General features: G+C 50.4%; 6 protein-coding genes across 6 annotated transcripts; 4 read left to right on the forward strand and 2 right to left on the reverse strand.

Annotated features, from left to right (window-relative positions):
* Nucleotides 1-8,078: 8,078 nt before the first annotated feature.
* On the forward strand, nucleotides 8,079-17,518 carry WDR24 (WD repeat domain 24). The gene is made up of 9 exons (XM_056866422.1): nucleotides 8,079-8,618; nucleotides 8,983-9,160; nucleotides 10,259-10,940; nucleotides 12,667-12,782; nucleotides 13,108-13,229; nucleotides 14,279-14,383; nucleotides 15,369-15,703; nucleotides 16,086-16,270; nucleotides 17,328-17,518. The coding sequence occupies exons 1-9, from the start codon at nucleotides 8,138-8,140 to the stop codon at nucleotides 17,494-17,496; spliced, it is 2,373 nt and encodes a 790-aa protein (XP_056722400.1). The 5' UTR covers nucleotides 8,079-8,137; the 3' UTR covers nucleotides 17,497-17,518.
* A 1,378-nt stretch (nucleotides 17,519-18,896) lies between these two features.
* Nucleotides 18,897-27,431, forward strand: KLHL10 (kelch like family member 10). The gene is given in 8 exon segments (XM_056866576.1): nucleotides 18,897-18,965; nucleotides 19,807-19,887; nucleotides 19,889-20,011; nucleotides 20,013-20,200; nucleotides 21,276-21,765; nucleotides 22,618-23,235; nucleotides 25,656-25,805; nucleotides 26,994-27,431. Coding segments are annotated over 8 exon segments (2,094 nt in total). The 3' UTR covers nucleotides 27,369-27,431.
* Nucleotides 27,432-32,049: 4,618 nt separating this feature from the next.
* On the forward strand, nucleotides 32,050-39,332 carry JMJD8 (jumonji domain containing 8). Its single transcript, XM_056866577.1, has 9 exons — nucleotides 32,050-32,147; nucleotides 33,146-33,238; nucleotides 34,121-34,169; nucleotides 35,245-35,341; nucleotides 36,024-36,092; nucleotides 36,998-37,117; nucleotides 37,852-37,919; nucleotides 38,336-38,470; nucleotides 39,252-39,332. The coding sequence occupies exons 1-9, from the start codon at nucleotides 32,050-32,052 to the stop codon at nucleotides 39,330-39,332; spliced, it is 810 nt and encodes a 269-aa protein (XP_056722555.1).
* A 6,074-nt stretch (nucleotides 39,333-45,406) lies between these two features.
* On the reverse strand, nucleotides 45,407-52,977 carry STUB1 (STIP1 homology and U-box containing protein 1). The gene is made up of 7 exons (XM_056866285.1): nucleotides 52,768-52,977; nucleotides 48,625-48,823; nucleotides 47,426-47,591; nucleotides 47,095-47,185; nucleotides 46,791-46,847; nucleotides 45,876-45,992; nucleotides 45,407-45,600 (listed from the first exon to the last, which is right to left on the reverse strand). Exons 1-7 carry the CDS (start codon nucleotides 52,975-52,977, stop codon nucleotides 45,475-45,477), a joined length of 966 nt encoding a protein of 321 aa, XP_056722263.1. The 3' UTR covers nucleotides 45,407-45,474.
* Nucleotides 52,978-55,241: 2,264 nt separating this feature from the next.
* On the forward strand, nucleotides 55,242-70,415 carry AP5Z1 (adaptor related protein complex 5 subunit zeta 1). The gene is made up of 17 exons (XM_056866286.1): nucleotides 55,242-55,282; nucleotides 57,644-57,781; nucleotides 59,323-59,509; nucleotides 60,198-60,342; nucleotides 61,247-61,356; nucleotides 62,072-62,240; nucleotides 62,333-62,473; nucleotides 63,279-63,316; nucleotides 63,411-63,573; nucleotides 63,939-64,117; nucleotides 65,202-65,344; nucleotides 65,518-65,664; nucleotides 65,878-65,989; nucleotides 66,211-66,308; nucleotides 67,165-67,297; nucleotides 68,462-68,676; nucleotides 70,145-70,415. Exons 1-17 carry the CDS (start codon nucleotides 55,242-55,244, stop codon nucleotides 70,413-70,415), a joined length of 2,430 nt encoding a protein of 809 aa, XP_056722264.1.
* Nucleotides 70,416-73,923: 3,508 nt separating this feature from the next.
* RADIL (Rap associating with DIL domain) lies at nucleotides 73,924-112,096 on the reverse strand. The gene is given in 15 exon segments (XM_056866284.1): nucleotides 73,924-74,032; nucleotides 75,426-75,565; nucleotides 75,714-75,853; nucleotides 76,841-77,264; nucleotides 80,685-80,875; nucleotides 83,089-83,239; nucleotides 84,583-84,755; nucleotides 86,733-86,769; nucleotides 86,772-86,978; nucleotides 90,508-90,620; nucleotides 93,195-93,355; nucleotides 98,704-98,741; nucleotides 99,784-100,461; nucleotides 101,566-101,894; nucleotides 111,535-112,096. Coding segments are annotated over 15 exon segments (3,441 nt in total). The 5' UTR covers nucleotides 112,085-112,096.
* Between the last annotated feature and the right edge of the window lie 3,239 nt (nucleotides 112,097-115,335).

Consider the following 115,335-nt stretch of genomic DNA (forward strand, 5'->3'; position numbering starts at 1 on the left):
TGGACACAGAAGCCCCTAATGGTTCAAGTGCTGACTGGCACATGGGAACAGGCCACCCCAGATCTCATTATACTACTACCAGTGGAAATCTGGTCCCAGCCATAGCAAGTAGGATGCTTTTACCGTGGAAACCTGTTCTCAAATTGAGGTCTAGCCATCGAGGGATGGTTCACACAGGAGCAATCCTTGCTTGGTGACCATAATATCAAGTGACGATGACTCACGTAGAAGGGCCAGCGGACATGCCACATGCGTAGGTGGAACTTTCATATCCTTTCACGCACAATCCTTTTCACATGCTCAGCTGCTGTACAATACTCGTCTAGAGAAATTGGGTGAGGTCCATGACTTGTATGAATCAGGCCCTCAGCCTACATAAGGATGGAAGAGCCTTGTGGACTGCAATGTTAATAGTGACACGAACATGCACGAAGCTGCATTAACCTGAATCAGACCCTTGCTCCATCAAGGTCAGTATTGTCTGCTCAGACCGGCAGCGGCTCTCCAGGGTCTCAGGCAGAGGTCTTTCCCATCACCTACTGCCTAGTCCTTTGAACTGGCGATGCCGGGGATTGAACCTGGGACCTTCTGCACGCCAAGCAGAGGCTCTTCCGCTGAGCCACAGCTCCAGTTATAATCCCCATTGCTTGCTAATAAACGCAGAAACATACAGGCTGACTTTCAGAGCTTGAAAGAATGCTGGCTTGTGGTTATAAAGAGGAACGTGTTGTGCTTGCTCAGAGAATACTGTATTTCAAGACAGTTTTCAAGGGCAAGCAAAAAAAACCCCACTCTTACAGTGCAATCCAAAGCAGAGTTATTATACCCTTCTAAGGGTTGCATTGTTAGTTTGATAGATATTAAGGAGATCTCAGATTCACAAACTCCGGGGCCCATCCAAAACGCCATTCCAGTTTAAGCACTGTGCTATTTCGTGACAGGGCAGCACGGCCAGTTGAGGTTTCCTAATGAGTGGGTGTGTATGTATTGAGTGTTTTCAGAGATTTATCTTTACATGGTTTAAGTGTAACCTTAAGATGGTTTATCTTAAGGGAGCCACTGTGGTGTAGTGGTGTGGAGTGGTGGACTCTAATCTGGAGGACCAGGTTTGTTTCCCCACTCCCCCACGAGTGGCGGACCCTAATCTGGTGAACGGGGTTGGTTTCCCCACTCCTACACATGAAGCCTGCTGGGGGACCTTGGGCTAGCCACAGCTCTCTTCGAGCTCTCTCAGCCCCACCTATCTCACAGGGTGTCTGCTGTGGGGTGGAGAAGGTGATTGTAGGCCGGTTTGATTCTTCCTTAAGTGGTGGAGAAAGTTGGCATATAAAAACCAACTCTTCTTAAGTGTACACCTAAAAAGAAAAAAGGTAATGCGTGCATCAGCGCCAGGATATATTGTTTCCATTATCTGTGGGTTAGATGCTTCGTAATGTCCAGACTTTCCCATGGATCCCTCGAGAGGAGGGAAGTGCGAGGAAGACTTGGGGGGTCAGGTGCAGAAGCCATGGAGCAGTAAGTGCCTTCACAAAGGATGCATTTTGGGGGTTATTGTGGGGTTTGTTTCTGTTTTGTCTTCTGAAAAAAAAAAGGGGTGCTATCGAGACTGATTCTCGGACCACAGCTTTACGGAAAACTCACCTTGTCCTATAGGAGTCTGCCATGTTACGGGAGGGAGGGGACGGGTCGCAAAGCACCTTGTGGGTCCGGCTCCTGGCGAGATGCGCCATCCAGCGTGAGCGAGCCGTGTTTCTGGAACGCTGCGCTCAGAGGTGTCAAGTGGGACTGCGTGTTGTCTGGAATGGTGTTTTGGCACATTGGATCGGTGACCAAAACGTATAAATGGCAAGAGCCAGTGTGATGTCAGTGGCTTAGGAGAACAACTGAGGAGCTTTAATGGTCCCTGTGACTCATCTCAGCCTCAAGGTCCCTAGTTAGCCTAAGGCGAGCTGATATCTGTCAGCCTCGGCCCCACATCGGCAGTAGAAGGATAATAACACTGAACAAATGCAGGTTAAGGGCACAGTCTTGTATAAAGGGAATTGGTTTACGCCTCTCAAACCCCCCCCCCCCGAGTTTGGTCATGTTTTTCCTGTCCACTGTGGGTTTTTTTCTGAAACTCCATTCTTATCATTTCCTGTCCCGTTGCAACCATGCTGAGAAGGAAACATGCTGGCTTATACTGAATCAGACCCTTGTCCATCAAAGTCAGTATTGTCTACTCAGACCGGCAGCTGCTCTCCAGGGTCTCAGGCTGAGGTCTTTCACATCACCTGCTTGCCTAGTCCCTTTAACTGGAGATGCCGGAGATTGAACCTGGGACCTTCTGCATGCCAAGCAGATGCTCTACCACTGAGCCACACAGAAAGGGCTTTGGAAGGGGTCGAGGAAGCCAGTTATATGAGGGAAGGCCCGAACCAAGAGGAGGAATGTGCAGAGGGACTGAGGTGTAGGTCTTGTGAGGGCAACACAAAAGCAATACTACAAAACAACTCATGTTGTAGAAGAGGCTGAGAGGTGTGACTCCATTTTCCACAAGAGTTCCTTCAGGCTCTTGGTGCATGTATCCATCCATCAGGAAGTTCTCCAACACAAGCCTCAAATGGAAATCACCTCTTCATTTTGACAGGGCTTATGCCAGAGAGACATTTCTAGTGGGTTACTCCCACCTCAGTCTCCTTAGCACCCCTATTTAGTGTCCACTGGTCCAAAGTATTAATCAAGCTACTGAAGCTGTGATGTTTCAAATTGCTATAAGAGGGAAAGAAAAATACTAAAAATCTGAAAAAATTTCTTACTGTACATACAGCCTCATTCTCCTGTATATTCTGAAGATATAACCTTATATTTGGTAAGTGTTTCTTGTGCTATTTTATCATGTGATCTGTTTATAAAAATATATATTAAAATTTTAAAAAATGCAAATGGTTTGATTTATTAATTGCACAGTCTTCTTTGTCCTATTTTTCTGTTTACAAGCAGCACTGACAAGGCAAGAAAATCGGCCTGGGAACCAACCACACAACCCCCCCCCAAAAAAAAATATATTCAAGGAACAAATACGAAAATGAAGGACTAATTTTAAAAACTGGAAGAAATTCTGGCGCCTAGCGCTCAAAAAGATGAGGCATCAGTTAAAGCCAATGTGTAGGAGGGGGACATCTATGAAAAAGGGGCCCAAATCATCACCTTCGCTTGGCAATGTGGGGGCACACACCACAGGTTTGCATGTTGTACCATATATAGAATTTTGTGATGGGGAGTGGTTCTGTTACCCATTATCGTCTATATCATAGAGAGGCTCTGTTTCCTTCGAGATGGAAGTTCACATAGAAGAGTGAAAAGCAAGATACAAGAGGTGGACGCAAGGTGATACCATGAGACCGTTTGGGAACAGTTGAGTAATGGTTCCCATCCTATAAGGAAACTGATCTTCATAACATCTTAATCTCAAATCTATCCAAACCCACCGAAATGAGAAACATGTTATGAAACCTTACTGGGAAATAGGAGTTATTCATTGTCGTTGCTGGGCTCCAGGAAAGACTCTTCGTGAAGGTAACAAAATAAAGAGTCAGGCCAACAGAATTTGTCGTTCATCTGTTCGAAGACAATACGAGAGTGAAGGATACCCTCAGCAGCCCTGGAGGAAGGATTGCCAGCTCTGGGTGAGGAAATTCCTGGAGATTTAGGGGTGGAGCTTGAATGCCATAATTTCTTCCAGTTTTTAAAATTAGTAACTCATTTTTTGTGTTTGGTGACCTTTGGGGAAGGGAGGGACGTCATCAGGGTATCCATGCAGGCCATCCTCCTAAGCAGTGATTTTGTCCAGGGGAACTGACATCTGTTGTTGCAATTTTGGGAGATCACCAGGTCCCACCTGGAGGTTGGCAACCCTTCCTCTGAATGAGTAAACTGTGGTTAGCACCACAGAACGTTTAAAAATTATCTCAATAAATTAAGAGTTGTTTTAATGGTAGAGATTATGCCTTTTGAGGGTGATCCTCATCCTTGATAACAGCATCCTTTGTAAGAACAATTCAGACTTTATTAACAGCCACTTGCTAGGCTGTCTATAGAGCCACCTTGGGTCGCCATTGGAGAGAAAGGTGGCATAAATGAAGCTAATAAATACATGCATACATTTTTTGAATACTGGGCTAAATTATTACCGGTGTAACTGATCTATGTATCGATCAATTGAGGTAGGTAGGTAGATAGATAGTCTGTTATGAGGATAGATAGTCTGTTTTGAGCTACATGAGACAGACAGACAGACAGTTAGATGGTCTGTTTTGAGCTACATGATAGATAGATAGATAGATAGATAGATAGATAGATAGATAGATAGATAGATAGATAGATAGATAGATAGATATGTTTTGAGCTACATGGTGTACAAAAAAAAGTGAGACATTTTCATTTCCTTATTCTTCTTGAATTATTCCCCCATCTGGATCTGGATCGGAAAGTGCAATCCCTGTAGATTTCTTTTTTAACGTGTTCGTTTTTTTTTTTTAAAAAAGAGAAACTGTTCATTTAGAAAAAAAATGAGAAACAGTGCAATCCTAAAGACGTTTACTACAGTCTAAGGGCGATTATGCACGGGAGGTTTTGCCTTGGATTTGCTAGATGCACCTTTTCCCCATCCGAATTCTCAAAACTCTGCATGGATGGGGGGCTTATTTTTGTGTGTGTGTGTGTGTGTGTGTGTGTAAAGTGCCGTCAAGTCGCAGCCGACTTATGGCGACCCCTTTTTGGGGGTTTTCAAGGCAAGAGACTAACAGAGGTGGTTTGCCAGTGCCTGCCTCTGCACAGCCACCCTGGACTTCCTCGGTGGTCTCCCCTCCAAATACTAACCAGGGCATCAGTGGCCACAGTAAAGCCCATCTGCAAAGTGCATGGGAAGTGCATTGAAAACGCATTATCTCTGGCATGTGTGCAAACGCCCTTATTAGCCTGGAGCAGCCCTGCATTATGGGGTGGCGCTGAAAGCGGCTGCGAGCGCATGCGTGGGCCCGGGACAGGGTTGCCAACCTCCAGGTCCTACCTGGAGATCTGCTCTTACAACCGATCCCCAGCCGACAAGAGGTGAGTTCCCCCCCCCTGGAGAAAAATGGCCTGCGTGGCCTCGGAGCCCCGCCCCCCAAACCCCGCCCCTCGGGCCCCGCCCCCGAAACCTCCCGCCGGGGGCGAAGAGGGGCCTGGCGACCCTCACCCGGCATCTCCTGAGGGGGAAAGGGCGCTGGAGGCGGCGGCGCGCTCAGCCGGGGCGGCCTAGCGGGGGCGGAGCGGGCCTCGGAAAGGGCCGGCCCTCGCGCTCGGCGGCGGGAGGAGGGGGGGGGAGGCGGCGGCCGCCGCTTGGGCCCGCCCTGCCGCCCGGCCTTTCCAGCGGCCGACTTTTACCTCAGCGCCGGTCGGGCCTGCTAGGCCGCGCCCCGCCCTCCCCGCCCCGGCAGAAGAAGCCGAAGCCGGTAAGTCAAAGGCGACGAGGGAGAGGGGAGAGGAAAGGGGGCCGCTCGCTGCAGACCCCCAACCCCCGGGTGCGCGCGCCTTTCTCTCTCTCTCTCTTTCTCTCTCCCTTCCTGCCTTCCTTTCCCTTTCTTCCCTTCTCTTTCCTTCCTTCCTCCTGTCTTTCTCTTCCTTCCTTCCTTCCTTTCCCTTCTCTTTCCTTCCTTCCTTCCTTCTGTCTTTCTCTTCCTTCCTTCCTTCCTTTCCCTTTCTTCCCTTCTCTTTCCTTCCTTCCTTCCTTCCTTCCTTTCCCTTTCTTCCCTTCTCTTTCCTTCCTTCCTTCCTTCCTTCCTTTCCCTTTCTTCCCTTCTCTTTCCTTCCTTCCTTCCTTCCTTCCTTTCCCTTTCTTCCCTTCTCTTTCCTTCCTTCCTTCCTTCCTTCCTTCCTTCCTTTCCCTTTCTTCCCTTCTCTTTCCTTCCTTCCTTCCTTCCTTCCTTTCCCTTTCTTCCCTTTCCTTCCTTCCTTCCTTCCTTCCTTCCTTCCTTCCTTCCTTTCCCTTTCTTCCCTTTCCTTCCTTCCTTCCTTCCTTCCTTCCTTCCTTCCTTTCCCTTTCTTCCCCTTCCTTCCTTCCTTCCTTCCTTCCTTCCTTCCTTCCTTCCTTCCTTCCTTCCTTCCTTCCTTCCTTCCTTCTGTCTTTCTCTTCCTTCCTTCCTTTCCCTTTCTTTCCTTCCTTCCTTCCTTCCTTCCTTCCTTCCTTCCTTCCTTCCTTCCTTCCTTCCTTCCTTCCTTCCTTTCCCTTTCTTCCCTTTCCTTCCTTCCTTCCTTCCTTCCTTCCTTCCTTCCTTCCTTCCTTCCTTCCTTCCTTTCCCTTTCTTCCCTTTCCTTCCTTCCTTCCTTCCTTCCTTCCTTCCTTCCTTCCTTCCTTCCTTCCTTCCTTCCTTCTGTCTTTCTCTTCCTTCCTTCCTTTCCCTTTCTTTCCTTCCTTCCTTCCTTCCTTCCTTCCTTCCTTCCTTCCTTCCTTCCTTCCTTCCTTCCTTCCTTCCTTCCTCCCTTTCTTCCCTTCCCTTCCCTTCCCTTCCCTTCCCTTTCTTCCTTTCTTTCTTCCTTTCTTTCTTCCTTTCTTTCTTCCTTTCTTTCTTTCTTTCTTTCTTTCTTTCTTTCTTTCTTTCTTTCTTTCTTTCTTTCTTTCTTTCTTTCTTTCCCTCCCTCTGTGCATGTGCAAAGGGCCCTCCCTCCCGGCCAGGAATGCGGGCCAGGCGACCCTACTGTGTGTATAAAATGAAACAATAGTAAGCCTATAGTTTATATACTTGTGTGTTTATGCATGCAGGCATATGGCGGCCTCCTCCCCTCCGCCTCTGTTACAGTTCCCACTATTGTTATTAATGTTATTGCTATTATTATCATTATTGTCCTTCTTGCGGCTGTGCTTGGAGGCGCCTGGGTTTTATTACAGGCAGCCAAATTTTGTCCAGTAGCCATCAAAGTCCGCCCTGCAAGGTTGAATGCAATTAAGAATTCCAAGTTTAAAAGGGCCGCAATTAATGTTTGATTTTAAGACTTTAAAGTAAGATTTTAATGTTTGATTTTAAGACTTTAAAGTGAGATTTTAATGTTTGATTTTAAGACTTTAAAGTAAGATTTTAATGTTTGATTTTAAGATAGGAACTGCTTTAGTTCTGATATAGTTAAGTGTCTGTTTTATTTTAAATCCATGTGCTGTCGTTTTATTGGCGTACGCCATATTAAAAATCTGATCTGGATTTTATCACGTGTGGAATTTTAGTATAATTTGCGGGGTTGGTTTTTAAGTTGTTTTAAATAGTTGCGAGCTGCCCTAACCTGGTCAGGAAAGGGCAGCCTAGAAATCTAATAAATAAATAAATGCGCGTGTGTGTGTGTGTTAAGTGCCGTCAAGTCGCTTCTGACTCATGGCGACCCTATGAATCAGTGTCATCCAGAATGTCCGATCTTTGACAGCCTTGCTCAGATCTTGCAAACTGAGGCAAGTGGCTTCCTTTATTGAGTCAATAAATAAATGCATACATACATACATATGTATTGGGGGGATGAAACGGCAGTATGTATAAATGTAGGTGTGCGCACACGCATACGAAGGCCCTTCTACTAAGATCAAGTGTGCGTTGTGTGATACCCTCTAAAGCTATCTATCCTGGTGTGGCCGCTGTTCCCCTTTTGGGGTCCAGAGATTTGGAAAAGATCGTTTCTGCTCATCTGGTTTTCTCACTTCTGTGTGCAATTGAGATGCTTTGCTTCCTGAACAATTCTGTTTTGCGTTACAGGATGTTGCTGTATTTCTTCAGTCCAGAGCTTCTTGGCGTGATCAAAGGAAAGAATTACTAAGAAACTTTCTTCAGAAGCAGATGAGGGTAGCTGAATAAATTTGGAGTGGCTGCAACAGACTGTGTGCCAGGACCATCAGTCCGATATGATTAAATGATGACTTTTGCTTGTATTAAAAGATGGCGCCCACATCTGGATGGAATTCTAGGATGTTCATACAAAGCACTGTAGAAATCAGTTAATTTCCTTACTAATAACGATAAGCAGATAGTGGAAGCAGGGGTTGATTTTGTAATGAGATGCTTCAAAGTATAGATCTAGGTACTCTTGCACGGTGGTCATTGTGAAAATGTACTGAAGGGAGTTTCCTCAGAAGGCAGCCATGGAGAAAATGGCTAGGGTGACCACTGCCCTTGGTGGCAATACTATCACTGGGCGCACCATGTTCTGCCACTTGGATGCCCCTGCCAACGCTATTAGTGTGTGTCGCGATGCGGCCCAGGTGGTGGTAGCTGGGCGCAACATCTTTAAGATCTACTCCATAGAAGAAGACCAGTTTGTGGAGAAACTGAACTTACGCGTGGGCCGCAAACCGTCCCTGAACTTCAGCTGCGCAGATGTGGTGTGGCACCAGATGGACGAGAACTTGCTGGCCACAGCGGCCACCAACGGCGTGGTTGTGACCTGGAACCTTGGCAAGCCGTCCCGTAATAAACAGGACCAGCTCTTCACAGAGCACAAGCGGACTGTTAACAAGGTGTGCTTCCACCCCACTGAGGTGTACATGCTTCTCAGCGGGTCCCAGGATGGCTACATGAAATGCTTTGACCTGCGCAAGAAAGATTCTGTTAGTACCTTCTCAGGTAAGGACTTATTTCTGGGCTTAGACTGGAGCTGACATAGTAGGGGAGAGGGAAATGAGATGTCTCCCGCAAGTCCCTGCAGGTTCCCACGTGTGTGTGTGTGTGTGTGTGTGTATAAAGTTTGCTCTTGCGGTCCACATTCATTGTGCAGCAGCAGGGTCAAAAGGAAGAAGTGACCAGATTATTGGAGACAATAGATGAGTTTGAAGAGTGCAGATAGAAATTAGGAGCATGTGAGGTGTCCCATGAGATCATGATCTGTTGAGTCATTTCAGGAGTCAAACTCTAGAGAAAGAACGTCTCTCATGCGAGCTGCTGTGTATAAACCTTGCTGGACGTGCTCTCTGTTTGTGCCGTTCTTCAGGTCAGTCGGAAAGTGTCCGTGATGTCCAGTTTAGCATCCGTGATTACTTCACGTTTGCGGCGACCTTTGAGAATGGAAATGTTCAGTTGTGGGACATCCGCCGGCCCGATCGCTGTGAAAGGATGTTCACAGCCCACAACGGGCCTGTTTTCTGTTGCGACTGGCATCCAGAGGACAGGTATGAACAGGGGGAAATAGAATTTGGTGCAAAGAATACTGTCCCTGGATTTTATGTATCTACATTCTTTAGCTCTTCGCTGTCTATTTATATTTATTTTCCTGTGTGCTTTCTTCATTCCTCTTGCACCTTTATGTTTTGTTTAGTACGTTTATATACAGCCTCTCTAGAGCTTTGCTTGAGGTGGCTGTCAGTTTTTTAAAAAGTCATGAAAATTCCAACACAATTATCAATAGCAATGCAGTAAAATTAGCAAGCAGAACAAAATAACATCTCCAACATTATAAAGCTCCATTTCAATGTTCTGAATCTTGTCTCTTATTCTTCTTCCTCTCTGTGGAACACTTCATCCTGACATATGCACAGCTCCCAGTTTTCAGACAATTCCTAAAAGTGCACCATTGTAACATTTTCCTCTCAAGTTTAAGATCTTCTGGCTTAAGCATTCTCCATCCTGCTGGTACTTTCTCTCCTTCCTTATTCTCCGCTTGTGAGCGGATTGTATCTCCTTTTAACTTCTGTATGGGCCGTTTCTAAGTATTGCTGAAATAAGTGTAAAGATATAATAGATACTTTATTATGTGGTGCGATTCATTTGGGGAAGTTCAGAACGAATTCTAAGCTTGGAAATGGGTGTTGATTAATGTATGAGAATCAAGTGGTAGTGACTGGAATATTTGCCCATCCGTGGTCATTGGAAACTTCACTGAATCCTCTTAAGATTCTTAGCCGGAAGCAGAATTGTTGGTTGGGGATGTCGGTAGACTCAATGCTTCTTAAACTGTGGGTCGCGACCCCATATGGTGTCGTGTAACTGAATGTGGGGGGGGGGGCACAAAAAATTTGGCAACAGTAAATGGTAAAACTCTTCGTATAACAAAGAATTGTTTTAAAATAAATTTCTTTATGATTTATTATCAGTCAATGTTTGATTTGTATACCTATTTTATATACCTATATACTCGGGGTTGCGTAAAAATTTCTCGGGCGAAAAGGTGTCGCGGGTGGAAAAAGTTTTAAGAAGCCCTGGACTAGATCCATGTCAGTTCCTCTATTGTTAACATGCCTCATTAAGCTTCTTGTGGTTCCTTCTGTCAGGAGCTGGCTGGCAACAGGGGGCCGGGATAAGATGGTGAAGGTCTGGGACATGAACACGACCCGGGCCAAAGAGATCTACTGCGTGCAGACGATCGCTTCGGTGGCCAGGGTCAAGTGGCGGCCCGAATGCAAGCACCACATCGCCACATGCTCGATGATGGTGGACCACAACATCTACGTGTGGGACGTACGCCGCCCTTTCATCCCTTCCGCCATGTTTGAGGAGCACAAAGACGTCACCACGGGCATCGTGTGGCGTCACCTCCACGACCCGTACTTCCTTTTGTCCGGCTCCAAGGACAGCACCCTCTACCAGCACATCTTCAAGGATGCCAGCCAGCCTATTGACCGTGCTAACCCCGAAGGGCTTTGCTACAGCCTCTTTGGGGACCTGGCTTTTGCCGCCAAGGAGAGCTTGATCTCCTCAGACTCTAACCGCAAGCCCTACGCCGGAGACAGGCGCCACCCGATCTTCTTCAAGCGCAAGCTGGACCCGACGGAGCAGTTTGAGTATGTCTCCTCTTCCAGCGCACTGAGCGTCTTCGAAGCGGACACGGAATGTGATACTGGGAGCATGGACTGGTTTGTGCGGACCGCCAAGCAGTACGTGCTGGCGGGGAGACCACTGGCCGAGCTGTGTGACCATAACGCCAAGGTGGCCAGAGAACTCGGGCGGAACCAGGTAAGGGTGTACGTAGGGAATCACCTAGGAGACTAATCTGTGAATCAGAATGCCCCCTCGCTTGAGCCTTCTCTCTGCCACTGACTCACTAAACAACTGAAGACAACCTCCCTTCTCCTCCCGCATGTATAAATATTGTAAACATCCTCAGAGAGAGGAGAGAGATATAGACCAGTAGCTCTCCATCAGTGTGTGTGTGTAAAGTGCCATCAAGTCGCAGCCGACTTATGGCAACCCGTTTTGGGGTTTTCATGGCAAGAGACTAACAGGTGGTTTGCCAGTGCCTTCCTCTGCACAGCAACCCTGGACTTCCTTGGTGGTCTCCCATCCAAATACTAGCCAGGGCTGACCCTGCTTAGCTTCTGAGATCTGACGAGATCAGGCTAGCCTGGGCTATCCAGGTCAGGGCCCCATTAGCCTTACCTATGTATTTATTTACTTAGAAAATGTTTATGCTACTTTTCAGGAGGCACTAATCATATAAAACAGCATGAAGGCTCAATGTTCAATATGGCTATATTTACTCAAAGTCTTCAAGAACCAAAGAAAACTTATAATATTAAAGCTATAAAGGCATTAATCTTCAAACACAAAGGAAACTTATAAAGCTAAAGCTGTAAAGGCATTAATTTCATGCCTGCACATCGCTCATAACCATGTACATGAACAATATATAGAATTCAAAATATTTCTCAAACCACAGAAGGTAAACACGAAAGTCCATGTAGGTTCAAATAACCCTGTTATCCTCAGGGAATGAACACTTGCGTGTAGACTTATGAACTCGAAATCCATGGAGAATCCCTTAATCCTGTGGTAACTAAACCAGAAACGCTGATCAGTACAGAAACTTCATATGTCATAAGAGGAGAAAAAACAGAGTCAACCATGCTAGCTTGGTCACGGCAACTGAGTACTCGTCTGGATTGAGGTTGTTTTCTCTGCTCCTTGCAGGTCCTTACAACCTGGCTGCAGGCTCTTGGCCCGCATCTCACGGTGTGGGGCCTGTGTGAGCCCAGGGGATCAGAACCTCTCCAGGATGTGCTTGCTGTTTTGTTTATTTAAAATGTATTGTGTAAATTGTCTGTCTTATATTTTGGAATTTTATGAAAACTGATTTGGGTCCCTTTTGGGAGAAAAGTGGCACACAAGGGCAGGAAGAGAAAGGAAGAGGTGATATTGCACACCCATATTTCCCTTCTGTGCCTGGATTTAAGCCCTCAAGTCCCTGCCAGCTTCTAGAGAGCCAGCATGGTGTGGTGGCTAAGAGCGGTGGTTTGGAGCGGTGGTTTGGAGTCTGATCTGGAGAACCGGGTTTGATGCGGTGGTTTGGAGTGGTGGTTTGGAGTCTGATCTGGAGAACCGGGTTTGATTCTCCACTTCTCCACATGAGCAGCAGAGGCTAATGTGGTGAACTGGATTTGTTTCCCCACTTCTCCACATGAAGCCTGCTGGGTGACCTTGGGCAAGTTACAGTTCTATTAGTTCTCTCAGCCCCACCTCCCTTACAGGTTATCTGTTGGGAGGGGAAGGGAAGGTGATTGTAAGAGTTTGATTCTCCCTTAAGTGGTAGAGAAAGTCTGCATATAAAAACTAACTTGTCTTCTTCCTCTTCTGACAGAAGGCTAAGATTTAGCTTTATCATGAGCAGGTGAGGACTTTCAGGTGATGCTATGGCCGAAGCACGGCTGGCGGTTTTCAGCTCCTCCTTTTCTCTCGTCCCCAGGTCGCTCAGACGTGGACGATGCTTCGGATTATTTACTCCAGCCCCGGCACTGTGTCCTCCGCGAATCTCAACCACAGTTTAGGGAAGAGTAGCGCTAGCCTCCCGCTCATGAACAGGTAAACGGCGGCAGTGTCCTCGAGCAGAGGATGGTGGAGAGGTGGGGTAGTGTAAAGCATGGAGTGGGACGCGAGCTCAAGCGCCATTTGGATCAGAGAAGGTCATGGTCGGTTTCCCTTGAGGCGTGGTGTGTGTGAAAGAGAGACAGTGGTGAGCTAAGTTGTACTAAAAATATAAATGGGGCAAAGACAATGGTACTTGTGACGCGACCAACTTCTCCGCCAGATTTAAAACAATGTCAAAGGAGGTCAGAGGGTAATCGGGAGTGAGGATACGAGCCTGGGATTTTGCCAAGGACCACCTAAGATGTGGCTTCTTTCCCAGCTTTAACTTGAAGGATATTCCCTCTGGGATTGGCAGCGAGTCAAGGCTGGAGCGGAGCAAAGGGGAGAGCCGTCCTGAAAACATCCTCATGGATTCCTCCTCTACCCTGATCAACAATGACGGTAAGACGGGGAAAGCACGCCCACCCCTTAACCCTACTCGCAACACTTCTTTGGGCACGTGAACTCTCAAGGAAATCCCATGGAGTTGGCTGATAGGGAATTTTTCGATGCTATTGTTCTCTCTTAGTTTTCCACATACAGACACACACACCCCACAAACACACATACACACACTCTTTCCTTGCACCCGTTTGCGCCAGTCATTTTTCTGCTGACACTGCTTGCAGTAGGTGGAAGTGAGTGTGCTTCTGATTTCAGCCTTAGAAACTTATCCGATGGTCTCCCCTTTCCCTCCCCTCTTTCCTTCCCTTTTCCTTCTCCCTCCTTTCCCCTTCCTTCCTTCCTGAGAGCCAGCTTGGTGTAGTGGCGAAGAGCGGTGGTTTGGAGCGGTGGACTCTGATCTGGAGAACCGGGTTCGATTCCCCACTCCTCCACATGAGCGGCGGAGGCTAGTCTGGGGAACTGGATTTAATTCCCTGCTTCTCCGCATGAAGCCAGCTGGGTGACCTTGGGCTGGTCACAGTTCTCTTAGAGCTCTCTCAGCCCCACCTGCCTCACAGGGTGTCTGTTGTGGGGAGGGGAAGATGATTGTAAGCAGGTTTGAGTCTCCCTTAAGTGGTAGAGAAAGTGGGCATATAAAAACCAACTCTTCTTCTTCTTCCCTTTTTCCCTTGTCCTTCCCTTGTCTTTTCAATTCTTTTATCCTTCTGTCTCCACCTCTTTGAGATGGGTAACATCAATTTGGACAGTTGGCCCCCTTATTGTTATTTGGGACGATGGCCGCCCGTAGAAACATCCTCCCCAAGGGGAAATAATCAATGGCGCCATCTGTATGGAAAATGTAGTACAATTTGTTTTGCTTTTAATTGTATTTTAAATTTTGTATTACTATGTATTTATGTATGATGTAAGTCACCTGGAGCCCAATTTACCGGGGGGGGGGGGGAGGGGGGTATTAACAACAACAATAATTAGTAATAATAATAATAATTATTATTAACAGTCTTGTCACTTTCTTCTCTGCTAACTGCCCCCTTTTGGATTTCTAGAGAACGAAGAAACAGAAGGCAGCGATGTCCCTGCAGACTATCTCTTGGGGGATGTGGAGGGAGATGAAGATGACCTGTACATGATGGATCATGAGAATCCCCATGGTGAGTGTGTTCCTCACCGCCGGCCCTCAGCTGCTTACACACAGTGGGTGACAACCAGTGTGGTATGGTGGATACAGTGGCAGACTGGCATCCTGGGCGACCTGGGTTCTAATCCCTACTTCTACCGCAGAAGCTCACTGGGTGACCTTGGGCCCGTCACACTCTCAGCCTGGCTTATATCCGTCTCCCAGGGTTTTGTTGTGAGAAAATGGAGAAGGGGAGAATGATGTTCTAAAAGCCACTTTGAGGGAAGGGCTGTGGCCCTGCTTGCAGAAGTGTCCCAGGTTCAATCTCCGGTTAAAGGGACCAGGCAAGTAGGTGGTGTGAAAGGCCTCAGCCTGAGACCCTGGAGAACCGCTGCCAGTCTGAGTAGACAATACTGACTTTGATGGACCAAGGGTCTGGTTCAGTATAAGGCAGCTTCATGTGTTCATGAGTTCCTGCTGGGGGAAAAGCAGGATGTAAAGAAATGCGTTTTCCAAAAATGCATTGTACATATGTATGTGCCGTCAGGTAGCAATTAGAGAGCCAGGGTGGTGTAGTGGTTAGGAGCGATGGAGTCTAATCTGGATAACCGGGTTTGATTCCCCACTCCTCCACATGAAGCCATCTGGGTGACCATGGGCTAGTCACAGTTCTCTCCAAACTCTCTCAGCCCCAATTACCGCACAAGGTGTCTTGTAGTAGGGAGGGGAAGGGAAGGAGATTGCAAGCCGGTTTGATTCTCCTTAAAACGTAGAGGAAGTTGGCATATAAAACAAGAACTGACTTATGGCGACCCCAACCAGGGCCTTTCAAGGCAAGTGAGAAGCAGAGCTTGTTTGCCATTGCCTTCCTCTCCAGAGTCTTTTTTGGGGGTCCCCCATCCAAGTTCCAACCCTTCTTAGCTTCCAAGATCTGACGAGATTGGGCTATAGCTTTGTGCTGTTGAAAATGCCCGGTGTTCCCTCCCCACTCCTCACGGATCCGTGTCTTCTCATAGCAGAAGAGCAAGAGTACATCCTTCCCCAGGAAGCCTTTCCCCTGCGACACGAGATCGTGGACAACCCTTCAGCCCTGGATCATCTGCAGGACAAAGCGGACTCCCCTCACGTCAGCGGCAACGAGGCTGAGACCGTGTCCCTGACACCGGTCGAATCCTTCTCCCTCATCTCCATCTCTCACTCGCTGTACGAAAACCGCCTGCCTGCCGACTTCTTCAACCCCATCGTCCGGGACATGCTGCTCTTCTACGCCGAACAGGGAGACGTGCAGATGGCGTCATCTGTGCTGATTGTGTTGGGGGACCGTATCCGGAAGGAGATTGACGACCAGGCACAGGTACCTGCTTTGGGGCTGTGGGGTGAACGGCCCTTAATAGGTGGTAGAACGAGGCTTTTTCTCTTTCACACAGAATCAGCATTGCTGACAGATGGCCATCTAGCCTCTGCTTCAAAACCTCCCGGGTTGGATTCCCCACTCCTCCACATGAGCGGCGGAGGCTAATCTGGTGAACTGGATTTGTTTCCCCACTTCTACACACAAAGCCAGCTGGGTGACCTTGGGCTAGTCACAGTTCTCTTAGAGCTCTCTCAGCCCCACCTACCTCACAGGGTGTCTGTTGTGGGGAGGGGGAGGGAAGGTGATTGTAAGCCGGTTTGAGTCTCCCTTAAGTGGTAGAGAAAGTCGGCATATAAAAACCAGCTCTTCTTTAATTCTGCAGGAGCACTGGTACACTTCCTACATCGACCTGCTGCAGCGCTTCCAGCTGTGGAACATCTCCAACGAGGTGATCAAACTGAGCACATGCAGGGCCATCAACTGCCTCAACCAGGCCTCCACCACCCTCCACATCAACTGCAGCAACTGCAAGCGGCCCATGAGCAACAAGGGCTGGATCTGCGACAGGTGAGACGCCCGGGAAGAGAGGCCTTGCGTCGTGGTCACCTGGCTATGCGAAATGGCTTATTCCAAGGCACCCCATTGATCCAGTGAGCCGGTCCCCCGGTCACAGGTGTTTCGCCGTCTTTGGTTCCAGAATTGCAGAGCCAAACTAGACGGTCAATTTTTTTTCTTTTCCCTTGGATTGAGCTGCTGGCCTTTTGGTTTCTTCCAGTACTAGGAACTTGTACTCTCTCGTGGTGCTGTTGCGTATCTTATTAGGGTGGTACATCCTAGTATCCGCTTCCGTTCCTTGCCACATACCAGGAAGAGTTGGATGATGTGGTTCATGCCTTGAGATATGAACTAGGGTAGTGACAAAAATACAGAGGGAGCGTGGGTTTGTAAGAAGAAAGAAGGCATGCTATTTGGGAATTGGGACATCGAGCACTAGGGAATTATTGTCTTCTGTTTTCAGATGTTTTGACAGGTGGAGCCCGGACTCCTGGACTCCATCTTGTCACTTTTACTAGTCCGAGCTAGAAAACCTTTAGGCTGAAATTTGGCTCCAGATAGAGAGAGGCAGAGGAAACCAAGTAGGGTATTTTACCCTCCTCTCTAAGAGTAAGTGTCTTCTGCCCTGGTGAGAGCATAGTAGTGCAGTCCCACTAGCTATGGAGTTAGAAAGAGCCAGCGTGGTGTAGTGGTTAGGAACGGTGGACTCTAATCTGGAGACCCGGGTTCGATCCCCCCCAACTCCTCCACATGAAGCCTTCTGTGTGATCTTGGGCCAGTCACAGTTTTCTCAGAACTCTCTCAGTCCACGCGGAGGCAGGCAACGGCAAACCACCTCTGGGACGTCTCTTGCCTTCAGAACCCTACGGGGTCGCCATAAGTCAGTTGTGACTTGATAGCGCGCGCACACGCACACACACTAGAGCTAGTGCATTCTAGAAACACCTGCCGTACATTACTTAGAGTGGGAGCTCGGCTGCTCAGATTGCCTCTGGTTCTCGCGGCTGCTCCGGTGGCCCTGTCAGTCTTGCTTTTGTGGGGCTGACTCACCCCTGTGGTCTCTCTCCAGGTGCCGGCAGTGCGCCAGCATGTGTGCTGTGTGCCACCACGTGGTGAAGGGCCTGTTTGTCTGGTGCCAGGGCTGCAGTCATGGCGGGCACCTGCAGCACATCATGAAATGGTTGGAGACCAGCTCCCATTGCCCGGCGGGATGCGGCCATCTCTGCGAGTACACCTGAACCTGAGAAGGGCGTGGGCGGCCGCAAAACCAGGACCTGCGTGGGTGTTGAAAATCTGAGCTGGGACTGGCAATGAGGTTCTGTGTTGGTGAGAGGCGTTAAGCCATAGTTGCCGGTCTCGCGGACGACTATACGAAAGAGCTTGATGGGGCTAATAGTGTGGAGAAAACGTATCTTCAGGTACCGCCTGAAAAGCAGTGAAACGTACAATGCTCAGGGAAACGTGTGTGTGTGTGTGTGTGTGTGTGCGTGTGCAGAACTTATCCTGACGAGTTTCTCCTATTGATTACTTTTCTTAAAATCGCTGTATAAAAAGTTCTTATTGCGCTCCTGCAAAATGTACTTCTTTGTGAGAAAGAGATGAAACTGGGGAAGTATGATTTGAACGGCAACCTTTTTTTCCCCAATCTCTCTCTGTATCCTGAATTAAAAGAACAAAGCAGATTTTACTGCTTGGTGCTTTGTATGGACTTCCCAAATCGTTTGGCATAAACGCACCCACAAACTGTAACCCGTAGGCTACGAAGCAGCATCTGGACTGAATCCTCAAAAAGCATCAGCAAGATCTGCTCTCAAGCAGTGTAAATCCGAGACAGATTTATATATTAATCTCCCACTCCCCAGTGCGGAGCAAAGACTACTGGTCAAAGAAGGGGACGGTTTATTCAGTGGCTTCAGGATCAGTCTAAGGAAACTGTATTACCAGAACAGGGCGTTTCCAAGGTAATTCATCTGCCTGTCTTGCACATTTTTATCCCACCCTTTCTCCAGGGAGCTCCGGGTGGCAAATGCGGTTCAAGCTTCTCCTTTTTTATCCTTGCAACAACCCTTGAGAGAGAAAGAGCGGTCGAAGATTCATAGCTGAGTGGGGGATTTGAATCTTAGTGTCTCGGGTCCTTGTAGTCGTAGAATGTCTTCCTAGTCTCACTAAGAAAAAGAGAAAACAGAAAGCACGGCCACTGGAGAATTAGTTTGTTGGTACCCAGGTTCTGAAATTTCTTGCTGTGATAACTTTTCATAACATAGCCAAGGGAAGCGGGAACATTTGTCCCTCTTCAAGTTGGTGTGGTTTTTCTCTTTGAAAGAGGGTTGCATGGTGGTCTGTCTTGGCAGTGCCTGAAGACTCGCGGCCTCTCTTCATAGCTTCTTCTCTCTGTTAAACATCCCCGGTTCCTTCAGCCTTACTCTGGCCTCACACCCTTTTTTTTTTAGTAATTTTTTCAGGTTACAGGGCCTGATTTCTGGCTGGCAGAAGTTGTGCTTGAATCAAGTGGACATTTTGCCTCCGATTCATAGGCGAGGTTGAAATCAGAATGCTCAGTCACCCCTGGCATCTTGTCGCAAGGCAATAAATGCATCGTTTCAGCTTCCGCAGCCTAACCTTTTTAAAGAGCAACAGCATGCCTAGCTTTCCAAGGAACTACAGCTACGTCTGTTCTGTGAAACCTTCAATTGTAACTTTCGCCGTCGTAACGTCCTGCTGAATTTTGCCAGAACTTTAGCATTGTTGCTGCCTAGAATTAGCTGCCTCGCAAATCCTTGGGGGGTGGGCAGGGAGATGAACCGCATGCTGAGCATCTAAGTAAAAGCATATCACATGTGAGATCTAATGAGCGCCAAGAAGAACGGCGTTACTGTGTCGCTCCCTGGTAAACGGTTCTTCTGGAAACATAATCTGAATTGGTAAACGGTTCCTCTGGAAACAATCTGAATTAGTCAAGCCAGACTTACAATCTCTTCAGCCTTCACTCGGCAACTCTGCGGCCAAGCTAGCCATTCCCACCTAACACCAGCACTGCAGTTGTAAACTCATCTCTTACATCCTATGCAAGGGGGTGTAAAAATAATGTTCTGAAGTGGGGAGAAAAATAGAAGCGTGCATGAGGTCAGAATAGGAACCGCACAGCCCTGGCTCTGGGAATACCCTTGCCTTAATCCAGAAAGCCATCATGTCCTCTGCACCCCCGCAGTGCTCCATGCCTTTTCTGTGGCTACTGCTTGAGAGAGACAAGAAAACACACCTGATTTTCAAAACAGCTATTCCAGCATTTGAGCAGTATCTAATGTTTAAAAGGTTTTGTATCGCTTCGGGTAAATGAAAGCAGCTGCACCAAAATTTCTGTTTGGGCCCACCCTTGGCTTGAGATACGGCACACCGAGTGGGTGGCTGTGGGGTGTGCACGACACGTAATGGCTTCTCAGCATTTCAGCAAAACCCGTGGCCGCGATGGGACCCTTGTGCGCCAGCATGTGCCACAGAATGACTGTTGCCTTTGCATGGGTGTGATTTTTTTTTAATACACGGGATAGGGTGTCGCCATTGTCTACTCTGAGCAGGGCCCTCTGAACAGGTCAGCCAAGATTCTAGAAGGCGGTCATGTCAAGGGGGGTGTCTCATTATGAGAAGGGTTCTGGAACCTCTGATCCAATCACAGTTTTTTCCCCCCCCAAGGGGAGGGTTAAGTGAAAGGCCTGGCAGCTCTGTCTTTTGCCCTCCCCCCACCTCAAAAAAAGAAATGGATGACGCCTCCGCTTCGGCGGGGTACTCCCACTGCCACATGGAGAGGAAAATGAGTGCCATGGCTTGTACAGTCTTCAACGAGCTGCGGCTGGAAGGGAAGCTCTGCGACGTGGTCATCAAAGTCAACGGCTGTGAGTTTAACGCCCACAAGAACATCCTCTGCAGCTGCAGCTCCTATTTCCGGTCAGTGCCCCCAAGAGATGGCTCATTCTGTCACCTTGGATCGTTATTGTGGTTTTAAAATAAAGGTTATAAAATGCTGTTCATCCTAACCTGGATTGCTCAAGCTGGCTCGATCTCATCAGATCTCAGAAGCTAAGCAAGGGTCAGCCCTGGTTAGTACTTGGATGGAAGACCGTCAAGGCAGGCAATGGCAAACCACCTCTGTTTGTCTCGTGCCTTGAAAACCCTACAGGGTCGCCATAAGTCGGCTGCGACTTGACGGCACTTTCCGCCATAAAATGTTGTGGGTGGCTCTTCTTAAAAGATGCCCTTGCTGGCTTGTTTATCCCCTTTGGTGCCCCAGATGTGTACAATTCACTGGTTATAGTTAGAGTAGGGCCGTTAACCAGTCGAAGCAGTTGTTTTTAAAACAACTCATGTACCTTAAGTTGGTTAAGGAATTGTTGCAGCTCTGTAGGAGAACTTGTGCTTAGTGTGCAAAATTGGTCCTGGGTGCAATCCTTGGCATCTCCAGTTGAACACATGAAGCTGCCTTATACTCAATCAGACCCTTGGTCCATCAAAGTCAGTGTCTACTCAGACCAGCAGCGGCTCTCCAGGGTCTCAGGCAGGGAAAGGTCTTTCACATCACCTACCTGCCTAGTCCCTTTAACTGGAGATGCTGGGGATTGAATCTGGGACCTTCTGCATGCCAAGCAGATGCCCTACCACTGAGCCACAGCCATAGTTAAGAGGCTGTCTGGCAGAAAGGCCGGGAAAGAATATCGGATGTTCCCTGGAGAGCCACTGCCAGTCATAGCAGACAACTGCTGACAACTGATTGTCTGCATAAAGCCTCAATAGAAAACTGGAAAAGGGAGGAAATGCATGAATAGAATTTAATAACACGTTGCCAGTTTCTAGGAGAGGCCGTCTGTTTTCCCCCCTGTTTTTTCCATTCTGTATTATTGAACCAAGTGTCTTAGAGAGGTGGGATGGTGGTATTGTGCAAATAGGCAGCTGGACTTGATGGGCCTTGGTCTGGTTCAGCAGGGCTTTTCTTACGGTCTTATGCCCTCCCCCCCACACACCACAGAGCTCTGTTTACGAGTAGCTGGAACAACACTGAGAAGAGAGTGTATAATATTCCCGGCATTACTCCGGATATGATGAAGCTTATAATTGAATATGCCTACACAAGGACAGTGCCGATCACTGTGGATAATGTGGAGAGACTCTTTGTGGCCGCCGACCAGTTCAACGTGATGGGCATCGTCCGGGCTTGCTCTGACTTCATGAAGTGCCAGCTGTGCCTGGAGAACTGTATCGGCATCTGTAAGTTCACGGAGTACTACTTCTGCCCTGACCTCCGGCAGACGGCCTACATGTTCATCTTGCACAACTTCGAGGAGATGGTGAAAGCGTCAACCGAATTCCTGGAGCTCTCGGTCAATGAGTTTCAAGACATCATTGAAAAGGACGAACTCAACGTGAAGCAGGAAGACGCGGTTTTCGAAGCCATCCTCAAGTGGATCGCTCACGAACCCCAGAACAGGAAACAGCACATGGCAGTTCTCCTTCCCAAGGTGAGCTCTTCGCATTGGCTCAGTTTTCCTTGCTTGTGGCCTTGCGGGTTGAAACTTCCTCATCCAACTTCATGAGAATGTATTTATTTGAGAGCCAGCGTGGTGTAGTGGTTAAAAACGGTGGTTTGGAGCAGTAGAGTCTGATCTGGAGAACCAGGTTTGATTCCCCACTCCTACACACGAAGGCAGCTGGGTGACCGTGGGCTAGTCACAGCTCTCTTAGAGCTGTCTCAGCCCCACCTACCTCCCTGGGTGTCTGTTGTGGGGAGGGGAAGGGAAGGTGATTGTAAGCCGGTTTGATTCTCCCTTAAGTGGCAGAGAAAGTCGGCATATAAAATCCAACTCTTTTCAATTTATTATCTTCATTTATTCCCCACTCCCCCCCCAAACAGGGACACAAAATGGTTTACAACGTTTTCCCCTCCATTTTTATCCTCACAACAGCCCTGTGAGGCAGGTTAGACTGGCCTAAGGTCACCTGGCAAGCTTCCATTATACCATGGAGATTTGAACCTGGGTCTCCCAGATCTTAGTCTGACACTCTAACCAACACACTACACTGGCTCTCTTGAATGCATGTTGTTTACTCTGGTTTGGGGCGCTTAGCCGCTCGTGCTGACAGTTGAGATTTGCATACAAGCCAGGTTGGGAGGGATCAAGGTGTTGGCTTTTACTAATTACATGTACTTGGGCATCCTCACATGACTGAGAATGGCAGGGCTGCAAGGTGAGGGGGGATCGGCCTGGAAGGTGCGTCGTCTTTTGCCTATATCTTGGGCAGCCGTGTTCCTTACTGCCGCTGGGCTTCATGCACGTCCTCACTCATTTGCAGCTCTCCTTCTCTTCTCGTAGGTCCGCCTGGCTTTGATGCACGCTGAATATTTCATGAACAACGTCAAAATGCACGACTACGTGAAAGACAGCGAGGAGTGCAAGCCGATCATCATCGACGCCCTGAAGGCCATGTACGACCTCAACATGAACGGCCCGTCGAGTTCCGACTTCACCAACCCGCTGACGAGGCCCCGGCTGCCGTACGCCATCTTGTTCGCCATCGGCGGCTGGAGCGGCGGGAGCCCCACCAACGCCATCGAGACGTACGACGCCCGCGCGGACCGCTGGGTGAACGTCACGTGCCAGCAGGAGAGCCCCCGGGCATACCACGGCTCTGCCTACTTGAAGGGCTACGTTTATATCATCGGCGGCTTTGACAGCGTGGACTACTTCAACAGCGTCAAACGGTTTGAGCCCGTCAAGAAGACATGGCACCAGGTGGCTCCCATGCACTCCCGGCGCTGCTACGTGAGCGTCACCGTCCTCGAGAACTTCATCTATGCCATGGGTGGCTTTGACGGCTACGTGCGCCTCAACACGGCCGAGAGGTACGAGCCCGAGACCAACCAGTGGACACTCATCGCCCCCATGCACGAGCAGAGGAGCGACGCGAGCGCCACGACCCTGTACGGAAAGGTAACCCGGTCATGAGGATGGGTCTGGTGGACGCTTGGGTGCAAGGGGTTGCCAGATCTCACGGTTGGACACCACGGGCCACGTCTTTTGGGGTCTCCCAGGGGGAAAAAAAGACTTAAATCTCAGGGTGGCGGAGTGTAAGAAGAACATAAGAAGAGCTCTGCGAGATCGGACGAGTGGCCCTTCTGGTCAGGCGTTCTGTCTCGCACAGCGACCAACCAGTTGCCCCAGAGGGCCAAACGAAGAAAGAATAGAAGTCAAGGCCCTTTGCCACTAGTATTCAGAGGTTTTCAGCCTCCATCCATGGAGGCTCCCATCTGAGGGGAGAGGTTATTTTCTCAGGACGCAGCCTGCGCCGCCATTATAAATTTCAAACTAGAGACCCCCATGAAATCCTGAAGTCTTCCCCCTCCCCGCTTCTCCCTGGATTTTGTGGGTGTAATGGAGTAAATTAGGAGCCCCGTGGTGCAGAGTGGTAAGCTGCAGTCCTGCAGTCCAAGCTCTGCTCACGACCTGAGTTCTATCCCGACGGAAGTTGATTTCTGGTCGCCGGCTCAAGGCTGACTCCGCCTTCCATCCTTCCGAGGTCGGTAAAAGGAGGACCCAGCTTGCTAGGGGTAAAGGGAAAACGAGTGGGGGAGGCACTGGCAAACCACCCCGTAAACATAGTCTGCCTAGGAAACGTCGGGCTGTGACGTCACCCCATGGGTCAGGAATGACCCGGTGCTTGCACAGGGGACCTTTACCTTTTTAAGGGAGTAAATTAAGTTCACTTTAGAAATATCGCTGTGAAACATACATGAGTTTTGCTTGCGGTGCACACGTGTAGAAATGTATTTGCGGTAGATGAGAAGGAATATCTGCATAACATCAGGTCCCAGAAGATGTAAGTGAGCAGGGTCCTGGCAGGTCACAAGGGCACCAGTGGAAGAGTTTACACTCAAACTGTCGCGGTCAGAGCCACCCCACTCCCCGTTCTAAGTTTAAACAACTGCTGCTCTAAGTAAAGAGACTTCTCCTCATGGTTTCCCACCAACCCTTCCTCTTCTCAGTCGTGACCTCAGTTGGTCCCAACTTGACCATGCCTAAAAAAAAAAATAAACCAAAAAATTAAACAATCACAATTTAGGACTGCATTAATCGGTCCTAAATGAAACAGTTTGCAGCTGCCTCCTACGAGATTGAAAGTGAGGGGGCTAGGCTCATCTTTTTGAAGAGGGTGACCCATGTTCGTGGGGACACTGAAAAGGCCCTCTCTCGTGTGCCCACCCAACAAGCTTCTTTTATTGTCGGGCAGTCAGGAGGGCCTCTTCCCTGTCATCTTAATTGGAACGTAGAGGGGAAAGAAGGAGGTCCTTCAGATACCTCAGTCCCAAGCCATTCAAAACCAACACCTTGAATTGGGCTTGGGAGCCGGTTAAATCATTGTCCTATTGAGGCTGCATGCTCCTGATAGTTGGCCCCAAGCAGAAGTTTAGCTGCAGGGTTGCAGCTTCCAAACGCTTTTCTAGAGTCGCCCCAAATATGGTACATTGCAATACCTAAAAAACCACTCGTTAAAATGAATAATTTAAAACTGCCGACAGGAAGAAGAACTAATCAGAAGCCGTCTTGAATAAGACAGTCTTCAGCTGCTTCCTAAAGACTGAGAGTGAGGGGGCCAGGCGTGCGTCCCTGGGAGGTTGTTTCATGGCTGTGGGGCTGCCACGGAAAAGGCCCTGTCTCGTGTGCCCACAGGACGAGCTTCTTTGGTCAATGGGGGAGTCAAGCGGGCCTCTCCCTGAGATCTTTGTTCTTTTGTCCAATCCCAGATTCCCATCCAGAGTTCCTTTAATAATGCGCTCTACAGATCTTCCTGGATGAGAAGATAACAAGAAATACATATTTTGTACAAAAAAAAATGTTACAATAAAATTAAAACATGTAGAAGAAGAAGAAGGAGTTGGTTTTTATATGCCGACTTTCTCTACCACTTAAGGGGGAATCAAACAGGCTTACAGTCACCTTCCCTTCCCCTCCCCACAACAGACACCCTGGGAGGTAGGGGGGGCTGAGAGACCTCTAACCGAGCTGCGACTTGCCCAAGGTGACCCAGCTGACTTCATGTGTAGGAGTGGGGAAACAAATCCAGTTCACCAGATCAGCCTCCACCGCTCATGTGGAGGAGTGGGAAACCAAACCAGATCAGAGTCCACTGCTCCAAACCACCGCTCTTAACCACTACACCCCGCTGGCTCTCAATCTACTGTACCTGCTAAATTTACCAGCTAAATTTCTTTTGTCCAATCCCAGGCTTTAATCAGGCATCACTTTAAGGCAATGCCGTAGTAACAAACCCCATTCCCACTTTCTGTTTCTTAACACCACTGTAATTTCCTGTCTTTCCTCTCTTGCTTGGCTTCAAAACAACAACGAAAAAGGTCTACATCTGTGGTGGGTTTAACGGGAACGAGTGCCTGTTCACAGCCGAAGTGTACGATGCCAAAGTGGATCAGTGGAGCCTGATCGCCCCGATGAGAAGCAGGCGAAGCGGAATCGGCGTCATAGCATACGGAGAGCACGTCTACGCGGTAGGGGCAGAGTTCTTTGTGCGTCTTAGGGCAGGCTCCTTGGTGGCCTGTAAATTGGTGAGAATGGTGTTTGGTCCTCTGGTTGGGGGGTAAACACAGGCCAGCCAAGCTGTGTGGCCCGTGGACAGCGAGAAAAGATTGCAGAATTACCACAAAGATTTTCCTAGAGCGATCATTTGCATGTTGTGGCCAAAGAAGCCCTGAAGAAGCAACTGAAATGATCAGGGGGGCTAGGGCAACTGCCCTATGAGGGGCGGTTAAAACGCTTAGGGATGTTTAGCTTGGAAAGAAGGCGGCTAAGGGGAGATGTGATAGAGGTCTATAAAATTATTCATGGTTTGAGAGAGTGGACAGGGAGAAGCTTTTCTCCCTCATAATACTAGAACGCGGGGTCACCTGCTGAAGCTGGAGGGCGAGAGATTCAAAACTGATAAAAGGAAGTATTTCTTCACAGAACGCATAGTTAAATTGTGGAACTCCTTGCCCCAGGATGTGGTGATGGCTGCCAACTTGGACGGCTTTAAGAGGGGACATGTTCATGGAGGAGAGGGGTATTCATGGCTACTAGTTAAAATGGATACTAGTCATGATGCATACCTATTCTCTGCTGGATCAGAGGAGCAGGCCTATTCTATTAGGTGCTGTAGAACACAGGCAGGATAAATGCTGCTGCAGTTGTCTTGCTTGTGGGCTTCCTAGAGGCACCTGGTTGGCCACTGTGGGAACAGACTGCTGGGCTTGATGGGCCTTGGTCTGATCCAGCATGGCTTTTCTTATGTTCTTATAAGTTCTTATGAACTCGCCTTATCAGACCGTTGGTCTCTCTTGCTCATTACTGACCCGTGACTGCTCTCCAGGATCTCAGAGGGAGGTGGGTCTTTCCTGATATATAAAAATCCCTTAATTGGAGATGCCAGGTATTAAGGCTAAAACAGTACATATGCTGAGTGTGTGCCAAGCTCTGACCTCTTTAGAGAACAGGTGAGATAAATAATAAACAACTGCCCAAGAGGCAGAGGTGGTAATAGTTTTGTAAAGACCGAGGCTAGCTGAAGAACCATCCATGGTGAAGAATAACGTGCCAAACTGATAGAGGGGAAGTTTTTACTGGTACGTACTGGTTCTTCAGCGATCCGATCGATGGCTTCCCGAAGCCAACCAACTCCCCTGTCTTTTTGGAGTCTCCAGGTGGGAGGATTTGACGGCGCCAACCGCCTCCGGAGCGCGGAAGCTTACAACCCGATCGCCAACACCTGGAGAACCATACCGACCATGTTCAACCCCCGGAGTAATTTCGGCATCGAAGTGGTGGACGACCTGCTGTTTGTGGTGGGCGGGTTCAACGGCTTCACGACAACATTCAACGTGGAGTGTTACGACGAGAAGACAGACGAGTGGTACGACGCCCACGACATGAGCATCTACCGCAGCGCCCTCAGCTGCTGTGTGGTGCCCGGGTTGCCCAACGTCGGAGAGTTCGCTGCCAGGAGGGACAACTATGCGGGATCATCCCAAAGGGATGAGGTCAAGTACTCCTCATCCACAAGCACACTGCCCGTGTGAAAAAGCTCTGCTTGACTTAATAAAGCCCTCTAAGCAAGAACTATACCCACAGGTGCATTCTACTTTTTTTATCCCCCCTTTCCAAATTTTAGCCATGAGAGTAGTCCTCATGGTTTGCACAAAAGGCATACGTCCTTTCCTCACCCTGGGACCTTGTCAATCCATTCTTTTCTCCTGCTTCCGTAGACGGCCCTAAAGCCAGAGGGATCCAAAGGCACTAATGAAAATGATGACAACTTTGAAAGGATTCAGAGCTAGGGTTACTCCACGCCTGCTGTTGCCGTCCAGTCTCAAAAGGAGGAGTATTCTCGAGATACTCAGAAACAAAGATTGGCGTGCTGTGGCCGCTGCCCAAGAGGCAAATGCTCCTTGTAAACCGGTCTCGCTTTATGTGTATATATATATATATACCCCAGAGGATGTAGCTGTTCTTCTGGGCTGTCTGATGAAGAACCCTGTGTGAGTAGAAAGCTTGCACAATCCTGCATCGAGGGAAGTTGAACCAATAAAACCCTACTCACTCAGATTACTCATTTCCGCGTTTCTTATTGTTTGGGCTCGAGAGAGCTACAGTCGTCTATATGAAACAATGATCTTTCCTAGAGGTTCTGTGAGACAGATTTGTGTTTTTTTAATTTTCTTTGTGGATTCCTCTAATTGCAAGTTTTTGTAAGTTAAAAAAAGCTAACCATGTCACACCGGCAGCCAAACAGCCCACATAAAAGCCTCCCAAATTCTTTGTATTCTGACTGAAATTTTAAAAAGCTGCACCAGCAATAAAAACAGTGAAATTTTAAAAATACACCAAAACATTAATGTTGGATTAAAAGTATAAAATTTTAGCTTTGGACAATCGAGCAGGAAGATTTAAGAAAAAAAAGACCTTTAAAAGCTCAGCAGCCAATAAAAATAGTAATTAAAAGTTGTAGCATATCGACTAATAACCCAACAGTGGGGCTCATTCAGATGCTTCTCTTGTGAGGTTACCGCACTTTGTATTCCCAGCGATGTATTAAGAGTTTGAAAATGCTATAAACAACATCGCTTTAAAAGGGTTTTTGGATACCACGGCTTATAAATGGTTGGAAGACGTCTTCCCAGCTAATGGGGCCAAACAAAGTGCGAACAGTATTTTTTTATAACGTTTTCAAACTCTTAATACATCGCTGGGAATTCATAGAAAGTGCGAACAGTATTTTTTATAACATTTTCAAACTCTTAATACATCGCTGGGAATACAAGTGCGGTAACCCACTGTGCTTCTTAAAGGCCTGAAATTGAGCAAAAATGCTCCAGTATCACCAGGGGAGGGATGGGGCATTATAAACGTCAGGATCCAAATCCTTCCCGCCTCCAGTTCCACATTTTCTGTTAGCAATTCAGAGATGAAATATGTGAGAGAACAGAACTAAAACTGCGTATGATGACAGCAATGCTTTCTGGGTGACGTAGTCTCCCACCCCTGTAACCGGTAGCAACAGCCGGCTTTTGACATCCCTTTGTCCTCTAGATACCAGGCATGGTACTGTGCGGGCCCAGTGCCTGCTGGGTAGTGTAGTCCTTAAAGCGTTCCTGTTCAAGGAAGGGTGCCTTGAAATTTGAAACCTCCTGGCTCAGAGAGCGGGCTGGTTGCCTTGAGGAATTTCAAAGCATGCAGGCGCCAGGGTGGATGGTTTCAGAAGCTTTTCACTGCGAGACTGTTTTCTAGGCGCGGGTGAGATGCTTGGACTGCAACTCCCAGGATGCCGAGAGGTGGGGGAACAATGGGGGTGCTGCAGAAAGCTTGAAGATATCCCCCACCCTCTGAAACGATCCCTTGCTCAGCTCCGGTGAGTAAAACAGCATAAGATGTACAGCTGGGGAGGCCAGTGGGTATGGAGGAAGGTACGGACAGCATCTTCTTCCGATGGAAATTAGAGGGAGGGCACTCTGCAGTTCTGCGCTCAAGTCAATCTGTCCGCCTTCTGGGCCAGCATCAGCCGGATTCTCTGATCTGTGTCCTGGTTTTGCAGATGTGACACGTGGGGCTTCCTCGTTTTGGCGTAACTGCACTCCCATTCATTACGAGGAAGAGCAAAAGAGCTAGAGAATCTTGGCAGATTATCCCTTTGGAGTCCTCTTTTCAGAGGGTCTCAGCAGCCCCCTATCTGGGACGGAGTGCTCCAAGGCTTCAAGTGGGCAGGAATCCCCGCCCTTATAAAACCAAGAAGAGAGTTTTTTGCCTGGCCTTTCATCTGAAGCGCTGATTTTCAGTGTGCAAGGGGTGGTTGTTGTTGTTTTTTAAGAGGAACGTTTCGCCATGCAAGTGTGAAATAGTTTAGCCTAGACATAAGCTCACCCATGACTTTAGGCCCTAGTTTACAGGGTGTGCTCTTCATTATGTTCTGCAGTGCTACCAACCAATTAAACAGAAAGGAAGGGGGAGAGGGAGAGAGGACTCCCCACCCTTAGCAGCTGCTATAGCTGCTGCCATTAGAGAGAAAGGAACATGCAATTCACTCCCTAATGGCATCAAAGCGGTGGGGGGGAACCTTCCCTCTCTCCAGCCACCCAGCACGTTGACCAATCATGCATGCCAGCGTGTGATTCCCCAGGTACTTGTTTATTTGTCTTTGAAAGTGCCAATAGTCTCCGTGCCTTCTTGTGTGTAAAAAAGAGCGAGAGTCCAGTAGCACCTTCAAGACTTAACAAAATGTCTGGCAGGGTTTGAGCTTTTGTGAGCCACAGCTCACTCCCTCAGGTACAGCTAGAAGGTGAGTCCATCTAGAGAAGAGTGAATTCAGACACCCAATGGCAATAGCAGGTTAATGTCAACAGCAGGTAAATGGCATTAGCAGGCATGATGGGATTTGGTGTGATATGCAGAGAGGTCGTAGGCGTGGAGAAATAAGCATTGATAATGATCCCAGGTCTCTATTCAATCCAGAAGAATGCATTGTCTTGAACTTAATTATTAGTTGTAATTCATAGATATTGACAAGTTGGAGTGTGTCCAGAGGAGGGCGACCAGAATGGTCAAAGGTCTGGAATCCATGCCTTTATGAGGAGAGACTTAGGGAGTTGGGTTTGTTTAGTTTGGAGAAGAGGAGGTTGAGGGGAGACATGATAGCCATGTTTAAATATTTGAAGGGATGTCATGTTGATGAGGGAACTAGCTTGTTCTCTTGCTCCAGAGACTAGGACACGGAGTAATGGATTTAAACTAATAGAAAAGTGATTCCACCCAAACATTAGGAAGAACTCTGACGGTGAGGGCTGTTCAACGGTGGAATGTGCTGCCTCGGAGGGTGGTGAAGTCCCTGTCTTTGGAGGTCTTTAAGCAGAGGCTAGATGGCCATCTGTCAGGAATGCTTTGATTGTGGGATCCTGCATGGGGGGGGAGGGTTGGGGTCACTGGGGATGTGGGGGGAGGTAGTTGTGAATTCCCTGCATTGTGCAGGGAGTTGGACTAGATGACCCTAGTGGTCCCTTCCAACTCTATGATTCTATGCATCATAGAGTTGGGACCACCAGGGTCATCTAGTCCAACCCCCTGCACAATGCAGGGAATTCACAACTACCTCTCCCCCACACCCCCAGTGACCCCCACTACATCCCTGGAAGATGGCCAAGATGCCCTCCCTCCCATGAACTGCTCAAGGTCATAGAATCAGCATTGCTGACAGATGGCCATCTAGCCTCTTCTTAAAAACCTCCAGGGAAGGAGCGCTTACCACCACCTGAGGAAGCCTGTTCCACTGAGGAACCGCTCTGTTAGAAAATTCTTCCTAATGTCTAGGCGGAAACTTTTGATTTAATTTCAACCCGTTGCTTCTTGTCCGACCTTCTGGGGCAACAGTCCCTCTTTCTAATCTCCCCTTGAAATCTCTTTGTAAGAGAACTGCAACTCTTAAATCAGCAAGTGAATGTCCTGGTAGGTTAAACTGTCCCCCCGCTGGTTTTTGAATGTTGTAGTTTCTGATGACAGTCTTATGTCCATGTAATCTTTGTTGTCAGGGACTGGCCTGTTTGCCCAGCGTAGAGGGTGGAAGGGCATTGCTGGCATGTGATGGCATGAATCACATTAGAAGATGAGCAGTGTGTGAGAGGTCTTTGGCAGCAATCTTGAATCCCTGGTCTTTGACAACTGTGGAAATTTTGTATAAACCACTTCTGGCTTCTCTGAAGCTGCTGCCTTCTAACTCACACCGTTGGTATGTCTGATTCAGCATTGTCTGACCGGCAGCAGCTCTTAGGCAGAGAAAGGTCTTCTAAAACACCGGCTTCCAGAGATCTTTTAAACAGAGACGCCAGGGATCAGTCTGCTTCAAAAGGAGGTCCCAGCTTCCATTCCTGGCATTTGCAGTTAAAGGATCTGGGGGTAGCTTCTTTCCTTGGGATGCTGGAGAGCGGCTGCCAGTCAGAGCAGACATGCCTCAGTTAGATGGACCAGTGGTCTGACCTGGCAAAAGGCAGCTTCGTCCATGTTCAAGTGTCATAAATGCATGACAGTTTGATCCTTGGCCTCTACTATCCAACCTTCCCCCCCCTCCCCGCCAGTTTCTATAAGTTTCCAGATGTGGCCGAGCCCTTGGGTTTTGAAGCCTGTTATGTAAAAAGATATCCCTTTTTGGTGTTGGCAGCTACCTTTACTTGAAAATGATTCCTTTGTGTTATCCCATTTTGTAGGCTCTTGGGACATATGGGCCTGAGAGACCCATTTTTCCTGCTGTCGCTTATATTGAAGTATTTCCTGGTATTTCCTGGAGTTTCAGCATCCCTGGAATCAGACGGAGGCTGGTGAGTAGGTTGAAAATTGGTTTAATCCCATCCTCCCCAAGAAGCCCATTGCTTCTCCATGCCTTTTATCCTCACAACAGCCCTGTGAGGTAGGTGGCACCGAGGGAGAGTGGCTTGCCCAACATCAACCGGCAAGCTTCATGGCACTGAGGGGATTTGAACTCGGGTCTGTCCAGTTCTAGTTTAGTGCTCGAATGGCGATGCTATCTTCCCCCGAGCTAAAAGTTTCCACCCTCTGCTGCGTGGCCTAGAAGGCCATATCTCGGAAATCTCATTCGCTTGAGCCCTGCCTAATTCAGGTTTTGAAGAGGTAAACTTGTCTGTGGATTCATGAATTAATGTGCCTCTTTAAAAAAAAAAAAAAATCTCCTAAGTGAAAACATGCATGTGAGGGACAAGGTTTTACCCTTACCCTTCTCTCTGCTTGTTTTTCTCCATGCAGGGAATTCTGTTTTTCTAGAGGAACTTTCCTTTATCCCTTAGAAGCTTCTTGATCCATTGATCTTGAGCAGTGTAAATCTAATGTTTGAGGGATATAAGGAATGAAATAAATCTTGCCACTGACAATGTAGCCTTGGGATCCCTGTCACTTAATTAAAAAAGGCATTATGTCAGACACAGAGGCATTAGATTTATATGTTAAGAGGGGAGAGATATAACGTGATCGGAGTTCCTCGTAAAAGCGGCATTCCAAGAGGGCGTGAGCTAGTGAATCAACAGAGCCAGAAGAGCAAGGACAGGTCCTGTCTGGGTATGGTATACTCAAAATCCTGCCCTGTATAACCATAGAGGGGTTAGGGAGGACGTTTCAACCCCCTCGTCTTAAACCTGCTGTCCAAATTTGTACAATCCACACTGCAGGTTTTCCCAGCCCATCTGTGTCAACCAGGCCTAAACGAGATCACCTGGCCTGAACGTCTCCAAGCTTCATGCCTGCCAGAAACAAACCAAAGCTTCACCTGGCTGTATTTCAGAGGTCTTTTTCTTCTCTGCTTTAGGTTGACCAGCAGGCCCTCTGCTCTACTGGAGGAGGACAGCTGCACAGTGGAGAGAAGAGATGCTGCCCTCACCTACGCCCAGTTCATTGAGCAGTAAGCGAGCTGCCCGTGTGTAAATAATCCAATTTATACTCACCTCTTGTCCTGCGTTGCTGTCAGCAGCAGGGGGCAGTATGTGCAAAATCTGGGGGCTGGGTTTCAGTTTAGACCAGGCTTGTCCAAACTGCGGCCCCTGGTCCGCATGCGACCCAGGACGGCTATAAATGCAGCCCAACACAAAATTGTAAACTTCCTTAAAACATTATGAATCAGCTATCGTTAGTAAGAGCCCCGTGGCGCAGAGTGGTAAGCTGCAGTACTGCGGTCCCAAGCTCTGCTCGCGACCTGAGTTCAATCCCAACAGAAGTTGGTTTCAGGTAGCCAGCTCCAGGTTGACTCAGCCTGCCATCCTTCCGAGGTCGGTAAAACGAGGACCCAGCTTGCTGGGGGTAAAGGGAAGATGACTGGGAAAGGCACTGGTAAACCACCCCGTAAACAGTCTGCCTAGTAGACGTTGGGATGTGACGTCACCCCATGGGTCAGGAATGACCTGGTGCTTGCACAGGGGACCTTTACCTTTACCTTTTTATCGTTAGTATATTTTATGTGCGGCCCAAGTTAGTGTTAGTATATATGCGGCCGAAGACAATTCTTCAGTTTTCAGTATTTTTTGATAGATAGATAGATAGATAGATAGATAGATAGATAGATAGATAGATAGATAGATAGATAGATAGATAGATAGATAGATACCCAGCTTCTGTTTTTAGGTTGGGTTTTATTCCCCCTTTTTGCTTCCACCCAAATAAGTCTTTTCATAAAATAAATCTTAGCAGTGAGTGTCATGCTCAGTTTACCCCTCTCCCCTTGTTTTTATTGGTACTGCATCGTCGTCAGATATGATATAGCACTGTAGATTTCTCCTTAATTTCCCAGGTACGCTTTCTCCAGGCCAGTTATTCTCCAGGGAATAACCAACAACATGGTAAGTTCCCCGAGACTGAAGTTAAGCAAGGCTGGTACCGGCAGGGGTGAGCAACCTGGTGGCTGTGTCTGAACATACGAAGCTGCCTTATACTGAGTCAAACCGTTGATCTGTCTGTTCCAACCGGCAGCCGTTCTGTAAAGCCTCGGGCAGAGAAAGGGCTTTCACGGCCCCTGCTAATTGAGGTGCCAGAATTTGAACCAGGACCTTCTGCCCACTGAGCCACAGCTTTGGTCTGTGGGTGTCACTATTTTTAAAGGGGCGACTGGATTTGCATGTGACCCAACAAGGGAAACTCGGCGTTCAGGATCCCAGGGCCTAGTGCTGGCACCAGTGCTGGTTCAAGTCCTGGAGTGGGGGCGCGGGGAGATGTTTGGGAACAGAATTGGTTGGCTTGGAAGGGTGTGGAGTGCTCTTACAGAGACGTCCATCCTGGAAGCTTCAAGGCATGTGGGCCAGTTTATGTAACCGTCAGAGCTGTAGTACAGAAGAAGAGTTGGTTTTTATATGCCGACTTTCTCTACCACTTAAGGGAGAATCAAACCGGCTTACAATCACCTTCCCTTCCCCTCCCCACCTTCCCTTCCCCTCCCCACAACAGACACCCTATGAGGTAGGTGGGGCTGAGAGAGTGTGACTAGCCCAAGGTCACCCAGCTGGCTTCATGTGTAGGAGAGGGGAAACAAATCCAGTTTGTCAGATTAGCCTTCGCCGCTCACGTGGAGGAGTGGAGAATCAAACCCGGTTCTCCAGATCAGACTCCGCCGCTCCAAACCACCGCTCTTAACCACTACGCCATGCTGGCTCGCCATAAAATCCTGTGAGGACTACCACAGTCAGGGCTGCAGTTTAGGTGGGAGGTTGGCATGCTTGGAAGTCTTGCTATTGCTAGGCCAGGTGAGAGGTCAAATGTAGTATCCTGCGTCCCAAGAGTGAGCAGTCAGATTTCCCTTCGAAATGTACCTGGAGCCAGCCTTCTCTCGCTGGCTAGTGGCAGCCCCCAGGATGTGACAATCGGAGGTAACTTCCTTCCAATCCGTCTGCCTATTCCTGATGCCCCCTTCTGTGCCTGCAGGAATTTCAGGCTTACTGCACCAAGGAGAAGCTGTTGGCCACATTTGGAGATTGCCTGGTCCGCCTCAGCACCGCCAACACCTACTCCTATCGCAAAGGTGAGGGCAGGATCACGAAGGAACTTTTTCCGGCAGCGACAAGGATGGGGTGGGGACAAGCAGCCTGCATAGTCATTTGTCCCCCAAGTGAATGAATGTGCACTTCTGGGATTGACAATACAGAACATTTCATGGTGCCTCCTTTTAATTTTTTGTGTGTTTCCCTGAAGAGTGAAATTGACTGGACCGGAAGCTGCTTGCAATCTGGTCTAGTCAATTTCAGCTCTCCAAGGAATTAGATAGGATGAGAAGCGGCTGCACGAAATGATTGTAATTGACTCATGACACGCAAGTGTGAAAACTACCAGAGTGTGTGTCTTATGCTTGGCATTATAATATGACTGAAGAAGATCTTTAATGAACGAAATGGACTGATTCTGGACTTCTGTATCTATCTTCAGACTTTCAAGGTCTCTTCATTGTCATCTTTTTGGATCTGCATCTTCAGATAATTAAGGACATACGTTTTGCCTGACTTACGTTCCCTTATCTTCTTGGTTGTTTATATTGTATTGCGGTGTTGGAATGGTTAGCTGCATAATTGTATTATATAAACAAGCACCTTCTTAGGCTTTTCATTTGGCTGTGTGCTGTAATTTGTATTTCTGTTTTGTTCACAGCAAAAGTTGTATTTTGTTTGTGTGCTGCTGTGTTCTTTTAGCATTCTCTTTTCCCATTCCAGTTGACCTGCCCTTCCAGGATTACGTGGATCAATTGCTGGACCCCCAGGACCCAGACTCCCTGGGGAGTGGTGAGTTAGGCTGTTCCTTCCTCTCCAATGATGCTGCGTCTCCAAACCCTGCCCATTTAGCAGTGACTGCCAAGTTTCAGCCTGGTTCTGCCAACTGCTGTTAGCCATGTAGATTAAATGGAGGCCTTATTCATGCTCAGAAAGATTATGTTCATGCTCATTGGGGGAGCTGGAAACAACTGAGCATATTATTCTGAGATGCCCACATCACAAGGAGGCCAGATTAAAATATCTTCAGCCTGTGCTAGATGGCTTTCTGGGCTAATCCAGTGAAATCAAATTGGAAAACTTATTGTCTGATAAAAATCACTGGGTATCCAGACAAGTTGCTAAATTTTGCCTCGGGATATTGTAAGACTCGGGGAATGATAGTAAAGCCGTTTTAAAGCTGGAGACTTTTATTCTTCCGTTGTTTTGAATCATTGTTTTAAATCTGGAACTTTTGTTAAATCTTGTTATAACTTTTGTTATACTGGTCAAAAAACGCAATGAAATTTTATTATAATGGAGGCCTTATGTTCCGAGACACTGTTCCTCTGAACACCAGTTGGCGACGTGGGGAGGGGGAAGGATGCAGGAGTGGATGGACCTTTGGTCTGACTCAGCAGAGTTCGACTCCCAAGTAAGATTGTGCCCATGGAAAGCTACCTATCCATTTTTATCCCAAGAAAGCATACATGGTCCTCCGCTGTTCTGTTTTGTCTTCACAGCAACCCTGTGAGGTAGGCTGGGCTGTGAGAGGAGGGTAAGTGCCCAAGGCCACCCTGTGAGCTTTCACGGCAGTGAGAGTTCTCCTCTGACACTTTAAACCCAACATCTCATTGGATCTCAAACCACAACACATTTGTTGGTCTTTAAGGTGGCATAAGACACCTGCGAAAGGGTCAACTTTATCTCCTCCACAGAAACGCTGTACTTCTTCGGGGACAATAACTTCACCGAGTGGGGTCCTCTCTTCCAGAAGTACCGGCCCCCTCCGTTCCGGCTCCCGGGCACCACCAGAGCGTACAGTTTTGGGATTGCCGGTCAGTTCCAGGTCATCAAGGGGGATGGGAGAGCCAGGGACATTCGGAGTGTCTTTTGGGGCATTCTTTGAAGGGATCTGACTCTGGGGAAAGTTTCCCGATCCTGTCCGGGAACCACTCTTGGGAGTTCGCTTGTCCGAATGACAAAGTCAGACCTGCATAGATGCCTTGCCCAGGCAGCAGCCCAGTTTAAAAGAGACGCTGAGTGAGTGCCAAGTCTGCTGGGTGAATTTGTCTGCCTCCTGTTTAATCAGGCCTAAATCTACTAAGAATTCACTCTGTGCATCTGACAAGAGGGAAATTCTAACCCCCCCCCCAAAAAAAGTTCTGATAATCTTTAAGATATCATTCTGAGTTTTGTTGCCGTTGCAGCGGACTAAAGTGATGACTCAGTGCAGTTTCTAATTTCTCTTTCATACAATCATAGAATTGGAAGGGACCACCAGGGTCATCTAGTCCAGCCCCCTGCACAATGCAGGAAATTCACAACTACCTCCCGCCCACACCCCCAGTGACCCCTACTCCATGCCCAGAAGATGGCCAAGGTGCCCTCCCTCTCATGAACTGCCTAAGGTCATAGAATCAGCATTGCTGACAGATGGCCATCTAGCTTCTGCTTAAAAACCTGCAGGGAAGGAGAGCTCACCCCCTCCCGAGGAAGCCCGTTCCACTGAGGAACCGCTCTAACTTGTTAGAAAGTTCTTCCTAATTTGTCTCCTCGTAATCTTCCACAGGCTCTGGCTCAGGGGTGCCTTTCCATTGGCATGGTCCAGGATACTCCGAGGTGATCTTTGGCAGAAAGGTACCTACGACGGAGATGGTGGCTGAGCTCTCACAGAAGGGGCCAGCCTGTTGTTGCTGGGGTGTTTCCCCCAAAAACTGCAGCTGTGATTTAAAGTCAGAAAAACAAGCATGTCGCAGATAGTTCCCCTACTGGTTGTCAGGCATATCTTGGGAGGGCAGATCAAGGTTTGGGGAATTGTCTTCACATCCAGATTGCTGAGAGAGCCTGGAAGGCCAGTTTGTTTCCCTGCTGCTTGGCTTTCTCTCTTTCTTGAGACCTCTGGAGCGACTCACTCTTGTGGGGGGTGTCTCATTGCGAAGCTCTCACGGTATGGATTGTAATGAGGGGGTGAGGGGAGTTAATGGCCAAATGGTCCTACCTAGGTCTGGGGAAATGTATATTATGACTCTTCTCTGCACCCTCTTTCTCTGCAGCGCTGGTTTCTGTATCCCCCGGAGAAAACACCAGAGTTCCATCCCAACAGAACCACTCTGTCTTGGTTGCTGGACACCTACCCTTTTCTGCCACCCTGGGAGAGACCAATTGAATGCACCATTCACCCTGGAGAGGTAACTGTGGCCAAACCACAGAAGCGTTTGTTTTAGAGAACTAGGCCGCTGCTTGTGCCTTCGAAAGCTTTTGGGTGCTATATGGCATTAAAGTGTGGGGCTGCTCTTGATTACGGTTCACAAGCTTCGTTTGGTACTCTCAAAGGTCTGGAGAGTCCTCAGAAGCAAATAACACCAGTGTTTCAGGGTCGACATAGTCTCCAGGCTCGAGAGCTGGCGTGCTTAAGAGAGCACCTTCCTCTGTGTGATCTGCCACAATCTTTAAGATCCCCCAGAATGCTCTTTCAGGTATAGCGTCAGTGCACCAAATTGGATATGTAGAGAGGCGTTCTTGGTGGCAGTCCCAGAGATGGGCTTCTTCCAGAAGCTGTGTAAATGGTCTTATCGCTTCTGGACCAGGGATTGGGTAGAATATTTAACATGCTGTTACCCTCCAGTGTGGTGTAGTGGTTAAGAGCGGTGGAGTCTGATCTGGAAAACCGGGTTTTATTCCCCACTCCTTCACATGAGCGGCGGAGGCTAATCTGGTGAACTGGGTTTGTTTCGCCACTCCTACACATGAAGCCGGCTGGGTGACCTTGGGCAAGTCACAGCTCTCTCAGTCCCACCTACCTCACAGGGTGTCAGTTGTGGGGAGGGGAAGGGGAGGTGATTGGAAGCCTGTTTGAGTCTCCCTTACATGGTAGAGAAAGTCGGCATATTAAAACCAACTCTTCTTCTCCTGGAGCCCTCTCCAGTCACCTACTTAACTTTGTCCCTAATCCTTCTTCCCTCTCTACAGGTCCTGTACTTCCCAGACCGCTGGTGGCACGCCACCCTCAACCTGGACACCAGCGTTTTCATCTCCACATTCCTGGGTTAGGAGATGGGCAGGGGGGGGCGTCTTCGGGACGCCAGTAGTTACTCCGGCAGCTGAATGAAGATACTTGATTTCTCTCGTTGGTACACACGGACAGCCCTGGTGGTACTATCAGACTCTCTCATATGGCATTATTGTATTGCTCAGGTGTGAGCAGAAGGAATATTGTGATCGACGGGTGGGTGCGTGGCCAGTTTTCAACCGATCAGGTAGGGCCTGCGGGGATGCTCGGTGGCTCTTGATCTGGTCCGGCACTGTACGGCAAGCTTTCGTAACCAAAACGGAATCCACAGCGTCCCTCAATGTAAATTCATTGTCCCTTCATGGTCGAACTCTCATGTAAGTACGTTTGCTTTTATCAATTGAAAACACAATGCTGGTAAACAGAAGGTAGACCACGCGAAGCGGGTCAGAACCCCGCCCCACCACAGCAGGGGATTCACTTCCCAGGAGCCCTCGGCCCCAGTCCAATTTGATGGGCACCTCCGGAATTGGCTGGATGTTGCTTGCCATAAGCTATCATCACAAGGCCCAATAAGGACTCACACCACAGAGAGGCCAGGGGTAGAGAGTCTCGCCCATCAGCCTCATGCATGTCAGAAGTACAGTGTCCAGATAACGCAAAGTTCTGGTATCGCTTTACTCTGCTCAGGTTAGACCTCACCTAGAGTACTGTGTTCAGTTTTGGGCACCTCAATTTAAGAAAGATGTAGACAAGCTGGAACGTGTCCAGAGGAGGGCAACAAAGATGGTGAGGGGTCTGGAGATCAAGTCCTATGAGGAAGGGCTGAAGGAGCTGGGTATGTTTAGCCTGAAGAGAAGAAGACTGAGAAAGGATATGATAACCGTCTTCAAGTACTTGAAGGGCTGTCATATAGAGGATGGTGCCGAGTTGTTTTCTATTGCCCCAGAAGGTCGGACCAGAACCAGCGGGTTGAAATTAAATCCAAAGTGTTTCCGTCTAGACATTAGGAAGAATTTTCTAAGAGTTAGAGCAGTTCCTCAGTGGAACAGGCTTCCTCGGGAGGTGGTGGGCTCTCCTTCCCTGGAGGTTTTTAAGAAGAGGTTAGATGGCCATCTGTCAGCAATGCTGATTCTATGACCTTAAGCAGATGATGAGAGGGAGGGCATCTTGGCCATCTTCTGGGCATGTAGTGGGGGTCACTGGGGTGTGTGGGGGAGGGAGGTAGTTGTGAATTACCTACATTGTGCAGGAGGTTGGACTAGATGACCCTGGTGGTCCCTTCCAACTCTGTGATTCTATGGAAGTCCAGGCTTGAGCGCCATGTCACCCCTCAGAGCTGTGGTTCCTGTGGGATCTGTAACTGGAACCCCCAGATGGACGATATGGCCTCACCAAACGTTTCTGGGAGGCGGAGGGGGAGCCGACGGCTCAGACCTGTGTTGGGAAAGGAGGGATTCAGCTCTGGCTGGGTATGTCATTGCCCTGATCAAATCCACCCATTCTAAGGCTGCTTTGAGCCCAGAGCGGGGAGGGAAGAAGAAAGACGGGTAAGATATGGGCTCCATATTGTGGCTGGTTTTTTTTTTTTAATGAGGCTGACGTCACCCCTCAAGGATTCCGATCAAATCTGCAGAAGCAGCGCCTGAAGTACAAGCACCAATGCCCCCCCCCCCCCGCACTCTTTCCGCTGTCCTCAGTTTGCCTTGACTCGTCTTGAATCACTGGTCCCTTCCCCGGGCCTAGTTTTCACCTGTTGGTGGGCCCAAGGCAGGGGAGAGAGAGACCAAAGCAGGCAGTTGGTACTTATTGTGAGGGTTTTTTTTTTCTGTTTACGGGCATCTTTTTTTCTCAGGGACTTTATGGGAAACGGTGGACCTCAGTCACAGGTGAAATAATCCGGGAGGTTCTTTGAGGATAGGAGGGGAATGGGTGGGCTGAACGTGTTAAGATTTTTGCTTCTTGCATATTTTTAAGAGGGGGGGCCCTTTAGGGCTCTTCGTTCTTCTGCAGGAGGCTTGTTCTAGGCTCATGAACGCATGAAGCTGCCTTCTACTGAATCAGACCCTCGGTCCATCAAAGTCAGTATTGTCTACTCAGACCGGCAGCGGCTCTCCAGGGTCTCAGGCAGAGGTCTTTCACATCACCTACTTGCCTAGTCCCTTTAAGTGGAGATGCCGGAGATTGAACCTGGGGCCTCCTGCATGCCAAGCAGAGGCTCTACCACTGAGCCACAGCCCCTTCTTTTTGGGTCTCAGGAAGCTGAAAGTTTTGCCCGGGCGTTGATGTATAGTAGACAGTTTAAAAAATAGGACGGGGTGATTTGGAGGGATGAGGTTACAGGTGAGAGGAGGGAAGGTTAAACCTCTGCCTGGCCAGGACTTCTCCCCTGCCTCTCGCTTCTCTTAAGCTGTTCTTAACACGAGACATTGCTAGGATGGGTCAACTGGTTTATTAATTTTATTTCATTTCTACCCCGCTCTCCCCAGCCAAATCTGAAAATAAGTTGCCAACTTATTTGTTACTGGCCCTGCTCCCGTGCTTTGAACAGCCGCTTGATAGGAACCAATTTAAGCATGCAGTTTGTCTCTGTTTCCAGAAAAAGCTTCTCCTGTTCAATTCCTGCCCCTTGTGCTAGAGACACAGGAGCAGGGCCTGTTAAAAAGTTGGCAACTCATCTTACTAGGGGAAAAAAAGGACTCGGGTTCCAGCTTTTTTCTCTCCTTGTCTCATCCCACTCACCTGCCCTGCCCTACAACTGCCCGATGAGTGAGCAATTGACCCCCCCTCAACCATGCAGATGATTGTAGTTTTGCAGACATTTGCTCCCCCACTTTTTTTTTAATAAAAGAACAATTGCAAATTTCTAACTGGATAAGATGGAGCAAAGGCCGTGAGTAGTGTCCTCCATAAGTGGAAACACTTGCCAACGGAATTGACGTCGTCTCCTCATTTTCTACAGAACAGCCAGGAGAGGAACAAATTCCCTAAAAAAAATTAGCCGCTGGTCCGATGGTCAAATTGTCCTTCTTTATTCACGCTGGTCTCCTACATAAAGAGTAGTGGAAGGACCAATCTTCTAAATACTTTCCCATTTCAAAAGGAGGAACTGAGATCCCGCCAAACTCTTCCTTCTCCAAAAATAAGGAACTCAACCCAAGCCTGTTCTCAGAATTTAAAGGGCATGTGTGTTTTCCTAAGAGGGGATAACAATTTACACCAATTCTTCTCCCACTACAGACCCCCCCCCCACTATGCTATTCGTGAAAGACCCCCCCCCCAAAAAAAAACTAAAGTTTGGGTGGCTTGTAGGGCTGCAGCGAGAGGGGAGAAATCAGCAGAAACCACTGCCCCCTCTTAAGCAAGTGTTGAGGTGTCTTAACTGATAAGAGGTCAGTCTCTATATTCTTTTAAAGGCAGTCAGAAAAGCAACAATTCTGAAAACCGGAATGGTAATAAAAAGAGGCTATACTAATCCAACAGCGTTTGGCTGCAGTCTCCCCATTTCCCTAGGTTTTGGAATAGGACCGGGACTAGGAATGTTGGTTTAGGATTTTACACAGTGCTTGGCCCTGGGCAGGTACAGGAGGGGGAGCTCGATGGGTCAGGGGCGGGGGGGATTTTAAAATTTTGCTTCTTGACCCGACAGCTGACTTCCAAAATCTCTCGCCCCAAAACGTAGCATGGCCAGCTGGTGGCAGTAGTAGCAATGAAGCATGGAGTTAGCCAGTAGCATCTGAATGGCCCATGGATTTTATTCCCCGTGCTGTCTTCCTCTCCAGCACCATCTCCCAAGCAAATGCACGAAGGGTGGGGACAGAGGGAGCAGTCCTGTCTTATTTATTATTAAATGGAGTTCTTGGTAGCACCGTGACTCAGATAATGATTTGTGATCCTTGCCGTTGTTTATTCAAAATCTCAGGCACAAACTCACAAGGCGGCTTTTTGGATAAGCCGCCGTCTCATCCTACCAGCCGCACTTTGGTGAGGACAGAACAGCCATGTAAGGTAGGCTGCTGTGGTTACGTGAAGCATTTTTTTAACACTGTACGTGCCAATATAAATGTGAATTATTCTTTAAAATGCCCCCTTCAACACGCAAGGGTTTCACCAAACAGCAGTACTGGCTGCCAGAGCACTTTTTAGAGGGGTGTTTTATCCAAAAATGCCCAAGCTGCATTCAGAAATGGCTTCCTTGCAAAAGCAGACATAGATCAAAGATCCCGTTCCTGCTTCAATGTTTTTTTTAAAAGGGACAAACATAGGGCTTAAAACACGTACAGCCTCCCTGCAGAACGGGCTTCCTCTGGAGGTGGTAAGCTCTCTTTGGAGGTTTCTAAGCAGAGGCTAGATGGCCATCTGACAGCAAGGCTGAATCTGTGAGCTTAGGGAGATCTTCAGAGGGAGGGCAGGAAGGGATGAGTCCGTGCTCGGCTCTCGTGGCCCTTTCTTACATTCCCAGGGTAATGCTGTTCGTCACTTTGGGGTCATGAAACAATTTTCCTCCAGGCCAGATTGGTCAGGGATCCTGGAGGGGCGGGGTTTTTTGCCATCTTCTGGACCTCGAGTAGGGGTCACTGGGGGTGTGTGGGGAGGGAAGTAGTTGTGAATTTTCTGCATTGTGCAGGGGGTTGGACTAGATGACCCTGGTGGTCCCTTCCAACTCCATGATTCTGTGTATCACTGTGTAGACCTTGGCAGCTGTATTTAGCATAGTACAAAATGTCCCCTAAGTGTTCATCCTTGTTTGAAAAGCTGCAGCCTGGAAAGCCCCTCCCCAAGTGAACTTTGGTCAGCTAGGGGGCAAGAGCTAACCACCAGCAATGGTCAACCCCAGTCTTCTGAAAACATGGCGTTTCTCAAGGCACACCCACAGTTCTGGCAAAGCATTGGATAAACTGGTTTCTCTTCTGTGCAGAACTTTTCCTGCGCAGCTCCTCCAATATGACCAACCCCAGCAGGCAATGAGTCCTATAACAGGTTGTCATATTGCGGCTGGTTCGAAGTTGCTGCTCTAAAGTTTGGAAATGGAGGGTAACCCGTCCCAGTGAAGTCGAGGCAGTACAAGCCCCAGCCGAGGCAGCCTTCGGACAGTCACACGCGGCCTCCCTCCCTGCTTTCAAAAGGAAAGGCATCATCTGTAGTGGAAGCAGAAGACTGGACCCTGGCACAGGGGAGGGTTGAGAGTATCCACAAACAGTCTGGATTTCATCCGCCAAGGAGGTCTCCCCCAGCAGGAACCGAGGGGAGGCTCTTCTTTTTTTTTTTTTATTATTTCAAGAATCCTCTCAATTTCCCGAAATGCTGGCATCATGGGGGGGGGGGGGGGGAGTTTTAATTTAAACAAAATGATGAACTTTCACTGAGTGGGCTTATGGCTAAGGAGTCGGACAAATATACCTTCCCCTACCCTGCCCCCACCCCCAGACGGGAACCGTCTGCCCAGCACAAACCCAAATTCCAGTCAATGTTGATATAATAATTAATCCTAAACATCCCCTGCCCTGAAACAAGAGACTATTTATTTACAAAGATTACAACAGCTTTCCTGGATAGGCAGGAGATGTAACTTGGAAATGCAAAACTTTGTACAGACAGAGAGAAGAGGCAAGAAATGACAGCTCAAAGCAAGCACGGAGGAAGGGGGGCGAGGAACAGAGCCCGGCCTGTCGACGTGTTTCACTTGCGGGAGATGGGCCTTTACCAGCAGTGTGGCGATTTGAGGGAACGGGTGTTTGCCAGACAGCCAGATGCCGTTTCGGTGCCCAAGCATCCTCCTGAGATGCCAAGGCAGCTTCCAAAGGAGTCCCAGGCTTCAGGTCCCTTGGGGCACGTCCCCTGTGAGGCTGGCTTCCCTTAACTTCCTGAAGGCCAAGCTGGGAGCCTTGCTTCCGCTCACCCTGTTGGAAAGCTGCCTGGAAGTGGAGTGACAGAACGAACCACTCTATGACCCTTGCCCTCCGGGGGAGCCGACGCCCTGATCTAGCAAAGCCAATGCAGCTCTGGTCTCAAGAGCGGGGGGGAAAGGAAGGAGAGACACGGACAGCAGAACGGACAGTGAGTAAGGCATTTTGCCGGCCCAGCTATATCAGGGAGCAGTCCGTAACGTGCCTTTGCCGCCACGGCTGGGGCCGCTGCAAGGGGGCGAGCAAGCGGGCAGGGCCGGCCTCTCCCCTCGTTTTGTCAGTACTCTTCTACCCAGCCGTTTTCCGATATGAAAGCATCTATCACCTCCTTCATGGCAAGATTTGGGATCAGCTGGTCTTGGGTCAAAGGGCTTCGGGTCACGGGGTCAAAGTGGCCGACGCGCTAAAAACAGAAAAAGAACGCCAATCAGACTGGCGAGAAACAGCCAGAGTCACGGCTCCACCATGTTTCTCCCTAGTCCCCCAAGGGCTAGAAACCCGAGGGCCTTTGGAAGTCCGGTTTCATACCCGACCCCGTACTCAGTACTTCTGTAGAATCACAGAAGACGCTGGGCCCTGGATGCAGCCACATGAGTTGTGTGTTTAGAGGTCACTCTAACTCCTCCAAACCCAGCACCGGGACATGCGCGCACCCATTCCACCGAGACGTCACCTTACCTGGAGGTGCTCTTCTATGTCCTTCCTGTCATAGGTGATCCCGCTGGGTGTGATACAAGGCTCTCGCATCAGTTCGAAGCTGATCTTCCCACACAGATAATCAGGGATGTCCCGTTTCTGGGCCAACAGAGAGAAAGGACTTCAGAAACATAGGCCCGAGAGACAGCCTTTAAAGATCCAGGGACCTGCAGTGGACTTGGACTGGAAGAGGTGTGGGGACAAGTCCCCCCAATGTGCGCTATCAAGTCACAACCAAAACATGGCGACGCCATGAAGTTTCTATCTCATGGGGTTTTCAAGGCAAGAGTTGAGCAGAGGTGGTTCTGTCATCATCTTCCTCTGCACAGCAACCCCGGTCTCCCTTGGTGGACTCCCATCCAGGTACCAACCCTATGTAGCTTCTGAGCTGTGACAATATCGGGCTAGTCCGGACAATGCTAATTCACAACTATCTGTAAGGTGTGAGGCTCATGCCAATCATGAAAGCGTCAAAACCAGGCCATCCACAGACAAAGCAAGGATTTCCCTTGGTGGGCAGAAAGATATCACTCTGGATTGTTTCCAGGTGGGAAAAATATTAACTATCTAGGGAGGACTAAGCATGTTCCAAGAGCAGCTGACTGAGACCAACAATAAATGGCTGTACTCCATTCCCTGGGTGGCCATCAAATCCAGATAGGGGAGAGGTGGAATGGTGAAACTTTCCTCCTCAAAGTCCAGCATGCAGTATTTGCCAACCGCAGTGGCCGTAGCGTGGAAAAATCAAGCCAGGTGGCCCAGAGGAGACCGGGGTGCACCAGAGGATGTCACCCACATCTGCACACAGTCACTGCATCCTACCGACAAGCGCAATGCTGCTGCGTCAGAGGAGACCGGGGCCCTCTGCCCCCCAACCCTCCCTCGCCTTTCTCTCACCTTCCGCTTCTCATCCACTTGGGAGAACAGTTCATCCATGTCTCCAAGATACTTTTCCTGAAAGAGAGAAACAGGCCTGAACAGGAAGGGACCATGGAATAAAATTATCATCATAGCAAAATGGGGGTTAAGAATGGAACCGGGGGGGGGGGGTTAGTTTGAATTGCCACCAGTGTTGGTGAAGATGGTCACAACCTGAATATCCAGCTTGTGGGTCAAGGAAGTTGCTTTTCGCTGCTGCCAAATACCGGAATGAATAAAGCCCCCAATCCAATGGACCAAGATGGAGAAGAAGGACACTCACATGCTTGGTCTCGATGTTTGCCAGCTGCGCCCGGCTCCGGTTTTCATCCGTATTCTCCTCTTTCTGCGCCTGCCGACATTCTTCTAACTCCCTGCGAGAGGAACGGAAGAGTGAGAGGAACACACTCCATTGGGTGGGTGAGAATGCACCAATATGGAGGGCCGTGGAGGGGTGGATCAGTCTCAGAAGCCACCATGTTAGAAGGTGGGATGGGCAGACAGGTCGGCTGGCCCCACCCAATGCCGCCACAGGTATAGGAGAAACACTTGGTGTCGGGGTTGTGGGTGCATTTCAACAGGCCAGACCTACAGAGTCCTAACCAGAGTTCTACCTCTCCTTCTCCGCCGTGATGAGTTTGGTGAGATAGGAATGCAACTCGTCTTCCTGGTTGATCCGTTTCTCCTCAATGTTGTTCCAGCGCTTCTTCTTGGCGATCCGCAGAGCGCTGGGAATGTCGTCCCCAAAGTTCAAGCGTTGCTCCTTGGCTAAGTTGTAGGCTGAAAGAGGCGCAGGTCCCGCATTCAGGAGAGGAGATGGAAATTCTCCTAGATTATGCCTCATATTTGGAGGGTCAGATTAGAGATAGGTGCCAGAAAACAGACTTTGGGGTCTCTCAAGAAAAGCCCTGCTGGGTCAGACCAAGGCCGACCAAGTCCAGCAGTCTGTTCACAGTGCCTCCAGGACGCCCACAAGCAAGACGACTGCAGCAGCACCATCCTGCCTGTGTTTCACAGCAACTAGAATCATAGAGTTGGAAGGGACCACAAGGGTCATCTAGTCCAACCCCCTGCACAATGCAGGAAATTTACTACCCTTCCCCCACACCCCCAGTGACCCCCACTACATGCCCAGAAGATGCCCAAGATGCCTTCCCTCTCATCGTCTGCTTAAGGTTATAGAATCAGCATTGCTGACAGATGGCCATCTAACCTCTTCTTAAAAACCTCCAGGGAAGGAGAGCCCACCGCCTCCCGAGGAAGCCTGGTCCACTGAGGAACCGCTCTGCTAGAAAATTCTTCCTAATGTCTAGACAGAAACTCTTTTAATTTCAACCCGTTGGTTCTGGTCCGACCTTCTTGGGCAATAGAAAACAACTCGGCACCCTCCTCTATACGACAGCCCTTCAAGTCCTTGAAGATGGTTATAATATCCCCTCTCAGTCTTCTCCTCTTCAGGCTAAACATACCCAGACCCCTCCCCATCTTTGTTGCCCTCCTCTGGACACGTCCCAGCTTGTCTACATCTTTCTTAAATTGCGGTGCCCAAAACTGAACACAGAATAGGTACGCATCATGACTAGTATACCTATTTTCTCCAGGATCCAAGGAGCATGCCTATTATATAAGGTGCTGTGGAACACAGGCAGGATGATGCTCTCCTAGGGTGTGATGCCTCATATTTACTCATCCAAGCTAGGATTAAGGAGATCTGGGTTCAAATTTTCCCCTAGCCACTTGGGCTTTTGCCAAGCTGTGGACCCCCCACCCCGGATGCCCCTAGCCACGGTTTTGCCGATCCCTCCCTACTTACCTCTCTGAAGGTTCGCAATGGCCTCGTCGTAGTTTTCCATCTCCATCTGGCACTGGCCCAAGAAGAAGTGGGCCTTCACCGACTGGCTGTCCAGCTCAAGGGCGTGCTTACAGTCGGCCAGGGCTTTGTCGTGTTGCTGCATCTTCAGGTAGCACAAGGCACGGTTGGTGTAGTAAACGGCCACTAACGGATTCCGGTTCTGAAAGAAAGAGGAGAGTGGTCAAAACCCTGGCCGAAGGCTCAAACCCGTTCCTCGAGGGGTCCAGGATTTACGCAGTCCCAACGACGAGTTTTCAAGTGACAGAGCCAAAGCAAAAGGATCTCTGCAATAGAAACAGCAACAGAATCAAGGCAAAGGGAATTCACACAGTGGGTAAGTGCCCTAGGGGAACGCAGTGCCATAAAATGCGCTGAGTGCCAATAGCTGAAATAATTTTTAAATCACTTAGTTTTTAAAACCTTGTCTGCACAGGCTTTTGGGGCCCTGGCAGACGCTATACCGGGCTGACACTCAGCGCTGGCTTTGTAGGCGAGGGTAGCCCGACCCCTGAATCACACTAAGCCGCAGTTAGCTGCTCCCCTTTCTCCTAAAAACGCCTCCCATTATGAAACCTGTGCAAAGCTTAACAGAAGGGTGGGAATCTGTGATGCTGGGCAAAATTATGCATTTGGGATAGTCCAAGATGCGGGTCTTGATGATCAAGGGGCGCTGTTTACCCTCGATGATCAAGAGGCGCTGTTATCGAGACCGAAGACGCAGGCAGCTGTCTAACCCCAAGGGGAAACCCAACCCCAATAACACAAAATACCGTCCAAGCATGTGAATTATCCAGAACTCTTTATCAGACAGGATATTAAAAAAGGGTGTGTGTATGTGTTTCAGAGCCCGAACTTAATGAATGCTACACATCTGCTTTCTTGTGTTGAACACCAGACAGGCTTGAATAGGTTGGGTGGAGTTGGTTTCAGGTTGCACATTCAGCCGCCTGTGAAGGAGGAGGAAAAATGGGTGGCACCCTCCAACTAAGAACGTAAAAGCCAGGAACTGATCTAATGTCTCTGCAGCACCACCAGAGCGCAGGGGTGGCACACATGACCCCCCCTTCTTTGCATTATCCTTGCAACAGCCAATCGTGCAAGGCGGGTTAGGCTGAGAAAGTGTTGACTGGCCTCTTAGATGAGTCAGATTCTCCCCCCCCCCCCAGGTTAGGCTACCCATGAAAGGCAAGGCCACCCAGTGAGTTGGTGGCAGAAGGAAGATTCGAACCAGGGATGTCCTCGGTCACAGATCTGCCTTAATTCCGAAACAGCAGCTGCAATAAGTTTGTAGGAACAAACGTTAACCAGAGAATTGCAGCACCTTTAAAAGACTAAATCTAATTCCAGCGTAAGCTTCCATAGATGAGAGCTTACTTCTTTGGGGTCCATCTTAGCCACTAGACTACGCGTCTTCTCTTCCTAGGGGATGCCCAGATCCTGCTGTTGGGGCACCTCTTTAGCCTTGGGACTGGGTTCAGACCTCAAGATTGAGACCAGGTTTGCCTTGTTGCACATCGGACCACCGGTCTACCCTGCTCGGCATTAAACAACTGACAGCAGCTCTCCGTGGCTGTGGGCAGAGAACTGTCTTTCCCCATGCCTGCAACTGGAAATCCTTTAACTGGAGATTTCAGGAATGGAACTCGGGACTTAAGGCATGCCAAATGAGTCCTCCGCCAGTCAGGCAGAGCTCCTCCCCTGTCTTTTTGCCTGGGGACCTCACGTAAATTCCTAAATAGTTTGAGCAGGCGGATTACTATGCCCACAGAGCTGAGTCACATCCCATCCTGTTTAGACAGCCGAGTCTAGATTTAGCGTTGGGATGATAACAGTTCAGGTGTCTCTGGGGGAACTGACCTCTCCACACCCACGCACATGGCAGAAAACCCTTATTCAGAGGACTCTGTGTCAAAGGGCACGGTGGTTGGATGGGGACTCCGGTCCATGTTTCAACAGTAATACCAAAATCAATCATCTGCAGGACCTCCTAGATGAGCCCCACGCCGGCTCCAGAACTCTGCTGTCTAAACTGAACCTGAATTCTTAGTGCCCGTTTTAAATTTCCATTAAAAATCCTGGCTGGGGATAAAAAAATTTGTGTCTTTGATGTCGCCTTATGGCGCAAACGGGGGTTTGTCAAACTTCTCCGCCGTCCGTTGCTTTTTACCATTGCACAGTAAATCGGTCTGACCATCTTGATTTTGGCCCCCTCCTCAGAATCAGACCCCACCACCCAACCGGCTCGCCTCTCCCCCTCATTCCCGGCCATTCAGGGAAGGATCTCTAGAGGGGAAACGGACTCCAGGCAACATGACAGGTGTGTTTTGCCGGCCCGCAAAAGCCCTTACTTCTCGGGACAAAATCTGTGGATGTCAGCTATAGGTCACCGATGATGCCACGCTCAGCCCATGCTCAAAGGCATCCTTTTTCCTGTTTACTTCTTTCCCGCCCTTCCTCCAGGGAGCTCTTGGCCAGCATGTGTCGGTCCCCATATCCTGATCTGATCCCACAACAACTCTGAGGGAGGTTAGGCCGAGAAAGGGTGATCGGCCCAGTGCTGCCCCGCCAGCGATGTAGGGATCAGACCCTGGGTTGCCCCAAAGTATAATCCCATGCTCAGGGTACCTGATCTCAAACCACCGCCATCTTCAAAACTACAAATCTATTCTGTCCATGTTTCATAATCTTGGGATGAATGGGGGTGGGGTGGGTGATTCTTTTCCTTCCCTCCCATCTCAGTCAGACTGAAGGGTCTAGTTTGACCCTGCCAAGGATGAGACACTTTGCACATGCTCAGAGACGCTCCTGACTCTATTCCTCCCTCCATCTCAGCCCACCTGCCAGAAGTCTCTGCTCATGCTCAGAAGTCACCTTCCCTGTCCCTTGATATTCTCGGGATGCAGCCAGGGGCCTGGTCCCCCCCCCCACCTCAGCCCAGTGTCCTCTGCCCATGCTCAGAAGCCACCTCCACCCACTTGCATATTTTGGGGATGCTGCCTGGGGCCTGATCCCACCCATCTCAACCCCACGTCCTCTGCCCATGCTCAGAAGCCACCTCCACCCTCCCCTACATATTCTGGGTTTGCAGCCAGGGTCCTGGTCCCTCCCACCTCAGCCCAGTGTCCTCTGCCCATGCTCAGAAGCCACCTCCACCCACTTGCATATTTTGGGGATGCTGCCTGGGGCCTGATCCCACCCATCTCAACCCCACGTCCTCTGCCCATGCTCAGAAGCCACCTCCACCCTCCCCTACATATTCTGGGTTTGCAGCCAGGGTCCTGGTCCCTCCCACCTCAGCCCAGTGTCCTCTGCCCATGCTCAGAAGCCACCTCCACCCTCCCCTACATATTCTGGGCTTGCAGCCAGGGTCCTGGTCCCTCCCACCTCAGCCCAGTGTCCTCTGCCCATGCTCAGAAGCCACCTCCACCCTCCCCTACATATTCTGGGCTTGCAGCCAGGGTCCTGGTCCCTCCCACCTCAGCCCAGTGTCCTCTGCCCATGCTCAGAAGCCACCTCCACCCACTTGCATATTTTGGGGATGCTGCCTGGGGCCTGATCCCACCCATCTCAACCCCACGTCCTCTGCCCATGCTCAGAAGCCACCTCCACCCTCCCCTACATATTCTGGGTTTGCAGCCAGGGTCCTGGTCCCTCCCACCTCAGCCCAGTGTCCTCTGCCCATGCTCAGAAGCCACCTCCACCCACTTGCATATTTTGGGGATGCTGCCTGGGGCCTGATCCCACCCATCTCAACCCCACGTCCTCTGCCCATGCTCAGAAGCCACCTCCACCCTCCCCTACATATTCTGGGTTTGCAGCCAGGGTCCTGGTCCCTCCCACCTCAGCCCAGTGTCCTCTGCCCATGCTCAGAAGCCACCTCCACCCTCCCCTACATATTCTGGGCTTGCAGCCAGGGTCCTGGTCCCTCCCACCTCAGCCCAGTGTCCTCTGCCCATGCTCAGAAGCCACCTCCACCCTCCCCTACATATTCTGGGCTTGCAGCCAGGGTCCTGCTCCCTCCCACCTCAGCCCGGCGTCCTCTGCCCATGCCCAGAGGCGCCATTTCCTCCCCACCACCCCCTCCTCCTCCCCGGCCAGACTCACGATGGCCCGTCCGTAGCAGGCGGCGGCCTCGGGGTACTTGCGGCCGACGAAGAGCCGGTTGCCCTGCTCCTTGTACTCCTGGGCGCTGCGGCTCTTCTCCGGGCTGCCGCCCCCCGCCAGGCCGCCCAGACCCGGCCCCACGCCGCCGCCGCCCCCCGGCAGCCCCACGCCGCCGCCGCCCTCCTTCTCTGGCTCCTCCTTGCCCTTCATGCCGCCCAGGCAGAAGCAGCCCAGGCAGGACGAGGAGGAGGAGGAGGAGCCCGGCGGGCAGCGATCGCCCCGGCCTCGCCGCACCGCCACAGCCCGCCTCGGGCCTCCGCCGACCCAACCAGCACCTCCACCACCACCACCAGCAGCAGCACCCGGCCGCCGACTGACGGAGGAAGGCGGGGAGGCGCCGCCCGGCGAGGGGCGGAGGAAGAGGCCGGCCCACCTCGCGGGGAGGGACGGAGGGAGGCCGTCAGCCCCCAGGCGGCGCGGGGGGGGGAGACGCCTTTCGCCCCCCAGACCGTCGGGGGAGGGGGGCTCGGTGTCCAGAAGCGCAACAACACCGGGCTGGGGAGGACTACAGAACGGGGAGAGGGATCTGCGCGGCACTTCCGGTCAACCTTGCCTAGGGGACCTAATTGGTTGTGGCGCTTCCGGTCACCGAGCCGGCGGGGGGAAGACGACAGAACGGGGAAGGAAATATGGGTGGCGCTTCCGGTCACGCTCCTTGGGGACAGTATTGGATGTAACACTTTCGGTCACGGAACCGTTGGGAACTACAGAACGGGGTAAAGATTCTGTGTTACGCTTCCGGTCCAGGTGACCAATGAGACCGCGTTGGCTGAAGCCTGGCTTCCGGTCTCCGCCGACGGCGGCGCAGCCTGCGAACGCTCCCAAGGGCCATTTTGGGCCAAAGAGAAGCAGAAGGTGATTGCAACCCTGACTTCCGGTCTCCGTCGACGCTCCCCCCCCCGAAAACTCCCAAGGGCGATTTTGGGCCAAAGAGAAGCAGAAGGTGATTGCAACCCTGACTTCCGGTCTCCGTCGACGCTCCCCTCCCGAAAACTCCCAAGGGCGATTTTGGGCCAAAGAGAAGCAGAAGGTGATTGCAACCCTGACTTCCGGTCTCCGTCGACGCCCCCCCCCCCCGAAAACTCCCAAGGGCGATTTTGGGCCAAAGAGAAGCAGAAGGTGATTGCAACCCTGACTTCCGGTCTCCGTCGACGGTGCCGCCGCCTCCGAAGACTCCCGAGGAGCAGAAAGTGATTGCGCCACCGTCGGCGAAGACCGGAAGTCAGGGTTGCAATCACCTTCTGCTTCTCTTTGGCCCAAAATCGCCCTTGGGATTTTACAGCCAACGCCGTCCTGTTTGTCACATGACCGGAAGCGTAACACAGAATCAATTCCCCGTTCTGTAGTTCCCAACAGCTCTGGGACCGGAAGTGTTACAGTCGATACGGTCCCTAAAGAACGCGACCGGAAGTGTTACACAAATTTCTTTCCTCGTTCTGTAGTCTTACCCGGGCCGCTGCCGGAAGCGCAACAACCAATTAAGTCCCGTATACATGGTTGACCGGAAGTCCTGCGCAGATTTCTTTCCCCGTTCTGTAGTCTTCTCCGGCCCGTTGCCGGAAGTGTAGCAACCAATAAGGCCCCCAATACATGGTTGACCGGAAGTGCCGCGCAGATTTCCTTCCCCGTTCTGTAGTGTTTCCCGGCTCGGTGACCGGAAGCGTTACAACCAATTAGGTCCCCTATACAAGGTTGACCGGAAGTGTCGCGCAGATTCCTTTCCCCGTTCTGTAGTCCTCCCCGGCCCGGTGTTGTTACGCTTCTGGACACCGAGCCCCCCTCCCCCGCTAGGAAGCCGACGGTCTGGGGGCAAAAAGGACTCCCCCCCTTCCGGTCTCCGTCGACGCCCCCCCGAAAGCTCCCAAGGGCGATTTTGGGCCAGAGGCGCGGAACGTGATTGCAACCCCGACTTCCGGTACCCTGAAACCCCTCTAGTCTTTGGCGCGCGACACCGGGTGCCCCCTTTTAAACTGACCGTGCGGAAACGCCGGAAACTGCCAAACTACTCTTTAAAAAGCCATCAAGATATGGATTTTTAGCAAAACAGCAGTTTCCCAAAACTTGTGTCAGATTGGAAATAAGACCAAACCCAGTGGCAATGTCTTCATCTGTGGCCCGTGACCTCAAAATAGCAATAAAACCTGCTCGGTCGCGAACGCATAACATCTGTTCGTGCCCACGCCGCAGCCTCGACCAGTCCTTTGTGCCACGCATTCTGACAACGCGTGAGAACGGAGGCAATGCGCGTCGACCCCAGCCGGAACCCTCGGGGAGGGAGCCGCTTTCCACACGGGTCGCTTTTGGCGCTGCAACCGCCTATGGGAGGCGTGGGCAGGGAATCTTCTTGCTGTGGCCCTTCGTGGATCCCAAGTTTGGGGGGTTTTTTGGGGGGGAACGAGGTGTGGGGGAGCAGGATGTACACCGCGGGGACGGAAAGCTTCCTCCGCCAGGCCAGGTAGGAAAAGAAAGATAAAAACCCTCCTTTGGTGGCTGCATGAACCTTGCAAACTGCTGACCCCATTCCTGGTTTCTCCACCATCCGTGGGTATTGGGGGGGGTTAGAGGGGGGGTTTGACAGATCCAGCTCGGGAAAGTCCTGGAGGATTTGGGAACCTGGGGAGGGAGGGGACCTCCGTGGGTACCCTTATGCTAGGGTTGCCAACCTCCAGGTAGTGGGGGAGAAACCGACACCACTGTACTAGTATCAGGGAGATTAGGAAATCAGTACAGGGGCGAAATCGAATTTAAAGTGCAAAAAATATCTTTATACGCTACTGTGTCTAACCTTATACATCAATATACTGAATCGCATATAAAATGTACACAACGCACAAATACAACATTAAAACAAACATACAGTCCACCACCACAAAGGTGAAGGAAGAAAGGGAACAGTTCATATATGGCGTACAAACGCCATTCTTCTGCGCTCTTCTCAATGCAGGTAGGTAGGAGAATATCAATATTCAATGAGGAAAAAATGCATTGATTTTCCCCTCATTGAATATTGATATTCTCCTACCTACCTGTGATTCAGTATATTGATGTATAAGGTTAGACACAGTAGCGTATAAAGATATTTTTGCACTTTAAATTTGATTTCGCTCCTGTACTGATTTCCTAACCTCCAGGTAGTAGCTGGAGATCTCCTGCTATTGCAACTGATCTCCAGCCGATAGAGATCAGTTCGCCTGGAGAAAACGGGCCGCTTTGGCCATTGGACTCTATGGCATTGAAGTCCCTCCCCTCCCCCAAACCCCGCCCTCCTCTGGCTCCACCCTAAAAAGCTCCCAATGGTGGCAAAGAGGGACCTGGCGACCCTACATAAGAGTCCACCCTCCAAAATCATTTATTTTCCCCAGAGGAACCGATCTCTGTAATATGAACATGAGCTGTCATTCTGGGGGATCCCCAGGTCCCACCTGGAGGCCGGCATCCCTGTCTAAAAGTTTAAATTGTACGATTGTATACTTGTCTGAACCATGAGGACTGGTTAGATCAAGCTCACACAAAAATGCGACAGCAGGGTGTGTGTACAGTATATGGGCTTCTGCCCTCCTCCGTTGTAGCCTCACGACCCTGCCAGGCGAGTTGGGTTGAGAGAGAGAAAATGACTGGCCCAAGAACACCCTGAGGTTTTCATGACCAAGTGAGGATTTAAAACTGTCTCTCAGAACTCATTCCAACAACACTGCAACCATCCTGGCTGCTATGACAACACATGCTTTTAAAAAAGCACACGCACACAGTGACAAAAATTTCAGGAACAATAAAATCCACGTAATATTAAGGCCAAACAAAACAATACAGTGTGCATGCAAAGGTCTCCCACACCTTTTGTTTTTGGATTTTCATAAAAATCCCAGGGTTTCCTGGGATAATTTTGGTGTAATTGGGTTTCACTGTGCAGTTCCAGTGTCCGAATACCATGGTCTGGAAGGATTCGTCCACATGCTCAGGAACTTACAGAAAATGGCTTTTGCCATTGGCATGGAATTTCCATTTTTCAACACATTGAATTCTGAAAGCCAATTGATTTGGGTTTGCAGTAGCGTGAGTCACCCCATCCCCCATTTTTATAACGCTGCTTCCACTCCCAGTCTTTGAACTGAAAAACTTTATTCATCTGCCTTTCAAAATCCAGCTATGATGCCCTGGGTTTGAGTCCCCAACAATGGATTTTCATAATGAAATTAAGGCGGTACAAGACTCTACTGAATTGCTTTATCTGGAGCTAGGCATATAGAGGATGGTGCCGAGTTGTTTTCTGTTGCCCCAGAAGGTCGGACCAGAAACAACGGGCTGAAATTAAATCAGAAGAATTTCCATCTAGACATTAGGAAGAATTTTCTAACTGTTAGAGGGGTTCCTCAGTGGAACAGGCTTCCTCGGGAGGTGGTGAAGCTCTCCTCCCCTGGAGGTTTTTAAGCAGAGGCTAGATGGCCATCTGTCAGCAATGCTGAGTCTATGAACTTGGGCAGTTCATGAGAGGGGGGGCATCTTGGCTATCTTCTGGGCACTGGGGTTGTGGGGGGGGAGGTAGTTGTGAGTTTCCTGCATTGTGCAGGGGGTTGGACTAGATGACCCTTGTGGTCCCTTCCAACTCTGATTCATCTAGTGACTCTCTGACACCTCAGGCAATCTTTCTTTATTCTACTATCCGAAATCTCCTAATCAGTGACGGGGTTAATGCAGCATATTTACCAATGGCAAAACAATTGGGATTTTGCTAGCCTGACCTTCCTTGACTTCTATGGCTGGTGCTATTTTAATCCATAAAAAGCAAACAAAAAAATCCATGTACTTTCTTACCAAGGAACATCCAGGATGAAGAACTGAAAAAATTCACTGCTCGGATTGCAGGCCTCTTCCAAAACCAGGATTTTGGGAATGAAACCATCGACTGCTTGCAAAGATTATTCCTTATTGTCTCGGCTACCAAATATGGTCGGAAGTGAGTGAAAATATATGGTGACCTTTGGGGGAGATTTAGGCAGAAATCTGTGGTTCCCCCCCCCAAAAAAAACATTCCGAACAATTCTACAGAGGTGCCGCATTTCTGTCTTTTCAGCTTGGGCTGGTAACCTTTTCAATTGTAGTTATTAGATTAATTGGCTGTTTAAAATGTACTTGTAAAATGCAAGTAAGCGGCATTGTGTCTTAAACCATATATGGCTCTCTTACCTGAATTGGAATGTCCACACTTGAACAATAGAAGATAATAATAAGGGGATGGGAATCTCATTCCTCCCACCTCTGCTTCCTTGTCCATCTTCTGAGAGCCAGCGTGGTGTAGTGGTTAAGAACGGTGGTTAGGAGCGGTGGACTCTGATCTGGAGAACCAGGTTTGATTCCTCACTCCTCCACATGAGTGGAGGCCAATCTGGTGAACTGGGTTGGTTTCCCCACTCCTACACATGAAGCCAGCTGGGTGACCTTGGGCTAGTCACAGCTTTCTCAGCCCCACCTGGTGTCTGTTGTGGGGAGGGGAAGGGAAGGTGATTGTAAGCCGGTTTGAGTCTCCCTTAAGTGGTAGAGAAAGTCAGCATATAAAAGCCAACTCTTCTTCTTCTGCTTCCTTGCCCATCTGTCCATCTTTCTGTCCATCTTTCCCTTCTTCCAACTGGTCCTCCCCCCCGTTCCCCATGTCCACTTCCTCCTTTTCTGGCTCCCATTTTAATCCCTGGCTTACCATTCCCCCTGGCTTTGCTTCCTTCTCTCCCCTTTCCTGTCCTGTCTTTGGCTGCCTTTTTTTTTTTACCTCCTCTCCCGCCATCTTCTCTTCTTCTCCCTAACCCCCCAAATCTGCCAACTCTCCTCCTCATGACATCTCCAGTTGTTCAGTGCAGTTTTGGGTTGCTCAAATATTTCGGTTTTTTGAAATATTTAAAAACACACTTTCCCCACAATCCTGGGGCTCCTGTCAAGATGTGTTTTTTTGCTACTCATGAGCGGGACACTCATGGCTATTAAATACATCACTTGGGCTTACCCTAAAATATGCCCGCATGGTCTTGCAGCTTTGGTTTGGGTGTCAGCTGCAGAAATGTCCTGTGTCTAGGAGATTCCAGAAGAATGAAAGAGAGAACTTCAAAGCCAATGTTCTATCCATGGTGGTGTCCCGTCAAGTCACAGTTGACTTATGGCTCACCCCGTAGGGTTTTCAAGGCAAGAGACGAGCAGAGGTGGTTTGCCATTGCCTGCCTCTTACTTTTGTTAACAAAGCTCCTTCAACCCGAGCTCTTGAGCCGTACAATAGCATTAAAATTAGTTAGTGTTAAAATTGCCTGCCTCTGTGTAGCAACCCTGGACTTCCTCGGTGGTCTCCCATCCAAGTTCTAACCAGGGCCGACCCTGCTTGGCCTCCGAGATCTGATGAGATTGGGCTAGCCTGGGACATCCAGGTCAGAGCGTTGTATCCACAGAATGTAAACCCCCCCAAAAAAAATCAAAACACGTCAAGCTTGCTTTTCTTCCTTGCCTTGCTTTCGGAAGATTGGATGGCAGATTCGTGGAGCTTCTGCAGACGGCGTTGCAGATCCCCAGGTCCCCCAAGCAAGTCCAGGTCCTGTGTGCCGCCATCCTGAGAGAAATGCTGCCCTGCAACGATCTGCCGCTGTCGTGGGAGAAGATCCAGGACACAGAGATCTTGAGTCTAACGTTCCCCATCATTCTGGCCCAGGTAAATAAACATCTGCTCTGAATCCCCCTGGTCCAATTCTTTCATTACAGCCACTTCTTGCCATGGATTTTGGAAACGGTGAAGGCACCGCGGCACAACCTTTTATTATTTTCACCTAGCGTGCTTTTTATTTAAATGCTCCCCGCACAGGGTAAGATCTGGTGTTTTCAAAGTTCTGCAATGATGTTGAAAACTGCTTACTTATTGACTTTGTACCCCTTTCTCATTGAGATTCAAGGCAGATTACAGAATTAGAAGACAGTCCAATAAAGCAATGTAATGTCTACTACCACACACAAAAAATCCCACCCCTGGATTACAAAATTTCACACATTGGGGTGGGTGTTTGTGTACACATAGAAGTGTACTGTGAGCATGAAATGAACACTTGGTTTGGAAATGCACATACCATACAGCTCTTTCCAGCATCCTGGCCCTCTGTGCGATTGAATCGACTCATGTTAGTTACAGAGTTCCTTCCACATCCCCTTAGCACAAAAGAATGACGGTGACTCTCGCTTTCTTCTGTTATGAAGCTGCTGTAAAGCTCCCACGGTAGATCTTGCACCAGGGGAGAAACAGTTTGCTCCAGAATGGCCTAATGCACAGGCTCCACCCAGTGGCCAGGATTCTTTTTGATTTCTCCTTTGCGGCTCTCCGGTGTTCAAACGTTTGATTTATTCAACAGGGCGGTGCGAAGGCGGAGATGGAAGCCATGGGACCGCGTCTGGTCAGAGCGCTGGAAGGCCGACTTCCCGAAGGTCAGAGCACTCGCCATCTCCTGCCTCTCCTGTCAAAGGTCATCAGCCTGGCACCGACAAGCCTTAACGAAGGTACGCGCGAGAATATTAAACGCCTGCTGAGAACAGCAGTGTCACTTGAGGAAGCCGGAACATCACAGGCAAACTCTCCGACAGTTTAGATCTTACGGATGGGCTGGAGAAATCTGAAGTCTGCCGATCTGCCAAGCTGTTTGGGTTTGGTTTACTTGGAGCCAAGCCGTGCCAGTGTGTTTTATTGTTTGCCTCCTTTTAGAGGCTGCTGATTTTGAAGACAACACCCCACTCCTAGGAAGGGCCCTGGAGGAAGAGGCAGATAGGTGGCAATATGCTCCAAAGTGATGCGCAGCCTAGAACTGGGCAGTGGAGGGATTCTTCTTAGCCAGGAGCTTCTTAGCCAAGAGCTCAGCTTTTTAAGCCCAGCGATCGATCGGGCTCGGCGATCTGAGGCTGGCTTCAGGAGTCGCTGGATGCTGCATAGTCGGCATCTCGCTCAACAGCCTTCGACCCGTGGGTCAGAACCTTCCCATGGGGTTCAGCGTGACCCACGGTGGTTGTGCAGCGCTCAGGTCCCTGCATAACCACCGTATTTCCAGCCACTTTTTTAGACAGACCCGCTGCTACAATGTGCATAACTTGCAAGCTGCCTTGAGTCACGACGAAATATAAATATTTTAATCAATAAATACAGATAGAGAAGAAGGCCATCCCCTCTCCTGCCCTGACCCTCGCTATGGTAGATCTTCCGGGGCTTGTCCTGTGTCGTCTGTCCACACTCCCATGGCCCAGGCTCTTGACACACTGAGATTATAATTCTTCCTCTTCCTGTCACATGGCTGTGATATCACTTTTCCCGGAGCTACCGCTTGTGGGATGGTGGCGGCTCCCAGGCCTGGAAAGGTTGACGGTCACCCAGCGGCGTGTCTCTCTGACAAGCCTTATTGCCTCCGCTCCACAGACCAAGTCAACCTTCTCAGCAAACGGATGGTGGACTGGCTCAGGTACGCCAGCCTCCAGCAAGGAACTCCCCAGTCCTCGGGAGGCTTCTTCAATCCCCGCGCGCGGCAGGTGAGGGAAAGCCACACGGCACCGTCGGAAGGTTGGTTTCTCCGTCATCGGGTCCCAGAGTCGCCGGGCCTTGAATTGAGATTGGCTTGTAAGAGGGGAGACATAGAAAGGAGCCATTCACTGAGTGCCCGAGAGCAGACTTGTAGGATCGGGTTGCTGTATGAGAATGCAAGAGAGGTTAGCCCAAGGCATGCAAATTAAAAAGCAGATCTTCTATCTTTGGGGAAGGGCCATGGCTCAGTGGTAGAGCATCTGCTTGGCATGCAGAAGGTCCCAGGATTCAATCTCTGGCGTCTCCAGTTAAAGGAACCAGGCAAGGAGGTGATGTGAAAGACCTCTGCCTGAGACCCTGGAGAGCCGCTGCCGGTCAGAGTAGACAATACTGACTTTGATGGACCAAGGGTCTGATTCAGGATAAGACAGCTTTATGTGTTTATGTATTCATCTTCTGTTGACAACTTGTTTGTTTCCCTCTTCTCCTGGCAGTCCTGACTATCAAAAGCTCATACCCCCCCCCCCCAAAAAAAAAGCTTGTGGGTCTCTAAGGTGTTACTGGACTTCAATCTAGCTCTTCTGCTGCAGACCAATAGGGTGACCCGCTGAAAATTTTAAGAAACGCAGGAAGGGATTTGACTGCTGCGATTGTCGGCACAGAAAATGCTCGCGGCCAACCATCACTCCACTGATTCTGCCTCCTCTTTTCCCCCCATCGCAGCCTGGTCCCATCACGGAGGTGGACGGAACCATCGCCACCGACTTCTTCACCGTGCTGTCGGTCGGGCAGCATTACACCGAGGACCAGTGGCTTAACGTGCAGGCATTCTCCATGCTGCGGAAGTGGCTCTTGTGCTACGGGAGCGGCGGGACGAGCGGACCAAATTCAGGTGAAGGTCTCTGATCCTTTCGGGGAGGGGGGCACCATTTTGCTAATTCACCACTTTATGTGATTTGCTCTGCCTCGTCTCCTCTCCTGCAGACGATAAATCGGAGGTGGAGGGTTCTATCATGTCGATGGTCTCCGTCACCTCCACATCCAGCCGCCTGCTCCCCCCGAAAGAACGCTTGAGGGAGAAGGCTTTCGAGTACTGCCAGCGGCTTCTGGAGCAGAGCAACCGCAGTAAGTTGGCCTCTTCTCCGTGCGCGGGGCCGGCCGGCTCCTGGGAAGGGGAGAAGGAACTGAAGGGGGACTCTGCTCTCGACCCCCTTCCTGTTTCCTACCTCCTTCGGCCCTCGGTCGCTTGTGGGTCCCAAATGATACACCTTCTATGGGACTAAGAAACGACTGCTGTCGTTAGATACACATGAAGCTGCCTTATACTGAACAAGAGCCTTGATCCACAAAGTCAGTACTGTCTTCTCAGACGATCAACGGCTCTCCAGGGTCTCAGGTAGGGGTCTTTCACATCACCTAGTCCCTTTAACTGGAGATGCCAGGGATTAAACCTGGGATCTTCTGCATGCCAAGCAGAGGCTCTACAAACTGAGCCATGGCCTCAAGGATTTTATTTTGGTCAAGTTTCTAGTCCCCGTGGCTGCAGAGAAGAACATGCAAATCTGCATGTAATTTCTGCCGAAGTTTCAGGTCCCCAGAAGAGCACAGCCCGGCCCATTCCGGTGATCAGGGCCCTAGCCAAAAACAAAACCACCTTTCAGACTTGGAAATTATGAAATCTGGGGTGAGAAAATACGAGCGTTGGCTGGAGTTGGCTTTAGAAGGAGAACTGGAAGCCTGGGTTGTACCAGTAAATCAAGGGTCCCCCGTTCTCGCTCCCCCGTTCTGTTCCTCCCTCCACCCCCACCCCCACGATATCCTCACAACCAGTTTATGTCGGGAATAACTGCAGTTGACATTAAGCCGCTCAGTGTGGGACACGTCGGTCACTGTGCGAGGTGTCTGAGTTTGATTTGTTTTGTCTGGCCAGGGGCTCTGAAGAAAGCAGACAGGGAGCTGCAAAAAGCCGTAAGTTGCCTAGAGAAGGCATGAGATTCCGCCGATGATGGGGACCTTCTGGCGTTTCTGAACCAGCATCTCTCTCTCTCCTTTCCCCATGCAGTGTCTGATTGAGGCGGTCACCGTCATGGACATTATTTGCATACAGGACTCTTCCTACGTCTACCGCTCCCTCTCCTGTCTGAAGATCTTGCACGGCCGGGTCAGCGGGGATCTTTCCTACGCGCGAGTGCTGCTGCCGATTGCCCAGTTCTTCCTAAACCACAGTAGGTAGAGAGCAGGAGTCCCCATGGGCATGGCTGTCCACACATTTCCTGGTGCCCGCCAAGCATTTTTAGAAAACGGGCGGGGGCCAGGTGGGGCTCTGCCCAGCAAGGCTCCTGATTGGCCGCTGGAGATTTGATTTGTCGCCGGCTCGACCTCCTGCAGCTGCCATTTTGTGCCCACCAGGCCGTGACAGAATTCCAAAGGTGCCTGCAGGCTCAAAAACGTTGGGGACCCCTGAAGCAGAGGGTGCTGACTTTCCCCTTCCCCCAGGCTGATTTAAACCAGGGTAGCTCCTCAGGTCAGGCCGTGGGGAGCAGCCTTTTTGGGGCCGAAGCGGAACTTCTGCTGTGCCCCCGCCACCCAGGTGAGACAGCGGCCGTCGACTCGGAAGCGGTTTACAAGCACCTGTTCACCAAAGTCCCGGCCCAGCTGTTCCACAGCCCGATGCTGGCTTACGAGTTCATCCAGTTCTGCCGACACAACATCTCGTTCTTCGCTGGGAATCTCTGCGTCTTCCGCCAGAGCACCCCAAACCTGTTCAAGGTACGGGACCCTCTCGTCGGGACTCGTTGTGGGTCTGCCTCTGATCTCTGGAGGGAATCCGGCCCCCCTACCTACAAATACCCCTGCAACTCACAGTGGAAGCTTTGCTGGGAGGGGGCAACCATTCCCCCCCTCCCCAGGGGGGCTTGTCTGTCCCTACTAAAGAGGAATCCCAGGGCCCAGTTTGGAAACCATTAGTCTAGCGCTGTTCTGGCCCAGAATCCAATGGATACTAAATTAAGTGACCCATACTTGCCTGCAACTCTTATTCTTCAGCATGTAGCGTGGTGTAGTGGTTAAGAACGGTGGTTTGGAGGCAGTAGAGTCTGATCTGGAGAACCGGGTTTGATTCTCCACTCCTCCACAGGAGCGGCGGAGGCTAATCTGGTGAACTGGATTTGTTTCCCCACTCCTGCACATGAAGCCATCTGGGTGACGTTGGGCTAGTCACACTCTCTCAGCCCCACCTGCCTACCAGGGCGTCTGTTGTGGGGAGGGGAAGGGAAGGTGATTGTAAGCCGGTTTGAGTCTCCCTTAAGCGGCAGAGAAAGTCGGCATATAAAAACCAACTCTTCTTTAATCAGCTGAGCCCCTCAAACTACAATGTGCAGAATATTTTCACTAATACCTACACACCTACAAGCAAACATAAACTGTCGATTTACGCAGTGTTCCACAAACGTGGGACGTTCCACCTGAGATGCCCAACCAAAGTCATCCTATGGAAGCAGACTCGGTAGTGTTTTTTTTAATAAGAAACTGGTATGAAGCCCATAACTGACGGCTTTCCCTCGTTTTGCTCTGCCCTGGCCTCTGACGGTTATTTCGGGGCCATCGCTTCCTGCCACCCCCACCCTTTCTCATTTCAAAGGCCTCCGGCTGACAAACAGATTCTGGCCTTACCCAGCCTCCCAGCTGAGACGCCTGGAGACAGGATTCCAGGTTTTGCTGTCTGGAGAACAGTTCGGCGCCTGCCCTTCCGATCAGCTCCATCTTTCTGGTCCCAGTGGGGATATCCGCTTGGGATACCAAGGGACAGCCATCCTACTTGTTGCAATTGTGTCTTGTTTCCTCTCCCCTGCAGTTCCTAGCATGGAACAACCCAGCTCTAGTTGCTGAATTCATGGACCTTTTACCAGCCTTGCTCGGGGCAGATACCACCGTGGAGATTTTTCATTTGCTGCTGGACCTGCCGTGTTTAACGGCCGCCTTGGACATCCAGTTGAGGTAGCAGCGCCCTTCCCTCATTCCTGTAACTTCCAGGTTGCATTCTCATGGGGGGTGGAGAATCTAGTCTGTGTTTACACCCTTGCTGGGCTACACCTAGCCCAACTCCTTTTAGGGTTTTTACGGACAGGGCCAGTAATCCAAGCCCGTCTTTGTTCCCAACCTGTTCCTAGGTGTGCCCAGGCCCCCATGTCCGAGAGAGCCGCCTTAGACGCGGGGGTGAAGCCGGCCACCTGTCTGGAAGCCTTCCGTCACCCGCAGTACCGAGGCCTGTTCCAGTATCTCCTCCGGGTCGAGTCTGCTCCAGGAGACCCTGGCAGGTAAAAAAAACCCCAGCAACACTTGCTGAAATGGGCAGATCGGGTTTTCTGTTTTCTGGGCTGAAGCTAAATGTGAATGCTTCGCTTAGGGTCACCCACTGAAAGGGAGAGAGACAGAGAGAGTCTTTCCCAAACTGCCTGGAGGAAAAGAGTTCAAGGAACAACCAGAATGTCCCCTGATCGGATTACTTTTTGCCGGTTTCCTGCCTGCAGGTTGACTCCCCTCCGCCAGCTCCTGGGATCTATGGCCAGCGCCCCTCGGGTGGTGCAGTGTGCGGAGAGCGTCCCTGTCTTACTGCAGCTCTTCTTCGGAGAGGTGGCCGAGGTACGGCTCCCTTCTGTGCAGCAACCTAAGGCTGAAACGATAAAACGGATGCGGCGCTAACCACGGGGCTAAAGCGATACGGTTGTGCCAGACGAAAAGGAGAGCGGTGTTAGTATTTTTAGCCGCACGAGGGCTGCATTTGTGACGTCAGAAAGCCCCCGGCTTTTGTGATCAGTGGACCAGGCCGGACTAAGATGGCATCTTTCTCTCTTCCGCTCCAGTTTGCCGACGGGACCCTCGCCAACAAGCTGGTCCTGGCGCTGCTGGAGAGGAGCAGCCAACTCTATGAGATTCCGACTTTCAAGGCCGAGATGCACCAGTGAGTCTTAAGACAGGAAGGGCCCGAGCGCGTGAACACACAAGGGGAGGGCTGGGCGGCTGTCAGTCCCGGTAGCAGAGCCCCATGGCGCAGAGTGGTAAGCTGCAATACTGCAGTCCAAGCTCTGCTCACAACCTGAGTTCGATCCCAATGGGAGTCTGTTTCAGGTTGCCGGCTCAAGGTTGACTCCGCCTTCCATCCTTCCGAGGTCGGTGAAGTGAGTTCCCAGCTTGCTGGGGGTAAAGGGAAGATGACTGGGGAAGGCACTGGCAAACCATCCCGTAAACAAAATCTGCCTAGGAAACGTCGGGATGTGACGTCACCCCATGGGTCAGGTGCTTGCACAGGGGCCCTTGACCTTATATTATTTTCTAAAAGACGGTGAATTTTGCCCCTCATTCCTTTCATCCAAAGGTTGGTTGATAGCGATACAGTGGGGGGTTTTTTTTTGAGAAGAATTAATTCTGGATAAATGCATACTGAGAAGTCTGGTTGAGCAGAGGAAGTGTCTGAAAATACTATCTGGAACCAAGGGCCTCTCATCTCCTGTGAGTCATGCCGAGCCCCCCCCCCCCCCAGGGCCCATTGACAACTCTACACGGAAACACGGTTGCGCCACACTGTGGGGGGCACCCAGTCCTCTTTTGGGAACCACATTCTGCAGAGCGACATGCGTTTTCCCAGGCCACGCAGATAGTTTAATAGGGTAGCCGTGTTGGTCTGCAGCAGAAGAGCTCGATTCGAGACCGTTAGGGTTTCAGGTTACGAGCTTTCGAGAGCCTCAGCTCCCTTTGCCAGATACAGGTCGGCATGGAGACCCTCCTAGACAATCCCGGCTGTCTTCTTTCCCTGGCAGAGTGATGGGCGCGCAGCTGCCCGTTCTGTGCAAACGGCATCCGTCGCTGGTAGCAGAGCTGTCTAAGCCGCTCATGGAGTTTTCGGGAACCGTCGCCAACATTCAGAGCAAGGAAGGGATCTTCACCCACGTGGTAAGGCGCCATCCGCACGGGTGGGTTCTCTCCCCCCCCCCCGTTTTTCGAATGGGATGCCGAGGATATTCCTTAAGGGGTTTTTCTCCTCTCGACTGCCGTCGTCTCAGCTCCCTTCCTTTGAATGGACTGCGTTTGCTGTTTGCGCATATCCAAAATTCCAACAGGGAGGGTCTTTTGGGAGATTCTGAATAGCGGTAGTGTTCCCTCCAAACGTTATCCATCTGAAGCTTTATCACCACAGGAAACAACCAACCTTGCCGGACACTGATGATTGAAAAGCTAAAATGTTGGCATATGCCACAACGGCTAAAATGACTCGCATGCCAAATATAATTGATGAGGAAAACCTGGAACAGTTCAATGAAAAATGGAAACTGTTTTATAGATATATATAGAAACCGGTTGCTGAAACCTAATAATAATAGCAGCAGATCAATAGGTATAAACATTGGTTAAAGAACGGTGAGATTATTTTCAAGTAGAATAAGATATAAAGGTACGAATGTTGGTTAAACTACAGTATATCTTTTAGTAGAATAAGATACCCCATCTGATTAATCGGAGAAGTAGACATGGTAACTATGTTGTAGTTTAAACTACGTTGAAACGCTCTCTCTCTCATGTATATTTTATCCGTAGATGGTTTCCCGCACCGTTCCTTTTTTTCCTTCTGTATCCCCTCTTTGGCCCAGACCTGGATGGCCCAGGCTAGCCTGATCTCGTCAGATCTCAGAAGCTAAGCAGGGTCAGCCCTGCTTAGTATTTGGATGGGGGACCACAAAGGAAGGAATACCAGGGTCGCTACACAGAGGAAGGCACTGGCAAACCACCTCTGCTAGTCTCTTGCCATGAAAACCCCAAAAAGGGGTCGCCATAAGTCAGCTGCGACTTGACGGCACTTTACACACAGACATCCCCTCTTTGAAATAAATAATTTGTAAGAAAAAATTGAAGCTTTATCACCACGGAGAGCGAGCCAGATAAGCTCAGGCTGCCCCTTAGCAAGCCTTTTTGGAAGTTTGAATTGTTGTATCGATTCTATTTTTTATTGGTCTTGGACTGTAATAAGTACATTTGTTTGTTCGTTCCTAGCAAGCCCCCGGGGCCGCCCTGAGAAAGGCTAAGAACCCCCACTCCCGTTTGACTGCGCTTTCCCAACAGGTGTGGGCCGTCGGCGAGTACGCCTCAGTCCAGCACGACAAGAGGTGCACGGTGGAGCAGGTCAACAAGTTCTTCGAGGCCCTGGAGGCCATGCTCTTCGAGATCACGCAGCTGCGGCCCTCCGCCAGCCTCCCCCAGCACTCCCCCCGCATTATCACCGTCCTCATGACCGCACTAACCAAGCTGGCGTCGCGCAGCCAGGACCTGATCCCAAGGTTTGAAACGGGGGGGGGGGGGGAATGAAAGGGAAACCTAACACTTGCCTGGGTACACAGGTAATGCGAGGGGGGCCGATTGGCCGGGGCTTGCTCCCGGCGTGGGTCAGAGGACCATTTTCAAGTTCTTGAAGGGCTGTCATATGGAGGAGGGTGCCGAGTTGTTTTCTGTGGCCCCAGAAGGTCGGACCAGAACCAACGGGTTGAAATTAAATCAAGAGAGTTTCCGTCTAGACATTAGGAAGAATTTTCTAACAGTCAGAGTGGTTCCTCAGTGAAACAGGCTTCCTCAGGAGGTGGTAAGTGCTTCCCTGGAGGTTTTTAAGCAGAGGCTAGAAGGCCATCTGTTAGCAATGCCGATTCTATGACCTTAGGCAGATGATGAGAGGGAGGGCACCTTGGCCATCTTCTGGGTATGGAGTAGGGGGTCACTGGGGGTGTGGGGGGGGAGGTAGTTGTGAGTTTCCTGCATTGTGCAGGGGGGTTGGACTAGATTACCCTGGTGGCCCCTCCCAACTGTGATTCTGTGAGTCTATGACTCAACTTCTGGAGCTTTTCAGTCTTTGTTAAAAAGCAAACTAATCTGAAACTGAATACGGTGACTGTTGGAAAATGTTGGAAGGAGGTATGGGGTGGGGGGAGCAGTAGCTGAATATGGCTTCAGGTGATTGAAGGTGACAATTGGGAGCTCTCGTTCCCCTCCTCTATAACTACACATGAACACACGAAACTGCCTTCTACTGAATCAGACCCTTGGTCCATCAAAGTCAGTATCACCTACTCAGACCGGCAGCAGCTCTCCAGGGTCTCAGGCTGAGGTCTTTCACATCACCTACTTGCCTGGTCCCTTTAACTAGAGATGCCGGGGGATTGAACCTGGGGCCTTCTGCATGCCAAGCAGATGCTCTACCACTGAGCCACGGCCCCTCATCCCTCAACTAGGAAAGGGATGTGGAATGATTTAGTTTAGCCTGATCTCGGAAGCTAAGCAGGGTTGGTACTTTGGATGGGAGACCTCCGAGGAAGACTGTGCCGAGGAAGGCTATGGCGAACCGGCTCTGCTTAACCGCTCGCCTTGAAAACCCTATGGGGTCGCCGTAAGTCGGCTGCGACTTGACGGCGCACCACACACACACACACAGAGAGAGAGCTAGCAAACCAAGAATAAATTCTGTAGAATAAGAGACTAGCGCAGATACAAAGAGTGCAGGATTTGACTTACTGTTCTTTCTGGGTTCTGCTTTCTGGCTGAAGCAAAGCTAGCTCTGGCCTGGGCTTCATGGGCCAGTCCAGAGTTGGGTGGGTCTTAACACCCAGCCGATTCTCCCTTGGGGCAGATTCCCCCTCTGACCTCCCAGGTGAAGAGGTGGCAGGCAGTAGCTTTTCCGCCCTCAGGCACCATCCCTTCTTGAATCTCGCTTCTCAGTTCCCGCTCGCTCAGTGCAACCATCTGGTGTCTCCGCTCCAGGGTGTCCCTCTTCTTGTCCAAGATGAGGCTGTTTGTCCAGAGCCCGGCCGTCTCCTCCACGTACAGCGCCGAGGACAGGGAAGCCATCCTGACACGGGCCACCGAGCTGACGAACCTGCTGAAAATGCCCAGCGTGGCTCAGTTTGTGCTGACGCCGTCGGAAGAGGTCTCCAGCCCCCGCTTCCACCGCGACGCGCACGTCTCCCTGCCACTTGCAATGAAGACAACCAGCCGGCTGTTAGAAGGCGGGACGGGTTCCGTTCCGGCTTGAGCTCCAGAAGCCGAAGCACATTCAAGTTACCGGCTTGGTGGGGGGGTATCTTTGCCAGTATTGTTTGTGCAGACATGGGAAGAGGGGGGTACAGGTTACTCCTCCAAGGGGCAGACCTCCTGGGAAGACGACATAGGATTGTGTACGATGCAGAACAATAAAATCGTCCAAGTCAAACCAGTTGCCAAGACTGGATCAATTTGGGACTTTCCCAGCGTGGCGCAGTGGTTAAGAGCAGCGGATGCTAATCTGGTGAACCGGGTTGGTTTCCCCGCTCCTCCACATGAAGCCAGCTGGGTGACCATGGGCTAGTCACACTCTCTCAGCCCCACCTACCTCACAGGGTGTCTGTTGGTGGGGAGGGGAAGGGAAGGTGATTGTAAGCTGGTTTGAGTCTCCCTTAAGTGGTAGAGAAAGTCGGCATACTAAAACCAACTCTTCTTCTTCTTCTCCCCCCCCCTTTCTTTCTTGTTGTTCTCTATCAGGGATGTAGAATCCTTCGCCTTCCTTGGTTTGCGCAGTTAACAGATTGCTCTTCCCTTCACTGCCAACCGTGACCCAGTTCTCTAAAAGTATCAGGGGTGTAAGATCTGGGATGTCTTCCTTTCTTCCAGTGGGGGTCTGATGAAATATTCCTCCTGGAGCCATTTCTTTGCACTCCCTGCTGGGCCTTGAAGCCTTTGAAGAGAGGCAGTGGGGGGGGGGGGAAGTGCCACGCGCTAAAAATAAAATCACTTCTGGCCCTGTGCTACTTTAAAAAGTGCCAGGCAGACACTAGGTAATTCCTGACCGCCCCCTCCTCACACAGCCCCAAAAGCGTATTGAGCCTGCCTCCGATCTCAGTTCGTGCGCCGCGATGGTGAAGTCCAAGAGGTCAGCAACTCCCAGAGAAGAAACAGAAGAGTTGGTTTTTATATGCTGACTTTCTCTGCCACTTAAGGGAGAATCAAACTGGCTTACAATCACCTTCCCTTCCCCACCAATAGACACCCTGTGAGGTAGGTGGGGCTGAGAGAGCTGTGACTAGCCCAAGGTCACACAGCTGGCTTCGTGTGTAGGAGTGGGGAAACCAACCCGGTTCGCCAGGTTAGCCTCCGCCGCTCATGGGGAGGAGTGGGGAATCGAACCCGGTTCTCCAGATCAGAGTCCGCCGCTCCAAACCACCACTCTTAACCACTATAACTCGCTGGCTATGCATGAACTGAGTTTGGACCACAGGATATTCCCCAGAATCCACAGCACTTCAGTTCGGAGGTGTTTCAGGGTAGGGGCATCCTGGTAGAGGAGTAAGATGGAAGAGGTTCGATGGAGGGAGGAGGTGTGGAAACCACTGATTCTTAACAGCATTGGGGCTGGGAGTCTTAAGGCAGTTGAAAATTGTGGCGTTTGTAGCAATCAAGAAACGGCGTCTGCGGGGGACATGACTCTCGCTCCAGCACAGTACCAAATCTGCATCCCCTTTCCACCACCACCCCAATTCTGTTATGCAGGCAAAAATCCGACCCGAATCAGACACACTGGCCCCCAGCTGCTACAACGGATGCTCGCTTTACTGTATCCGGTGTGTTCTTTGACACAGGACGGCGGACGTTTGGACCCAACTCACGGCCTTATTCGTTTATAACGCATCTGCATATATTGTAACTATATACAGTTTAAAGATGCAAGTATTAACATTAAAAAAAAAAAGTTCTTTGCCCCTGAGAGCAAACGGGGGCCTCCTTCGGCCAAACTAGGCCAAGGGTGTTTAGGACATACAAAAGGATTTTAAATCCCGAGCGGCGTTCCGGTTTTAGATCAGTCCCGGTGGATGGCTCTTCGCCTGGAGGTCTCCTACTGATAGGATGGCCTGGAATGAGGATTTATAAATAACCGGCGCAATTCCAAGCCAGCGATCTCAACTCTCCTTTTGGGAATCGTTCGAAGTACTGTCCTGTCCCACTGCCTGGGATACTGGACTGACGCTGGTGTTAGTTGTATCCTGACTCTCGAGCGCTTAAAAAGAGTTTTTTTCTGGGAGGGAGGCGGCACTGCCGCCGGACGGAAAAAATGATAGTAGTGGCGTGGTTTTCACCTGGGTTATTGTTGTCAGGCAAGCACGGAGCGAACGTCCCCACCGCCATCTATCTACAAATGAGCGAGCTGGGAATGGGCTGGGAGAGGCACTGCGGTTGACATGAGACCACTCCTCCCGGGGCCATGCGGTGGCGACGTCCTCCTTCCGAGCTGCCTCTCGGCCACGGTGGCTCTTGGCAGGCGTGGCGGGGCTGGAAGATCTGAGCCGTTCTTTTGGCTCCGGGGACCGGTCGGCAATTTAAACCAGCTGCCCGTTCCGAAGGGGAGGATGTTTTGGTTTGGAGGCCCGGGCGTAGCTTCGTGACACCGCCCGCCAACGAACTGGGAGCGGGCGCTTCTGGGCGACCCTGGGACGCTTTGCTGTAGGCCCCCTTCCCACGGCCCAGAACCCCAGAGAACTGGACCTCGGCCCCATAGGATGGCCGTAGGTCTTTTTCAGCACCCACCCTTTGGGACCGGCAAAGGAACAGACCCTTTATCGACAGGCACTGCGCAGCAAGAGAAATGTGTCCCAGTTCTGCACCTCTGTGCCGGGAAAGCAGCAGAGATTTCTCATGTTCAATCGGTACTCAGGCAGCCTTCGGACACTCTTGTGAGATCGCCCTCCAGATCTGCCCCCCACCCCCACTTCCTGTCGAGCCGCTTAAAAACACAGCACTCCCTGTCCTTTGAAAAGGTGAAAACATGCGAAACATGCTTACGCTAACCTACTTATCTCCCCAACCTAGCCTGGCAACAGTTCGATCGTTTGTGATTTGTAGAGGGGGCGGTCCCCTAAAGCTACCCTGTTTTACCATAGGTGACCAGGTGAACTTTTTCTGGAAGGCGTTCCTTTGATTTCCACAAGGGCCGCGGTTCCAGCCGGCTCTGGGAAACGGAAAGGGGCTGAGGGGGGTCGTTCAATTGCACCAGCCCCCAAAAGCCAGGAACTGGGGAGAGATGCGTGTGTGTAAAATCATTTACGCAAGTCCAAAGTGCAAGTAAGAAATAGCTCTACGGGGAGCCTGGGCTGTCCTTTAAAAACATTGGGATACCCCTCCTTGTTGTCAGGCAGGAGATTACATATTATGACCGGCAGGGTGGGGGTTGGGAATCTATGATGCTTGACCCTTGGATGTCCAGCAAGCAAGGACGTGCGCCTCTGGGAAAGAAGGGGAGGGCTGCTTGGGTTGTTCAGGACGGCTGCCGGAACATGCCAACGGCTGCCCTCTTCTCCAAAAGTGGTTTTTTGACCTGCGCTGGAGCCCCTCTCGTGGAAAACCTGCCTAGGTGTCACCTATTGCCGCTTCTATTCTGACCGGGTGACATCCCACGCGGTGCCTGTGATGTCCGATGCACATCCCTGCCCCACAAACCGGCTGTGTTTGTCCGTTGCCGCATCTGAAGGAGATGGGGGGGGGTGTCTCCGGATGCGTTCTCTCGGTGCGAGGCTTCACGGAGTCGGAGAAGAATTGAAGCTGATTTTCTTCGCTGCCTCCAAGTCGGATTTGGCCACCAGAAACCTCAGCTTCTTCCCTCCTGATCGGATGAGGTCCACAGCGCTGTGGGGGGGAGGAAGTAAGTGTGGGTGAAAACCCTTTGGCAGGTTCACGTGCGGATGCCCATTGTTTATTTATTCACTTCATTTACACCCCGCCTTTCTCCCCAAAGAAGACCCAAAGCGGCTTTTATCAGTATCCGCCGCCTCCATTTTACCCTCACAACAACCCTGTGAAGTAGGTTAGGCCGAGTGTGTGTGAGCAGCCCAAGCTTCCGTGGCAGAGTGGAATTCGAACCTGGGTTTCTCCAGTCCGAGTCCAACACGAACCGCTCCACCCTTAATTTACTGCCAGAGGATGTAGTGATGGCCACAGGCATAGACAGTTTTAAAAGGGGATTAGATGGATTCGGCGGCTACTAGCCATGGTGACAAGAAGGGGAGGGGCTGTGGCTCAATGGTAGAGCATCTGCTTGGCATGCAGAAGGTCCCAGGTTCAATCCCCAGCATCTCCAGTTAAAGGGACTAGACAAGGAGGTGATGCAAAAGACCTCTGCCTGAGACCCTGGAGAGCCAATGCCGGTGGGGAGGGGCTGAGGTTCAGTTTGTAGAGCATCTGCTTGGCATGCAGAAGGTCCCAGGTTCAATCCCCAGCATCTCCAGTTAAAGGGACTAGGCAAGTAGGGGATGTGAAAGACCCCTGCCTGAAACCCTGGAAAGCCACTGCAGGTCTGAGTAGACAATACTGACTTCGATGGACCGAGGGTCTGATTCAGTATAAGGCAGCTTCCTGTGTTCATGTGTTCAAGGAACCTCCATGTTCAGAGGCAGTCAACCTCTGATACCATTGCCAGCAGGCAACATCAGGGGAAGTCCTCGGCCTCTGAGCCCAGTTGTTGGCCCTCCAGGGGAACCAGTTGGCCACAGTCTTGAGACAGGATGCTGGACTTAACGGGCCACTGGTCTGATCCAGCAGGGCTCTTTTTATGTTCTAAGGAGCAGCTGAATGTGTAAACACATTTTGCTGAAGAACAATGGATTTTGGTGGTGGTGGAGGGAGACACCTTTTCTCTCGGAGGTTCTTTGATGTGTGATGTTTCAATCATACATGCAGCTCATCACAGGTCAATGAACATGGGCATGTCAAGAAACCCTCTTGACTCTTAATGCGATGCTTTGGGCTATCCTCTGGGCATGTGCAAAAAGCCAATTCACAATTACTTCCACATTGATTGATGCTGGACCGAGGTAGGAAAGCCAAACAGAATCCCAATTGGGATTGTGTCCCCCCTTGCAGCTTCTCTTATTAGCAGTGAAAATCCACAGAGTTCACAGGTCGCCACCAAGTCCCCCCTTGCAGCTTCTCTTATTAGCAGTGAAAATCCACAGAGTTCACAGGTCGCCACCAGTTGAACCCTGACTCTATAAGCCCCCCAAGCAGCTGTTCCCTTTCCTACCTCTGGTAATCAGAACCGATGAGGCTCGTGCCGTTGACGGCCAGGATGCGGTCCCCGATGGAGAGCCTTCCGTCGGCAGCCGCGGGGCTGTCTTGGATCAAGGTCCGGATGTAGATACCGGGGGAATTCAAGGGAGTGTGCTGTGAAAGACAGACATGGGGAGTCAGTGGTGTGGTGGGAAGGGGAGGCAAAGTTAGAGAGGAGGCAGAGAGCATGTGGCCGAAATTCCCGCAATTCAAGCTGAGCCACATTGTCTTTGGCAGGGGTGAGCGGCGCAGTGAGGCTTACCAGGCCGTCGATCAGCCCCATGCCCAGGCCAATGGGCCCCTTTTCCAGCTCCACCACAAAGACGTAGCAGAAATCGTCGGTCGCAGAGCTGCGGCTGGAGGAGGCAGGAGTGGGGAAGTCATAGGGGGTCGGCGAAGAGCCTGGGGAGGAAAGGAAGAAGATGAGCTCCAGAGCCGGTGGCCCGCCCCACAAGCGCTGCCTCAGTTTCCCCATTGGATGACCAACTAGGCGGTCACTGCAAGGCTTACAAGAATTTCTCCCATGTGTTAGCACTGGCAACCTGACCTGAAGCTGCCCAGAACTGCAATAACCAGAAGGGAAGCCTCCAAACATCTTGCAAAACAACAACACACACACCCCAAAAAAAACACCCCAGATCTTTTCAGTGGAAGTTTGGAAGGGCTTCAAAAGCCACGGAGCCCAGCCCTGCGCTGAGGCTAGATTCCCGCTGCTCCAGATGGACTTGGCAAGGGCCTCTGTCCAGCTGCTTCTACCTCAGAGACGTAGAGAGGACAGAACTCGCAACACTTTGCATTTCTCAGCTGTGGCCTCGGAGGCTCAGAGACGGCTTTTGGCAAGCCGGTTGAATTCTTCACAGGGGCCGCCTTCCCGAGACGGGCAAACGGCAGTTCTGTCCGCGGATGTCCTGCGAGGGGAGCCAAAATGTGGGCAAGCCGATCTTTCGCCAGAGGCCTTCCCATCCTGCCCCACTCGGCCTCTGCGTTTATGCTTTACACGGGCATGGATAGATCTGCACATGCAGCAGGATACGGTGTTAGAGGGGCCCGTACCGAAAACTGGAATGTTCCCCTTTGTAAGAAAACTGCTCTCAAGCAGCAGGCAGAGTAATCTCCCACATGATAATGAAATGATAATTATGATAACGATAAACAACTTTTATTTATATTCTGCTATCCCCCGGCAAAGCCGGGCACAGGGCGGCTCATATCTGGCGGTTTGGGGAAGGGGGTCTCCTCTTCACTCTCTCCTACACTAGGGTGATTAGCCATGGGGTACAGAAAAGGGAGGGTCGATTCACAGGGGCACAGTTTTGCTTCATCCTAAATATTCAGCCGCATGGCAAAGAAGTCAAGGCCGGTCCTAAACCCGCAAATGGTTCGGCTTACCTTCGGGGCTGGTGGTTTTGGTGCCGCTCAGCCCGTTCCTCCGAGGATCTGCCACGGGTTTCCCAGGGATGCCCTCGGGAGTCGAGTCGAGACTTGTGGGGTCGAAGGTGAGGGGCGTGTTCGGCGGGGTCAGCAAGCAAGAGGGGTCGGCAGTTATCACGACGGGCTTGGGGCCGGTCTTCCCTTGCGGGGCCTGCAGGGGTACCTGCTGGAGGCTCTCTTGGATCTGTGTCTCGCAGAGGTCGTAATCCCGGGCCGAACCGTTCATACCTGTGACCGCAGGGAGACCCCCTTCCACCCTCAGCTCGGCACAACTCGGCGGCCGCCTGCGGTTCGCCCGGCCGAGGGAGCTTCCTGCTGGCAGCAATTCCGGCGGAGTCTCTGAAGAAACGAGGGGAGTGGTCTGGCAGCTGATGGTTTCTGTCTGTAAAGGGGAAACATAAATGCAGAAAGTGGGTACCCTTCTTCTTCAGGGATAGTTTTATCACTTGCAGCGAGAAGGGCCAATTTCTTATTGGTCACACCGTCACCCCCTGCACCTCTGCCCTATAATACGGAGTGCCAATGTGGAGCCAGCGAGAGTTGCAGGAGCCGCTGGGGCTGCCGAAAGGACAGGGCTGCTTCTAACTATCCTACAACCTTCCTTGGTGGGAAAACGACGGGGTCGGGGAAAGTTTTTTTTAATTTAATCGACCGCCTTTGCATCCTGCTCCTTGTGCCAAGGAACTTGGGATGATGCGCGGGGCTTTAACATAGGGTTCCCCAACGTCATGCCTGTGGACGCCGTGGTCCCTGGTTGCCCACCGAGCTTCTCAGAAAGCCGGTGGGGGGTCATTGTAAGGCAGGATTTGCCTTCGTTCAGATGATAGGGTTTTCCATTGGAGGATCAAGACCGTAAGCACCTGGGCTGTGGTTCCATTCCCTTTTGGGGGAACCGCCCCCTCTCAAAATTCCAAAGGCTCAAAAAGGTCCGGGGACCCCCTGCCTTAACACATTTCATCCTCACTGCAAAGGGAAGCTACGCTGTGTGCGGAATACATTCCCCTGCCCCTCCTCGAGGGAACGCAGCAAGCTTCGTGACTACACAGAGATTGGAACCCAGCACTGCAAGGCTTGGCCGGTCGCACCCCACTGGCTGTCCCTGATACTTGCTGAACTGCCGCTTCTGATCTCAGCCTCGCTAAGGAGATTGTCGGGGCCTCGCCTTCCCGACCCCTGGGTTTCAGGTTATGGGATTAGCACAAGGATAATCCCTTACACTGACCTTCTGTCTTCTCTGCTGGGGCTTTTAAACACAGGGCCCAAAGCTAAACAAGCTCCTAGCTCCTTCTCCTGCTGCCAAGGGTGGTTTTCTGGCTCCCAGCAGTAGGCAAGCGAAAAGCTCTGCCTCTCAGGGTCCCTGTAATGATGATTCGATCAAGCTCCTTTCCCCTTCCTGAAGCAGGGACCCCTTCTCCAGGGGTGTAGCAACGACACCCCATGCTAGAAGGTACAGATGTCCTGGGGTGCCCTCTATGCTTTAAAACAACAACATACAATTCTGCACCAAGGCTATCTGCATTCTGCAACTGGAATCCTCAGATTCTGCAGCCTGCAGAAATTATGCCGAGCAAGCAAATGTGCGAAGAAGGAGAAAGAGAAGGAGAAGAAGAGTTGGTTTTTATATGCCGAGTTTCTCTACCACTTAAGGAAGACTCAAACTGGCTTACAGTCCCCTTCCCCTCCCCACCAACAGACACCCTGTGAGGTAGGTGGGGCTGAGAGAGCTGTGACTAGCCCAAGGTCACCCAACTGGCTTCATGTGTAGGAGTGGGGAAACAAATCCAGTTCACCACATTAGAGTCTGCCTCTCATGTGGAGGAGTGGGGAATCAAACCCGGTTCTCCAGATTAGAGCCCACCGCTCCAAACCACCGTTCTTAACCACCGCACCATGCTGGCTCTCCTGCTTCTTGCAAGAAGCAGGAAGAAGTCTCTCCCTCTGACCACGGGGAATATCATTCAACCTCCAGGTTCTAAGATGTCAAGCTGGCGTTGGCCTAACTTTCAAGCATAAGGACCACAAGCGTGATCCTTAAAAAAAAAATGAAAGCAGAGATTCTCATCATGCTAAATTCCTGGGACCGGGACTACATTCTATGGCTTATTGTGTTCCTATGGAATGGTGCCATATCCCTCACAAAGCCGTGTGTTAGAGCCACAACTCCCAGTCCGCATCTCCGCAAGTACACACTTGACTGCGGAGCATCAAAATCAGCCCCCTGGAAATTCTCCAGAGTAAAAGGCAATATATACTACCTATGCTGTTTATATATTTATCTATACTGGAGAATGAAGAGGACACAGCAAAGTCGACGGCTGTGAAGGAAGCAGAGCGAACAAATTGCTCATAGCCCCTTCTTGGCTCGGTGGCAGCAGAGGGGCAGCGAGCAGGCTTAGAAAAAAGCAAAGGCAAAGCAGGCATTCATCAGGAAAGTCCCAGCTAATGAGATTGGATGGGAGTGAGTGGTTGGCAGCTGCCCGGCCTGGTGGGAAACGCACGGGGTCCGGAGCCAAAAACTGATGAGGGGAGAGGGGCCACCTCCGCTGGAAAGATTAGTGTGAGGCGAGAGGGGCCAGCTTCCAGGTTCCACAAAGGACGGGCCTAACCGACAGCTGTTGGCCTCAGCAGTGAAGCAGAACCTCCACGTTCGGGGGAAGTCTACCTCAGAGTACAAGATGCCAGGGAGAAACAGCAAAAGGAGGAGTTGGGAAGGGAAGCGGAGGGAGAGGGGAAGGATCATGTAAGCTCCGCTGAGCTCCTGGGAAGAAGAGCTAGATGGCCATCTGTCAGCAATGCTGATTCTATGACCTTGGGCAGATCATGAGAAGGAGGGCACCTTGGCCATCTTCTGGGCATGTAGTGGGGAGGTCACTGGGGGTGTGAGGGGGAGGTAGCTGTGAATTTCCTGCATTGTGCTGGGGTTGGGCTAGATGACCCTGGTGGTTCCTTCCAACTCTATGATTCTATGATTTAAACAGTATGTATAACTTGCTTATGAGGTATTTGGGTGGCCACCGAGGGAAACAGGATGGTTCTGGACTAGAGCTAATGGGGGGATTTCTTGGCCTCCTAGCTCAGGTATCCCTTTACATGTGCAAGCTCACCTCGAAAAATGGGATGCCGATTAAAACTGTTTTAAGATTCATAATTGTTTTAAAATATATATGAGCCCTGTGACACAGAGCAGTAAGCTGCAGTACCGCAGTCCAAGCTCTGCTCACGACCTGAGTTCAATCCCAATGGGAGTCAGTTTCAGGTAGTCGGCTCAAGGTTGACTCAGCCTTCCATCCTTCTGAGGTCAGTAAAATGAGAACCCAGCTTGCTGGGGGTAAAGGGAAGATGACTGGGGAAGGCACTGGCAAACCACCCTGTAAAACAAAGTCTGCCTAGTAAATGTCGGGATGTGATGTCACTCCATGGGTCACGAATGATCCGGTGCTTGCACAGGGGACCTTTACCTTTACCTTTTTAAAGTGCCTGAGCCCTGGGCTCCCCCAGAATGCACTATGGGTGGTGGTGGGGAGACACTGGTGACCAGCAATGTATGGAATTGTGGGTTCTCCCCATGCAAACAAGCCGATGTGTTTGGGGGGCTTGCGCTTTCCTTCTGGTTTTGCCCTGGAAATTTGTCTCCCTGAATACACTTTCCATTCTGGGACAGCCTCTGGAAAAAGAGTCTGCAAAACCCTTCCGTGCCCCTCTGCTTCGCAGAACTGGGATCCAAGCAAGAAAGGCTCCGGCACTGCTCGTTCAAGAGGGCCCAGACAATTCCCCTGGCCCCGGTCTGCCAAGCGAGCGTTACCTTTGGGGGTTCGGCTTCCGGGGAGTCGCCAGGGTAGGGGCTTTTACTGCGCAGACTCCACAGAAAGTGACGGATGTAGAGGAGGTGGCGGTAAACGTTGTCGTCCAGGTGTTCCACCTCCAGGTCCACCTTGAACCCCCCGCTGGGCAACACGATCGGGGGGTGGCTGTCGAATGACTCCAGGATGTCATCTGCAAGAGACATGGAACTCTGGTTTCATCCACCGGCCGGTCTCCGCCTCTGCCTCGCCGGGGAGAGGGGAGTCTAAAAGCTAGATTCGAGTCCGGCAGCACCTTCGAGAACAACCAGGTTTTGGGGAAATGGGCTTTCGAGGGCCAAAGCCCCCTTCGTCGCTGACTCTCAAAAGCTCATACCCCAAAAATCTTGTGGGTCTCTTAAGGTGCTGCTGGACTCAGATCTAGCTGGTCAGCTCCAGAACAACAGGTCTACCCTCTGGGGCTATTTTCAGGGGTCTTTAATGCCACTCTTCCAATGGGTTCAGAGGGTAGCCGTGTTTGTCTTCCAATGGCCTTTCCGAAAACTACTGGAGAAAAAGGGGAACAAAGAAACTCAACCTAAAAGTCAATAGAAAACCAAGGGGCTGAGCTAAACAACATCTAATATAAAGGTAAAAAGGTAAAGGTCCCCTGTGCAAGCACCGGGTCATTCCTGACCCATGGGGTGACGTCACATCCCGACGTTTCCTAGGCAGACTTTGTTTACGGGGTGGTTTGCCAGTGCCTCCCCCAGTCGTCTTCCCTTTACCCCCAGCAAGCTGGGTCCTCATTTCACCGACCTGGGAAGGATGGCAGGCTGAGTCAACCTTGAGCCAGCTACCTGAAACCAACTTCCGTCGGGATCGAACTCAGGTCATGAGCAGAGCTTGGACTGCAGTACTGTAGCTTACCACTCTGTGCCACGGGGCTCTTTAATATCTAATATAGCAACCAATAAATCTATTATATATTGTGCACAACTGTATTTAAAAAACACAGTTATGTACTAACATCAACTGTTTTGTGTTGGTGATATTTGTTACTATGTTTGTGCTTTTTAGGAAGCCTGTATACTCGGCTCTGTGTTTTTAAATACAACTGTGCACAATATATAATAAATATAGATTTATTGGTTGCTGATTACTAATTATTGATTATTTATTGGTTACTAAACAAAGTCTGCCTAGGAAACGTCGGGATGTGACGTCACCCCATGGGTCGGGAATGACCCGGTGCTTGCACAGGGGACTATCTTTACCTTTTTATATTAGATATTGTTTAGCTCAACCCCTTTGGTTTCTATCTACTTTCCTAAAACAAAACACCAGCAATTCCTTCTCTCTCTCGACCTGTAGAAGACAGTTTCTAGGGTCCATTTCAGGGCAGAGTTCTGCAAATGACAGGGTAGAGCTATGCAGATAGACCAGCTCGGGGCTGAATGATTTCCACTTAGGTTCTAGGCAGGGAACATATCCCTTGGGGACCAGAAGGGGTAGGGTTTAACCCCCCCAAAATCATTCAACCTCAAGTGAACCCATTTCTTCCGAATAAAAGAATGCCTGCCATTCACACCTGCGAAGCAAGTAACACAACAGGGGATATGTTTTCCATCGCACAGCGCGGCGTATATCAATCTCCGCATCTTGTGCTCTGCAGTTTAACTTGGGGGATCTGATAAAAAAATCACTCCCAGGCAATGCTTATTCAAAAGGCTGCCTTTGCTCACAGCAAACGCAGATTCAATAATGGTTGGTATTTCAGCAATCTCCTGTTCCACTAACCCGCTGCCTAAAACAGCTCCCCGGGGACCCGTTGACTTTCATACTTAAGAGACGGTTAATGCAGAAAACCATTAGCGCGGAAGACTGCGGCTATTACAACTTCCCTTGACACCTGTGTGGAGCTTAATAAATCCCCCACTTCTCCTAAATGTGCCCCCAGACACCTGAAATCAGTGATAGAGGGGATGGGGCACCATGACCCCGGAAGGGCTATTGTTAATCTATTGTATGTATCCCATCTTTCAGCCACCCCCGAAAGAAAAGACAGGGAATGAATATTTTAATAAAGACATCCGCACATACATTTGGGGACGTAAGAGTAAGCACAGTTTCAAGGTTCACTGGGAAGAATACTTCTATAACACCTATGCCAACAGAATAGGATTACCAGTGTTCTCATTCTGAATGACGCGTTCTTGGGAACAACATGATAACCGTCTACACCCAGTACAACATATTGTCAAGAGGGCAGGGGGTCGTCTATTCCCCAAAGTACGGAACTCCTGCTTGTTGCTCCTCAGCCCTCAATGGGATTGGGGGAGAAAAAAGGAACGCCAACCGAGACTCTCCCAAATTACTTGACACTGTCTCTGCCACTACCGACCCAGCCACACCAGATGCTCTTACCTGTCCTGAAAGCCCCCAGACTATCTTCTTTGCCAGGTTGCCAGCCGGGTACGCATCCCATGTCGGAGGAGGCCTGGTACTGGGTCAGTATGTGGTGGAGCTGAGCGGCGTTCAGGGACGGGAATTCCGTTCTCAACATGGGCCAGGTCATCTAAGCAAACCGGGAAGAGAGCAGGCAGGGTTAGGGGAAGCTTTCTGGGAGTTTCTCTGCATGACTCCCTCCCTGTGGGGTGACCGTAGATCAGGAACAGGAGGGAAAGCTGCTCTGAGCCATTGCGGTTCCACCTTTTTTTTGGGGGGAGCGGGGGCTGATGGGAACAGCGCCTTCCACATCAGCAGAATCAGATCAGGCAGAGAGGGATGAATTTCCCAAATAAAAATGGAAGCAGAGGAGCGCAGGTATAGCTCTAGTATTTCTATCCTGAAATAGAAAGCCGTCAGCTCGTCAGCCAGTGGACGAGTCAGCATCTCCTCTTAAGGAGGGCAGTGATTTTCGAGTCACAGTGCTCTGTGTAATCTGCCTTGAGTCCAGTGAGAAAGGCGGACTATAAACAACTTATAGTAAAATAAAATAAAATGCACTATCGTCCACTTCAGCAGATCCATGTAGTGTCAGGAGAAGACAAAGGATTCTAGCCGTCCCTGCCTCAATTTGGTGGACATGGAGAGGAGGTCAGCTATGGAAATCACACCCACCCAACCTTATACGACTTCACAGACACCACAGGATCAAGCACGGTGTGGTGGTTAAGAGCGGTGGACGCTAATCTGGAGAACCGGGTTTGATTCCCCACTCCTCCACATGAGCGGTGGACACTAATCTGGGGAACAGGGTTGGTTTCCCCACTCCTCCACATGAAGCCTGCTGGGTGACCTTGGGCTAGTCACAGTTCTCTCAGAACTCCCTCAGCTCCGCCTACCTCACAGGGTGTCTGTTGTGGGGAGAGGAAGGAGATTGTAAGCCAGGTTGATTGTCCTTGAAAAGGTAGAAAAAGTCAGCATATAAAAACCGACCTTCTTCTTCTTCAAGATAAGCGGAAGTTATACCAGGCCGCTGATATAAGACGGAATCGCTCAACCCGCCCCTCTGTCATGACGCTGCCCTCTGATCTTCCAAGCTACCGGTTCTTGGATAGCCAATAATCTTCACAGCATCAGTGACCAACACATGCGGCAAATCGTGCCGAACCTCACCCCTGGTATGAATAGGGTTTAGGTAATAGCTGGAGATCCCCTGGTATTACAACTGATCTCCAGCCGACAGAGATCAGATCACCTGCAGAAAATGGCTGCTTTGGCCATTGGACTCTATGGCATTGAAGTCCCCTCCCCAACCCCCGCCCTCCTCAGGCTCCACCCCAAAAATCTCCCGCCAGTGGTGAAGGGGGACCTGGCAACCCTAGGTATGAGCTCTCGAGCCACGGTCCATGTGAACAGAGTTTTCCCCCTCCCCCCCAGGGGGTCAGGAAGCTCTCACCTGCGCCCGGTCCTTACCTGGACCAGCTGAGAATTCGGCATGGCCAAGAGGCTTGCCACACTGGAGAGCTTGTTGAAGAACTGGTCCGCCAGCTGGCCGAAGCCCACGCTCTGGGCCCATTCCAGGAGGAGCCGCAAAGTGGCCCGGACCCTCACGCCTTTCGACCAGTGGAAGCAGCCCAGTGAAGAGCCTAGGGGAGAGGGGACAGTTGCAATAGAATCACAGAGCTGGAAGGGACCATAGAGGCCATCTAGTCCAACCCCCTGCTCAATGCAGAATCAGCCTAGAGCACCCCAACAAGTGTTCGTCCAGCCTCTGCTTTAAAGACTGCCAGCGAGGGGGAGCTCACCACCTCCCTAGGTAGCTGACTCCACTGTTGAACAATTCTTACTGTAAAAATTTTTTTCCTAACATCCAGCTGGAACCAGCAAGGTGTCGTGGTTGAGAGTGGTGGTTTGGAGTGGTGGAGTCTGATCTGGAGAACCGGGTTCAATTTCACATGAGCGGCGGAGGCTAATCTGGTGAGCTGGATTTGTTTCCCCGCTCCTACATATGAGGCCAGCTTGGTGACCTTGGGCTAGTCACAGCTCTCTCAGCCCCACCTACCTCCCAGGGTGTCTGTTGTGGGGAGGGGAAGGTGATTGTAAGCCAGTTTGATTCTTTCTTAAATGGTACAGAAAGTCGGCATATAAAAACCAACTCTTCTCCTCCTTCATCTCTTCTCAGTATTAATGTGACCAATGCAACATTTATCTGTGTAGCATTGGCTGTGCAAAGTGTATTTTCTAGGATGGGGGGGGGGGAATAAGTACACAGCACTTTCCAGCTTCCAAAAAAGTAAATAATAAATTCAGACTGGGGGGAGGGGGGGACAAGACGCCAGAAGGGATAAATAATGAGCTAAAGTCTGTTAGTCGTTTTTTAATTTGTTAACGATATTTATAAACCAGCTTTTCAACACAGGTCTACAAATAAAACTAATTATGAAACAGGATGGGGGGGGGACAAAACAGGAACACCAGCACCGAACAACCCCATTTTCCAAATGCCACGCTTGCGGATGACACCGAGTTGTTCAGGGTGGAGAAAACGACATGGCAGATTGTGAAAAAGCTCGGGGGGGGGATCACTCCAAATTGGGTGAGTGGGCAATAACGTGGCGATTGAAGTTCAACATAGGTGAAAGCGCAAGGTGATGAACACAAGGTTTTTGTTGTTGTTGTTCCAGATTTTAAATATATGCTGATAGGGTCTGAACTAGCTGGGACTGAGAAAGAAAGGGAACTGGGCGTCGCTGTGGACAGCGTGACGAAAACGTTGACTCAGGCAAACTCTATGCTAGGGATTATCAGGAAAGGGATTGAAAAGAAAACGACCAACATTGTAAAGCCCTGCATAGATCCTTGGTGGTCTTGTTTGGAATACACTATGCAGGGCTGGTCAACCTATCTCAAAAAGGACATCAATCAATCAATCTTTATTAAAAACAGTCATGGATCAGCCCAGCTCTTCACAATTTACCATTAAAACCCTTAGTGTTAAGCTCTAAAGGTAAAGGTCCCCTGTGCAAGCACCGGGTCATTCCTGACCCATGGGGTGACGTCACATCCCGACATTTCCTAGGCAGACTTTATTTTACAGGGTGGTTTGCCAGCGCCTTCCCCAGTCGTCTTCTCTTTACCCCCAGCAAGCTGGGTCCTCATTTCACTGACCTCGGAAGGATGGAAGGTGGAGTCGACCTTGAGCCGGCTACCTGAAACCGACTTCTGTCGGGATCAAACTCAGGTCGTGAGCAGAGCTTGGACTGCAGTACTGCAGCTTGCCACTCTGCGCCACGGGGCTCCTACCCACAGATTAATACAAACAGCAAAAAAGTTGTTTGTACTCTTTGCCAAAAAGGACATCTCAGAGCTGGGAAAAAGTACAAAGGAGGACAACTAAGATGATTCAAGGGGTTGGAGAACCTTCCTTACGATGGAAGGCTAAACAACTGGGATTTTTAAGTTTTATTTGGGGGGGGAAGGTGACTTGTGGGGGACTGTATTAAAGCTATAAGGGGGAATCAAGCAAGCACCCCAAAACCTTGATGTATGCGGGGTGGGGGTGGGGAAACCTGTGGCGGTTTCCACTTACGGCCCCCACCGAGCGGGCGAGTGAACAAACGCACCTTTTTCCATGAGCTGGTTGAAGAGGAGGGTGTTGGAGAGTTGGAGAAGAAGAAGAGATAGGCGAACATTTGGGAGGCGATTTCCGGGTGGACGTCATACTGGTGGAGAAGGTCCAGGGTGGCCTGGTAGATCAGCACGACCTTGCGGATCTCCTCCGGCAGCGGCGGGGAGGACAGCCAGCCGTCGCGGCCTTCGCTTTGGAACGGGTTGCGTTCCAGCAGGACGGGGAGAGACACGTACAGCGACTGAGTGGAGATGGGATGGGAGAGGAAGGGGGAGAGGCACATGTCACTGGTGTATAAGTTCTGTAATTCAAACATTAAGGCGCAGCATCAAAAACTATCTCCATACTCCATAAATGCCTGTATCTGAACCATCGTTGCCAGTACAATAAAATGCAGTTTGGAAAAAATAAGACTCTTTTATAAAGGGCTTCAAGGCAACAGCCAGTTTGAGTTCATTACTTGGTGTTTCTGCAAGAGGAAGGAAGGAAGGAAAAAAGGAAGGAAGGAAGGAAGGAAGGAGGGGAGGGGAGGGGAGGGAAGAGGAGGGGAGAGAGAGAGAGAGAGAGAGAGAGAGAGAGAGAGAGAGAGAGAGAGAGAGAGAGAGAGAGAGAGAGAGAGAGAAAGAAAGAAAGAAAGAAAGAAAGAAAGAAAGAAAGAAAGAAAGAAAGAAAGAAAGAAAGAAAGAAAGAAAGAAAGAAAGAAAGAAAGAAAGAAAGAAAGATGGATGTTGGTTTTTATATGCCAACTTTCTCTGCCACTTAAGGAAGAATCAAACCAGCTTATAATCACCTTCCCTTCCCCTCTCCACAACAGACACCCTGTGAGGTAGGTGGGGCTGAGAGAGCTGTGACTAGTCCAAGGTCACCAGCTGGCTTCCTGTGTAGGAGTGAGGAAACAAATCCGGTTCACCAGATTAGACTCCACTGCTCCAAAGGGAAGGGAGACAGACAGACAGAGACAGAGACAGAGACAGAGACAGAGACAGAGACAGAGAGGAAGGAAGGAAGGAAGGAAGGAAGGAAGGAAGGAAGGAAGGAAGGAAGGAAGGAAGGAAGGAAGGAAGGAAGGAAGGAAGGAAGGAAGGAAGGAAGGAAGGAAGGAAAGAAAGAAAGAAAGAAAGAAAGAAAGAAAGAAAGAAAGAAAGAAAGAAAGAAAGAAAGAAAGAAAGAAAGAAAGAAAGAAAGAAAACACAGGTGGGGGCTGGAGTTCTTCCAGAAATACAACTGATCTCCAGATGACAGAAAGACAGGAGAAAATGGCAGTTTTGGAAGGTGCACTAGGGCACTGGGAAAGAGACAGAGATAGATATAGAAAAGCAAAGAGAACATTTCAGACAATTGGTCTGTGGGAAGGAATATTATCCCGCCTTCCAGGGTTCTGGCCAATTAAGTGTGACAGAAACTTGGATGATTGACAAGCGCCTGGTTCTTCACAAACATACAATATTTTAATTGCATTTAAATGGGATCCGTTCCTATTTAAAATGAGCAGATAAATGGGACAGCTTTCGTTTAGACTGAATAAACTGCTCTGGCCTAAAGTTACATTCTGTTCCGCTCCATTGATTTCAGCAGGAGAGATTTAAGACCGGTTCTTCAATCAATAAGAGGGGAAAAGAGCTTCTTTTGGCCGAGAGCCGTGCCCCGTGTATTTTGGCTACCACCCGTTTCCCCTTGATGGATGACGTCCTCTGGAACGTTCCCTTGGGTCTACCATCACAGCAGCCATAGGACACCGGGATGAATCCAGTTTTGACATTAAGGGAACCCCTGGGTTTTTTCTGACCCAGATTTTCTTTGCGCTGGGCTTTGCAGACAACTCAGAATAATGAGGTTGGGTGTTTTTGTTCTCTGTTAATTAAGGCATTCGCCCCTGTCAACTGCGTGGACTGGTAACGGAGACACCACCCTGCAGGCCTGGATCGCACAGACTGGGAGCCCTGAAACGGTGCTCCCGGCCACCTGAATCAAAAACGTCTGTCCTCAGGGAGCTTCGTGCCCTCCTGAGACAGAGTGAGACAGACACCTGTCACTCTCCCGAAGTGGCACATTACGGAATACCAGAAGCATTTGGCACACTGTCTTTCAGAGAAAAGAAGAAGAGGAGGAGGAGGAGGAAGAAGAGGAAGAGGAGGAGGAGTTGGTTTTTATATGCCAACTTTCTCTACCACTTAAGGAAGAATCAAACCAGCTTACGATCCCCTTCCTCTCCCCACAACAGACACCCTGTGAGGTAGGTGGGGCTGAAAGAGCTCTAAGAGAGCTGTGACTAGCCCGAGGTCACCCAGCTGGCTTCATGCATAGGAGTGGGGAAACCAACCCAGTTCACCAGGTTGAACCCGGTTCTCCGGATTACAGCCCACCGCTCCAAACCACGCTCTTAACCACTACACCGCGCTGGCTCTTCACTACAAAAACTGGTCCCTCATGCGCATCTTCTAGGTAAGATGAGCTTTCCAAGAAACCTGCGGGGCCAGTAGTTCAAGGTATTTCTGACAGCCCAAGAAAGGCAGAACCATCATTTCCAGGGCCCACGGTGCCAGGCCGAGAAGACACCGACTGTCTCCCATGCCGCTGACAGGTTGTACTAGGTGGCCTGTATGGCCCCTACAAACCTATCATTCTATAATTTAACTAAAGCAAAAAAAACAAAACAAAAAAAACCCACCCTTCGTTTTATTATTCTGCATGGCCTGCAAAACTAGAAAGAAAGAAAAGCGGGTAAATTGGTTGGAGCCAACTGGACCGGACCCCAGGTCGTTCCGGAAAAAATCAACTCGAAAAACTTCTCTGACAAAAACCCACAAGTCATAAGTAATGCCGCTAAGTTCTGTGCTTTTGTATATAAAGTGCACCGCAGGTACACTGATAAAAACGTTAAATGAATTTAAAATTTAAATTTCATATTCATATTTTTACTGTATTTTATTTTTATGTTAGTTTTTACAGATTTATTTATTGACTCTGTTGTTGTTGGAACAATACAAGTGGCTGAACGTTTTTTTATCATCACCATGAATTAGTCCCTAGTGTTGTCCTGTTGAAAATTGCTTTCGACTTCGCTCGAATGTTTTATATACGTGGATATATTCTTGCTGGTCAACGGCCGCAGTAACAATAAAAGTGAAGACCCAACCGGGCTGAGCCACCCGATCGCTGTTTCTGCCCGATCAGAAATCGCCCAGAGAACGGGGAGAGAGCCTACGGGGGTCAATCTTTCCACAAAGAAGGAAGGCAGGGAGAAGAAGTGGGGGGGGGGGAACCCAACATAGAAGGAACAGATGAGAGAAGAAAAACAGGCGGTTTCCCAACTAAAAGAGGCCGGAGCCCTTTCCAAGTCCCGGAGCTGGCAAAGGATGCTGGGGGAAAGGCAGAGTCACTGAGCTTGTTTTAGCTTCTCGGAGGTGGGAAAGTGGTCCCCGCCCTTCCAGCACAAGCCCTCTTTTTTCCTCTTGCACACTGCCGGCTCTGTTTGGCTTCCCCCAGCGAGCCGGCGGGAGGAGCGTGACATTTCATTCGCGTGGGGGGGACGCACTGGCAATTTGTACGCTGTGATTTGGACGGAAACGGGAGGCGAGGGGGGAGAACCCAAAAGCCACTCGGCGGGGAGAAGGGAGGGTGATGCTGGGGGACACAAAACCAGATGCAGTTTCATATATATGAGCTTCGGTTGGGTGGGAGATGAAGTTACCCATGACCGGCAACTCGCCACCGCTCTGTGGGGACAGACCTTGCCATTCTGTGCCCGAACCCAGCCCTGGCAGAGGTACCTTGGAGATGTAGTAGACACACTGTTGAAAGGTATACATGATGACTTCCTCAAGAACAGTCATGGCTTCCTCACTGGCCGTGATTGTTAAGGAAAAGAGCGATTCCTTCGAACCTGAAAAGGAGTGCAAACAAAGAGTTAGAGCGGAGCCAAAGAATTGGTTTGCAGCTCAATAAATTCCCCACACGTAGACATTTAGCACGGCAAGCTAGGGCCCTCTCCCTGAGATGCTAGCTTTCTGTATGCAAAGACTACACATGGAAGTATATTGAATCATGGAAGTTTATTGCTTGGAGAGCATGCCTGTCATCTGCCCAGAACAACACCAAGAGAGACCAAACACTGACTAGAACTCTTCAAGGGAGGATGGATTTCCCACCCACCCACCGACCCCAACCCCATTTCAACTTTTCAGCTTAGCTATCAGCATGGGAATGGAGTCAAGCAGGGATATGGAAAGCATCCAAAACTTGGCTTGGTATGCTCCTGCTATTTTCCCCAGATGGGATGATAGGACAGAGGGTGAAGGGAGAGAGAAAGGAAATGAGGCCACACATTACGGAGGAATTAGCCACTGGGTTAGCCTTCCTAGCACTGCGAGCTGTCACTGCTGATTTGAGAAGGGGGATTATTTTCCTTCTCAAGGGCACCAGGGGGTGATGTTTGTCGTCTGTGTGTGTTTTCTTTACAAGACACCCAGGATACAGAGTGAATATTTGTTTCTAGACATTCACAACTTTCAACCGGGATGGGCAGCGTTGACCAAATTCCAGATATTTCCCGCAAAATAATCAGGCGCTCTGCAAATCATGTTCTGGTGGAAGTGTGGGGGAAGAAATATGAATATTTTATTTATTCGTGTCATCCCAGGGGCTGGAAGTGTCATATGGCAAGAAGGAGGGCTTCGGAGGGATGCTGTCGCAGAGGGAAGGAATCGCAGCCATTCTGGCTGCTATTGGCTTCCCTGCTATGATGTCACAGAGGGTGGCCCTGAGCTACGTAGTGCAACACTACAAGAACGGGAGTTCCACGAGCATTTTTTGCAACAGCACAAAGGAGCTAAGCACACTTGGGGGGAATAATGGGCTTTCGTTCAAGCCACCTCCAAACCGACCAGCCAGTTCCACGTAATGATGAAAGGAGAAGAGCTGGTTTTTATAAGCCGACTTTCTCTAGCAGTTAAGGAAGAACCAAACCGGCTTACAATCCCCTTCCCTCCCCCTCCCCACAACAGACACCCTGTGAGATTGGAAAGAAGGCGGCTGAGGGGAGACAAGAGAGAGGTCTATAAAATTATGCATGGTTTGGAGAGAGTGGACAGGGAGACGTTTTTCTCCCTCTCCCATAATACTAGAACATGGGGGTCATCTGCTGAAGCTGGAGGGCGAGAGATTCAAAACAGATAAAAGGAAGTATTTTTTCACATGCATAGTTGAATTGTGGAACTCCCTGCCCCAAAATGTGGTGATGGTTGCCAACTTGGAAGGCTTTAAGGGGGGAGTGGACATGTTCATGGAGGAGAGGGCTATCCAGGGCTACTAGTAAAAATGGATATTAATCATGATGCAGGCCTATTATCTCCAGGATCGGAGGAGCATGCCCTATTATATTAGGTGCTGTGGGACACAGGCAGGGCGATGCTGCTGCAGTCATCTTGTTTGTGGGCTTCCTAGAGGCACCTGGTTGGCCACTGTGTGAACAGACTGCTGGACCTAATGGGCCTGGGTCTGATCCAGCAGGGATTTTCTAATATTCTTATGAGGTAGGTGGGGCTGAGAGAGCTCTAAGAGAGCTATGACTAGCCCAAGGTCACCCAGCTGGCTTCGTGTGGAGGAGTGGGGAAACCAACCCGGTTCACCAGATTAGCCTCAGCCGCTCATGTGGAGGAGTGGGAGAATCGAACCCGATTCTCCAGATCAGAGTCCACCGCTCCAAACCACTGCTCTTAACCTCTACACCATGCTGGCTCTCAAAGGGGCTGCCTCATCGATCCCTCGGGTTCCTGTGACAGACAGTGGCTCTCAAAGGCCTCATTTCGGCTTCCTAAGGTAATCTGATTGGACATACCCAAAACTGAACCCAGGATCTTATACATATATGCCATGGGTTCTTCAAGCCAATTCTACATGCTTCGAAAGAGGAGGGTGCCGAGTTGTTTTCTGTTGCTCAAGAAGGTTGGACCAGAACCAACGGGTTGAAATTAAATCCAAAAGAGTTTCCGTCTAGACATTAGGAAGAATTTTCTAACAGAGCGGTTCCTCAGTGGAACAGGCTTCCTCAGGAGATGGTGAGCTCTCCTTCCCTGGAGGTTTTTAAGAAGAGGCTAGATGGCCATCTGTCAGCAATGCTGATTCTGTGACTTTAGACAAATGATGAGAGGGAGACATCTTGGCCATCTTTTGGTCACTAGGGGTGTGGAGGAGGGAGGTAGTTGTGAATTTCCTGCATTGTACAGGGGGTTGGACTAGATGGCCCCTGGTGGTCCCTTCCAACTCTATGATTCTATGTTTCTATGATTCTATGAAAGGCAAATTAGTACTCGCAACTGCCAATCCCCCAAGCTGGCACGATCAATTTCCTGAGCCGTGATCTCCGAGCGGCGTATGCTACAAGGCCCTGTCCAGAACCGATGCCCCACCAGCTGGACAGATGCTGCAGCAGGTTTGGACCCAGGGCAGGTCTTTTCACCTTTGATGTCCATCTCCTCTTCCATGTTCTGGATGTAGACGGGGGATCTCTGCTGGACAAAGTACAAGATTTCAATGGCGTTAGACATCCAGAAGATAATGTGTTGCAAGTCCGGCAGCAGATCTGCGATGGTGAAACGGGAGAGGGATGCTGGATCCTGGCTGGACGAGACAGGAGAGGTTAAAAGTAAATCTGGTAAGGTCAAAAGTGGGTATTCCCCACCCCACCCCACCCCACCCCACCCCGTATTAAGCTCATGCCTCCGGGGGGAATCTTGGCCTCTGAGCTACAATAAAAGATTGTCTCGCTGGGAAATTTTTGATCTCTGCAGTAATGGTTATACCATCTGGGGTTCACATGGGAAATGGCACAGTTTCCCCACCCAGGCCAAAATCGAAGCATATTAAAATTTAAACAGATGGGGGAGCCTGCACGAAGTTCTCAGGGGCCTCACAGGCACCCGGGTCCTTTTCCGCGGCCTGAGCAGGTCAACCACATGTCTTCAAAGAGCTGAGGGGGAACCGTCCAATGTAGGCCTGGAGGCAATTTCCCTCCACCCCATTCAAGTAACTCATTGCAAATCTGCTGCTCGGGACCAGCCAGAGGGAGGGGCCGATCCGTTCACGCTTTTGCAGCGCATCAGCCAATTCGTGCGATTCGCGTGTCTGGGGACAATCCCCACCACCACAATCCGTACAAAACTTGTGAGATCTGACTCAACCCTCGTTCTCTGCCAAAACACTTGATGCTACAATTGCTTAGGATGCTCGACGCGTCACAAAAAAATTAAACCCGTTTCCATGGCTCTCAGCAACGGCATCTGCTCGCATGATTCAAGTTTGGAATTTCTCTCTTTCCACTGCCAAATTCTTGGGACTTGTTTGCAAAAATAAATAAAAAAACCCAGAGAAATTGCTAATGGCCACCCAAGCGGTCTCATTCCAAACCCTTTGCCCCACCTCCCTCACAGGGTGTCTGTTGTGGGGAGGGGAAGGGAAGGTGATTGTAAGCCGGTTTGATTCTCCCTTAAGTGATAGAAAGCTGGCATATAAAAACCAACTCTTCTTCTTCTGTGGGGATGGGCCACAGTACAGTGGCAGAGCAGATGTTTTTCAGATGCCAAAGCTCCCTTCTAGAGCAGGCTCTTCTAGGCATTGGCAACAGTTTTTGCAGGTCTCAGGCATAAAGGGTTCCTGCAGCCCCTCGCCCAAGATCTTTTGAACTCAGTGGTTTATAACCTTTCCAGCCCACGGGATTCATTTTTAACCTCGGGCAGAAGCATGGCGCCCACGGAGCTTCAAGCACATGGCAATAGTTCTGCACGGACCGTGAATCTGTCTAAATCCTTTTAAAAGCAAATTAAACTAGTGACCATCGCTACCGCCTGCGGCATTGAATGCCTCTATTTAATTACTTGTTAATTGCAGGGCGGCCGGGTGTGGAAAAGGTGTCACATTTATAGATTTTACTCCTCTGATTTCTCGCCACAGGCATAACGAGAATCTCTCCCGTTATCACCCCCTGCTCCACTTTGGCCTGCAATGGGAAGTACACCACAACTTCTGTGCCTCTTTTTGTGGCTTGGGTACAACCCCACATTATTTTCTGGAATAAAAATTTGACTCAAACGAACCTATCGGCAGAATCGTACTGACGCATTTCTCCCTCTCTCCGCTACGATCTCCAAACAGCCCAGGACGAGCCAATTCTCCCCCCACCCCCCGAAGCTTCTCCAATTATCGAAAGAGGAAAATAAAATCCGGATTCCTTTTTTCCTGTAACGGAGCAACTATAAACACACACGCAGCAATAAAAAGCCTTCCCAAGCAGATTGCCTGTATACATTCCTTCAGCGCTGGCTGAGATCCTTTTTATCCTGAAAAGACATTTCTGGAAACGGTCATCACCCCCGAGGAGGAGAGATATGGGACAGCAAAGAGAGAGTTGTCTCACTGACCGGGAATGTACAACCGCAGCCGAAACAAGATAAGGCCCAAATGTGAGAATGCCTCTGGATTCGAATCCGGAAGCGCCTTTTAGAGGCCAACAAGATTCTGACTCCCGAAAGTCAACGCTCCTTTCATCAGATACCTGACATATCTGAAGAAGGGAGCTTTGACTTGCAAAAACTTGTACCCTAAAATCTTGTTGGTCTCTTAAGGTGCTACGGGACTTGGATACACATGGCCGCCCTCTGAACCCTCCTGGCGAAAATCTGACTGAGGCATTGAATTTGATAAGTATTGTACTATTTTAACATGCTCTTCCTATGCTCTTTTTATGCCATTAAAGGTTTTTGACTTTGACTTTGACTGAGGCGGTTGTGCTGATCCTTACAATACTGAGTCCGTCCACCCGACCGGCTAGCTCAAAACTGTCTATTCTGATCGACAGAGGTTCTCCGGGGTCTTGGGCAGATCTTTTTCAACCCTTGCGGCAGATCCCTTGACGGGAGATGAAAGAGGACCGGACCAGGGATCTTCCGCGTACAAAGCGCAAGCTGTAGCCCTTCCCTTCCAGAAACTTTAGGCTGAAAGCCAGCATGGCAAAGCGGTTACCGTTCCAGCCGAGGGCTTGCTCCGTAAACCCTGCTTTGCTGCTGAGTTTCACCGGCTTGACTCCAGGCCAGTCTCTCGGCCTGGCCTACCTCACAGGGTTGCTGTTGCCAGGGCAAAATGGAAAAAGGGAGAACCACACACGCACACACACACACCACCCTGAGCTCCCTGGAGGAAGGATAGGCTAAAACACAACGTGGTGGTGGGGGGAATATGCCATCGTTTCTCACTGCAGTGGCAGTTCGGGCCACAGAGCTTAGAGACCCTGAGTCAGAGAGAGGTCTGTATTGTCGTGCAGCAGACGACAGTTTGGCCCCAGCACAGTGGTAGGACAATAACCTCTGGAAATGTATTTCTCACACACGCCATTCCCCCCGCCCTCTGTATTGGATTGTGGCTACTTCTACAACATCAGGCACAAACAGGAGACCCTACTGATGCCTCTTGGAAGCTCAGGGAATGATGGCCATAGCCGTTCCCGCTTGTTTGCCTCCAGAACCTGGCACCGAAAGGTACACTGCCCCGGAATATGAAGGTTCCATTTTTAATGCATCTTTAAACACACACACCCACCCCTTAAGAACAGAACCGTCAAGTCAGAGCAAATGCCAAACGTGTCAACAGCACATCGATACAGGCTGAGTATCCCTTATCTGGACATCCAATATCCAGACTGATCTGAAAACCAGACCTTTCGAGCCGCCATGGAGACATTACTCACCGGCTCTCAGCAATGCCAATATACACAATGTTCAATGTACATTGTTCAATGTACACAAAATTATTAAAAATATTGTTTAAAATCACATTCAGACAATGTGTATAACGTATCTATAAAACATAAATGAATTTCGTGTATAGACTGGGGTCCCATCCCCAAGATATCTCATTACGTATATGCAAAAATTCCAAAATATTCCAAAACACGGAAAGATCCGAAATATGGACCACTTAAAGTCCCCAACCAGTCCGCATAAGGGATACTCAACCTGTATTTGCTTATTTACTTCATTTATACCCTGCCTTTCTCCCCAACGGGGATCCAAAGCAAGTTGTATTGTTCTCCTCCCCTCCACTTAATACCCACAACAACCCTGTGAGGTAGGCTGGGCTGAGAGTGTGTGACTGGCCCAAGGTCACCCAGCAAGCAGAACGGGGATTCGAACGTGGAGTCTCCCGGGTCCTAGTCTGACATGCTAACCAAGACACCCCACTGGTTCACATATGCCAACAGCACAGATGTTTTAATCAAGAGATACGTCTAATAATAATCAAATCGCCCCTTTTTCATGCCGTTCAACACCCTTGGCCATCCGGCAATCTATTACGGTTCAATCTGAATTGGACACCTCGCAAGAACTCCCGGGGAATTCATTATCCATCGAGGCTCCATTTAGGTCTCATGTTTTTTTACCCGTGCCAACAGATCTATCTGCCAGCGAGACGGCAAGATTTCTTCATTTCATTACCGGCAGACAAGACATCCTCCTCTTCTCGTGTTCATTATCTTTTTTTTTTTTTTTTACAGGGTGGAAGGGAGAGAGAAAGGAGAACGGATTTTCCAGCAGTTACCAAGCAGCAACCCACCAAGGTTTGTCCAGATAGCCCAACCCTGCGGTATTCGTAGCTCATATTTCGAAACTGCACCCTTAGCGCAAAGGGAAAGAGCGCTGAGAAATTGGGGGAAGGAGGTTTTTGGCCGATTTCCCGGAAGTCTATGACAGCCGGAGCCTCTGGCAAAAGAAACCCAAGCGCAGCGAACAAGTAAGAGTTAAATGGAGATTATATACACAACACACACACACACACACACATGGAACCCCAAACACAAGTGGGGGGGGAAAGAAAGTTGCAGAATCAAAGATTTTGGAGCATTAATCCACTCAATTAGCCTCTCTGAAGCCGGAGGGAGAAGAGAAAGATCTGCCAAAAAAACGGATCCCTCTGGGATGCAGTGGGGTTTGGTCCAGAATAAAACGGTTGTTAACCGAGTATCAGCAATGGTATACACAGCACAACTTTGGACCAAAAGCCGTACAGGAAAGGAGCCAAGCCACACACACACCAACCTAAATGCCAACACAAAAGCGGTCCTTGCGTGCTCTATTTATACCCAGTTTGCTTAAAAGGGGACAGCTGCCTCTCTTGAACTAAATTTGGCAACTATTTGCTATGACTGAGGGCAGATTCCCACACTGTGTCTTCGTCCACACAAGGCCCACCCTGGAAAGGAACGATGCTTGTGCTATGCCATGGAGAAACCAGCCCCGTTCCCATAAGCCAAGCTACAAACGGCAAAGGAAACAAACGTTCTGGCTCAAGTTTTGCACCAAGAAAAGCTGAATTCTGCAACCCGGTACACATCATGCAAATTAAGAAAATCTGCACAGTTTTTCTTTGCTTAGCATTGAGTTATGCAAGACCCAGAAGGCCTGCTAGCTGGAAATCCTACTGTCCAGCTGCCAACATTTCAGCAGGCATTAAGGACTAGAAACTTGGGGTGACAGGCAGTGCATATATTTACTTCCTCTATATCCTGCCTTTCTTCCCCCAAGTGGTTTACGTCGCTCCCCTCTCCTTCATTTTATCCTCACAAATACCCTGCGGGATAGGTTAGGCCAAGAGCATGTGACTCGCCCAAGGTCACCCAGCAAGCTTCCTCAGCAGAGTAGGGATTTGAACCTGGATCACCCAGATCCTAAACCGAAACTCTTAAGAACCAACCCTGATTCTCAGCATGATGGATTCTGCAACCCAAGTTCTGCGACTTTTCTGTTCTCGTTAGGAACTGCAGAATGCGCATGCCGGATTTCAAGATCAGCCTCCCTTCCCCCTTTTAGGAAACAGTCGCTCTCTGATAAGGCTGCGTTTCGTCCATATCGATGCCCCTCTCGGTTTGGGGGATCCCAAGTATCAAAAGACCTTTTGCCCCTGAGACGCAGTACACTTACTGTGGGCTCTGCTTCCCGGCAAGCTCGTTCGTTTTCTCCTGGAGTCGGGAAACAAAGAAACGGGAAAACAGGAATGAACGCATACTTCTGCCACTCGATAGGCAGAGGTGGGGAGACAAGAGAAAAACGGAGGGTTCTGCTGGAGCAGGGCACCGTTTTCCTATCTGCATGTTTTTCCACATCTCCTAGAAGTAGGGTTGCAGCTCTGGGTTGGGAAAGCCACTGAGATTCCTGGGGGGAATTCTTGGAGATTCTTGGGGAGAGGGTGGTTTGTAGAGGTCAGGGATCTCAGCAGGGCATTATGCCATATAGCCAGCCTTCCAAAAGCAGCCATTTTCTCCAGGAGAATGGGGCTCTGTTGCCTGGAGGCCAGTTGTAATTCCTGGAGATATCCAGCCCCCACCTGGATGTCAGCATTCCTACCTAGAAGTTTCATAGCCCCCCATCCAAAAAGCCCCTTTACTATCTGAGAGTTAATTCAAACATCCCCTTTTATTTAAAAAGATGGACATGTCTAAGGGGCTTGTGGTTTGTCCTATCCTCTGCTGCCAACAGGAACAGCTCCCTGCCCTTCTGTAAGGGACAGCCTTTCAAATACTTAAAGAGAGCAATCATGTCCCCCCCCTTCAACCTCCTCTTCTCCAGACTGAACATTCCCCAAGTCCCTCAGCCTTTCTCCTAGCTTTGAAGAAGAAGAGGAAGAGGGTTTTTATATGCCGACTTTCTCTACTTCTTAAGGAAGAATCAAACCGGCTTACAACCACCTTCCCTTCCCCTCCCCACAACAGACACCCTGTGAGGTAGGTGGGGCTGAGAGAGTGTGACTAGCCCAAGGTCACCCAGCTGGCTTCATGTGGAGGAGTGGGGGAAACCAACCCGGTTCACCAGATTAGCCTCCGCCGCTCATGTGGAGGAGTGGAGGAATCGAACCTGGCTCTCCAGATCAGAGTTCACCGCTCCAAACCACCGCTCTTAACCACTACACCATGCTGGCTCTTGACTGCATTGAGGGCACCAAGGGCCCCACCTTTTACCTACAGCTCGCCCCTCCCACCCCTCTAAAAAAATAAAACTACTGACCCACACCGTCTTTTGGATCATCTTGGCCACTTTGAGGAGCAGCTGCCCAAACTCGCCTGGCCTGAAGTTGTTGGCCGAGTGCTGGACGCAGAGACAGAGCAGGAAGGCGGGGGTCAGTTTGTGGTCGTCGCCCGTGGGCTCGAGGAGGGAGAGGATTCTCCGCAGCAGCACGTCCTCGCTGGCCTTGTCGAACTCCAGCTGCGGCTTCCGTCGGCTGGCTCTCCGGCCGGAAGGGGGTGGGGGCCCTTGCTTCTTGGAAGAGGAGGGCTTCTCTCTCACCTGGCTGCCGCACATCTTGCAGGTGGAAGGGAGCTCTGGCTCCGAGGCCCGGCGCACGGCTTTGAGCCTCATCAGGGTCTGAGCGGGCAACGGCTGGGTTTTCAGGGGATCCTTGTAGAGGAGCAGGTAGTAAAGGCCGAGGGAGATCAGGTCCCCATGGTGCAGGACCACTGTTTGCCCCACCTCAGAGAAGTTGACGGAGACGCTGGCTCCCGGGATCGGCTCGAGAACCAGCTTTTCTTCTGAATGGTGGCGGGAGCGGCCAGGCACCTTAATCCTCCGCACGGTGCAGTGAAGAGGAAGGATGTCGGGCGCTGACAGGATAAAGCTGGGTTTGCTAGCCTGGGTTCTTTGGCCCACGGTGTGCTGGTCGCGGTTCAGCAGGTAAACTAAACTGTCCTGCAAAGAGAAACACACACAAAGATAGCAAGAGGGTACGAGGCATCAATAGAGTGACATCTCAGGCTAAATTTTGGAGGGACGTGGGGGGAATTTGCAGAAAAGCATCCATGAATGGTCTGAACTCATTCCCACCCGCTTCATCTTGGCAAATCTCTCCACCCCCTGGCCATGGCTATACTTCCTCTGCAGAGCAATTTTATTTTGCTGCTACCAAATTGCAGCCATAGTGACGGTACACGGGGGCTTCACAGGTTCACTGGTAAGGAGAAGAAACAAAATGTTTTCAACTTCACCGAAAAAGCGATCTCAAATGGCAGCTGCCACCGCATCTTCCGCCAGCAAAACTTATAACTTAATTCACTGGGGCATACTTTTGACTCTGTCCTGAATCTACCGCCAGTAAATCATCCTAGGCAACCCAGAGTTTTAGCATTGAAAGAAATATGTCCGACTTTGCTCTTTCTGCACCCTTAATTTTATAAATGTATAGAAGGCAAGAGTCACTGGAAAAGACCGTCATGCTAGGAAAAGTGGAGGGCAGCAGGAAAAGAGGAAGACCCAACAAGAGAGGGATGGACTCAATAAAGGAAGCCCTGGCCCTCAGTTTGCAAGACCTGAGCAAGGCTGTTAAAGCTAGGACATTTTGGAGGACTTTGATTCATGGGGTCACCATGAGTCAGAAGCGACTTGACGGCATCTAAAACACACACATAGCATGCTCTTAGGCTGCTGACTCAAGCTACAAGCAGGCGCCAGGGAACACTTTAGCAGGCAATATTGCGCTCATGGGCACAATAGCTGTAAGGCCTCGCAGCGTTCGGAGAGAAACGCCTACAATGACGTTGCCCCTTGGCAACGATAGGGTCGCCAGGTCCCTCTTCTCCACCTGTGGGAGGTTTTCTGAGGTAGAGCCTGAGGAGGGCGGGGTTTGGGGAGGGGGAGGGATTTTGATGCCATAGAGTCCAATCACCAAAGCAGCCATTTTCTCCAGGGGATCTGATCTCTGTCGCCTGGAGATCAGTTGTAATAGCGAGAGATCTCCAGCCACCACCTGGAGGTTGGCAACCCTAGGGAACGACGACCCCCCCTCCCAGCACTTACATGTTGCTGGCTGTAGCCCTGTAAGAGCAGGAAATGGGGAGACTGGTAAAGGGAGTGGCGCAAGGTACTGCCACTCTGCTCCTCCGTGGGAACCGGCTGCCCATCTCTCGTGCTCTCCACGCATCGAAGGGTCTCCGGCAACGTGGAGTAATGCCTCCTGAGCTGCTGCTCCTCCTCGCCGTCGACCTGAGTGCCGGCCTGGTTGAGGCTGGTCTCGCTGACGGTGCGCCGGAGCGGCGGCGGCGTGGAGTGGCTTTTGCACCCCGTCAGTAGAGTCATGGTTCCCTTGGCGCGGTTCCGCTGGAGCTTCCGAGCCTGGGCATTTATACCTGGGGGGGAAGACAGAGGGGGACTGAAACGCCGGTCGTTGAAACGACACCCTTTGGAAAGAAATCTCCACGCTATTGCTCTGGACAGCAAAACATTTCGGGCAGGGTTCCTTTTCACCTTGAAGAATGAAGCTAAGGATATAGCTACTTCGCAGGCGTCGAATGGGTTTGCGACATAGAATCATAGAGTTGGAAGGGTTCATCGAGTCCAAACCCCATGCACAATGCAGGGATTTCACAACTACCTCCCCACACCCCACACACACCCAGCGACCCCTACTCCATGCCCAGAAGATGGCCAAGATGCCCTCCCTCTCATCATCTGCCTACGGTCATAGAATCAGCATTGCTGACAGATGGCCATCTAGCCTCTTCTTAAAAACCTCCAGGGAAGGAGAGCCCACCACCTCTCGAGGAAGCCTGTTCCACTGAGGAACCGCTCTGACTGTTAGGAAACCCTTCCTAATGCCTAGATAGAAACTCTTTGGATTTAATTTCAACCCGTTGGGTCTGGTCCGACCTTCTGGGCCAACAGAAAACAACTTGGCACCATCCTCCATAGGACAGCCCTTCAAGAACTTGAAGATGGTTCTCATGTCCCCTCTCAGTCTTCTCCTCTGCGGGCTAAACATACCCAGCTCCTTCAACCTTTCCTCATAGGACTTGGTCTCCAGACCCCCTCACCATCTTTGTTGCCCTCCCCCAAAGACGCCTGGGAATTGTAGTTTGTAGTAGTGAGGGAGAGGAATGTTCTGCCAGAAGTAAAACTCCCAAGTTCCCCTAGGATAGAGAACAACCTTAAAACCAGTACGCATAGGGTTGCCAGGTCCCTCTTCGCCACCGGCGGGAGGTTTTTGGGGCGGAGCCTGAGGAGGTCAGTTCACCTGGAGAAAATGGCCGCTTTGGCCATTGGACTCTATGACACTGAAGTCCCTCCCCTCTTCAAACCCTGCCCTCCTCAGGCTCCGCCCCAAAAACCTCCCACCGGTAGCGAAGAGGGACCTGGCAACCCTACAACCAGCACCACCCCATGGCTCTTTCACCCTAACTGGCCCAAGGTCACCCAAACAAATTTCATGGCAGAGTTAGGATCTGAACCTGGCTCCCACAGACATTTTGCCATCCGTAACGCATTTAGGTGGAAGCGAAGGCTCACTGACTTTGACAGAACTGGGTTTTTTAAGGGGATGTTTGAAGGAGTTTGATTCCTCTTCTCTGACGGCCGCCAGTCATGCCCTGTTTTTTAGGACGGCGGGTGCTCCTGAAACGCAGCTTTGAGGCCTCTTGAAATGGACACAAGCGTTCCGGGACGGTCAGCAGGAGGAGTGACTAACTCCCATCAAAAGGGACCCGTGCAAAAAGCCCCACCTGCCCGCTGCCCGTTTCCATGTTCCTCCCAAGCCATACGCTACAACTGCATGAAGCAAAGAGTCCCGTCAAAGGCGAGCTGAGATGGGAGTCCGGTAGCGCCTTAGAGACCCACAACGTTTTTGGGGTATCATCAAAGTCAAGTCGCTCAGGTCGCAAATGCAAAAAAACAGTTTTGCACGCCAAGCTGATCCTTGGCATGGCTCAGCCGTGAAAATAACCTCTTTTCCCCCACCCTCCCTTTCCTCCCACATCAGCTGCCTCCAAACCCCCTTCCCTGGTCCACACCGACCTCTCCAAATCTCCCCTCTCCCCTCTTTCTTCCAGCCGAAAATTCCTCCCCGGATCTTCTGTAGCATCGCTCGTTGCAGTGACCGAATGTGACCGAATGAAAACCTGCAGGCCAACGGCAGAGTGGAGAGGAGGGTACACCCCCCGCCAGCAGGATCGATGCCTTACCTTGCGGCAGGGGTCTGCAGAGCGTCCCGGAGCCTGTGACATGTGCCGAGGGCGCCTGCCAGCCCTGCCAGGACTTCTACAACTGCAGTGAGGACTGAGCCTGCTCGCTGCAGAGGGAAGAGGCAATTAACTTCTCCCAACGCTCTATTCCCAAACAGGGGGGCAAAGAGCCTGCCAGAAAGACGGATGAGGGGCGTGTTCTTAGGGCCCTGCTGGCACTGAAACAAAAGCTCCCACCATCTCCCTGCCATTGAGTGGTCTCGTCTTTCCCCCTTTCCCCCAAAGTGGAACGATCCTCCTCGGAATCGAATCTTTGCTGCAGGCATGCAGGATGCAAAGTTGAAGAAAAGAAGCAAAGTTGGGGATGCTGGGAGGCCCCCCCAACCCCGCCCCGGACACCTCAGGTGCCTGAAGCAGAAATTTATCATCTGCGTGATAGGGGGGAAAACACCATTGCTCACATTTTGCAGTACCCAGAAATCTGACCCCATCACCCCAAACTGAATCACTACCCCTTACCTACTAGGGCCAGCGTGGGTGGCAAGCCGCAAATCTGATGACCCCCGTTTTCCATAGGGAGAAAGGTGCTTATATGAAATAGTCCTTTGCTTCAGCGCTCCATTCCCATTTCTTTGTCAAGCAAAATGCAAGCAGGTCTTTTTCCTCGGCTTCCTCCGGCAATTTCCCGCCGGGTGCTAAAAATCTGCACTCTGCGCCTTAAGCAGAATCCAGAAAACTGGGGGGACCTCTCTTTCCCTTCGGGATCTGAAGGGAGGCTGTTCTAGCAACACAACAACAAGCTTGTACAAGCAAAAAAAAGAAGGGGGGGAAAAAACCACCCTCCAAGTCAGCTGCTTCAAGGGTCCAGCTATTAGATCCCTAAGTGGCAACCTACCTTATTTGGTGAGGAACTGTCGCAGGGTTCCTGAAATATATTTTTTTTGTTTGTTTGGTTTAAATCTATCCTCCTTTTGCTGGGAAAGTCACAGAGGTGGCCTGGGGAAGGCGGGGACTGCTCCGACTGTTTACATGCCTCGGGATTAGGACTAAGAGGTGGACAAACAAGAGGAATGTTGTAACGTGGCGGCCCATAGCCATTTCAGGCCAAGCCGGGGGCCGCGCACGCCAGCCACATGGCTGCAAAGATTGCGTCGGTGGTGCTGTCGTCCGCGGAAGGAATTTGGTTGCCCTCTGCGTTGCGCGCAAGACTCTAAGCTAGCATGCTGGGCCTCAAATAGGAGGCCCTTGGGCTACCTATTTTTTACCTATGCCCAAGCAGGCAGCGTTCTGCATTCCGGCAACGGGCACCTCCCGAGAGCAGAAAGCGTCTTCACGGACTCCGCTGCCACCAGCCAAGCTTCGGTACAAAAAAGAAGAGAAGAATTGGTTTTTATATGCCGACTTTCTCTACCACTTAAGGAAGAATCAAACCGGCTTACAATCACCTTCCCCTCCCCACACCCTGGGAAGGAGGTGGGGCCGAGAGCGCTGTGACTAGCCCAAGGTCACACCGCTGGCTTTATGTGCAGGGGTGGGGAAACAAATCCAGTCCACCAGATTAGCCTCCGCCACTCATGTGGAGGAGTGGGCAATTGAACCCAGTTCTCCAGATCAGAGTCCACTGCTCCAAACCACCGCACCACGCTGGCTCTCAAAAGGAAGGGAATGGCAGAAAGGCAAAGGTGGCTTCAAGCTCTTTCAGAAACGGGAGAAACATCCAGAGCAGGAGGTCTCAAACAGTGGGTCACATGTGACCCACAAGGAGGGGGCAATTCTGTCAAAGGGGTGTCATGGGGTTCTGGGATCCCCTCCTCCTAGAAGCAGGAAAAGGAGAAGACAGGGGATAGTTACTACATTTCTTCCTCTTCCTTCACTCTATATCCAACATGGACCTGCTCAGCTGGCATGCCGGACAGAGGGACAGGTGGGCACACAGCCCCACCATGGATAGGGAGCAATTTGGGGGGGGGGCAATCATAGAAAATCTCAAGCCTGGCCTTGCTGCTCCGGTAAAACTTGGCCAGAGGACAGCTGGATGGGAAATGCGAGCGAAGAGGTGAAAACCGGTTTGAACGTGCGCTCTCACGCCCTCAACAGTGCCGGGGGAACCCGTGTTCAGCTTCCTTATCGGGAGGAAAGGAAGCTTCTGTATTTACTTTGCAAAGCAGGACCAGCTTGGGAGGGGGGAAAGCCCCCACGGGTTTTCACACTAGACGACGCTCCCGTCGCAGGCACCGTGAACCTTCCCCCGGCCACGCTGGAAAGATAAATACAGATCCCTTCCTGAACGTAACAGAGTCCCTTCTGAACCTCTTTTTTTGTTAAAGGCCTCTCCCTTCCACCTGCTGTAGCTGGCGCAAAACGCTGGCAAAGTGAGAACTGCACAAGAAAGCAGTTTGCTTTCAAATATCTCCATGAGGCCCCCACAGCCAATGAAACCCAATGCAACCGCAATGGCGCCATTTTCCCCACCAGCAGCCTCTCATTTATGCCCTTTCCCTCGCATTATTACCTGCAACACCACGGAAGGACTTTTTTTTTTAAAGTGTAATTGCTATAGTGCTATAACGAGTTTGAATAGAGCCCTCGCAGAGCTATAGCTCATTCATGAATACACAAGCGTGGGCGGGGAATGAGTTGCCACAGCAGCCGAGATAGCCCCCTCGCAGAAAGCCGACGTGAAGTCCCCGCCGAGCACACGCGGAAAGGAAAGCTCGGCAGAAAAGGTGGAAGAAAGGGGGCCAGGAAGCCCCGTGTGTGGAAGCCCCACCGCCAACGTGCAATTCCTCCACGTCTGCAGTGGCGATGAAAGCAACACAGAATCACGGCCATGTGGAAGGAGCCACGGGGTATGGAACCGCAGAACCGACGACTGTTTTTCTGCGGAACATCTGGCTTTGAGCAGAGGTTTTCCGTCACGGGTTTATTTGTCCAATGACTGCCAGCTGGAACACCGTAACCTGCCCTCGATCAGTCGCCTTTGCCAGGGGCCAACTTTTCCCTTGCAGAAGTTCCCAGCAGGCCCTTCCTTCGGAGGGCTGCTGAGACCGGGAGCAAGACACGCTAAGCTTGGTCGGTGCCAAAAGTGCCCGCTCGGCTCAAAGCTGGCTAGCTGTGGCAACGATGGGCAGAGCCACCCATTACCCTCCCATGTAATATTGCTAGATGCATGTGGCCTACATGTGTCGTACACACAGTTCGAGTCCCCGAAGGATGGTCTTGACTAATTTTTTAAGCTCTAGGAGCCATTAAAAAGTTTTAGGGGCCGGGCTCATTTTTCATCTATTGGGAGTTTTCTTTTCTTTTTTCCCCCATTGCTGCTATCACAAAACCTAATCCCAACCTCTTCACAGTTTCTTACTTGTAATTTTATTAAAGCTATGACAAAAACCTTGTGGTTTATTGAAAAAAAAAAAGAGGAGACCCACAAGAAACTTGCGGGGAGAGTGCACCCCATCCCCTCTTGCTTCCTTCCGTCTCCCTCCTCCGAAATCTTCTCCCTCTTTCTCACCCCCTCCCTTTCTGTCACTCTTCCCCTTCTCTGCTAGTCCTCCCCCCTGCATTTCTCCCCCTCCTCTTTCTGACGATCCCCCCTTCTTCCCCCTCCCCTTCTTGTCAATAACCCCCACCTCTTTCTCTACCCTCCTTACTTCTCCTTTCTCCCCCTTGACCTCCACCCATCCCCATAAGGGTCTTATGTTCTTATTTGTGTGTGTGTGTGGGGGGGGGGGGGTTAGCCACCCAAAAATGTTTTTGTGTGAAGATTTCTTTGTGAAGATTTCAGATTTTTCTGCCAACTCCGGGGGTCCCCCAAGTTTGCATGAAAATCTGTTCAGTGTCCACATGGCCCCAATCTGGAGATTTACACCTCCACAGATGGGGGCTGAATGCCAGTTTTTTTTAATGATGCCATCTCTCGTTAAGAGGTTCTCCGATGAACGCATGAAACCACCATACACTGAGCGAGACCCATAGTCCATCTCGGCCAGCATCCTGTCTCCCAATGTTGCCAATCAGCACCCCCTCCACAGAAGGCCTACAAGCAGAGCACTGAGGCCAAAGCCTTTCTCTGTTGCTGCCTGCCAGCAACAGGTATTCAGAGATACACTGCTTCTGAACACTGGAGGTTCTATTTAGCCCTCTTGGCTAATAGCCACCACCGAATCTATTGTCCACGGGTTGGTCTGATCCCCTTTTAAAGCCACCTAAGCAAATGGCCATCTCGTGGCAGGGAGGTTCCTCAAGTGGTGTTCCTGCCCTGAACCCACTACCCATTAGAGGGTGACCCCGAATTTCAGGATGATGGGAGGGAGGGGAAACCTCCTGCGCTTCCTCCACCCCGTGCCGAGTTTTAATCTCTGCCCTGTCTCCCTGACGCGAAAGATGCTGAATACAAGAGCAGCTTTCTTTTCCAAATGAGAAATGTATCGCACACAATGTATTTGTTGGCTTCGGTTCCCGCACGCACAGCGCGTTGAACTCCAAGGTCTTCGCATGCCCGGACTCCGAGCGATTCACGGCCGTTCCTCGGCCGGCCTCCCACACACCCAGCCAGGCTCCTGCCTCTACGGCTGTGTTGGGAACGCTGAGCTTCTGCCCTCCCTGCGGGCCCTCACTTCTCAACGCTTAACCTCTCTGCAGGAAACGCAGCCCGCCCCCATTCCCACATTAAAAGCAGCAGAGGGCAATGGGAATCAAGCGAAAGGAGCAATATGCGCGTGCAATTTGCAGGGAGGGGTGCAATTGGCTTCTGAGCTGGAAACACCTCCGAGAACCATGAATTTTGCCCCCCCCCACCGTCTCATCCTTCCTTCTGCAGCCATAATTCCCACCCCCAGAAACTCTCTCTCTCACTGGACCCCATGATTGGTGGAGTTGCCAGCCTCCAGGTGGCACCTGGAGATCTCCTGCTATTATGATTGATCTCCAGGCCACCGAGATCAGTCCCCCTGGAGAAAAGCTGGGAACCCTAATGATTGGAACGCCCTGCCTTTCTCCCCAAAGCGGCCCATGTCGTTCTACCCTCCTCCACTTGATCCTCACAGCGACCCTGTGAGAGCCTCTGGTTTCTTTTTAGGTTGTAGAAATACTTCGCCTTTTTACAACGACCCTGTGAGGTAGGAGAGAGGCTGACAGCACGTGACTGGCCCGAGGCGACCCAGCAAGCTTCCGTGACAGAGTGGGGATTTGAACGGGAGTCTCCCGGATCCTAGTCCGAAACGCTAACCACTCTGACACCGCAGTTGTCCCAATGCGCCAGCATAGCATAGTGGTTAAGAGTGGTGGACTCTAATCTGGTGAACCAGGTTCGATTCCCCACTCCTCCACATGAGGCCAGCTGGGTGACCTTGGGCCAGTCTCAGCTCTCTTAGAGCTCCCTCAGCCCCACCTACCTCACAAGGTGTCTGTTGTGGGGAGAGGAAGGGAAGGCGACTGCAAGCCACACTTTGAGACTCCTTGAAAGTAGAGAAAAGCGGGATATAAAATCCAGCTCTTCTTCTCTTCTGTTACATGCCCCACGCAAATCTCTATTATGATGTTCACCTTATTTTGCCTTTAAAACAAAAAAAAACTCGAATTGTTGGCTCTGTCACTTTGGGGAAGCTCGGCTTGCTGAAGCAATAAAAAAAAAATCCTAGGTATCGCATTTGTTCAGACTTCATTTCCTGAAAACACGCCGATCATCTCCATGATCTCAGGAACCAGCAGGGAACCTCAGGGCACTTAGCAGCAGACAAATGAGAAGGTGACGTTTTCGTCCCGGGCACAGAACAAGGTCCGGTTTTGTTCGGAGGATGGGTGCAGAGGGAGAAAACCTGCGTCGCTCCATTGCAGCCCTCCTTACCGGCAGTTCAGGAATAAAACAGAACTGGTTTTCCAGCTCCGGTGTGAATAATATACAGGCTTTGCACCATGTGGGTGCCAGGGCCTGATGTCATGCCGCTTTATGCCCAGGAGTTCAGGCAGTGGCTCACAGTCAGTTCCTATCGCTCTGACTCCCAGTTGATGAGGAGCCATTTATGCACATCTGTCGCCTTATGCGCCGTGATACATCAGCAAATGATCATGAAGCAACGTTCGCAGGGACTACTACGCTGAGACTCGGACGGCAAGCATCTTTGGTTAGCGTGCTGGGGTCCTATCTTTTTTATTTGGATGAACACATGAAACTGCCTTATACTGAATCAGACCCCTGGTCCACCAAAGTCAGAAATGAACATACAAAGATGCCTTCTACTGAGTCAAGGCCTATCAAGGTCAGTATCGCCTACTCTGACCGGCAGCCGCCTTCCAGGGTCGCCTGCAGAGCACTTTCAAATCACCCCCTGCCGGGTCCTTTTAAGTGGGGATGCTGGGAATTCATCCTGGGACCATCTGCACGCCAAGCAGATGCTCTGCCGCTGAACCACAGCTCCTCCCAACAGGAACGTCCAACTCCTTGAAAACCAGCCACCTGGAGCCAAACTCCACATTTACACCAAGGATCAGATCTCGCAAACCCGTTCTTCAATTAAAACAAAAAACAAAAACCTGTTACGAGGCTATCTGATTTGAACCTGAGCCACAGCACCGGGGAATAGCAGTTTATTCCTTTCCCATCACGGCATTTCCCTAACAGAAACCGCCCCGCCCTCCCTGCAAGCTGTTAGGACTCCCCGAACAGACAAAGGAGGGACATAATACAGAAACCTGTCTCCTCCACCTACCCTTACTCAGGCTGGCAACAGCTCAGGGGCACCCGATTTGTGTCTGGTACATGCACAGGGGGAAAGGGTTCACATGAACACATGAAGCTGCCTTATGCTGAATCAGACTCTGGGGTCCATCAAAGTCAGTACTGTCTACTCAGACCGGCAGCAGCTCTCCAGGATTGAACCAGAGACCTTCTGCATTCCAAGCAGATGCTCTGCCACTGAGCCACGGCCCCTCCCTTACCACTGTAGGAAATCACTAACTCGAGCAGGTAGGATTCCCCCTCCGATGATATAGGGCCGTTACTGCCGGTCTCTTTTAATCCAGACTAGTACATCAACAAAAAACAAGAATCTTCTGTTTAAAATAAAATAAAAAAGTTAAAACCCTGTATCGTAAGCATTGTTCACATTTGCAATGTTTTCTTTTAACCTAAAACAACTTTAACGCCAAGAACGTAACACACAAACACGTGAAGCTGCCTTATACCGAGTCAAACCCTTGGTCCATCAAGGTCAATACTGTCTACTCAGACTGGCAGCAGCTCTCCATGGTTTTAGGTAGAGGTCTCACACATCTAGCCAGGAACCCCGTGGCGCAGAGTGGTCAGCTGCAGTACTGCAGTCCAAGCTCTGCTCACGACCTGAGTTCGATCCCGGCAGAAGTCGGTTTCAGGCAGCCGGCTCAAGGTCGACTCAGCCTTCAAGCCTTCTGAGGTCGGTAAAATGAGGACCCAGCTTGCTGGGGGTAAAGGGAAGATGACCGGGGAAGGCAACGGCAAACTACCCCGTAAACAGAGTCTGCCTAGTAAACATCGAGATGTGACGTCACCCCATGGGTCAGGAATGACCCGGCACACATTTCCTTCTACCAGAGCCTTTTAACTAGAGATGCCAGGGATTGAACCTGGGATGTTCTGCATACAAAGCAGATGCTCTACTACTGAGCCACAGGCCAATAGTGGGCCACAGGCCAACAGTAAAATGAGACCTCCCACAAGACGATAACTAGCTAGGCTGGGCCTGCCTTTTAAAATAAATAGGTAGGCCAGGCCCATGGCAAGAGCCCTGAATTCTACCCCTTGATCCTGGAGAAGAAAAAAAGCCCTCCCATTTCTTACCTGCCGTGAGGGTGTCTCTGTCCCTGGCCGCCAGCTCCTCCACCTCAGATCGCTTCCGGAGCTCAAACCGCCGGGAGAACCCTTCCCGGGGCTTCCAGAGGTCCTGGATCAAGAGTGGTTTCTCGTTGTCCCGGAGAACCCGCAGGCCGTCCATCTGCCACTGCTTCTCCGGACCCACAAACCGCCCGACGACGTCGCAGAGGACATAATGGCCGGCGTTCACCTTGTTCAGTCCGTAACGCTCGAGGGCTTCCTTCACCAGCTCTTGGGCGCTGGAGCTGGCCGTCGCCAGGACGCTCTTGTAGTGGGTGCCCGCGCAGATGTGGCCCCCAAACACCTTGAGGACCCCCGGGGCAGAGATCTGGGTGGAGAGCTCAGCCGGATCATCCTTGCTCTCCACGGGGTAGCCGGCCACCGAGCTGCGGTCCTTATAGCTCAGTGTCCGGTACAAGACCTGGGAAAATATCCGACTCTGACGCTTGAATTTGTTTTTGGAAGGTGGGGACATGGCTGGAGGCGAGCCATAAAACAGAGCCCGTGAGGACGTCATGAGTCGCGGCTGGAAAACAATGAGAAAGAGGGGATATAGAGTCAGTTTCTGACAGCCCCAAAAGAAACAAACAATGATTGTGTGGCTGCTAACTTTCTGGTTATCCTTGCTACATATAATTATTAATTTAGAGCCTTTTAAAATATTTTAAATATAATATTTTTTTAACTGGAGATGCCAGGAACTGAACCTGGGGACCTGCTGCACACTTGATCTCCCTTTACTTTCTTATCTCATTCCAGCGTGGCTGAATATGATTTCAAGTGGCCAAGAAGGACGTGTCCCTAAAACTTTACCCTGCCCCGTGATTCACAGAATCAAAATAAATGATGCAGAATATTAAACACAGGTCTAAAATGGATGGTCCCTTAGCCCACTTTCTTCCCTGTTTATTCCCTGTTTCACCCAGGATCAAATCTTCGCGAACGGATGGGACCTTATTTGCTGTTGGCTCAGCCCTGTCTCAACGCCAAACAAACCCGGTTTTTGCAATTCACGAGTCAAACCGTCATCCCTGGCTCCTCTCAGATAAACATGGGCTGAGTCTTCCCGCGTCACAACGGCCCGCCCGACTCCAAACCCCTCCCCTCGCGACAGAGTTATGCAGATATTCCCGAGTTACCATAATTTATGCACGTTGCAGAATTTGTATTTTCTCGGTGCAGAATTTTTTTCAACTCATTACAGCACATAGTACATATGTGCACATGCATGCACGCACACACAGAGTTATTAGGACATTTAACCGGGCAGGGCTTTTAGTGCAAACAAACAGATTTCTCCCAATCATTTCCTCCTTAGGGAGGCCAAGGTGATTCATTCACGACGCAACGGACACCATTTCCCCACAGGTGTCCGGGAGGTTAATGAAATCCGCGAGTGAGCGTCAATGCTTGATTCTTTATTGTGACTCTGACCTGCTCAGCTTATGGTGGCTGGCAATCACATCAAAATCTGTCTTTACAAAAGAAGATAACACCTGTTATCTTGGCTGGCTGTCCTGACTGGCTGCAGAGAGAAATCCAAAATGAGAACTCTGAAACTTTCAAACAATACCAAGAGGAAATTAGAAAATTTGAGGCCAAGGGGAAACAGGGGGTTATCATTATTTTCCTGGCTGTCCTCTAACTCAAAGGACAGGGTCATGGTATTAAAGCCAGTTCTCACATGTGCATAAACACTGGATTCCACATTGTGCGGTCCTCAATCATTAAGCGCTTCTCAGCCGAACACATGAAAGAGCTGCCTTATGTTGAGCGAGACCATTGGTCCGTCCAGTCCAGTGGTCTTCAGCCTTTCCAGATCCGTGAGCGCATGACGTCACATAGCAAGAAGAGGTGGGCTCTAGAATTGTGACCTCACCGGAGTCAAGCCCAGGACAGTGGGCCGCCGACCAGGCGAGCCATGGGCAGGAAACGCAAGCGAGGAAATGTACCATAGTGAGGGACATGCCATAAACCAGAGCAATGGAGGAATCTTTCCGCTCACTGAGTATCCCCATCATGCCGTTCTGCTGTTCTTCCCAGCATGGGGAGGGGCTGTGGCTCCGTGGCAGAGCATCTGCTTGGCACGCAGAAGGTCCCAGGTTCAATCTACGGCGTCTCCAGTTAAAGGGACTAGGCAAGGAGGTGATGGGAAAGACCTCTGCCTGAGGCCCTGGAGAGCCGCTGCTGGTCTGAGTAGACAATACTGACTTTGATGGACCAAGGGTCCATCAGTATAAGGCAGCTTCATGATTCAGTAGAAGGCAGCTTCATGTGTTCATCCAAACAAAAACAAGCGGGAGGTACAAAGCCCGTGCTCTCACCACATGTACACTAACCATAGGTTTTTCCAAAAAGCCACAAGGAAAACGGCAGCTCTACAGGGACTCATTAACCAGCAGATGGGGCTCCGTGACCTATCGGTCCCAACACACGGAATGAAGACCATCGTCCCGAGAACGATTGTGGAGCCAAGAAGCAGCCATTGGTACTGCAGGACAGCCCTCTGAATCGCGGCATCGTTCTCAATCTGTTCTGCAACGTCTATGGACGTTATTTTTCCTGTTAGGAATGCCACGCATGGCCAAGCTGTGCTGGGCAACACTTAGGGCTGTTTAGCTTGGAACGAAGGCAGTTAAGGGGAGATATGACAGAGGTCTATAAAAATCATGCATGGTGTGGACAGGGAGATGCTTTTCTCCCTCTCTCATAATACTGGGATGCGGAGTCAGTTGCTGAAGCTGGAGGGTGAGAGATTCAAAACAGACAAAAGGAAGTATTTCTTCACACAACGCATCGTTAAACTGTGGAGCCCCCTGCCCCAGGATGTGGTGATGGCTGCCAACTTGGAAGGCTTGAAGAGGGTAGTGGACATGTTCATGGAGGAGAGGGCTATTCAAGGCTACTAGTAAAAATGGATACTAGTCATGATGCATTCCTATTCTCTCCAGGATCAGAGGATCATTCCTATTCTAATTTAACAGCTTGTTAAATTAGGTGCTGTGGAACACAGGCAGGATAATGCTGCTGCAGTCATCTTGTTTGGGGGCTTCCTAGAGGCACCTGGTTGGCCACTGTGTGAACAGACTGCTGGACTTGACGGGCCTTGGTCTGATCCAGCAGGACTTATCTTATGTTCTAACATGCTAAGGCACATTCTCTGCATGATGAAGGTCCCAAGGTCAATCCCCAGCATCTCCAGTCAAAGGATGTTGAGCCAGTGCAGTACAGCAGTTAAGAGCACTGGACTATAATACGGAGAATAAGCTAGCCTGGGTCAGAACAGAATGCAAGGGACAGGCATCATCTCTGCAGTAACAGGCTCTGATTTTTTTCAGGCTCTATCACACACAACACAGTCTCCCGAAGTCACCTTCCCAGCTGCGGAAAGGACTAAATTCTTCCGCTATAGCTTTGGGGACCGCCTGGTCTTACATTATCAGAAAGAGTTTCCTACCTGAGAGCTGGAAAAACTCCAAGCCGGTTCCCTGAAGCGCTTCTGCTGCTAACAGGCAAGGTCACCTTCTAACCTAGAAAGAAAACCTTAATGCTTTTTCTGATTCCAAGTCATGCTGGCTCCCGCCTCACTTCGAGTACACATTTATTCATGTCCCTCGGTACTTTTTCTCGACACAATGACCTCTTTCCTTCATTCCCAGATTAAGTTTGTCCATGCGAGGTACACGTACACATGAACACACACATGAGAGCCAGCGTGATGTAGTGGTTAAGAGTGGTTTGGAGCACATGAAGCCAGCTGGGTGACCT

The sequence above is a fragment of the Euleptes europaea genome, chromosome 21 (genome assembly GCF_029931775.1).
Source record: "Euleptes europaea isolate rEulEur1 chromosome 21, rEulEur1.hap1, whole genome shotgun sequence".
Classification (NCBI taxonomy): domain Eukaryota; kingdom Metazoa; phylum Chordata; class Lepidosauria; order Squamata; family Sphaerodactylidae; genus Euleptes; species Euleptes europaea.

What these genes read in the sequence shown, in the direction of transcription:
- WDR24 (XM_056866422.1), top strand. Translation starts at nt 8,138, where the DNA reads ATGGAGAAAATGGCTAGGGTGACCACTGCCCTTGGTGGCAATACTATC. An exon ending in GAGAACTCGGGCGGAACCAG is followed by an intron (nt 10,941 to 12,666) that starts GTAAGGGTGTAC and finishes TCTCGTCCCCAG; the next exon opens with GTCGCTCAGACGTGGACGAT. An exon ending in AGCCTCCCGCTCATGAACAG is followed by an intron (nt 12,783 to 13,107) that starts GTAAACGGCGGC and finishes CTTCTTTCCCAG; the next exon opens with CTTTAACTTGAAGGATATTC.
- JMJD8 (XM_056866577.1), top strand. Translation starts at nt 32,050, where the DNA reads ATGGGCCTGAGAGACCCATTTTTCCTGCTGTCGCTTATATTGAAGTAT. An exon ending in AGGGAATAACCAACAACATG is followed by an intron (nt 34,170 to 35,244) that starts GTAAGTTCCCCG and finishes CTGTGCCTGCAG; the next exon opens with GAATTTCAGGCTTACTGCAC. An exon ending in CACCTACTCCTATCGCAAAG is followed by an intron (nt 35,342 to 36,023) that starts GTGAGGGCAGGA and finishes TTCCCATTCCAG; the next exon opens with TTGACCTGCCCTTCCAGGAT.
- STUB1 (XM_056866285.1), bottom strand. Translation starts at nt 52,977, where the DNA reads ATGAAGGGCAAGGAGGAGCCAGAGAAGGAGGGCGGCGGCGGCGTGGGG. An exon ending in AAGTGGATGAGAAGCGGAAG is followed by an intron (nt 45,993 to 46,790) that starts GTGAGAGAAAGG and finishes CTGTTGGCCCAG; the next exon opens with AAACGGGACATCCCTGATTA. An exon ending in ACATAGAAGAGCACCTCCAG is followed by an intron (nt 45,601 to 45,875) that starts GTAAGGTGACGT and finishes TTCTGTTTTTAG; the next exon opens with CGCGTCGGCCACTTTGACCC.
- AP5Z1 (XM_056866286.1), top strand. Translation starts at nt 55,242, where the DNA reads ATGTACACCGCGGGGACGGAAAGCTTCCTCCGCCAGGCCAG. An exon ending in TCCCCATCATTCTGGCCCAG is followed by an intron (nt 59,510 to 60,197) that starts GTAAATAAACAT and finishes TTTATTCAACAG; the next exon opens with GGCGGTGCGAAGGCGGAGAT. An exon ending in ACCGACAAGCCTTAACGAAG is followed by an intron (nt 60,343 to 61,246) that starts GTACGCGCGAGA and finishes TCCGCTCCACAG; the next exon opens with ACCAAGTCAACCTTCTCAGC.